This window comes from Diceros bicornis, chromosome 26 (genome assembly GCF_020826845.1).
Source record: "Diceros bicornis minor isolate mBicDic1 chromosome 26, mDicBic1.mat.cur, whole genome shotgun sequence".
Lineage (NCBI taxonomy): Eukaryota > Metazoa > Chordata > Mammalia > Perissodactyla > Rhinocerotidae > Diceros > Diceros bicornis.
In genome coordinates this window covers 2638709-2780314 of record NC_080765.1, presented here as the reverse complement: position 1 = coordinate 2780314, position 141606 = coordinate 2638709, and the positions used below count along the sequence as shown (strand labels likewise).

The following is a 141606-nucleotide window of genomic DNA, read 5'->3' as shown; positions in this document are numbered from 1 at the left end:
GGAAGATAGCCCTCTGGCTGGGAGCTAGAGGGAAAGGGACCTCTATGTTCTGGGCTGCACCAGTCTGGAGTGGAGTTTCCATCTCGCTGAGCTGGGGGTGGGGGTGGGGGTGGGGGAGAATCTTGTTAAAATACCAGATTCTCTCTGTTCTTACCACGTTTTAGCATATTTTTTTGAGTAAATATTTCTTCATTTGTTATTTGCCTTTAGGACCATTTCTAAAGGGTGCCTGAGAGCTGTGATGAGCAGAGTCCCCCTCCCACACCTGTGGACAAGCAGTGTGAGGGAGAAATGTTCTTTTGCTGCTTTAAGCCACCGAGAGTAGGGAGTGTTTGTTACCACAGCAAATCTAGCTTCATGGTTCTCAAACTTGAGCATGCATTAAAATCACCGAGAAGGGTGGTAAAATACAGATATCTGGGCCTCAACCCCTGAGTTCTAATTCAGCAGATCTGGCTTGCTGCCAGAGATTTCACATTTCTAACAAGTTCCCAGGTAAAGGTGATGCTGCTGATCCAGGGACCACACTTTGAGAACCACTGCTCCAGCCATCCTTTCTGATATTTGGGGATAAGTAATAGTACAATAGTATTTACCTCATTAGAGAGCTGTAAGGATTATTGCATTAACATCTACAAAGCATTTAGAATGCTGTGTGGCACACAAGCAGCCTCAGTATCATTATTAAGATGTCCCAAGGTTTTCTTAACATAATGATTTTCTCAGGTGTTTAAATTTCAATAGTACATGACCTTTTACTGAAATAACCCAGATGACTAGACTTGCCAGCATTTTCAGCTCTCTCTTTTTATTACTTCTAGATCCACTTATAGCTCAGACCAATTGCTAGGAAAGAGTCATCCGGCCAGGATTGTTAACTAGACACACCATACTCTTACCCGCTTCCCAGTGTGCTCCCCTCTCCAGACCTGCAGCTCTGTTCCTCTCCGTGCACGAAGGTGCCTGGGCTTTGTGACTACGGTCCCTTATGTCCCCATCAGGGCTGAACTAGGGGCTCTCCTTTTCGGTGAACCAGCAGCATCTTGTACAAGACCCCGACGTGGTGCTGATGGGAAGACAGCAGCAGATAGACAAATGGGAGATTTCTTCCCTGTGAACAGATTGTATGAAGAGGAAAGACAAGACCTCGACCAAGTCAGCGAAGGGGTGTCCATGTTCTCTGCTCCTTCTTCGTGCCCTTCTTCCAGATGCATAAGGAATCAGGCCTTCCACGGTTTAGGAGGCTGTGGGCCAACAGAAAAAGGCAAGGACAAGTCTCTTTGAATCATAAGAGGACAAGAATGCTGGGAGTGGGGGCCGGCCCAGTGGCGTAGCCGTTAAGTGCTCATGCTCTGCTGCGGCGGCCCGGGGTTCCCTGGTTCAGATCCCAGGTGCACACCCATGCACTGCTTGGGAAGCCATGCTGTGGCAGCGTCCCATATAAAGTAGAGGAAGATGGGCACGGGTGTTAGCCCGGGGCCAATCTTCCTCAGCAAAAAGAGGAGGATAGGCATCGGATGTTAGCTCAGGGCTGATCTTCCTCACAAAAAAACAAAAAAAGAATTCTGGGAGTGCCATAGCATAAATGATGATACTTCACACTTCGATGCCTAATATCTCGTCACAATCCTCCCAGGGCTCCCTGTGACCTCCTCTGGTCAGGCACTGACAGTAAGAGCACCAGCATTCTGTGTCACGGGCCATTACCTCATTCAATTCTCCCAACAGCAAAGCAGATATCCTTATTACCCTCACTTTACAGATGGGGGAACTGAAGCGCAGAGAGGTGAGGTATTTTGTCCAAGGTCACACAGCTAGTGAAGAGTCAGAGCCAGGACCTGAACCCAGATGGTTCTAGAGTCTCAGCTCTTAACCATGTCACTGTGGCACTATGATATTCCGTGGAATGGAAGTGCCATGCGGACAGGGACCTGCCCATCTTGACCCTGCCGTACACCCTGCCTTGGAAGAGTGCTTTACCCAGAGGAGATACTCCATAAACACTTGTGGAGTGAATGAAGGAATTCCCAGTTTGGAGCTGGTAAGCAGAGACTGTCTGGTGGACATGTGCTCAGCAAGTACTAGTTGCACAAAGGAGGCTCAGAGAAGAGTACCTCCTCTGAGGTCTCGCAGGGCGTGGTGTGGCCAGAACCACTGCCCTAGTCTAATTAGATGAACTAAGTGCCTGCAGTCTCTGCCAGAGTGAGAGCCTCTCCCCTCAGTGCCCAGAGCATGGCCAGGTTCTGCCAGGCAGAGGCCCCTGCCCGGGAAGAAGGGCTGGGCTCTGGGGAGGCAGTGCCCAGTGAGGGTGGGGGAGGGCACCCTGCCACCCCCCAGTCTGGTTGAGGCCGTGTGCCCACATCCTGGACATCACGAGGGATGGACACTTAAGGCAGCTCTGCAACAATACTGAGCTTGCACACAAGAAAGAATCTGGGGTTTTCCACTGTGACCCAGACCGTGGGTTGTGGTCAGAGACTCAGGTTCAAATCCCAAATCCTGCTTCGTCGAGTGTACAAACAGAGATACTGCCTGCTGGCAGAGTTCATCATGCAGACTGAGGGACGTGGTTGTGAGTAGTGCTGGCAGGACCTTCCCTCATCGGTGTCCCCCACAGCCCTGAGCCCAGGGCCTCATCCCCAGGAGGGCTGCCTCCCCTACCCGCAGCAGGGAGTGGATTTCCCAGAGAGAGGCTGGAACACTGGTGAGGTTCCATCATGCCTCAAATAGGCCACTTTTCCAGCTGTCACTTTTTCCCGCTGTTGCTGACCCAGAGACTGCTGGAAAACTGGCTTGCCTGAGGAGGAAAAGAGGGAGGGAGGCCCGTGAGGAGAGAGCCTTGACCATTCTGCCTCCCACCTCCCGGGCCTCTGGTCTGGGGGGCGTGCACCTGATGGGAAGCCTGGGCTTGCGGCAGCGACAGTGGGCCTCAGAGACTGCGGGGGGCTCGCTTAAATTGCAGTTCTGACCCCACCCTCGAGAGCCTAGGCCCTGGAATCTGCATTGTAAGGAGCTTCCCAAATTACTCTGAGGCAGGCCTCAGACTTCCCTTTGGGGTGCACCGGCTGAGGGGTCTCCCGCAGCACCAACCCTGGTTCGGGGTCGCCCTAAGTTCCTCCTTCCCATTCTGCCTCAGCTTCACCTGGTGTCAGGTAATGGGAGGCCCAATGGTGCAGTAGGATGCTACTTTGGGGTTTTCTGCTGAAGTCCCCGTGCCCCGACCCTTATTCCTCAGCGCCTGCCCAGGTCTGACTCTTTCCCCAACTTGACTTGGCTGAGGATTTGTCCTGTGTCCTCTGTGGCTGGCCTGAGCCAACCCGAGGTTCAGCAGCTAGTGGACAGAGCTGCAGGGGGCCCACCCAGCTGCTCCATTTGGGGGGCACCCCCCTCTATGGAGATGAGGGGCAGGCAGCAAGCCCGGTGCCTGGTGTGGAGGAGGAGGTGGAAACTTTGTCTTGATGGTCACAGGAGGTGTGACCAGAGGGCGGGGCGGGGCCAGAGGGGCTGGTGGGGTAGGGCGGCTCTGTTCCACGCACCGGCATGTGCAGGATGCCATGGGGCTATTTTTACTCCTGCCGAGGAAACAGCATGATTTATGTGAGGCCTGGTCTCCTTCAGGGCTGTGTTATAAATACACCTGGCCCCACACTCTCGTTCGCCTGGAGAGGAAGCCCGGTGCTGTCCTGCGTGGCCTCTCTCCTGCCTCCCTCTCAGCCTCATTCAGCCATGTCGACGCATGTGTGGCCTTCCTGGGGTGTCCCCACACCCTGTGATGGCCCAACTCTCCTTAGTCATCAGGGCCTAGGAGTGAGTGAGTTTATCAGATGCATTCAGGAGTGACAGCTGTCTGGGACTTGCTTTGCTGAGGGGAAGAGAAGGAGAGAGGCTGAATTTGGGGTTCACACTTCCTTCAAGGGCCAGGTCTGGGTAATAGGAAGGGGAGCGGCCACAGGCATGAGAGAGGCAGGCCTAAGGAAACTCTACCTCTCTCCCAAGATGCACCCAATCTGACCAGAGCCCCCTCCTGGGAAGTCGCAGAGGAGAAGGAGAGGGTGCCTGTAGACCTGTGCTGGGGGGCCTCTCTGGGCCCAGGACTGGTCCCTGCCCTACTCTCCCTTACTTCAGCTGCAGAAAGGCAGGCAGCGCCCTGACATGGAAAGATCCCAGCCTCGGGAGCGTGGGCTGGGCTGTTCCACTTACCAGGTACATGGTCTTAGGCAAGCCCCTCAACTTCTCTGAGCCTCAAGTTGTTCTTCTGAAAATGGGTGCAAAGATGCACACCTTCTGGATTGACGTGTGCGAAATCAGGCTGGGCTGGCCTGACAAGGGAGATATTCAGAGCAGGCAGCCCCTGCCTGACCTCACCTTCTCCTCTGAGGAGCCCTGGTCCCGCATCCGAGAAGCAGGGGCTCAACTGTGATACTGAGCAGAGGTCCCCACTCCTGCTCCACCCGAGGGGAACGTGGGGCTGCTTCTCATGAGCTCCTGGGACGCTCAGGTCCTTTGCTCTTGGGAGGCAGAGATCGTTTATTCAGCATCCAATCCAGAGAAGTGGATGTTCAAACCTGGGTGATCAAGGGCCAAGATTGTCCCCTTTTAGGCGCTAAGAGCCACGAGGGGCTTCAGCGTTCATGTAATGGTCCAGTCAGCTGCTGCCACGATGAAGCTGCGTAAGAAACCACTCAAACACCCGGAAGCTTAAAGCCACAAGCATTTATTTCTTGCTCATGCTTCTGTTGGGCAGCTGGGCTTGGGCCCAGCCCAGTTGGGTCCAGGACTGCCCTACGTGTCTCAGCCTCCTTGGACAGGTGGGCTAGCTGGGGTGTGTGTGTGTCCATGGCTAAGGCAGAAGCTGGGGGCAAGCCGGATGCACAAGCACTTTTCAAATCTCTGCTCACCTCCTGTCTGCTTACAGCCCATTGGCCAAAGCCATTCACATGGCCAAGCCCAACCTAAATGGGGTGGGGACCCACTCCTCCGGTGGAGGTGGGCTGGTGGGAGGGAGTGACTACTGCTGACAGATAATCCAATCACAATGACAGGGCAAGGGGAGGGGGAAGGAGCGGATTGGGCCAACGTCTCCCACCCAGCTCCATCCTTGTCTTGAAGCGGGGTGGGGGGTGGGGAGCGATGCTTAGTTATTCATGTGCTTTCCTCTTTTGCATTTCTGAGCCACATCCTGTGTCTAGTCAGCCTAGGGAAGACCAGGATTAGTTAGGGAAGGCAATGCAAAGAGAAAGAGAAGACACAAGGGGACCTCTGACGTTCAAACATACAATGCCGCTATCTTGAAAAAGAATGAACTAAACACCAGTATATCCCACTGTAACTCGCCAAGGTCCAGGCTTGGCGACCTACACTGGACCACAGACAAGAAGAAGGGAGTCCTCCACTTTCTGGACCTGGGAATTGTGGAGAGGAAGCGACTGGATTGGCTCCCTGATTTGGGCGTTCCCACCTGTGCCCTTCGTGGGGCAGTTGTGAGGGATAAATGGAGAGGGGCACCACGGACAGGGTTCTCTTGCCCCGCTACCCATTGGGACTGTGGAGGAGACCCTCGAAGGCTGCCTGTGCTGTCCTGGGCTCAGCCACATCGAAGTGGACATGTGGCCAGTGTTCAGGCCCGGCAAGCCCTCCACGCACACTCTCCCATGCCCCTCACGGAGGGTCCTGAGGGAGGAGTCCCTGGGTTCAAGACCGGCGGGCCAGCCGCAGGGACGGCCGTGGTGGGCGAGGTGGTGCCTCGGCAGAGGGTGGGGAGGGAGCCCACGCCAGGCCTGTGTCCTGGAGACTGGCCAGCACCAACAGGTGCCAGCACAGCACCTGGGCAAGCAGGAAGCTGGACCCCTCACCCCTCGCTCCCTCCCCACATCCTGGCCACCCTCTTTGAGAGAGGCGTGTGGAAGGGGTGGTTCTCAGAGAGACAGGGTTTGATTTAATCTATGAGACACTAAGAGCCACTTCAAAGGAACTTCACAGGTTATCCAAGACTCCCCCTACCCGTCCCCACACTAAGGCGGCCCCACACGCTGCTAATGCCGGCATCATCCTCCCCCAGAATAAGTGTGAGCAGTTCACTCTCTTGCTTCACACTTACGGCCGTCCCCTTGTCCATGGGGCTGACTGTCTAGTCCCACACTCCCACCCCACAGCAGGCTCCAGCCACACTGAAGGGGCGGAGACCTCTGGTTGTCCCTCAATATCTTTCCTCCCCTTTGCCCATAACATTTGAACCCCTGAGTTTTAGCCGGGCATGTGGCTGCCCAGAATAATCTCTTGGCTGTCCTTGCAGCTAGGGTAATTACAAACAACTTCTGGCCAACAGATTATAAACAGCGTCACCTGCCAGCTTCTGAAAGCCTCCCTTCAACACACAGACATGTACCCATTGCCCTCTTCTTCTTCACATCATCCTCCATGCCATTGCCTAGAATGTGGGTGTGATGGCTGGAACTCTGACTGCCATCTTGGGCTAAGAAGCCAAAAACCCCATTCCAGGGGTGTGTGTTGAGCTGGAAAGAGCCTGAGTCCCTGAGGAATTCATGGAGCTGAGCCACCAAGCCAGCCCTGACTGCCTACCTCTGGACTTTTGCATGAGAAAGGGAAGACAGGGGTTGGGAGAGAAGCTTCTACCTTGTTGAAGCCGCTGCTATGTCACATCTCTATAACAAACACATTGAACTTCTCCGTGTTCCCAGAATGAGCCATATTCTTCCACATCTCCAGGTCTTTGCACATGCTCTTCTCTTTTTCTGGAATGCATTTTCCCCCGTCCCCACTACCACCCAACAGCCAGAAAATCTCCCATTTACCCTTAAAAACTCATGTCAGACGTCATCTTCCCTGTGAAGCCTTCCCAACTTGCACAGAATGAGCTGCTCCTGGTTGTGGGTCCCCGACTCGGGTTCACCCACTGTCGGCACCATTCAGAGGCCTGTCTCTCCCACCCAGCACATGCTCCTCAGCAGAGTTTGTGTCTTCACCCTCTTGGTCCTTCATGAAGTTCGATTCATCCGGGGAGTCTGGTGGGTAAGATGTGGGGTGGCAGGGGAGGGGTGGGGGAGGAGTTGTTCTGAGTCCCCAGCAAGCCTTTTTCCGTCATTCTGTCCCCCTCATGCCCATCCCAGTCTGGCAAGAGAGTGGGAAAGTGGTGGGAGAAGAGCCCAGGCCAAGGGCGGGCAACACATCTGGGCTGTGTCAGAAGCAGTGTTGGGCGGTGGGACCCCAGGTGTGGGGGGCCTCCACTCTGTCCTCGGGAGGCCTCTGGGAAGAGGTTCTGGACAGAGAAGACCAAGGACCTCAGACAAGGGCTGTTGGTGATGGGCGCAGGCGTCAGGGCTGCAGACGGGAGGAAAGGACCGCCAGGAAAGTGTGGGCTCCACTCTCGGAGCCTCCTATTGCCCAGCCCTGGCAGACGGTCCAGGCGTTGTTGCTCTGGCCATGGAAGGGCCTCTGGGCTGGCTCGTCTGCTCCCGGCTCTCCAGGGCATTGACTGACAAGGGAGCCCTCTTTGAAGCCAGTCTCCTTCCTAGCAGTGATGCCCTCAGATGCTGTCAGAGGGCTGGACCGCTCCTGGATGCTCCGCTTCCCTGCCTCTTCCTCTCTCTGTGCCCAGAGAGGAGGTGCCCCTGCTCGGAGGACTGGCACCTGTGAGGAGGGGAGAGGAGGACCTGGTGGTGGGCACTTGGCAGCAGGCCTAGGAGCCACACATCTTGAGAACAGACAGAGCCCCAACTTCAGACGGAGCCCTGCTAGTCTGCATGTGTCTGCATGGGGCTGCGTTGAAGTCGATACACCAGAGAGAAAATCCACCTGTCCTTGAAATTTCTTTTCTATTGTCTGATTCTTACAGAGTAACTAGTTGGGCAAATGAACCAGGTCCAATAAGGTTGTGTGGTTGGGACGAACAGAATGGGTTCAGGATGTTCCCTGGGGGGTGGAGCCTGCAGGACTGGCAGTGGAGAGCCAAAGGTGTCCTCTGATTTCTAAACACAAACCACTGGCCAGAGGTGATGTCACCCACTGAGCGAGGACAAGAAGGGAGGTGGAGGGGCAGAGGGGTGAGGGGAGGCAGGGATTCTGCTCCAACCCCGTTACGTGTGAGGCGTCTGCAGGACATGCAGGCGAGACAGATGCAGGCACACACCTGGACGTCAGAGCCCAGGCGGGGTCAGCGGGAGAGGAGAGTTTGGTAGCCCCCCTGCAGACAGCGGAGAGGCCGCTGACTGATGGCGCTGCCCTCCCAGCGCCCGGGGAAGGAACGGGGGCTGAGGCGCCCACAGAGGGCAGCAGCGCAGGGCGGGCGAGGGGCAGATGTCGGCGCCTGTGGGCAGGGCCTCCCCACTTGTCTGGGGAGCCTTCCAGACCCCGGAGGGAGCTGACCAGCCCCCCAAAGTACTCCACCTTGGCGTCTGCCATGCTTTGCTGTAGTGTATACTTCTTAAGGAAAAATGTTATCAGAAACCATGAAAAAACTATGCCCCAAACTCCCATGGCACAGACGTTTGGAGAACACAGACGCTTTGGAGACTTTGGAGATTAAAGCCTTCCTTTACAGAAATGTGTTGTAATTGTGAAGGATTACTGCGAGAGAGATTTTTCATTGTAACTGATAATCTTTAAAAGTTATCATTGAGATGAAAATTAAAAATGTAAATTCTCAAGGAATTTGATCTCTCCAAATACGTCCTCAGACCCCCGTTTTGAGAGACAGCACGGGGAAACATACACCCACACGGCAAGCCCCCAGGGTATATATATGTATGGTCCAGTACCGAGCAAGCTCTCAGCAGATGTTGTCCACGGAGTGAATAAGTGAAGAAAAGGAGGATTTGGGGGTGGAGGCGGTGGAGATAAATGCAAAGTATTGGTTCAGAAAGTGCCCCCCGCTGAAGGTGGTGCAGCGAGTGCAGCCAGATGGCAGGAGGGACCAGGCCTTCTCTACGGGAACGGGGTGGAGGACAGGGGCCAGGGGGTGGGGACAAGCGCCGGGGGTGTTTTGTCTGTCCCTTCACTGCCCCACACCCTTCTCACACCCACAGTCCAGGGCAGGCTCAGTGGGGGCCTGGAGGGTGGAAGGGGCCCTGGCAGAGGTAGGGTGAGGGTCTCAGTCTGAAACCTCAGCCCTGGAGGAGGCCGAGGCTCTGAGCTCGCCCACGTCCCTCACTGCACAGACCGGAGAACCAGGAAAAGAGATGGCTGGGGCAGGCCCCGAGGCTCCGACTCCCAAAGGCAGGGAGCGCACTGCGTGCCTGTGTAAAGGTGATGTCCCCATTTTAAAGTTGTGGAAACTAAGGCCCAGAGAGCTTAAGTGACTTGTGCAGGTCAGGCAGCTGGGGCGAAGGACACGCAGCCCTCCAGGCAGGTAACCCCTCCTGAGCCTTCTCTGCAGCGGGAGGCACGTTTCCTTCCCCAAGGTCACCGCCCTCTGAGGTGGCACAGCTGGTATGGAGCCCAGGGAACTGCCATGCACCCCAGAGCCCTTCCGCCCGTCAGCTGTAGTCTCCCCTGCCTGGGAATCTCTGACGAGGGTCCCTGGCTCCTGGGTTTCCTCTCCAGGGGCAGCCTTTAAATGAGGGCAGGGATGGGGAACACGGTGGGGCCCAAGCCCTCAGTGGGGGGGGGGGGTGCGGAGGACTCAGCCTCCCTGTCCACCCCTGTGGCCACATATCAATTATGGCTATGGAGCTGGGGTGGAGGGAGGAAAACCCCAACACCCCGCTTTCCAGCCCAGGCCCCAACTTCTCTGTATTTGTTTATTTACCTTGGAAAAGGCCCCACAGCCCAGGCAGGAAATGGGCCAATTCCAGGAGGCTCGGCCGGGCTGGGGAACAAGGAGCCACATTGTGCTGGGGCAGCCACTCCCCACCCTGGGCCTGCCGCGGGAGCCCGGACAGGAGGATCTGCGTGGGGGCCTAGCAGGAAGGGGGTGTGGGGCAGAGGGCTGCCAGCGCTCCCAGCCAGCAACACCCCCCTAAAAGGGCTTCTGTGTGGAGGCGGGATGGGGGCTGCCGTGTCCCGCCCGCCTGGGAGTGGAGGAGGCAGGGATGCGGGCAGGGGATGGCCCCTTGGCATGGCCTAGGGCCCACCTGGCACTAATCTGCCAGCCCAGGGTAAGGGGAGACCCAGGACCCACCTGGCCCTGGCGCCCCCAGCTTCTCCTGAGCAGATGCCACCCCTCGGTGGGGGGACGTCCTGCCTTTGGCCTCTTCTCCACAGTCCCAACTCCTACCAGGCAGCTTGCCCGACCTCAGGCCTCCCTGCCCGGCAGGGGCTGGAGGCTGGAGAGTCCTGTGGTTAGAGCCCTGCCCTGGATGCAGAGGCCCAGGCTGGCACGGGGCTTGATGTCGTCATGGAGGCACCTGGGGAGGGCTGACCCCTCCCCAGCCTGAGATTCTTCCTTACCGACAGGCTAGTGTGCAGGATCAGTGGGCTGATCTTTCCTTCCTTTATTCATTCATCTTTCAATGATCTTTCACTCATTCATTCATTCAACACGTGGCTCCCTGTCTTGGACTCAGATTCCCTTCCTCTCTATTCCTGTTGCCAGGATTTGTAGCAACAGCCTCCTCCAAGCCCCCCTCCCCTCGTTCCCAGAGTGCTACTTGAGAAATGCAGATCTGATTATGTCACTCCTGTCTCTAAAAGTCTTCGGAGACTTCCTACTACTTTCTGGGTAAAGACTCAGGCCCTGTGGGCTCAGCCTCACCTGTCCCTCAGGCCCCAGAACACCAATGACTGGGTGTGGGGGACATGAGGGGTGTCAGAATTGAGATGGATTTCTCCCACCCAGCACTTGGTGGGGCTTCAGGATGGACATGTCCTTCCAGCTGGAAGAGAGTCCGAGGACCTCAGAATTGGGATGAAGACCTGGGACAAGAAATGTGCCCAGCAGTCACCTGGCTGGAAGCCTCCATGTCCTTCCAGGACAGCCCATCCCAGCTGAATTACCACCTGCCACCCCCACTGGGGGCGTCACTCCTGCTGTCCCCACAGCCCAGCATCCCACTGTGTGTGTATTTATCCGGTGTTCCTCTCCTGACCGCAGGGACGGGGCCTGTCTCCTTCATTGTGTTCCCAGATGTGGCCACAGTAGGCGCTCAGTCAGTGCACAGCGATGAAGGAAGCAGGCAAGGAAGGGAGGCAGGGAAGAAGGAAAAGCCTGGAATAAGGAAAAATGATCTCTTTCCAGACGGGTAGGCTCAATATTGTCAAGATGTCAGTTCTCCCCAAATTAATCTGTAACTTCAACAAATTAATCTCTAAATCCAATAGGATTATTTCTGGAACTAGATGACAAAGTTCACCTAGAAGAGAAAATGAAGAAAAAGAGCCAAGATGATGATCAAAATAAAGAACAAAGACGGGGCCGGCCCCGTGGCTTAGCGGTTAAGTGCGTGTGCTCCGCTATTGGCAGCCTGGGTTCGGATCCCGGGTGCGCACCGCTTCTCCAGCCATGCTGAGGCCGCGTCCCACATACAGCAACTGGAAAGATGTGCAGCTATGACATACAACTATCTACTGGGGCTTTGGGGGAGAAAAAGGAGGAGGATTGGCAATGGATGTTAGCTCAGAGCTGGTCTTCCTCACAAAAAAAAAAAAAAAAAAAGAACAAAGACGGGGCAGGGAGCCTGCCCTTCCAGGTAGTAAAGTGAATCACACATTTACAATACTTAAAACCAGTTGGGGGCCTGCCCTGTAGCATAGCAGTTAAGTTCATGCGCTCTGCTTTGGCACACCTGGGTTCGCGGGTTCGGATCCCGGGCGCAGACCTACACAACTATGTGGTGGTGTCCCACATACAAAATAGAGGCAGATGGGCACAGATGTTAGCTCAGGACCAATCTTCCTCATTAAAAACAAAACAAAACAAAAAAAGAGTGGTTCCTGCACATCTACTGCTGTTACAGCCAATATTGCTGTGCACTGTAGGGACACGCTTTCCCTGCCTTGCCTCATCCGAACCTCACGTGAATCCCATTTTACAGCTCGTATCATTTCCAGAGAAGGAAACTGAGGCACAAGGCTGGCTCGAGGCTAGCTCGTGTGCCCCAGACCCATTCTAAACACTTTGCATCTAGTATCTCATTTAACCCTTGCAACAACCCCATGCAGCAGGTACTATCACTAATTCAGTCCGGCTGGAATACATTAATCCTGTGTGTCATGCTGTGCCACAGTGATCAAGAAGGCAGACTGAGCTTGAAATGGGTCCCAGACCCACCAAATAAAAAAAAAGTTACAGAACAATACATATCATTGAAGGGGATCACCAGAACACGCCTATCCTGTCTACATGTGTGTATAGGGATGCACGTGCATGAGAGCCACAGTGTCACCTCTGCAGGGGGAGAGGAGTGCGGACTTTCACTTTCTGCTTAATATACTTCATGTGTCTTTTCCTTCTTAAATAGTAAAATACAAGCCACAGAAAAGTGCACAAAATACAGGTGTTCACATTAAAACTTGTTACCAAATGAACACCTGTGTGACCCCACTCAGTCAAACAGTAGAACAGTGCCCACCCCAGAAGAAGCGCCTGCCCCTCCCAGACCTGCCTCCTGCCCGGACCCTGACCGCAAATCCTCCTGAACAATTGCGATGTTCACCTCTTTGCTTTTCTTTAGTGTTTATCATAAACATCAAACTAGTTTAGTTTTGCCTGTTTCCAAACTCAATATGAGCAAATGGTATGGACTCTGTTGGGCCTGGCCTCTCTCACTCAACCTTGTGGTTTAAAGACTCCCCACGTTGGTGTACATAGCTTGATTCATGCTTTTTTTTCTTGCTGAGGAAGATTCACCCTGAGCTAACATCTGTACCAGTCTTCCTCTATTTTGTATGTGGGTCACTGCCACAGCATAGCCACCAACAAGTGGTGTAGGTCCATGCCCGGGAACAGAACCCAGGCCACCAAAGCAGAGCATGCCAAACTTAATCGCTAGGCCAGGGGGCCGGCCCCTGTTCATGCATTTTTATTGCTCTATAGATTCTTACTCTATGTGCTTAAAAAATTTTTTGTATAATGAAACAAGAACAGGATGATGTAAAAAAGAAAAAAAAAATAGAGAACAAGAAAGGGCTCTTGCAGGGCCAGCCCGGTGGCGTAGTGGTTAAGTTTGCGCATTCCCATGCCGCGGCCCGGGGTACGCAGGTTCGGATCCTGGGCACAGACCTCCTCACCATGCATCAAGCCATGCTGAGGTGGTGTCCCACAGAGTGGAGCTACAACTGTACAACTATGATACATAACTATACACTGGGGCTTTAGGGGGGAAAAAGAAAAAGAGGAAGACTGGCAACAGATGTTAGCACAGGGCCAATCTCCCTCAAAAAAAAAAATGCTACTTAAAAAAGAAAAAGAAAGAAAGGACTCTTGCAAATTAAAAACATGGTAATTAAAAGTAAAAAAAAAAAGAAAAAGAAGAAGAAATACAAGGTTGGAAGATAAAGACGAGGAAATTTCCCAGAAGTAACTAAAAAGATAAAGTGGTAGACCTGAGAAAGAAAAGAGAAGACTACTAGAGATCAGTCCAGGAGATCCAACATCCACCTAATAGGAGTTCCAGAAAGAGGAAGTAAAGAATCTGGGAGGGAGGGAATTATCAAAGAAACAAATCAAGAAAATCTCCTGGAACTGAAGGGCGAGGGGCCAGATTGAAAGGGCATGATGAGGGCCTGCCCCCTTGGAGGCAGAGACCCATGTCAAAGAGAAACAAAGCCAGACTCTATTTCAAGTGGTGAGGACGGAATGTAATCGGTAACACGCTATTGCAGTAGAGAAAAGAGTCCTGTGTGAACTGAACTCCACTTTGATTTGCACAGAGGAGACTGGGTGTTTTAAAGGGAGAGTGAGGGCGGGGTGGGGGGTGTTGTGGGGGCGGGGGGGACAAGCAGGCGCTCAGTAGAGTCGGGAAAGTGAAAAATTAGAAAAAGGCGGAGGGGGGCGGTTGGTCCATGTGAAACCCATCTGGCTTGCTAAGTGGCTCATCAAGGTTAGGCTCCTCCCCCCACAGCGGCTGGGGGTTGGGCCTGTCTTCAGGTACTGGCTGGAACAGACGGTAGGTTCTCTCGGCAGCCAGGAGTTTTCTCAGGCAGGCACTTTAAGGAGGGCCAGGGTCATCCTGGGGATGCAGCCTGAGCTGTTAGAAACTCTGTTATCATTTGCTCAAGTCTTTATAGGGCAAAGTTGAGGCCTGGTTGAGAAGAGGGCTCAGGGGAGCCTGGCTAGAGTTTGGTCAAGGGGAGTTTGTTACTGGCCAACTTAGAACACTGAGAACACAGACAAGAACCTGAAAGTTTCCAGAATAGAGGGGTTGAGGGGGCCGTCACATACAAAGGAGCAGGAATAGCAACATTGGAAACTAGAAGCCAGTGGGGGCAAAGCCTTCAAATTCTGAGAGAAAAAGGTTTCCATCCTAGAATTCTATTCTCTGTCAAACTCTCAGTCACATGTAAGTGTGGAATGAAAATGTTACTTTCAGAAATTCAAGGACTCAAAAACTTGACCCTCGCCTACTTTCTCAGGAAGCTACTGGAGGATATACTTCTCCAAATTAAGGCAATAACCAAAAGAAAGGGAAGCTGTGGGATGCAGCACAGGAGAGAGGTGGAGGGAACCACCAGAATGGTGAGCAAGGAAAGCCCCAGAACCACAGCTCTGCCCAGGCCTGGAGGAGCAGGACAGAGGGCTTGGGAGAAGAGCCCCAAGGAAAAAGTCAGATAGATCATCGAAGGTGTCCAAGAGGGGCTCTGCTGACTTCTTGGAGCATCTGAGAAGAATTAGCAATAAATTCAAAAAAATTAAGCCAGTGGGTGAGAGGTGGGGGAGAGGAGGACATGACAATTATTTAGTTCAGAAGAAACAAAAGTTATATAGGAAAAGATGTGTAATCCTACACTGTATGCTCAGCTCAACATTGTAAAATACTAAGTATTCATTTAATCCAAGATTGTGATGCAACTACATCAGGAAGTTGGGGAAGGGGAAGCAGATGGGACGGAGCTATGAGACAGCCGCACACTCATCTCCCACCAAAAGACGAAGTCAATAGGCAATGCCCAAAACTGCTAAATCAAGCAATAGCAGTAGAAGCATATTATTTAGAAATAGCAGAAGGGCTGAAAAGTTGAAAGTGGTAACCTCTGAGGTGGAGAAGGATCAAGAACTGTTAGAACTCATAGAACTATTTGAATTGTTAAAACTCCTTGTATGTCCTATGACCCAACAATTCCACTCCTGGGTTTGTCCAACAGAAATGTCTACAAAAAGACAAGTTCAAGAAGGTTCATGGTAGCCTTATTCATGATAGCCCTGTCTCAGTCCATTGGGCTGTTATAACAGAATACCATAGACCAAGTCGCTTATAAGCAACAAACATTTATTTCTCACAGTCCTAGAGACTGGGAAGTCCAAGATCAAGGCACTAGCAGATTCAGTATCCAGTGAGAGCCCACTTCCTAGTTCACAGATGGCCATCTGCTCCCTGTGTCCTCACAAGGTGGAAGGAGCAAGGGAGCTCTCTGGAGTCCTTTTCATAAAAGGCACTAATCCCATTCAGGAGGGCTCCACCTTCATGACCTAATCACCTCCTGAAGGCCCCGCCTCCTAACACTACCACATTGGGGCTTCCATTTCAACATAGGAATATGAGAGGAACACAGACATTCGGGCTGTAAACCTCAAACTGGAAACAACCCAGATGTCCATCAACACTTGAATAAACAAACTGTGCCATGTCCATGCAGTGGAGCACCACTCAGCCAGGGGAAGAGACAAACCACAGATACACACAGTGACACGGATGAGTCCCACAGATAACGTGTTGAGCAACATAAGCCAGAAGTAAAAGAGCAAACACCGTGTAATTCCATTTATACAACGGTCCAGGACAGGTGCAGCGAAGCCGAGATGGGGCAGTGAGGACAGCGGAGCGTCTGGCTGGAAGGGGACAGAAGGAGCCTTCTAGGGCGATGGGCGGGTTCTAACTTCTCAAGCTGAACACTCGAGACTTGTGCATTTTAACATAAACTAGTTCTCGATAAAAAAGACAAAACTGTATGCACGTGTTACTTTAATTGCAAAATTAATCATAAGTAAATAAAAGCACCCCAATTTTATTCACTTGTAAGCAGGTGGACAAGTCCGAGTCTGTGAAGGGCTGGAGGGATATACCCCCGACTGCCGACAGGGGCCCTTCTGGGGGGTGGGGGGGGGTGGCGTGAAGAGTCTGGATTTTCACATTTTATTATTTAAACTCACGTATAGTCTAAAGTTTGCACAGAGCATAATGCTTGTTATTTTAAAATATATGTGATTATAAATTATATATATTATATTTCTTTCTCTTTAAAAAGAGTAAGACATAAAGCAATGGTGGTGAGGGGTCCATAGTCAGCAGAGGGACTGTCCTGAGCAAAGGTGTGACCCCAGCACAGGGGGGCAGGTGGTGTCTGGGGCAGCGAGGGGCGTGAGTATGGGGACCCGGGGCTGCATGAGTGGGAGACGGAGCAGAAAGGCTGCACACCGAGCCCTGGGCAAGGCCTTGATCGCAGGCTGAGCCATTTGGGTCTGACCCTAGAGAAGGTGGGAGCCAGTGAAGGCTTTGGAGCAGAGCAGATGCAGTGCATCAGGAAGATCTGGCCTCTCCTGGAAGGAAGCTGCTTGGGGTCAGGAGACAGGGGAGGGGGCTGCAGCAAGATGGGCTGGAGGCGCCCCAGGGTGGCTCGGCCCATCTGGACAGGAACGAGGCCCTGAGCTGGGAATCATGGAGGTTTCTCATCTGCAGAGGATGGGGGAAGGCCTGCAGGTCTCTCCTGGGCCAACCCTCCCACTTTCACAGGAGAAAGCTTTCTTTGCCCAGGCACAAGAGAGGAGGAAGGGAATTCCAGGCTAGAAAAGAAAGACAGAAGCTCCCGTCAGTGTGCACACCCGGCCGGGGGAAGCACCGCCGTCCCGCAGGAGGAGATGAAGCTGGGCCGGACGGCTGTTGGGGCTGACTTATCCCTCAGGCTCACACACTTTTAGGGACCCACCAAAATGCTTTCCCTTAAAATCAGAGGAAAAAACACCTTTTAGGTCAAGAAGTGTTTCCATGTATAATATCAGTATACTCATCTTTATACTAATGTGGTCGAAAGATACAATTTTTAATTTTTTTTTTAATTTTTATTTATTTATTTTTTCCCCCCAAAGCCCCAGTAGATAGTTGTATGTCATAGTTGCACATCCTTCTAGTTGCTGCATGTGGGACGCGGCCTCAGCATGGCCAGAGAAGCGGTGCGTCGGTGCGCGCCCGGGATCCGAACCCGGGCCACCAGCAGGGCAGCGCGCGCACTCAACCGCTAAGGCACGGGGCCGGCCCTTTAATATTTTTTTAATAGAGGAAGGGGCTCAGGAAGGCGAAAGTACCCAAGGACCATGAAAGACCCGGACGACCACGGGGCTTTGACCAACAGCTGGAGACAAGAGCTTCCTTGGAGCCCTGGAGAGGTGCTGAATGCAGAGTGTGTGAGAGAGAGGGCGTGAGGGGGTGAGGTGTGTGGAGGAAGGTTTGGGTGTGAACTGACAGTGAGTGTGACCTCCTGCTCGCATGCAGAGTCCTGGCCCCACACCGTGCAGGTCATCAAACCCTCCCAGCCGCCAGGGGACACTGGCACCACCACAGTAGTCCTTTAACTGCTCGGAACATTGCAGCCCAGAGAGGTTCCACAGTTGATCTAAGGTGACAGCTGCGGGGCACGCCTTGAGCCCAGGCAGCGGAATCCAGGAACCATTCTGAACCGTCCTGTGACATTACCTCCCAGGCCCTGACGCCTCAGCGATATACTTGAGTTGTTCCTTGTGTGGGTGACTGCGGAAACAGTAACACAAACAACAAAAAAGACATGGGGGTGCTTCTGTCCTTCACATGGACTAGCTCCCCCTTGCCTCTCCCCACCACACACCTAGAACAGGCCAGGAACAGACAAGGACCAGGAGTTGCCAAGATGGATGGACCTGCTCCCTGCCCAGGGAGCTCCTGGTGCAGCCCTTGTCAGAGAGACCAGTGAGGTTTCGGAAGCGCTGACCAGGCCGTGGAGGCAGGGAAGCGAGTGGACCGGTCTGGTGGGAAGACCTAAGGTGGTGAAGTCAGGGAGGGCACAGGCCTAGTGTCAGGAGGCCTGGAGTCCAGCGCCACCTCTTGGCCTCAGTTTCCTCATCTGTAAAATGGGGGCAAATAAGGTCATTGGTATGAAAAGGCCTGGCAGGACACAGGGACTGCTGGCCGCACTGTAATCCGAAAAGGTTGACAGAGGGAAGGAGAGCTGATGTGTGGAGGAGACCTGGGAGGCCCTCCCTGGGCTGTGGCCAGGGCTGGGGGCAATGTCCACACCTTTTCCGCCACACCTCCACCCCTGGCTGAGGGAGCACATGGTCTGGAGTGGCTAAAGGTCACGCCTCCACATCTGCCAGGCCCTGTTGGGCTGCGGCCCTCGCACCTTGCGAGGCCAGCCGGCCTAGAGCCAGGCCCCTGCGTGGGCTGCAGCGCGGGGCTGGGGCAGGCAGGAGAATGGTTCCAGAGCCCACCATGGCCCAGCCCGTCTGCTCTGGAGCCTCCCAGCAGGGGCAGGGCACAGAGATGAGGGGAGGCCCTTGGGGAGGGCCCCTTGCCCAGGAGGCAGGTGACTTTCCCTGGGGGAAGCCACAGAGGGCCCCTACGGCCACAGCCAGCAGGCTCGGAGAAGGTGGGGTCCCCAGTCCTGGGGCTGCGGCAGGCCGCCAGCCCGGCCTCCGTCTCGCGGGCCAGTGTGAGCCCCGCAGCCGCCGGGAGGGCCTGTGCGCCTCCATCGAGGCCCCTGGCTGGCCGGGCAGGGAGGGGGCAGGCGGAGGCCAGGCTGGGGCCTCCTTCCTCCCTGCCCGGCAGCTGAGGTTATTTTTCTCCCCGTGGCCGCTGCTGAATTCCCCTTCGAGTTGGATAAATAAGCAGCAGGTTCCAACGTCAACGAAACAGGAGTCGAGCCGCCACACAAACGCGGCTTTCAGCAGCGCAGGCGCCTCCGGCCCTGTCCTGGCCGCCGGGTGGCCGCAGAGGCCGACAGGGTTGGGGCTGGACACAGAGGGGGGTTCCCTGGAGCTGGGGTGCCCTTTCGCCCCTGCACACACAGACGCCACGCCCCTTCCCAGCATCTCCCCCAGAGCCTGCACTGGAAGAACCAGCTTCCTGCCACGTCCCCTGCGGTCCCTGTCCCTCTGCCTCAAATGCCGGGCCACCCTCCCTGCAAACACCTCCCTCCCCAGGACTCACGCATTTGTTACCTCTCCTGTCCCTGCCTGCCCCAGCAGAGCCCTCTCGTCCTTTGCCTCCTCAGCACTCTGCACAGACTGTCTCATGCACTCCCTCCCTTAGAACCTTCCCAGGCCCCCTATTGCCCGAGGGTAAATCCTGGCTCTCCAGCCTCCACTATGGGCCCTGGCAGGCTGCCTCCTTTTTCTCAACAATGCTTTTGCCAAGCCTGTTTCCTCTGTGTAGAACACCCTTCCTTCTCTTCTACCTGGCTCCCACCTGGCTTTGAGACTCTGCTCATGTGTCACCTTCTCTGACACCCATCCTGTTTCTGTCTCTAATCACAAGCCTCAGCTGACACCATAGTGGTTACTCTTCTGTCTGTGACTCCAGCTGACCATGAGCTGCCAGAGGGCGAGTGCCCTGTCTTGTTCATCTCGTGTCCCCTGCACCCTGCTGCGTCTGTGTTGCGCCGCAGGAGGCGCAAAGGAGGTGCTTGGTTAACGCTCGCTGCCAAAAATTTCCGTAAAATCAATTAACATTCCATTTAATACAAATGAAATGCGAACTAATCTATAGTGACAGCAGGTCAGTGGTTGCCTGGGAAGAGAGGGAGGGCACAAGAAAACTTCCAGGGGTGAACAAAATATTCAGTATCTTGTTTTTTAAATCCTGGTGCTATATCTTGCCCTCAGGTGAGTTGTTTCAACTCTTTCTTAAGCCTGTTTCCTGATCTAAAAATTAGGATAAATAAGAACCACCTCATAAGGTGTAAGAGGATTAAAGGAGATGTAAATTAACAATAAATGGTAGTTATTATTAAGCTCATTTCACACTATATTGACCAGTTATTATACATACGAGTTATATATGTACCAGTTATTAACATTTTAATGTGCTACTTCACAGTAAGATAGTTGCATTTTAACTGGAAGTTATTTATTATCTAAATCAAGTGTGGTGATGATTTCACAAGTATATCCATATGCCAAAACTCATCAAATTGTACACTTTAAATATGTGCAAGTTTACTGTACATCAATAATGCTATAAAAAATTCACGTACCCATTGACCCAGCAAGTTCTCAGACACTGTGCAGCAGAAATAAAGGCATAAATACATCCAGGAGTCAGCAAACGTTTTCTGTAAAGGGCCAGATAGTAACTATCTTCAGCTTTGCGAGCCATATTTCACAACTACTCAACTCGGCCTTTGAAAGCAACCACAGATTCTACACAAACCGATGAGCATGGCTGTGTTCCAATAAAACTTTATTTACAAAAACAGACAGTGGGCCAGATCTGGCCTGTGGGCCACAATTTGCAAGCCCTGAATATAGATACACGTGCCCATGTATCTGCATGGGTAACATAGATCATAACAGAAACAATCTAAATGTCTATCCATACAGGGTTGGCTGATTAGTTTATAATAACTCCACACTGTAGAAATCAGAGTGACTATTAAAAAGAATGGGTTGGATCCTGTGTGTTGACATGAAAAGACATTCATGAGAGACTTTAGAAAATATTTTATTATGAAAATTAAAAAATATACAAAAAAATTGAACAAAATTTTAGTGAGCCCCTGAATGCCCACCACCTGGATTCCATTAACATTTTACTACACTTATTTTCATCATATATCTGCCCATCTATTCATGATAGACTTTTAGGGGAGAAAAATGAGGTGTGAAATGTACAATATTAATTCCATTTTAGTAAAAGAAAGAAAAGACTGCACTTCATGTGTTGATAAAGTCTAGAAAAAGTGTCAAAGGGATGCCTGAACTCAATATTTATTGCCTGAGGGCTAGGATTGTAAGTGGAGGGAGAAATTATTATTTTATTTCTCTGCTCACCTATAATGTTGAATTAGTTGTGAAAATTGTAAAAGCTCTAATAAGGAATTTTTAAAATGCTTCTTTAGTAAGAACAGAACAGTCTAGTCCAGCCCTTGACATCCCCATAAAGGGAAACTGAGTCAGAACCAGGGCTCAAGCTTTGGGGAGGTGGGCCCATTCTCTCAGCCCCACCAGAGCACCTTACCCAGGCCTGCCCTGTGCACGGGCGCGTGTGTGCACACGCAGGAATAAGCCAGCTCCCGCATGTCCTCGTGTGTGCACACACACCTAACTTGCCCCTGACACACACACACACACACACACACACACACGTGCCGGCGCCACCTCCATCTGCCTGGGCTGCAGTGACGTCACATCCACCTCTGCCCAGGAGCAGGTGTGTCATTGCACCTGCTGGTCCTCCATGACCACCAACAGCCCCTCCTGAGGGTGTCCCGGGCACCTGGAGGAGGTGCTGGATGGCCCTCCTTCTAGTTCCTATTTACTCAGACACCTCTGTCCCCCAAGGTCCAATCAACACCCCTTCCCCAACCCCAGACCCTACTTGCATTCAGCCTCTTCCAGAAGGATCTATGGCCCCCTCCTCATTACAAAATTCTTTTCATTCAACAAACACTTATGGGAAACTACTCCAGGCCAGGCGCCAAGACATCCAGGAGTATGGCCCGGACCCTGACCTCCAGAAGCTCCCAGGCTTGTGGGGAGACAAGTACAGAGGCGAGCAGCAGGGCCGTCGGGTAGGTGGTCGTCCTGGAGGAGGCAATATCAGAGCCAAGCTGGGGAAGGGAGAGGCAGCATGTGTCCAGTGGGGTGAGTGGTGGCTCCAGTCAGGGAGGACGAGATCGGAAGGGTCTCCAGGAGTGCAGGGAGACTAGAGGCACGGGGGGAGACACAGGTCGGGAGACTGGCCCTTCCCACATGTGCAGGGCAACTCGTTGGCCCACAGCCAAGGGCCCCCAGGAAGGGAGGCATCTCCCCAGGGAGGAGGAGTTGAGAGGGTTCCGTACCCACCTTACCCCTGTCTCTGGCCCCCTCTGCCCAGTGGAGCAGGAATAGGGGTGGGCATTGATGGTAATCTCCCTCCTCCCAGTCCCCTCCGGTCCTTCTCATAGTCTCTCTTTCAATGAGGCCTTGAGCATTGTTCGCCTTTGTAAAGAGGAGGATCGAGTGACAAAGCCGGGTGGGTGGGCAGGCGGCCCAAGAGGCCTCTTCTTTCCCAGGCAGCATCTGCATGGGCGAGGGGCTGTTCCACTCTCCCCCACCTCTGGCTTCCCAGGATCAGCTGTTGCCATGGTGACAGGCCTGGCATCCCATGGCTCCTGAGGCACGCTTCTCACTAGGAATGCCAGAGGAAGGGCCCCTGGACCCCTTTCCACCCTGAAGCAGCCAGGGCCACAAAAAACCTGGCTCCCAAGCCAGTCTCAGCAGCGGGGAGCCTCCACCATTCTCAGCCTCTCAGTCGGGCTGCCAGCAGAGGGGGCAGAGAGCCGCCACCTCCTACAGAATCCGTGATGGTCCACTATCATCCATGTACCTACGCCTCCTTAGAGCAAGATACAGAAAGAAATAAAATGTCCCCATGGTCCATGAGCTGCTGCTGGTACTGGGGCAGAGGGGGGACAAAGGGAGGGATAACAGTACGTGACAGTGGGTGAATGAGGACCCTAGGCACACAGAGCAGAGCCTCCAGCCCCATCCAGGAGAGCAGGCGGCTGGCCCTAGGAAGTAATGCTGGAGGCTGGTGTGCCAGACAGGGCAGAAGAGAAGCGCCTTCTGGGCTGGGAGCTTGGAGGCATGAGGGATGTGGCAGGGTGTTTCCAAGGAGGAGTTGGGGGGGTGGCATTGGTCATGGCAGGAAAGGAAGAAGCAGGTGGGGAGCTCTGCCTAGAAGGGCTTCGGCTGCCAGCCCCAGGAGCATGAGCTTCACCCTGGGCAACGGGAAGCTGCCACTGGCATTTTAGGAACCTCCGTTATCCTTGACGGGGGTCAAAGCCACGTCCTTTTTCCAAAAGTACCTTACTCCTGCGCTACCTCCTTGGGAAGTTCAGGATCTCGCAGCCACACCGCTTGCAGCTCAGGTGTGCCAAGTGTGTACTAAGCGTTGGGCACAGGGCTGGCTGCACCTCCACGGATGCTCAATCTCTCGAGTCTCCTTGGAGAGCGAGAGGCTGGGTGCGTGCCCGCAACAGAGCCTTCTCCCTTTCCTTCTCCTTTCCCTGCTCCAGCACAGCTCCAAGGGGAGACGAGCACTAATTACAGCCACTGCCCCGACTCCTTCCTGGGCTCCACCACGCGCCAGGCTCTACAGCAGGGCGGTGTCAGCTGAGCTGGGCCACCTGGGCAGGTGCCAGTCCTCTGGTGGTGACAGGCAGCCTCATGCAGTGGAAGAGCCTGAGTGCCAACCCTGATCTTTGTGAGCTGTGTAATCTGAGCGAATATCTTGAGTTTTCCGAGCCCCAATTTCTCATCTGTAAAATGGGCACCGAATTCCTTGCAGGACTGTTATGAGGGTTAAAAAGATCCCTGTGTAAAATGCCTGGCCAGGGCCCACCTGGCTAACCCGCAGTCAGTTTCCTAGCTCCCCCACAGTGCAGATGACTCCCTCAGTCACGCATCCTCTAAGCTTCCCCAAGCAGTTGCTAGGGTACCTGGACCTGTGCTGAGCACTCAGGGGAATCGGAGTCTGAGTCCTCCAGGTAATCCTAGGCCGAGGGGTGAGGGCAGACAGGGTGGGTAGGGGGCAGGGGTGGGGGGACGGCAGGGCCCCTTGGGTGGCCTGCTGGGTGGCACTTGGGTTTCAGCAGCAGAGCTAGCTGGGAACCATGTTGGGAACCTGGCTGGGCAGAGGCGGGAGGGCTGAGGTGCTCTGGGACTCCAGGAAGCCCCCCACAACCCCAGCCCTACCTGAGTGTGTGAGGGCGGGGTGGGGTGGGCAGCTCAGCGGTCTCAGTCTCAGCCCACACTCACCAATTGTCAGCTCTCACTGGCAGGCTGAGCCGTATCCCCAGGGAGTCATGGTTACTGCTCTGTGCAGTGCCTCGGTGGTCCCACCTGTACCACAGGAGGGGCAGTCCTCCCCCCGCCACTCTTTAGGAAGCAGGGGGAGCAATAATCTGGTATCCTCTTGATGGCTCTCAGGTTTACATGAGGAGGGTATGAGGTGCGCTCCGAAGGCATTGCACGGGAGGTCACTGTCCATCGCCCGGGGCTCTGTGGGCACAGGAAGGAGAACGGGGCTCTTGGGGCCCTGGCGAGGTGGGGGTGGTTCAGGCAGTGCCGGACAGCTGCAGGCTCCTGGGACAGAAAGGAATTCACAGGGAATGCTCTGTGCCACGGAGCTCAGAGGACAGGGGGCGGGGTGGGGGTTGAAATAGAGGCCTCCAGCTCTGTGGGAAGCAGTTTCTAAGCGGGTCCCAGAGGTGTCGAGGGGGCGCCCCAGAGAGAGCAGGCCTCCCCGGCTGACAGGGTGACAGCACCTCTCCCGAGGGGAGCTCGGCAGCCTTGTGAAATGGGTACGAGGTCCCGAGTCAGATGTCACAAACGCAACATTTAATAGCGTTATGTCCTTGGATATGTCGCCCCTCTCTGAGCCGCGGTTCCCCGACCTGGGAAAGGGATAGCGTACCCTTCCTGGATTGCCGGGAAGAGGCAATGAGGTCAAGCGTGCAGAGTGACCAATAAGCAGCACGTGCGCAACAAATGAGTTGTGAATTTTTACCTTAGGATCATCTGCCTGTTCTACAGAAAAGGAAACTCGGGCTCAGAGAGAAGAGCCCAAAGTCACATACAACCAGTCAAGGGCCAGGGGCTGCACTTGAACTGTCACTGAGTACAAGGCCGAGGCTTCCCATGCGCGGAAGCCTTAGAAACAGTCTCCCCGCCTGGGGTAGAGAAGCGAGCCGGTGTGGGGGGACAAGGGAATCTTCCGGCTGACTGTCCTGTTGCGGGGAGAGGCTGGGCAGCAAGGGAAGGGGAAGAACCGAGTGTGAGCGGGCAGACGAGGTCGCACCCACACCAGGCCCCGCTGGACCGCGTCCGGGTGTGTGTCCCCGCGCGGCTGCGAGGCGCGGCGCCTTTAAAGCCCAGCGGGGGCGGGCCCGGCGCGCAGAGGACCCGCCCCTGGGCGTGTCCGCCCCGACGCCCCGCCCCGAGGCTGGTAGCGGCGGCCCCGGGAGGCGGCGCCGGCTCTGGCTCCGCCGCCGCTCGAGTGGCAGCGGCGGGGGCGGCTCGGCGGGCTCGTCGCCTCCTCTCCCTCCGGCGGCTTCCCCGCGCGCTGCCCAGGGCGGCCGGCTCCGCGATGGCCCGCGCCCCGCGACGTGGCGGACGGGCACGGGGGCGCTGGACAGCGCGGCCCGAGTGAGCCGAGGCCGCCCTCCCGCCCTCGGCCGGGGCCGCCCGGGATGGCCGTGCCGCCGCTCCGCCGGGCGCTGCTGCTGTGGCAGCTGCTGGCGGCGGGCGGCGCGGCGCTGGAGATCGGCCGCTTCGACCCGGAGCGCGGGCGCGGGCCAGCGCCGTGCCAGGCGGTGGAGATCCCCATGTGCCGCGGCATCGGCTACAACCTGACCCGCATGCCCAACCTGCTGGGCCACACGTCGCAGGGCGAGGCGGCCGCCGAGCTGGCCGAGTTCGCGCCGCTCGTGCAGTACGGCTGCCACGGCCACCTGCGCTTCTTCCTGTGCTCGCTCTACGCGCCCATGTGCACCGACCAGGTCTCGACGCCCATCCCGGCCTGCCGGCCCATGTGCGAGCAGGCGCGCCTGCGCTGCGCGCCCATCATGGAGCAGTTCAACTTCGGCTGGCCGGACTCGCTGGACTGCGCCAGGCTGCCCACGCGCAACGACCCGCACGCTCTCTGCATGGAGGCGCCCGAGAACGCCACGGCCGGCCCCGCCGAGCCCCACAAGGGCCTGGGCATGCTGCCTGTGGCGCCGCGGCCCGCGCGGCCCCCCGGCGACGGAGCCCCCGGCCCGGGCGGCGGCGGTACCTGCGAGAACCCCGAGAAGTTCCAGTACGTGGAGAGGAGTCGCTCGTGCGCGCCGCGCTGCGGGCCCGGCGTCGAGGTGTTCTGGTCGCGGCGCGACAAGGACTTCGCGCTCGTCTGGATGGCCGTGTGGTCGGCGCTGTGCTTCTTCTCCACCGCCTTCACCGTGCTCACCTTCCTGCTGGAGCCTCACCGCTTCCAGTACCCAGAGCGTCCCATCATCTTCCTCTCCATGTGCTACAACGTCTACTCGCTGGCCTTCCTCATCCGCGCCGTGGCCGGAGCACAGAGCGTGGCGTGCGACCAGGAGGCGGGGGCGCTCTACGTGATCCAGGAGGGCCTGGAGAACACGGGCTGCACCCTCGTCTTCCTGCTGCTCTACTACTTCGGCATGGCCAGCTCGCTGTGGTGGGTGGTGCTGACGCTCACCTGGTTCCTGGCAGCTGGCAAGAAGTGGGGCCACGAGGCCATTGAGGCCCATGGCAGCTACTTCCACATGGCGGCCTGGGGCCTGCCGGCCCTCAAGACCATCGTTATCCTGACACTGCGCAAAGTGGCGGGGGATGAGCTGACTGGGCTCTGCTACGTGGCCAGCATGGATGCGGCTGCGCTCACGGGCTTCGTGCTGGTGCCCCTCTCCTGCTACCTGGTACTGGGCACCAGCTTCCTCCTGACCGGCTTCGTGGCCCTCTTCCACATCCGCAAGATCATGAAGACAGGCGGCACTAACACGGAGAAGCTGGAAAAGCTCATGGTCAAGATTGGCGTCTTTTCTATCCTCTACACCGTGCCTGCCACCTGTGTCATTGTTTGCTATGTCTATGAACGCCTCAACATGGACTTCTGGCGTCTTCGGGCCACAGAGCAGCCATGCATAGCACCCACCATGCCCGGAGGCCGGAGGGACTGCTCGCTGCAAGGGGGCTCGGTGCCCACCGTGGCTGTCTTTATGCTCAAAATCTTCATGTCGCTGGTGGTGGGCATCACCAGCGGTGTCTGGGTATGGAGCTCCAAGACTTTTCAGACCTGGCAGAGCCTGTGCCACCGCAAGATGGCAGCTGGCCGGGCCCGGGCAAAGGCCTGCCGGGCCCCCGGGGGCTATGGCCATGGCACCCACTGCCACTATAAGGCCCCCACTGTGGTCTTGCACATGACTAAGACGGACCCCTCTCTGGAGAACCCCACACACCTCTAGGGACACAGGCCTGCAAGGGGCGGCTGTTGCCCCCTCCTAGCCCCCCCTGGAGGAGACAGCTGACTAGCAGCTGCCCAGCTGTCAAGGTCAGGCAAGTGAGTGCAAGGGGGCTGAGGACCAGGGCGGGCTGACTCTCCTTGAGCCCTCACTTGTCAGGACCCAGTGAGGCTCAGTCCCCAGTCGCCTAGTGCAGGGAGTGGGCCTGGCTGAGTCCCCACAGGGTCCTGGGGGAGCATGTGGAGAGGAGGAGCAGCAGAGGGGGCGTGGTCCAGCAGGGAGTTTATTTAATGATGTAATTTATTGTTGAGTTTCTCCGGAAGCTGTAACTGGAATAAACCCCCGTGTGGCACCACTGCGTCCTCTCTGGGCTGGAAAGGGGGGAAGTAGAAGAGGGAGGGCCCTGCAGGAGTCTCCCTTGTGACAGAGCTGGGAGTGGGTGCTGGGCTCATCTCTGGCTCCCCACCAATCAGGAGGACAGCCCCTGTGGAACAGCTGTATTTTGCAGGAGTCCCAGATTATAGGTGTGTGTTTTCGCCTCTCGCCTGTCTTCGCTCCTTTTGGCAACCTGCTTGCTTATCTCTGAGTCCTGGGTTCCTGCTTCTCAAAGTGAGGCTGGGCTGCCTGCCAGGACACTCAGGGAATCCCCTGGGATGACACCCCACCTCTGGCCCTGGGGAGTCTATCCTGTTTGGGGGCTACACAAATGTCCTCATTTGTGTAGAAAATGAGGGCATCAGCCTGTCTCACAGGTTCCCTCAGAGGCTCGGGACCAGCTCCCACTGTCTCCTGTAGACCCATCCTGTTGTCCCCTCCCTGGGACCTGAGGGCTGAGGCTGGAGTCTGACTGTCCTCATCGCCTTCAAAGATTGCTGGTGTGTCCACCTCACTCCTTGGGACCCTAGTCAGGGCCCCACCCCACTCCCTCACCTCTCTGGGTGGAGAGGATTTGGGGCTGGACTGGTCTGTGGGCATCTTGGTAGCACAGACAACATGGGCGTGGAGATGAGGAGCCCTTGAGTATAGTGGGAAAAGGGCCCCAGCTCCTGAAGGGCTGTGGGGAGGTTTGAGGTGCTGAGCAGCAGTGAGAAATGGGACAGGTGCAGGGAGTCTGCTGGCTCCCGAGGCCGCTTGCACATTTGTGTACTGGGCGGTAGGAAAAGGTACCGTGTGTATGTGTGCTAGGGAAGCCCAGGGCTGCTGGGACCTGCACTGTCTCTGTCCACTATAACGTGTGTGTGTAGCCATCCCAGAGACCCCTATCAGGTTGGGCTCAGACCCCAGAGCCCCATCTTGGCCTCTGCTTTGGCCACTGTGACTCCAGCCAGGTGAGGATCTTGGTTACTGTCCCTGGGTGCATAATACAGAGCCAGCATTCACTGTCACTGCCAGGAGGCCCCAAGGGTCCAGCTCTGCTGCCAGCCTCACTTTAGAGCCAAGGGGAGGCCCAAGGTCGACTGTTCATAGCAGTAGTGGGGCTGAGCCCCCAAACCCAGGGCCTCTCAGCCAGAGCTCTTTGCCCTGCACCAACCGCCAATCTCACAGGTTGAAGAAAGAAGCCAGATGAAAATCAAACAGGTGGTGTCAAATCCCCAGAAGACAACTCCCTCAGTTGAGGAGGGGTAACGGCTGTCTCTCACCACAAGGAACAGTACAGACCCCAGGGGCATTTTACCATCTTTGCTTGTGCATTTCCGGCACGAGGAACGTCCTCCTCATCTAACTCCCTCCCCTCTAATAGAGCACTCAGTAGGTCCCCGTGCCTTCTTCGACCCACAAAGCTGCGTGACCCTAACACCTTGTAACGCTCCCTATGAGGGTCCTAGACTGCGAGACAGAAGGAGCTTATTTAAGGCGACTGGGGCCCACGTGGGGAGTGGAAAAGGCAGTGGCTGCATTGCCCTGGGCTCACAGGCCAGGTTTGCAGGGAGCAGAGCTGAAGCTGCTAAGGGCCTGCACCAGGACAGGGGCAGCCCCAGCTAAAGGAGAGGATTCCGGAGACTGGGGAAGGGAAGGAAAGTGCTGTGTGTATGGGCAAAGGGGGGAGGGGAGGGGAGCATCAAGCGTGGCACCAGTTCACCCCTATTCCTTGCCAGTCAGTGGACGGGGGCGGGGTGGTGCTTGGCTGTGTTCTGCTCAGCGGAAACAAGACTGGCTTCCAGAACAACTGGGATAGGAGGGCGGGGGGGACGGGAAGGGGGGCAGTGTAGTCAGGATGGGCCCCAAGGGGGCTCTGCTTTGAGGCTGGGCTGGTTCACATGGGCCAGGACTTGGGAGGGGGGAGGGCGGGCCTTGCCAGCTAAGGCTTCTCAGCACTGGAAGTCACTACGGAAAAGTCCCATACCCTGGAGGAAAAGGAAAAAGTAAACATTTAGTAAAGACCTTGTACAGAAGTCCTCCATTTGATCCTCCTCTCCCCATTTTACAGACAGGGAAGTGTTTGGAGGGCTTGGCTGGCTCCAGATCACGCTGCCAGGCAGTCCGGGGCCTCCAGAGCCTTGCGACTTCCACCACACCATGGGTTCCCTCCTTGGGGGAATGGCAGGTGTTAGAACCTCTGGCGGTTCTGTCCAGAGAAACCCCTCCCACAGCAGGACCTCCCCACACCCCCAAAAAGGAAATCCCACAGCCCAAGAAAAACGCCTCAGAAACCAATATGTGCTGGCCTGTGCATTGTGCACCCCGGCCCCTGCCCTCAGGGCTCTGGTGGCCCAGCATGTGGCTCTTCGGGGCAGCATGTCTGTGTGCCCATGTCCATCCGGGCTGAGCCTGTGCATGTGGTCTGAGCTTGTGCCTGGGAGGGCCCAGGTTAAGGGAACTTCTTAGCCCTGACCTCAATATTAGTTCCAGGGAAACAATCCCAAGTTCACAGGAGTCAGCAGGCAGGATCCTGACTGAGGTCAGCCTGAGGAGAGGCCCCAGGGGTCAGCAGCTGCTCTCACCCCTGGCTCCTGGTCCCACCCTGGAGGAAGCAGCTCCAGGACTTGGGGTAGGTGGGGGCAGTCCAGGGTGTAAAAAGGCCTGAAGGCCCTAGGCAGGGGTGGTCATGGCAGCAGTAACAGAAGGGCAACCTTTTCTTCCTACCTGGCTTGAGTTTCTCCCTCCATATCCTGCTAAGGAGACCCTGGCTCCCTAGCAAGCGGGAGACATGGTTTCCTAGTGGAAGAGGGACTGCCCCTGAGTGTCCCTGGTTGCTCTGGAATCCAGACACCACCTCACTGCCACCCTGACAGCATCCCCTCCCCAGAGACAGGGTTCCAGGAGAAAGAAGAGTAGGCGGGACGAGGCAGAGACCTCAGTTGATTCCAAAAGTAATGATTCAGAACCCTGTCCTCAGGAAAAAGTTCTCTTGTCCTCATTTGCAGTAGTCAACCCAAATTAGGTGGCTCACCCCAAGGTCACACCCCTGGTAGGGAGGACGGGGCTGAGATGGCTGAAAAAGACCAGGATATAGACACTAAATGAGGTGACATGGCCCCATAGGCACTATCCTAGTGTAGCCTAAGAAACCCACTTGAGGAACAGGACTTCACAGATGCGGGCTGGGAGCCCCGAGTCCAAATGTGATTGTGTAGAAACTGCTTAGAGGTAGCCCAGCTCCCTTTTCCAGAACTTAAGGGCCAAATTTTATTTGACCTTGGGGCAAACCACTTCCTCCCCTGCAGGACTGAAAATCCCCAAGTGCTCAGCACAGGCCTGGCTCGAAGCCCACACTCACCAAGGCCACAGAGCGAGTCAGTGGCAGAATCCACACCCAGGGCTTAGGTTTCTTCCCACTGACCTTCTGCTGTCCCCGATTCAGCTGGTCAGGAACTGGCAGTCTCACATCCCAGTACATGGGATTATGCAGTGGTGCTGAAACATCTTTGAATTTCATAGGCAGGTTGCCAGACAGCAGTGACTTATTCGAATCACCACTCTGACTTTATAAAAAATAAATGAAGCCATAAATAAAACAAGATTGGCTATGTGGTAGAATTGTTGAGACTGAATACCTAGTAATTCATTATAATTTTCACTCTCTTTTTGTGTATGTTTGAAATTTTCCTTGAAATGGGAGTGTTTTTTTTTTTAATTTTATTTATTTATTTGCCCCCAAAGCCCCAGTAGATAGTTGTACATCATAGTTGCACATCCTTCTAGTTGTTGTATGTGGGACGCAGCCTCAGCATGGCCAGAGAAGCGGCGCGTCGGTGCGTGCCTGGGATCCGAACCCCGGGCCGCCAGCAGCAGAGCACGCACACTTAACCGCTAAGCCACGGGGCCGGCCCTGGAAGGGTTTTAAAATGTCAAGAGTTCCTCCAAAATTAAGTGCTCAAGGACTACACAAATTACCATAGTGAAGCCTTAAAAAATACTTGCCCCTAATTCCTAAAAGTTTCAAATAAAATTTTGGGGGGTTTAGACAGAGACAAGGCTAGGAGAGGCTTGAAGGTCATGCTTCGATTACCCAGGGCATCAGAAATCTCTCCCGGAAGCAAAGAAACGCAGTAGATGGATCTGACTTGTGGTTAAAAAGATGAAGGCAGAGGGGCCGGCCCCATGGCAGTGGTTAAGTACGCGCGCTCCGCTACTGGCTGCCCGGGTTCGGATCCCAGGCGCACACCAGTGCACTGCTTGTCCCACCATGCTGAGGTGGCGTCCCACATACAGCAACTAGAAGGATGTGCAACTATGACATACAGCTATCTACTGGGGCTTTGGGGAGAAAAAGGGGAAAAAAGGAGGAGGATTGGCAATAGATGTTAGCTCAGGACCGGTCTTCCTCAGCAAAAAGAGGATTGGCATGGATGTTAGCTCAGGGCTAATCTTCCTCACAGACACACACAGACACACAGACGCACACACACACAGACGTGCGCACGCACACGCGCACACATGCACATGCACGCGCACGCGCGCACACACACACACACACGAAGGCAGAGATCCTCTCAAACCTGAAGAAGTGGTTCCGAGAGTCAACGGGAAACCAGCGCTTGGGACTGCCTATCCACTCCCACCATCAAGAGCACAAAGAAAGGTTCACCAGAATCGTTTCTTCTTTATAAACACAAGTACATAATGTTTATTTGAAATTCCAATTTATTACAAGTTTACCCTTTAATGGGGCCCTTCCTCCTTCAAGACCATTAAAAAACAACAAACATTTCAGGTGTCACTGAAGTGGGAACACGGGTTTCTCACTGTTAACAAGAACAGACTGGCTCTAGGGTAAAAAACAGAGGAAGGTGTTGGTGGCTGGGATTATGAAATTGTAACGTCAGTGCTAACTCCAAGCCTGTGGGAGAAGGGACGGTAAACCTAGCCAGCAGCACTGGAACAAATCCCTCAAGTCCCTGGGCGAGGAGGACAGGGACCACACCTTGAATTTTGATATTATGAGGGATTATTCTCAAGTTCTATGAGTTGCAATCCCCTTGGTGGACTTCTTTTCCCTTAATTTAAATAGGTACAGAAGAGCTTAGGTGCTCAAATTTTCCAAATTCAAAGTTGATAGAAAAGAAAATAAACCCTGTTTTGCATTTTTATCAAAATCTGCCATAAAAGGGAAAGATGACTACAAAGTTTTGCCTAAATCTAACTACTAGCGCTAGAGTCACTGTGGGAAGGGGCTATCTGAGCTTCTCCTCCCTTCCCTCCTCCCATCCCCCACTGACACTGACCACTGAAAGATTCACGTTCTCAGGGAGTTCCAAGTTTGTGGCCAGAACAGGCATGGACGGAGGCGGAAACAGCCACTAGGGGAGGCAGAGGGACACCCCTGTCCCCACCAGGTGCCACTGCCTGCCCTGATGAGCCTCCAACCCAACTTCTCTGAAGGAGAGAAGATGGGCTGAGGGAGGAGATGAGGCAAAGTAAAGCAAACACATTATCATATAAATTGTACTGTACATGTGCCAAAGCAAGATGACAGAAATATTTTACAAGATGTTCTTTATACAATATCACTGCTGAAACAAGCAACTTTTAATAACTAGAAAAGTCAATTTAAAAAAAATTAAACATTGAAATTCTTCCTGCTTTTCTTCTGCTCCCCTAAGAGCTTGTCTGGTATGTGGGTGGGCTGGGCTCCAACACCCCTCTGGCCAGATCCATCAAAGTAAAGGTTATATGCATGATTATAAGCAGGACTCCAGTCTCTAAGTGAAGTGCCTTAGGTTTGGTTTTGTTTTCGTTTTTTTTTTTTTTGGAGAGGCTGAAGTGGGGGTGGGAGTGGGGAGAGAGCTATCACAAAGAAGGGGAGGGGTAGTTGGGAATGACTCCAGGACATGTCCCTTTACTCTGCCAAGATCAACTCAAAAGACCACGACTGTTTCATGATGCTGGTGAATACAGAATTCTGTATGGCACTCACTGATACCGTCACCTGAGAGGGACAGGGAGGAAGAGACAGAGGGTGGGCTTAAAGAAACAAGACTGTGTATAAATATAGACTAAAAAAATCAACACTACCTTCCCAATTGGCCTGATTACCCTTGATCCTTCTACGTAATACAATAATCCCTCCCCTGGAGACCAGAGGGCTTGGCACTGCTTGGTGGCCAAAGTGGGAGAGACCTTAGGAAAGAAGAAAGGAAAAGGAATTGGGTTCACAAGAAAAGCGGTACCCTTAGACTCTTCTTGGAAACTCTCAGAAAGAGGGGTTTAGGCCATCTTCCACCCATAACATTTCTGGGCAGAGACCACCAACCCAGTTTTAGGCTCTCCAAAGAGCTCTGCTTGATTAACGCCCTATGGAGAGTTGTGGAAACACAGCACAAGCTTGGGATGACAGGCATTTCTGGACTCCCTGTGATCTCCCTTCCACGTTCTTCTCCATCTACCTACGTCTCTGGCCTCCCTCCCACCCTCCTTTGCTCTCTCCCTCGATTCCCCTAACTTCAGCTCCCTTACCAGGGCCCTGCCTCTCTATTTCTTCTGTCTTCGTCCCCTGGACTGTCCAATGGGTTCTGGCTCACTGTCCCCTTCATCTTCAGCAAGCCGATCGGGAAACTTCTTGCGTTTCCTACGGACATATGGGTGGCCAGGAAGGTGTTTATGCAACAGAGCCACCAGACACTGTTCTGTCTTCACCACGCAGTTTAGCACATGGCTGCCTTGGCAGTTGTAAAGCTCAGCATTGGTAAACACTTGCTTCAGGTCGGTAAGAAACTCCTGCACAGAGTGGTAGCTCCCACAGGAACATTTGTTCTGCATTGTCTGGAAGTCCATGGGGTGGGTGATCACGTCATAGTAGTCCTCAGCCTCATCTCTGGTCACGGGCTCCCTGTGGAGAAGAACCAAATGGAGATATTAGCACAGCAGTTGAATACAACTGACAGAAACCTTGTTATCAAACCACCAGCCACAGAATGCCCACTCCTGCTGAGATCAGCCAAGTAGCACGCATAGAGAAGGTGTGGTCACCTTGTACTAAGAGCTGTCTCTATCAGTTTGGGAAGCTAATTCACCTGCTACTGAGACATGTCCTGAAAGGAAGGATCAGGGTTGTTCCTAGGGGTTCAGCTTACCGCCCCCTTAGCCAGCTGCCTTATTTGAATGCTCTTAGAACCTACAAGGTTGGTCCTACTTCTCTGTGCTTGAGGACACAAAGCTCACCTGAAGGGCCAGCTGAAGCGGTACTTCACAATCTTGTGGAGGATCTCTTCACACTTCTGCAACTCCAAGCTTTGCCTCCGGGAGCTCCGCTTGGTCTGAAGCACCTGGCACCAAAGAATGAAGACATGTTATTATAGGTCCGAGAGAAAAAGAAGAGTAGACAAGGCAGAAAATGTACATATCTACCTAAGAAAAAAAAAGAAAAGAAAAAAAGAGTTCAACCATTTTCTTGGAGCAGAGACGGTCAAAATCATCTGACATTCCAGTCAGGGAGCGCTCTTGGCGAGGGGGCAAGCATCTTCCCATCAGCCCCCTTGCCTCCTCCCTGGTGGATGGCGATCAAAGAAGCAGGGAGCAGGCAGCAGTTGCTGTATTACAGCAGTCCTGCTAGAGGTCAGCTAAAGAGGGCCACTGTCAACAGGACACTAGCCCTCTGAGAGCAGATGGACCTGGGATTATGGTAACACCGTAGATGAGTATAAACAAGCAACTGCAGAAAACCAGATGGGTTACGGGGACCACCAGCAGCCAATTTTGTGGGGGTGGAGTGTCTGAAGGAAGAAAAGCAAGAGGTAAAATGCCGTTCCTGGGCTCTCTGCCGCAGGCATGTGGGAAGTAAGCGGCAACAGAGAAAGGGGGTGGGGCCTCCCCTGCAGGTAGCCATGACAGCCCGTGACTCACAGCGGAAGGAGAGCCCCGGAATTGAAGGAGTCAGGGCTGGGCAAGCAGGAGGACCTCTCAAGGCCCTGTGAGCTTCCTAATGGCTTGCTTTATGCCCCCAACCCACCCCTAACCCCAATCTGATTGTGTCAAAACAAGCAAGTTTAAGAGCCTCTTTTGTTCTTTAAAGCTCAAGTAAAATCTAAAGCAAAACCATTACAATTACATTTGCTGAGGAGCAGAGGAGAGGGTAACGTCCCTCCCATAACAACTGTCAGCGAAAGACCCAGGAGTAAGTGAGGCTCCAAATTGCTGACATTCCCACAACAGAGACCCAACCCCTCTGAGCCACTGGAGACATATGGATACTATTTTAAAATCCTTAATAAGTCGAGGGCTGCCTGTTAAGCAGAGGACACAACGCTTGCAGGCTACAGCAGGAGAATGCCGGACATAGCTGTTCCTGGAGGACCTGCTGCCTCCATCTGCCTACAGGCCCACCCATCTGCCTAATCAGCGTCCAAAGTTAGGGAGGAGGGAGGAGAGGGGGAGGCTCCCACCTGTCGCCTGATGAATTCCTAATGCTGGAGTGTGGGATAAGAAACAGAAACACCCGAGAGAGGACAATAAAGAATTCTTACCAGCTCATCAACCTCAGCATCGTCCACAGGTGGTGCCTTCGGCTGAGACCTCCTGGTAGGATGCGGCTTCTTACCTGGTCGTCGGCCTGGCCTTGCCACAGGGGGGATGACACCCTGCTTGCCCCGGACAGTCTTTCGAGGTCTCACTGAAATAAAAAATACGGATTCAGAGCAGAACAACTGAGGATAAAGGGAGCATGTCTATGGAATGAGGAGATCATCTGGACGAGCAAAGCGAGTGCTTCCTTTGCACGTTATCAAGTGCTCTTGCTGTTTATCTCTTGTCCTACCTAACAGCACACTTTAAAAGCAGCAGAAGTAGATGAAGAATAGATACCTTTCCTCAACTGCAAAAACCTTTTAAAAAGAGTCTCTTCAGAAGGCCAGTTCCTTCAATATGTCTATCCTCTGCCCCCACCCTGTTCAGTTACTCCCAGAATGAGGCCCTTCAAGAGTCAGTTGTAAACTGACTCACTCAGGAGGAGAGGCCATTTGCTAATAAGTCTGCCTGGAATTCCGGCAGCCCAAGCTCAGCCTCAGAGAGTGCGTATGAGATAGAACCGTAGAAGAGATCCTGTTTCATGATTCCCAGAGTTATCCTACACTCACCATCACAATCTTTTCAGAGAAAAATCAATACTTATGTGAAGTACTTATGTGAAGTATTCGTCATTGAATCCCACTTCGGATTTAGCCCCAAGTCCTGCTTTCTTACATTTCTGAAAACCCTAGACGGTCGGCCAGGCCACTGCCCAGGATCCCCAAAGAGAATAAAGAATACAAAGGCACTTGGGGCCGGCCCCGTGGCTTAGCAGTTAAGTGCGCGCGCTCCACTACTGGCGGCCCGGGTTCAGATCCTGGGCGCGCACCAACACACTGCTTCTCCGGCCATGCTGAGGCCACGTCCCACATGCAGCAACTAGAAGGATGTGCAACTATGACACACAACTATCTACTGGGGCTTTGGGGGGGGGGGGGAGGAGGATTGGCAGTGGATGTTAGCTCAGAGCCAGTCTTCCTCAGCAAAAAGAGGAGGATTAGCATGGATGTTAGCTCAGGGCTGATATTCCTCACAAAAAAAAAAAAAAAAGAATACAAAGGCACCAAAGACTACCGTGTCTCAGGTTTAGAACAGGTGCTCAATGTCAGACAAACCAACATTCCTCAATATGTCCTCAGGGAGCAATGCTCCATAAGGATTAGCTCAAGGCTTCTCCACTAAGCAAATTTTCCTTAGAAAGTAGGGAGGTGACATTTGGACAGAGATAGGGGTATACAGAGGCAATGATATAAAGAATCAATAAACAATGTTTTATACTCTACTTCTGAACCATGATGACCCTTTATTGGCTATTTTAGGGTCTCTAAGCTCAAGACCAGATTAGGAAGAGAAAGTAAGAATCTGATGCCACAGAGGAAACTCAGGATGCTAGGGACAGCCACCAACCCAGGGCCTTGAGTTACACTAAAGAACTACATCTTTGGTGGCCTAAAAAAAAAGGCAGAGTAGACAAAGGGCTCTGAAGTACCAAATAATTTCTAGATCGTTTTGGCAGACAAGGCCCTAGAAACCCAGAGGGAACAATTCCTTGGAAAGAGAGCAATAACTCAGAAGTATAAAGCAAGTACTTTGAAAACAAACAAAATCAGTACATTGCTATATTTAGAATCTATTCCTAGACAACCGTGCATCCAAATCATGACTCTCTGGCCAGCAGACAATAGTCTCTGTCATGCAGGGTTAATGGACTACTTGTCTCCTTACCCTGGATACCTGGGAAATCATGCCCAGTGAACAAACAAAAGGAGCCCTATGGGAATAAGAGAAATTAAGGTGTCCCAAATTAAAACACTGCAGGATTGGGGAGATGGGAGCAGGTGTCCAGGCCCAAAGCCCTCAGGTTTTGGCAGCACCACTGCAGTAAGACACTGGTCATGCCAAACATCCTCTCTCCTTATATCAAGTACGATTGTTCAGAATGCTATGATGTTGAGGACTATACCATCTCTCCAAAAGTTCCCCAAAATCTTTATCTGTGGTCTCTTTTACTAACCTACAAAGACGGGTACATTTTGCAAAGAGGGAGGCTCTTAAAAGGCTAGCCTGTAGAACTTTAGGTTTAACCACCAAAATTTGACAAGACTCTCAACGACTCACAAAAAATGAACATGAGAGTAAGAGTAAACAAGGTAAGCATAAATGATGAGGCTCTTTTTTCCCTACTGGCATCTAGTAAGAAACAAAGCTGTGGGGCCGGCCCAGTGGCGCAGCGGTTGAGTTCACACGTTCTGCTTCAGTGGCCCAGGGTTCGCCGGTTCGGATCCTGGGCACGGACCCACTCACGGCTCATCAAGCCATGCTGAGGCAGCGTCCCATATAGAAGAGCTACAACTCTGCAACTATGATACACAACTATGTCCTGGGGCTTTGGGGAGGAAAAAGAAAAAGAAGACGACTGGCAACAGATGTTAGTGCAGGGCCGATCTTCCTCAAAAAAAAAAAAAAAAGAAAGAAAGAAAGAAACAGATCTGTACCTTCCTAGCAACTATCCTAAGCCATGGAAAAACCAGTCTTCTCCTTTCAAAGTAACAAAGTGACAACCCTGCACACTATAGGGAAGAGAAAATCACTGTAACCAGAGGAAAAACTACTACCAAGAAAGGACCAGTGCACCAGAGGCCAAGAGAACTGTTAGACATGGCAGTGGGCCTAGACCTTCCTTACCCGTTGTCCCCACACACCAAGGGGTTCAGAACCAGCAGACTTGTCATAAACATACTCGGAGCCTTGAATGCCACTAAATCTTGGACTAAGTGGATCTGCCATAGGTTGATGTTCTTGACACCAAGACACCCAACCTCCTACTAGGAAGGTGGTTAAATGGCACCTTGAAAACCCATTTAAAACCATGGCAGCGGAGTCACTCCCAGCCACAACATGTGAGAAAAGGAAGATGGCGTGATGGTAACACTGTGTATCTACTGCCAACCCAGTCTTCTCAGTTAGCTTGGAAGATGGTGAGGTCAACTATCAAGGCAATACTTACATCGCAAACCCGCCACCTCATAATCTTCTTCTTCCTCCTCCTCTTCTTCCTCTTCTTCCTCTTCATCGCTCTCATCATTTTCACTGTCCTCAGAGGCAGACTCTTCAGTATAATTCCTGTGGGGAGGAAAGAGCATGTAGGAAACACGGTTCTAGGCCAAAGTAGTCCTAGAAAGGATAAAGTCCCACAGGGGGCCCAGCAACTTTTTCCTCTTCACAGACTAAACAGATCTGATGATGAGGGGAGGGAACCTGAATCTAGGCCAGGACACAGGAAACAGAATGAAAACTTAAGCTTCTACAGCATGCCTCTTCCAGCAGGCCCCAAATGCTTTGGATAAGACACCAATGGCAACAGAAATCAAGACCAAAATGCAATCCCACCCCTCCTCACACAAAACAATACAAAACTCTATTCCTTTTATCTCACAAAAACAGCCAGATAATGTAACATTTCAGGTATTAAAAGCTGTCCCCAACTCTGGGGTGGACTGAAAGGATAAACAGCCCAGACAGGTGTTACTCCACCTTGATGGCCCCCTTCCAGGAGCTGAAACAGCTTGCAGATGACCATAACATCAAAGCAATGGTAATCCCAGCTCAGAACAGCTGGTCCAAAGCCCCACCATTTCAGGGTGGCGTGCCTCATCTCTCTAAGTGTAGCTGGAATGAAGTGAGAAATAACCGAGTAATACTGTTAGGTGGGATCAGGATCAAACAGCTTTGCCCTTTCAAAGAGAGAACAAGCCAGAGTGCCTATAAGCTGCCCTTTTACAACCTTAAATTTCAACGTGGAAAACAACGGTATTAACTTGGCAAAATGGAGGAGTCTCCTCTTTAAGAGGCCGTGTGTTTGGCCTTATTCGGATTGGAGTGAAGAACAAAGCACCACCTCCACTTTCAGGGCACTAACAATCTCATGGGAAGACAGTCACGTATAAAACTAACCATAAAGGCAAGAGGCACCAAATACTGTTTTAGAGATCAAAAGCTCACTTGGAACACAGAGGAGGAACAATTAATCTTAAGGATGTACAGATATTTCAAAAAAGCAGTGAAATTTTAGGTAGGCCATGGGCAGTCTACCCAGGTGGGAGTGCCAGGGAGAGGAAATATTCCCAGCTGGGAAGAAAGCACAAGAGGCAAGGATGCATAATGAACAGTCTGTAACAGGCACACAAATATGGGAACAAAGGCTCATAAAACATAGGCTAGTACTGCATACTAAGAGTCTCAAGAGTTAGGGTAGGGAGTCTGGACTTTATTCTAGAGGCAATGAAAAGATTAAAGTTTTTGAAGATAGTGACATGAGCAGATCTCTGCCTTATGTAAAGCATTCTGGTATCACCACAAAAGCTGGATGGACAAGAGGGGAAAAGACATGAGGTAAGGAGCTGAGAAACCACTGAAGGGATGTAGGAGGTAAGAGATGTAGGAAGGCCAAATGACAGCAGGGACCATGGAGAATGGACAGTACGAGACCGACTCATAAGACTTCTGGACACTGAATTGAAAACATCTGGCAAATCAATGAATATGGAAGATGAGGGAGAGGAAGATGTCCAAGGTGACACCAAAGTTCTAATCACGATAAGGAAAGAAAACAATAGGTGTGGGTAATGAAGGTAATGAGTTTCAGGACTTTTAAGCATTGGGTGGTTGCAGAAGTAATCACAAATTAAGAAGTGGGCAAAATGGAAGCAAAAGGCAGAGGGAGATATATTGTTATTTGAGAAGAAGGTTTGATCAAGGAGATACAGAACACGGCTGGTAGTAAAAACTAGAAGTGTCAACATTAAGCTAAAATTAAATCAGAGCCCTTTGAACTCCTATTATAATACCTTAAATGATCAGACTCTGTACCCAAAGATGAACTTACAACTCTTTAGAGTTTGAATAACTGAAACTTAATTATAACATTTATTCATTTGCTTTTAAAAGAAGAAATTCTCACCTGCCACGGGAGTTGCGCCTGGCAGTAGCAGGCTGGCAAGCTGGGCATTGCCACTCACCATCTGGTACTTCATAGAGGGCCGGCCTCAGACAAAACAGGTGGAAGGCTTTATTACACTCATCACACAAGATCAGTTTGTCATCCTCACCTGCAAGGAGATCAACTTGTATAGCAGTGTCGGGAGCATGGCAACAGTCAAGGAGTTGTAAGAAAGAGCTGCTCACCCTCAATTAACACCATGGAAGAACAAACATTCTAGTATACCCCTCTTTTGTTAAATGCAGTCATTTTCTGAAAAGAAATACAGCATAAACTAGACTATAAGTAATTTAGGGCTCAGGTCTTCTGACTTACAACCCCAAATCTACCCAAGGCTAGGACAGGACAGTTAACATTTAACTAAGAGGTAGCAAAAACCAGGTGACAGCAGGAAATTTTGCTGCTCCTCTCCCACTAAGAAACGAATCCCCCATGATGTATTACATTTCTGCTCTTCTGCCTCCCCGACCCCGCAAACTATTCACAACTCATATCTGATATGGTTCTCTTAAACCGTTCACTTTCCCTACATTTGAAAATACACCAAACCAACTTGACATAGTCATATTTCTCCTCTCCAACCTTCATTCTAAATCAGTTTTTAGAGCAACTGAATGATTTTACATATGTCTTTTCATCCTTGGGAATTAAGTCCTAACAATTCACAAAATAACTTCAGCCACTGAGAAGTCAATCACTGGCAGGATTTTCCCCATGAAGTTTCTTTTACACATATGGGCTCTGAAAGCTCTCAGCATTCAACAGTCCCAAATGTCTTGCTCTGTAGGACTCAGTGCTGGAAGGCCCAACCTGAGTGTTCTTCACAATGCACAAATACTGCCCTCTGCTGGTGGCACCAGTCTTACTTCATGGATGACTAAAACTCAGAGATGATAAAAAGAGATTCAAAATTTTAGGTTAACTAATTTTGCTCCCTGTGGAAAATTTAAAGATTAGAGAGTACAACTGCTCTTATTTCATACTCAAAATTGAGGAACAAAGGGCCTGCTTTGATTTGTTCGAATGTGATTTAAAAGACCAGCATTTTATAGACTTTCAGGAAAAGGTAAAATTTGTCCCACCACATTAAAAAATGGTGTACATAGAATTCTTTAGGGGAGAAAAGATCTTAGGAATGAAAGTCCTAGTCACTAATACACTCAGATAAGCAACTTTGATCTAAATATACCTTTCTTTCGACAAACTTTGCATCTAGCATTTTCTGCTGACATATCCCACTTGATACAGGCATCAAGCATCCCAAGTAGAACATGCATTCTGGAAAAGGTCTGAGCTTCACGGATTGCTGTCTTCCATTTTTCCAGAGCAGATGCAACCTAAACAGAAACCAAACCAGGCCAGTATTACTACAATGACCTCAAAGACATGAAATGTGGATTTTTCATGTAATACCGGCAGTATACACAGAGAGGACTAGGAATAGGTAAAGATACAACAGAATTCTGAGTACATTTACCTCCTAGAGCTCCTCCAGTCTAATCCATTTATCTTACAGAAGAAATCAAGGCTCTGAAGGGTGAAAAAAACTTGCCAGAGGTCACACAAAGAATTAAAGGGGAGAAATGACTAGAGATAGGTCTTTTCTAGTGAAATCCACTTAAAGATTCCATATCATTTAAATGTAGGAACACTTGTGCAAATGCTAGGATGCAACAATGTCATGCAGCTAATAAAACTTCAGTTAATGAGATCATCAGTTTCTACACTAATATGTGCCACAATCCCAGATTACAGGGCCTAGAAATAGTAAATAATATCTATACAGCATTCTACAATCCTTAAAAGTGTTAAGTACTGATAGGAAATATTCCTCTTGACTTTATCACCAACTTCTAACTTAAGTGAAAATGTCAGAGTCCCAAGAGTTAGCCCGACTTCATTCTGGGCAGTTACTCTCAGCATAACCTGCACTGCCTCCTCTCATCATCAGAAAATGCAAATTAATTTAGAATTAGCCAAGCAAAACATAGATAGGATGGAGGAAAATATAATCAGACATTTCAATGGTAAACACAACCCTCTCTCCTATAAAATATACATTCTAAGGAGGAACAGAAATGCCATTTTAAGAAGACACATTTATTTGTATTACTGTTTTATTAGCCAAAAGGTGATTTTTTGGATGTTTTCAGACTGCTTCTTGCCTAAATAATTAGGTGAGCATCCACGTAAACAAATGCCAAAATAGGGGCTATCATTCTCAGACAGTCAGAAAATACAACAGACATGGACAAGGTAAAGCTTAGGCAACACACCAGAAGCTGAGAAGCAAGGTTATCTTATTATCATCTACCTTGTGGAGGTCATATTGCTTAACTCAGTCATGGCAGAACTAATGTTAAGGTAGCAATGACTGCTACTTTTACAACCATTACAACTTGGCTAGCTCTAGCTAACTGACAACACCACTGATGGATGCTCTGGCCTAGGCAAAGAGGTCTATTTTAAGTAATATAGTCTTCCTCCTATAGGAAGTTAGCCCGAAAGGCCACAGGCTTTAAAAGTAGAGCTGCTAAGGGCCCGAGATCGTTGAGCTGCTCCTGAAGCTGCGGTGTGAGGGCTGAGGGAGGGAAATAAAGGCTGTCTTCTCTCTTTCTTATAGATAGAGAACCACAGAGAGCCTTGTATGTGTAAATTTATGAATAACAAGGCTAAGCAATAATAAACACACCAAAAAATCTATTTAAACGGCTGCTAAATGTTCTAGTGGAAACTGACTCACTCCTCACTCCAACCTCCACTGTAGGTATTTCAACAACTGCCTTCGAAATTTCCTTCCTTCCTCTTCAGAGCTCCTCGGTAAAATGTGAGGTCCACAATCACAGCTGCCTTGCTGGTCTTCTCCCCTGATGTAATGGAGAGCTGACATACAGATACCACACATTCTCTTATTGTACTAACAACCCAAATCTCTTCAATGGAATATAAATTTTAAAATTTTAGGTTCCATTCTTAAAAAAAGTGCTACTGAGAACAGGCAGCGCATGGCCAAAATGGGCTTTGCTGTCCTCTAGTGGCAAGTGAGATGCACACAAGTATTCAAGAAAAAGTCATAGCATAAAGTACTGCTTTTTACTTATTTCCTACCTATAAATTATAAAATGTGAGCACTCAACAGCTCATCTGGCCTCATTAAAATAAAACAACTGAAAGATATCTTGGAAATAAGGTTATTTAACCTCATTTTTAAAACAGATTTATTGATATAATTTATACATTAACAAGTTTACCTTGTAAAGTGTACAGTCAATAGTTTTTCATATATTTGCAGAGCTGTGCAACTATCAACATAATCTTAATTTTATAACATTTTCATCACCCCAAAAAGAAACACTGTACCCATTTGCAGTCATTCCCCATTCCCTACCTTAACCCACTCACTTCCACTGCCCTAGGCAATCATTAATCTACTCTTGGTCTATAGATTTGCCTATTCTGGACATTTCATATAACATGTGGCCTTTTGTAACTGGCTTCTTTTATTGAGCATAATATTTTCTAAGTTCATCCACCTTGTAGCATGTAACAGTACTTCACTCTATTTTAATTGCTGAACAATATCCATTGTATGGATATATCACATATTGTTTACCCATTCATCAGCTGAGGGACATATGGATTGTTTCCATTTTTGGCCATTTTGAGTAATACTGCTATGAACATTTGCGTAACATTTGTTTATTACTTTTTGTGGAAAGAAAGTTTGCCCAAGGTCTCAGAGTAATTTAGGGCCAGGTCTCCTTCAGTTCTCCAGATCCCCAATCCAATGCTCTTGGCATTATACATACTGGATAACCATTAGCATCCTGTTGTTATCCATTGAGTTATCCATCTAGAACAACCTAGACTCCAACCAGCCTCTAATTTTCAGGGCAAAAATATTTAGCACTCAAGATATGAAAAAACATCCTGTTTTCGTCCCATTGCACAAAATTCCAAACAGTTCAGCACGTTAAAAAAAACAAAAACACAAAACCCCCACCATATTCAAGACAGTGTTTTAAAAAAAAGATAATTAGCAGCAAGATAAAGTTTTGATATTCAACACTGGTGGCATCCAGTAAATGCTCTCTGTCTTGCGGTGCTGAGGTTAGGCACACTACTCTGATGTACAGTTCAATTTCTCTAGCATGTTTAAATAAAGTTGTTCCCTAGTTAGAAGTGAAAATAATAGAATCAGCGGGGAGCCAACTTATATGCAAGTAACCATTAACTCCTTTACTTTTACTAACAGTAAAAAGGTAGTATCATATCTTGGCCAGGATATAATGAGGCATCAGACCACATTCTTCCACAAAAGAACATTTAAAACGGAAAAACAGATAATCAGGTTCTCAAAACAAATGCATCCAAAGTAAAGAGGGAGCCTAACAGAACCCAGGATTTTGCCAAATCATACTACACCTTTCTCATTTAATGCAAGAAAATGAAATAAGCATTAAATATTTTAAATCATTGACTATTACAAGATGGGATTTGAGAGATAATTTACTTTTAAAAATAAGGAAACCGAAGCCCAGATTAGAGACTGATACTAGCTCATGCAACAACTTAGCACCTGCTGAAAAACCCCTGGCCTGTGCTAAGTGGAAACCTTCAAAGCAAAGGACAGCAGAAAATTTCAGAGCCACGGCAAAGTTGACCTCTGGTGGGGAACTGCGGGGCATAATGCCATTTTAATGGAGAACACTGTTGAACTACTTAGTAGGCAACCAAATTGATTTTCCAAGAAACTCCTCCATGCTTTCGATTTGTGTACTATGTGTCTGGGCCCCAAGGTTAAACCTTCAAAGTGCTCATATTTTCCTCCCCAATTAAGCTAAGAATCAAGTCTCCCATGACAAGCTAAAAAGAGGTTACTTCACTATGGGGTTGAGTTTTACTAAAAAAGAACTTAATGAGAATTCTACAGCTACTAGTTCCTAATAAGAAAATGTTACCAGTAAAGAAATGGCAAGGAAAGATCACATCAAGAGATTCTTCTGTATAGAACTGAGTTAAAAACAAAACCCATGTAGTACTCAGCAAAGCTAAAACTTACGCCTAACAAGAAGACATTTAGACCTCATCTAGAAGGTTACCTGGATGTTAGATGGCTATTTAAAAGGAACACAGAGGAAGGCGAGAACTAAACCCCAGTAAGATAACGACATATGTGCGAAGCCTCTGAGTTTACATCATGAATTATTAGTTAAATCTTTATCTAACTGAATCTTAGTTCTCTGATCTGCTTACCTCTTACCCAAAATGATCTTCCTTGTACCACGTATCACCTTTGACCTCAGGAACAAACTTGGGGGGAACATGACAACTGTGTACAAATATCCGAGGAGCTGTAGAGTATAAACTCCCTCTGTGTAAACTCAGAGGGCAAAACAAGGACCAGCCATCAATGACTAGAAGGCCAATTTCAGCTCAAATTAACAAAGCCTATGCCCCTTTGCCATGACCTGATTAATTTCTACTTACTCTACAAAACCCAGCAGATACATTCTCCCCTCTGGGTAGTTTTCTCTATTTGCGCTAGGTATCCCTCACAGGTGAGCGAGTACTGCTCTCTCTCATCAGTACCTACCACACTATTATAACCATCTCTCACCCTCAAACTAGTTTTTTGAGGGCAAACACTTCTGGCTTCTACTCCTCACTATAACCTCCAGACTAACCACACTGACTGACAGAGGCAAGCCTTTACCAGATGCTTGTAAAAGGAAGAAAAGAGGAAGGGGGAGAGAGAAATAAAAAATACGGGAAAGTATTCCACTGGCTAATGGCTGGGACTTCTCCCTTAAGGTAGTGTTTTTAAATTCTTTTCTTCACAAGTAATCTTAAGCAGAAATCTAATATACAAAACAGAAAAAAACGGAGCTGCTAATTATTCCAATAAAGAAAAGCTGGAAACAACATAATGTTCGTTAGTAAGGAATTGAGATGTTAAAAAAACAAACATAGGGGCCGGCCCAGTGGCAAACCAGTTTGCACACTCCACTTCGGTGTCCTGGGGTTTGCTGGTTCCGATCCTGGTCGCGGAGTGACACATCGCTCATCAAGCCATGCTGAAGCTGCGTCCCACATAGAGCAACCAGAGCATCTAGAAGGATGTACAACTATGACATACAACTATCTACCGGGCTTTGGGGAGAAAAAAGGAAAAAAAGGAGGAAGATTGGCAACAGCTGTTAGCTCAGGGCCACTCTTACTCAAAAAAAACCAAACAAACATAGTATCAGGTAGATCTATATGGACAGACAGGGAGAGAGGATAAATGCCCAGGATATGTTGATGAGTGAAAAATTGCACAACATTACACAGAGGATTCCATTCTGTAAAACTCCAACAAAATTATCTTTGTATTTACACAGAAAACTATTAAAGAGAGATATCCCTGGGGAGTGAAACTAGGGTGGGAGTTGTTTCATATTTTACCTATGTCTCACATTTGATTTACTTACAAAGAGCATGCTACTTTTAAAATTTTAAAAACAGAAAACTGGATATCTATATGAAAAAAATGAAGCTGGACTCTTACTTTATCTACAAAAATTAACTCAAAATGGATTAAAGATCTAAATGTAAAAGCTAAAACAAAAAACTTGTAGAAGAAAACACAGGGGAAAAGCTTCATGATACTGGATTTGTCAATAATTTCTTGGAGATGACACCAAAAGCAGAGGCAACAAAATAAAAAATAGGTAAGCTGAACGTCATCAAAATTTAAAACTTTTATGCATCAAAAGACACTATTAATAGAATGAAAAGGCAGCTCACAGAATGGGGGAACATATTTGCAAATCATATATCTGATAAGGGATTAATAACCAGAACATATAAAGAACCCATTCAACTCAACTAAAAAAACAACCCAATTAAAAAATAGCCAAAGGACTCAAATAGACATTTCCCCAAAAAAGACAGACAAATGGACCATTAAGAACACAAAAGGATGCTCAACATCACTAATCATTAGGGAATGCAAATCAAAACCAAGATACCAATTCACACCCACTAGGATGAGTACTTTCAAAGAAACAGAACATAAGTGTTGGCAAGGATGTGGAGAAACTGGAACCCTTGTGCATTGCTGGTGGGAATGTCAAATGGTGTAGCTACTGTGGAAAACACTGTCAGTTCCTCAAAAAATTAAACAGAATTACTCTATGACCTAGCAATTCTACTTCTGGGTACACAACCAAAAGAACTGAAAGTAGCGAGTGGAGCTGATATTTGTACACCCATGTTCACAGCAACATTATTAAATGTGAGCGCAATCTGACTGCAGCATCTGTCACCCCACTGATCACCACAGTTGACTCGGCTGATCTAGCTGCCTAGGTAGGTATCCCCTTCCTCCCTCACCACTCTATGTGCATCCCTCCCAAAGCTGCCCACTTGGTCAAAGAGGGTAACCTTCCCCTATAGAGGAGGACTATTCTTCAGTCAAGGGTATACAAGTAGCTGTGCTCCCTTGCTAGGACCTCCGAACAAGCTCTCAAGGTCCACAGCAGCATTATGCACAACAGTCAAAAGGTAGAACTGACCCAAGTGTCCATCAACAGACGAATAAACAAAACATGGTCTATACACATAAAGGAGTATTACTCAGTCTTAAAAAGGAAGGAAATTCTGGCACATGCTACAACACAGATGAACTCTGAGGATGTTATGCTGTTAAATAAGCGAGTCACAAAGGACAAGTATTGTATGATTCCACTTATATGAGGTACCTAGAGTAGTCAAATTCACAGACACAGAAAGAAAATGCTGGTTGCTGGGGGTTGAGGTGAGAGCAAAATGGGTAGTTTAGTATTTAATGGGCATAGTTCCAGTTTGGGAAGATGAAAATGTTCTGGGGATGGCTGATGGTGATAGCTGAAGAACAGTGTGAATGTACTTATCGACACAGAACTGTACACATAAACATGATTAAAACGTTAAATTGTTCTTTTCATATATCTTACCACTACCTCTTAAAAAAAAGGAATCAGCTGTGGTAAAGGGAGAGTGGGCACTCTGACCCATTACCCAGCCCTAGAGGCAGGGCTGTGCTCCGCAGACCACTCTGAAAACCACCAAGTTTGGTCAAAGTGATAATAATGGAACATTGGCTCAGGGAACAGTGCTTATAGCATAAGCATAGGGTTAGACTATTTTAAAAATAGATCACACTCTTCTACACAGTCATAAAACTACATCTTCATTAACTAAATACCTTTGCTTCCTCTGCCATTTTTTTCTCTTCATCCACCTCTTCAGTCTTTGCTGAATCTTCGCTTTGGAGTTTTCTTCTCTTTTGCTTGGGAGCCATGAAGCCTTGAAGAAATTTCTTTATGACACTGGCTTGAAGGGCAATCACACATTCACCAAAATCCTTCAGTTTCTCTAGTGAGATCACCTAGAGAACATGATTTAAAAATCCGATTGAGTGAAAGGCCAAGAGAAAGATGAAAGGAGCCTATTCTCAACTAAATTCAAATCAACCTAGACCCAAATGGATCACATAACATTAATTTAAACTGGGTTCCTCAGTTCAATGCATGGCTTATGCATTTAAAAGTAGCTGACTACTTCCATTTCCCCGGTGAAGGATCCACTGGATGTTGAAACTTGCTCTACTTAAAGAAGTTACGAACTCACTGACTCACTCAATAATTGAGTACCTACTATGTGCAAATAAGACTCTCAAGGCAAAGGAAAACTGAGAAGGAAAATAAAAATTTACTGAGCTACTGGCTTACAAACTATATGCCAGGTAATATGCTTTACACACTTGATCTCATCTAAGCCTCATATTTATTTTACGGATGAGGAAACAGATGCTAAATCACTTTAATCCAAATCATGCTCTCAAATAGTGAACACCACCTTCTCAGTCACATAAAACATACCAATTAAAAGATATCATTTTATAACTACAAAGAGAAACAAAGACAACTGATGATAACCCAGTGTTAGCAAGGCGTGAGCCTGGGTTTGGCACAAAGTAGGCAACTGATAAATATCTGCTAAATAAACAAAAAAGTAAATGTAATATTTGAAATTGGCACAATTCCTTGGGTTGAATAATTCTTCAAAAAATCATTATGAACAATACAGATGTTTAAATCCTTTTTCCCAGGAAATATACCAAGAATTCACAACCAGACTAATTAAAAAGAAAAAAGTTGCATACATAATAATTTGCTAATTCTAACAGTCAAGAAATAGAAATACAAAAGCCTGACAGTAAAAGATTTATCGTATCAGCCCCATGAGTTATGATGTAACCCAAAGTGATATAAAGACTAAAAGGAAAGCATTTCTAAATGAGCAAAAATGGAGGGAAAAGATGCAACTGCTCATAAAAATCACAAAACTACTAAGACACATGCTATAATGCATATGAATAATTTGAAAAGACCCACAAATATTAATATGTTTGGAGTTACACGGACTTTGTTATTTAAAATCAGTAAAAAACATTTTACAATAATAACTGACAGAAAGTATTCTACAATCTTCCCTCTAGCTTTGATATCTAAACCTACCTAACGTGAGAAATGGGGTCTCTTGAATAGTTTCACCTTTATCATTTAAGGGTCCTTCTGAGCAGTAAATGACAGGACTATTAATGGGCCTTGAAATGTACCCATTGAACAGCCTGAGTGTTGCCCAACGTAAGCATAACTACTGAGCTGCTCAGGTGTAAATAAAGAATGGACAAATGCAGGATACACAAACGTTTCATACCTTAAAGCACAGGCATCATATGAGAATAGGTATGTTAAATAATGTTATGTGACTATGACTCCAGCACCGATTTTCACTCATCTTAATAGAAAAGCTCTTTGAACAAAGGTTCTGAGCCAACTATTAGATTTTTCTGGATACCAGAAGATGATAAAGGAAAAATATCATATGTACATAGAGAATTTTTGGTTCCATATGTGTCTTTCAAGATACACCCAAACATATGATTTCCACGGTCATCTGGGGAAGTCAAGAACAGTATCAGGGAACAATTCCATGAGTTTTCATGAGTAATAGATTTGTGTTTTCTTATGTTCTTACCCGAGCTTCAAATTCCGAAGTTTCTTCCACATAACCAAGTCCCCCCTTTTGTAACCTTGTTGCAACTTCAATGAGATCACTACGAAGGAAGTTTAAAAGCTCCTGGTTGCCATCACAGCATTTTAGACCCAAATTTGGCTTCCGGGCCAGATGAATGGAATGAATAATGTCCTGGTACCTAAAGAAGTTGGGGCAAAGGGGACGCAACATAAAGGAACTTTTGAGGATGGTCTATAAATTTCAATTACTTGAATGCCATGTTTTATTTCTAGAAGACTGACTTAGATCTTTTTCATCTCCCTCTGGTGTTTTTTAATAGACTGTTTCTTGCATAAATTTTCAAATTTCTCTTATGCTTGATTCATTTTAAAAACACACTTATTTTACTCTGTATTTGATAATTCCAGTATCTGAAGTGTGTTGCGTTTCCTAGCTCTCATTCACGTTACCTGGTTTGCGTATTTTTTGACTTTTTTACCATGAATTTCTTGGAATTTTATCTGTGGAAATTCTTTGAGGCGTGGTTTGAAGCTGTGCTCCTCCAGAGAGAATGTACATATGCTTATGTCAGGTGCCAGAAACTGCTACCAACCAGAGACAACTTTAAATCATCTGCCTGGAATTCTTCACAACACAGAAGAAACAAGAATTTGAGCTGAAAACCTACACAAGGACTTTCAAGTTCACTCTCGCACTAAACATTATTAACCCTTTGAGGTCTCAGCAATAAAGACTCCAGTAAGACTCTCTACCCTGAGTGGGCCATAAGCTACACTGTTGGCTTCTTACACCAAGATGAAAACTAAAGCTCAAGGTCAACTAAGTTGAGTACCAACTTCCCTTTTCGTTCTTAATGCGAGTTTTTAATATTATTTTCCTCTGAATACAACTTCACTGTGTCTCATTGGTTTTCTTAATTATAAAGGATTCTCCTTTTATTGCTTTCTAGATGCCACATCATTTTCCTTTCATTTTCTTCTTTAAGCATCATCTAGGAATATACTACCAGTTAAGATCTTTTTGGTCATCTCTAAAGAGTTTATTTCTAATTTTATTGCAATCTGATCAGAGAATGTATCCTGAAACTCTCTACTTTTTAAATCTGTTGCAATTGCTTTTGTGGCTCAGCCTATGATTTTTATAAATGTTCAATGGATATAACAAAAAACTCTGTTTCCAACTGACCTAGTATCTTTTTGCACTGTAAAAAAAATTTTTTATTGAGATACAATTGAGTGCACATCCTTTTATTTATATCCTTCATCACTTTACATATTTTCTTGTAAAGGGTATAGGTATTTTTGTTTTATAAATTTGAACCTCAAATGGTTTGTGACACATTATCCTATCCCCTTGGATCCCCAGAGGAAACAACTCAAATAACCAACAAGAAAATAGATAAATAAATTGGGGTACATTCACGAATACCACACAGATTCACAGAATAGTGTATACAAAGAAAAATGATGGAGTTCAGTTATAAAAAACATGGATGTCTCTTTAGTAAAATAATGCTGAGTAAACAGCAGTTTAAATCTCAAAGACTACATACTGCTTGATAGCCTTTAAAAAGTTAAAAAACCAAGCAAAACAAGGTTTTTTAAAAAAATGTTCAACAAAACCAAAGAAAAAAGTCTAAGATTTCCTTTTAATCTTGACAATCTCTAACCTTTTAATGGAAGGATTTATCTGTTCACATTTAGTGAATGGAACAAGTCTTTTCAATTCAACAAATGTGTCTATCAAATATTTTAACCAAACAGAAGGAACATCACAGAATTATAGTCCTTTGTGGTTCTGTGTATTGACACTTTCCCTTGTCTTTCTTAACTTGCCTAGTCACATCTGTATTAAGACAGCATGATACTAAATACAATTTTAACAAATTCAAGCATTGAGCAGTGGATGAAAACCAATATGATGTACCCATTATCACTCACAAAAGTTTGGCAAAGTCGCAGAGTAGGTACTGAATGGTATTTTCCTTCTCTCTTCAATCAAACCTAAATTCAACCATGAAAGCATGCAGTCAGATATTCAAGGTGGCCTTAAGCCAAAACGTTGTCCTGGCTTTGATAGAAACAATGAAGGACACTTAGCAAATCTAAATGGAGCTGATGCTAATTCTGCAGGGTTTTGTTTTGGGTTTTTTTTTTTTTTTTTGAGATATAATTCACATAACATTAAATTCATCATTTTAAAGCATATACTTTCAGTGGTTTTTATGTTGTGGAACCATCAAAACTACCCAATTCCAAAACATTTTCATCACCTCATAATGAAATCCCATACCCGTTAGCAGTCACTCCCAATTCTCCCCTTCCTCTAGCCCCTGACAACCACTAATCTACTTTCTGTCTCTACAGATTTGCCTCTTCTGGATGTCTCATACAAATGGAATCACAATATGTGGCTTTTTATGTCTGGCTTCTTCGACTCACCATAATGTTTTCTAGGTTCATCCACATTGTAGCATATATCAGTACTGCATTCCTTTCAATGGCTGAATTTATGGATATACCACATTTTGTTTATCTATCCATCAGCTGATGGACATTTAGGTTGTTTTCATTTTATGACCATTTTGAATACTGACAGGATACTCTTGAATACCAACTGGTGTGGAACTGCATTTGCAAGGCTGCCTGATTACAATGAGGCTTTCGGCTCGATGCATGGCATGCATTACTTAATGAATAATCCTGCTACCCTGTATATACATGATTTAAAAGCATATTTTTCCAAATAAGCATGAGGTGTCCAGAAAATACAAAGCAACAAGAACATAAAAGAGTTGCACACACTTTTATAAAAATTTACTTTAATAGCTTTTATGGATAAACAAAAAAACTCTATGATATTTATAATATCTAATGCTAAAGAAGAGATGTAAGAAGCAAGACGAAAATCCTCACCTCTTCTCTAGTCTCTCTTTAAGCTGACTTTCTCTTACTCCCTGAGGGTGAAGGCAATTTAGCAACTCATCCAGTTCCTTCTGACTATCACATAAAAACCTGTAGGGGCAAAACACATCTGATTAAAAATCTGAAAAAAAATCAAAGACTAAGAAAGGGATCTAGGGTTGATGGTGGGAGTTGGGAGAACAGAATTCCAAACTTGTTCATAAGTAGAACAAATAATTTACTGTTTCCATGAGGTCTAATGTTAACTTTAACCTAGGACATTGGAGCCAATGTTTCTTTTTTTTGTGTGTGTGAGATCAGCCCTGTGCTAACATCTGCCAATCCTCCTCTTTTTTTGCTGAGGAAGACTAGCCCTGGGCTAACATCTGTGCCCATCTTCCTCTACTTTATATGGGACGCCGCCACAGCACGGCCTGCCAAGCAGTGCATCAGTGCGCACCCGGGATCCGAACCGGCGAACCCCGGGCTGCTACAGCAAAGCGTGCGCACTTAACCTCTTGCGCCACCGGGCCGGCCCCTGGAGCCAATGTTTCTTACTAAAATATAGTTTAAGACAAATTTTATAAAGTTAATAGGCACGCTTGTCCATACACCTTCAAAGAGTAAACTTACATACAAAAAAAAAGACAAAAGGTCATTAAACCAAGGGTGATCCCAGCTAGGGCAGTGAATGCAATCTCAAAGTAGAAGGGACCTTCTCCAAACCTAGCTCCCTGCCTAAAAGCAGAATTGAAACAAAGGAAGATTAATGGCTATAGATACAATTTTTTATTCTTAAATTAATAAAGATGAAAATTCTAAACACTTCTATTCCCAAACAGACTGAAAAGCATTTCCAATGCTATGTCTATTTAAGATCTATCATATAACATACAAAGTAACAATGACAGGGGAGGATAAAGTTTCAAACCTTCAAAAGTTTCAAACCTTCAAATATATTCTTATCAAAAAATCAAGTCTAGGGGCCAGCCCCGTGGCTTAGCGGTTAAGTGCAGGCACTCCGCTACTGGTGGCCCGGGTTCGGATCCCAGGCATGCACCAAGGCACCGCTTGTCAGACCCTGCTGTGGTGGCATCCCATATAAAGTGGAGGAAGATGGGCACAGATGTGAGCCCAGGGCCAGTCTTCCTCAGCAAAGAGAGGAGGATTGGCATGGATGTTAGCTCAAGGCTGATCTTCCTCACAAAAAAAAAGAAAAAAATCAAGTCTGGGGGCCAGTGGCGTAGTGGTTACGTTCGCACGCTCCACTTTGGCAGCCCGGGATTCGCAGGTTTGGATCCCGGGCGTGGACCTACACGCTGCTTTATCAAGCCATGCTGTGGCACGCATCCCACATATAAAGTAGAGGAAGATGGGCACAGATGTTAGCGCAGGGCCAGTCTTCCTCAGCAAAAAGAGGAGAATTGGGAACAGATGTTAGCTCATGGCTAATCTTCCTCAACAGAAAGAAAAAAAAATCAAGTCTGCTCAGCAACAAGTTTACATATCCAAGAAATCAAAGTCACACAAAATGATCTTAATAGATAATCACTAACTCACTGGTGTTATTACATTAAATATTTTCCTAACCTTGCAAATGAAACAGAAAGAGCAGCCAGATGAATGCTCACATTACCATAGGTTCTGTCCTTGTTTGGGTATGGTGGTCTCTACAGCAATTTCTGTTGCTGGTCCATGTTGTGTGTTCATGCTTGCATTTTTGCCTAGGTTTGGTTTTTTACCTAAGAAAAATTTATACATTAGGCTGAATACAGTAAATATCCAATTCCTCGTTTTAAATCTAAGCAGTACACAGTGCCAAATCCAACAAACAGCACAGATGCTGCCTACTAAATATATCTACATGTACAACAGATGATAATTTCTCTTAAATAAATTACACACAGCACATTATCTGAGATATTTGCTCTCTATACAGTTGAATAATTGTACAGTTCAAAGTTCAAGAGTACTGCAAGTTACTATAGAGAGGGAGGACTAAATAACTCTTTATATCAAAGCAAATAAATAATTTATTCCTTGCACATGATGTTTAGCCAAAGGCATCTGTGGTGAAGTAGAGACAAGTGAAATACATAACTACTACAAACTTACCCCTGGAGGCTTCTAATGTCAAATACGATTAAGCTTTTTGTAAACCAGCTCCTATATACTAATGTATGATATTAAAATAGATAGATCTTAAGCCAGTATTTGAGGCCCTACCTAATACAACTGGTTCTCTCCCCTGCTCCCGTTCTCTTCCCTTTAACCTACCTACAGCATCTTCCCTGTAATAATAACACACAATCTTGTTTAGTCTCTTCAGTCAGGTAATTTTGAAGAGACCTTGCCATGCTGGAACTAGAAAACGTGAAGCAACAACACCCACCAGGATGCTCTAGAAGTGAAGAGATTTGGATGTCAATCTTCTCTCAGGTCACTGTGTGTACCTGATTTCTAACAACAACCATTAAGCTTTTGAAACACATTATAAAATCATAGTCCCTTATCCCATTGGGCTCTCTCCCAAGTCTGAAGATCTTGACTTCATATTTACTGCTCTCAAACATTAACTGCCCTCACCTGGGTATTTACAAAGTCTACCAAAACAAGATTTTTCTAAGTGCTACAACATAACACTTAATATAATTCAACATGCAAATGCCTTCAATTTGAAGTTTGGGGCTATATATTAATTTCCTTATTTAATATTTTTGTGAGTTTGAAGTTTGGGTTATGAGTTTCTCTAAAATGAAAGAAAACTACTTTTTTAAAAAAAATGGGGAGGGGCCAGCCTGGTGGCATAGTGGTTAAGTCCGCGTGCTCCGCTTTGGCGGCCCGGGGTTCGCCGGTTCGGATCCCGGGTGCACACTAACACACCGCTTATCAAGCCATGCTGTGGCAGGTGTCCTACATATAAAGTAGAGGAAGATGGGCACCGATGTTAGGCCAGGGCCAATCTTCCTCAGCAAAAAGAGAATTGGCAACAGATGTTAGCTCGAGGCTAATCTTTCTCACCAAAAAAAAAAAAGAAAGAAAAAAGGACTTCTCAAAGAAATATAATGATCTAATATTTAAGAAGCACTTTTCATTAGGTTATAAAAAGTAGAGCTGGAAGGAAGTTTGTGAATCACCTAACCCCGTGGTTTTCAACACGGAGTCATGTTGTCTCCCAGGGGACACCTGGCAATGTCTGGAGACATATTTGGTTGTCACTAGTGGCATCTAGTGGGTAGAGGCCAGGGATGCTGCTAAATATCCTACAATGTAAAAGACAACCCCCCACTACAAAGAATTATCTGGCCCCAAATGTCTAACACTGAGGTTGAGAAAACCTGATTCAACCTAACCATCTTTTAATTAAAAATCTTTTTCAATTTCTTTTTTGAAATATTTTATATATATATTCAATACAGTCATGTGTCGCTTAACAACAGCGATACGTTCTGAAAACTGCCTTGTCAGGCGATTTCATCATTGTGCAAATATCACAGGGTACACTTACACAAACCTAGATGGTATAGCTACTACACACCTAGGCTATATGGTACTAATCTTAGGGGACCACCGTTGTATATGTGGTCTGTTGTCAACTGAAACGTCGTTATGTGGCACATGACTACACACATGCTTCAAGAAAGAATATACATATACATTTAGAAAAGCATACTTTTGGATTTATTTCACAAAGTGAATACACCCATGTAACCAGAACCCAGATCAAGAAAAAGAACATTATCAGTGCCCCTTTATGACCTCTCCCATCACTTATTTTTAGTCAGATAATTGCCGTGTTTCTCCTCACTAGGATTTTGGTTAAATGACACTCAGGTGACCTTATCTGTCTTGTTTGCTATCTTGTATCACAGCACACGAAAAATTGGTTGCCACATAAGAGATGCTCCATAAATACTGAATAAATGAACTTTAAAAGTGGAAGAAGACACATAACTGCCTTCTTGACCCCCTTACCTCAGTTCCAGCCGTTGAGGTACCTACGAACAGATTTCCAAGGAACAAAGTTTGAAAACTACTTGTATAAAATCTAATACCCAAACATCCTGATATTCAAGCTCTTTAACTTTTTACACTATGCCTGGACCAAGTGGGTGATCAAATGGTTAGTTTCCTTCCTTCTTCTATGCATTTCACACCTCCTACCCTGCTCAAATACATCTACCTAAAAAGGGAATAAAGAAACTTTGCAAATGGAAAAGGTGACAGAGGAAAGACAGTCCTTAATATTGACCCTATTTGAGCAGCGTAAACTAACTCATAGATGTACATACTACGGGGACAGTAATCCTCGTCAGGAGAGTCTGCATGGTCTTTGCGGTGATGGTTGAATCGGTAGTCGATGCTGTCATGAACCCAGCCTTTTTCAATGAACAATCCTGGAACTTCGTCTGAGAAAAGCCAGTATCTACAAATCACAACCACATACTAATAAGATACTGATAGATCATGAGTGCAGGATGACTTTATTGTTGGGGAAGATGATTACAGATGATCACTGAACATTCAGACAGATACAAATTATAAAATAAAGCACAGAACACCAAAATTTTTAGAATTTGAGATTTGCTTAATACCTGTAATCTTTATAACGTCTAATATTTCTCTCCTGTAGCTTCCACACAAAGTATGCACTTAAAATATACGACCAGGGCCCGGCCCCGTGGCTGAGTGGTTCAAGTCCCATGCACTTTGCTTCAGCAGCCCAGGTTCACAGGTTTGGATCCCAGGCGCAGACCTACTCCACTCACCAGCCATGCTGTGGCAGTATCCCACATATAAAGCAGAGGAAGGTTGGCACAGATGTTAGCTCAGGGCCAATCTTCCTCAAGCAAAAAAAAAAAAAAAAAGAGGAAGCTTGGCAATGGATGTTAGCCCAGGGCAAATCTTTCTCAGCAAATAAAATAAAATACCCGACCATTTTTAAAGACCTCTATCTGGATTACGTTTCACCTATCACCATAATTTAAGCTTCATATTTGTGGTATCCGCAAGGACAGTGTCCTCTCGTATTTAACTCTGTAACCCTAGCATTTGGCACAGTAAATATTCAATAAATGTGTAATGAGCAATTCTGTTTCCAAAATCCACAAACAGGGAAGCTTGTCTATTCTTAGTACTTCAGACCGTTTCATAACTATTAAGAATACAATGGCCCTTAAAGATGACAAAAGTTTAATAACTCACCTATTATGGTTTCGATCGGTACCAATAGGAGTCCTACGCATGACTAGTTTTGCCTTGGCAATTCCCTCCTGGAAAGCCTTCTCAGCAGCTGCTTTGTGCTTTCGTACTCGTTCTTCTTCAGCTTCACGTTCCAGTTTCACTATTAAAGATAAGAAGAATCAACTAGACTTTTTTCTAGTAAATTCCACTCTTACAAATTAAATAAGATATGAAGTGAAAAGTGCCTGGTATAAAGTAGATTTTCATCAAACCTTAGTTTCCTTCTCCTAATTCTAATCTATTAAAAGAAATGACATATAAGGCAGCAATTTCTATCTGGTCTTCCTATGTTCTTTGAATTTTGGTGGTGTCTCAGTCATCAACTCAATGCAAAATCTTTTCTCTCCAAAATTTAACTTAGTAATTTTAATACCTAATTTTACTTTATTGATAATTTTAATTTTTAAATGTAACCTTAAAACGGTCCTTAAATGGAATTAATGGAAACATTTTCTGACAGGACCAATCACATGATCTTCAAAATAATACAGATGAATAAAACCAGAATAGCTATTTCAAAATAAAACATATTTGAGTCCTGAGAAATCTGATAGTAATTCAGCTTATTAGCCTTGGTGACAAGAAAAAAGAACTAAGCAAGCAAGGGCAGGGAAGCACTTGTGGATAATAACAATTATTGCATATTAAATACTATTTTTCAAGTTATTCAGCAAGTTACTATTGTTAATGATACCAAAAAAAAGGTTTTAATCAATTTGTTTCTGATCATTAATTATACAGGTCTATTCTATCTAGATAGAAATTTCCCTCAACAACAAAAGCAGCCCATAATCTTGCCTTTTAAGTTTTTCCATAACTGTCACAAATTTTGATACTCTTAAGCACAGAGCACTGCTATTTACAATATCAGAATTTTTAATGCTGATCCCCTACTGAGGACAACATCTACACTATCGTGAGAATCTGGAAAATGCATCAGTTTAAAGATGTTACTTTACAAAATTAAGACAAATCTCATTTATTTAAAACCAACATGATATTTGTTATCTTTAATACACAGTTTTCTAGCCTGAATGGAACTGTATGTTTGCAATAATAATTACAGTAGAGATCGTACAAAGGTAAATGATAAAAAGAGCAATGGCTAAACTGCAATAAAAAAAAAAAAAAGCTCCTTCTCCTGAGGCCACAAACAAGCAAAAAACAATCTAGGGCAAGTCATCAGAAGACCAAATTTAGCTCCAGAGGTTACAGCACTGAACTAGATATCAAAAGACCTGAACTCAAACTCAAATACTGGCCTTGGCAAAATATTAATATTCTTTGTCCCCTGTTTCTCTATATCAATAACAGAATATCATACGCCTTTCCTTTCTCCTGTATTAAGATAAATATAACACAAAGAGGAACACTTCAGAAACTCAAGAAGAAAACATTACATTTCAGGTAAAACACAGCTGAAGTGTGATATATATAAAGTTAATCTACACGCTGTTTTATTTGGAATGCAATTATACTGTTTTTATTTTTATTTTTTTGTTTGTTTAATTTTATTTATTTATTTTTCCCCCAAAGCCCCAGTAGATAGTTGTATGTCATAGTTGCACATCCTTCTAGTTGCTGTATGTGGGACGCAGCCTCAGCACGGCTGGAGAAGCGGGGCGTCGGTGCGCACCCGGGATCCGAACCCGGGCTGCCAGCAGCAGAGCGCGCGCACTTAACCACTAAGCCACGGGGCCGGCCCAATTATACTGTTTTTAAAATTGGAAAGTACATACATACACATACATACCCACACACACTGTGTATGCACATATATATATATAAACATTTCAATGGCCTTAAGTAGTGTAAACTAAAATGTTTTAAAAGATATATATTTCTAATGAAAGAACTACTAAAGTAACAAAGTTGTTTGACTTAACTTACAATCTCTCACACATAATTTAAGACTGTTTCTAGGTATCTATCTGTCTAATCCATAGCATCCAATTTTGACAAATAAATGGTTTTTACCATCTTCGTTTCATAAGCTGGAAACTTTCATAAGGTTGGAAACTATAACAGTGATCAAAATAGCTTAGTCTCCCCCCCCCCCAAGCCCCAGTAGATAGTTGTATGTCACAGCTGCACATCCTTCTAATTGCTGTATGTGGGACTCAGCCTCAGCGTGGCCAGAGAAGTAGTGCGTCGGTGCACAGCCGGGATCCGAACCCGGGCCGCCAGCAGTGGAGCGTGTGCACTTAACCGCTAAGCCACGGTGCCGGCCCCAAAATAGCTTAGTCTTAAAGACAAAAAAACTTAATAAACTTAGTTGGTTTATTGTGGGTAACAGCACCTCAAACTAACTTTGTGTACACTGTACGGATTCATCAAATAAGTAAATACTGATATTGATGGGTGCCAGGATTCTCAGGATGCCAAGAAGGGAGATACAAATATAGAATGAACCCTTGGGTGTCGACATTTACTTAGGAATAAATTTAATAAAAGAAATACAAAATTTATACTCTAAAAACTACAAAATATTGTTGAGAGAAATTAAAGATCTACATAAATGGAAAACACTCATGTTCATGGATCAGAAAACAAAACACCATTAAGATGGCAATACTCAAAACTGATCTACAGATTCAACACAATCTGTATCAGAATCCCAGCTGGCTTTTTTGTAGAAGTTAAAAGCTGATTCTAAAATGACTATGGAATTGCAAGGAACCCAGAACAGCCAAAACTATCTTGAAAAAGAACAAGTTTAGAGGATTCACATTTCCCCACTTCAAAACTTATTACAAAAGCAACAGCAATCAAGACACTGTGGTATTGGTATAAGGACAGATGTACAGATCACTGGAATAGAATTGAGAGTCCAGAAATAAATCGATGTGTCTACAGTCAAATGATTTTTGATAAGGGTGCCAATATCTGAGACATCACTGGATAGCCACATGTGAAAGAATGAGGTTGGACCCTTACCTCAGACCATACACAAATATTAACTCAAATTGAATCAAAGACCTAAATATAAGAGCTAAAACTGTAAGATTTTTTAGAAGAAAACATAGTGGTAAATCTTCATGACACTGGATTTGACAACAGATTCTTAAATATGACACTAAAACCACAAGCAATCAAAGAAAAAATAGATCAATTGAACTTCATCAACATTTTTAAAATTTTTGCTTCAATGGACACTATCAAGAAAGTGAAAACACAACACACAAAATGGGCGAAAATAGTTGCAGATCGTATATCTGATAAAGGATTTGTATCTAGACTACATCAAGACCCTTTCGGGCCGGCCCCGTGGCTTAGCGGTTAAGTGCGCGTGCTCCGCTACTGGCGGCCCGGGTTCGGATCCCGGGCGCGCACCGATGCACCACTTCTCTGGCCATGCTGAGGCTGCGTCCCACATACAGCAACTAGAAGGATGTGCAACTATGAGGTATAGCTATCTACTGGGGCTTTGGGGGGCGGGGGGAAGGAGGAGGACTGTCAATAGATGTTAGCTCAGAGCCGGTCTTCCTCAGCAAAAAGAGGAGGATTAGCATGGATGTTAGCTCAGCGCTGACCTTTCTCACCAAAAAAAAAAGAAAGACTTGCTCACACACATAAAAAAAGGACCCTTTCAACTCAATAATAAAAAGACAAATAACCCAATTTGAAAAAGGGGAAAAGATCTGAAATAACATTCCTCCAAAAAAGATATACAAATGACCAATGGGCACATGAGAAGATGCTTGACATCATCAGTCACCAAGGAAATGTATATTAAAACCACAATGAGATACTAATTCACAATCACTAGGATGGCTATAATCAGAGAATCATATAATAGCAAGTGTTGTAAGGTCACAGATAAGTGGAGAAATCAAAACACTCATACACTACTGGTAGGAAAGTAAAATTGTGCAGCCTCTTTGAAAAACAGTCTGGCAGTTCCTTAAACAGTTAAACATAGTTACTATATGACCCAGCAATTCCATTCCTAAGTATATAAGAGAAACGAAAACACATGTCCACACAAAAACCTGTATTCCAATGCTTGTAGCAGCATTGTTCACAATAGCCAAAAGGTGGAAACAAACCAAATGTCCATCAACTGATGAATGGATCAACAAAATGCAGTATATCCAAATAACGGAATATGATTCAGCCATAAAAAGGAATGAAGTACTGAAACATGCTACAACATGGATGAACCTTGAAAACATTAGGCTAAGTGAAAGAAGCCAATCACAGATCACATATTTATTATACGATTCCATTTATATATGTCAGAACACGCAAATCTATAGAGAGAGTAGTAGACCAGTGGCTGCTCAGGGCTAGGAAGGATGGGTAGATGGGGTGATGATAGCTAAAGGGTTCAGGGTCTCTTTCTGAGGTAATGAAAATGTTCTAAAATTGACTGTGATTAAGTTCGCACAAATCTATAAATATATTTTTAAAACTGAATTATACACTATAAATGGATGAATTGTATGATGTATGAATTATTTCTTAAAGTTGTTTTTTAAAAAGTTCAGATGTGATAATGTTATCAAAGCTCAAAATTTTTATGTTCTTACATCTTAATAAGAGAAAGACTAATATCTGAGTTCGCTGTGTGCTGAGGGTTTCAAATACCTTGTCATTCAATTGTTATAACAATCTTAACAAGCATATGAGGAAACTGAGGCATGGATAACTAACTTGCCCAAAGGAATACAGCTAAGTCAGAGGCAGAGTCTGAACTCATGTCAGCAATTCCCAAGTCATATGTTATTTCCACCATGCCTATTTGTGGATTTGGTCCATGACTAAACCCACAAAAGATGCCAACATGACGTTAACCCAAGTCAAACTACCATTAACTGCAGAATGCCAGGCTGAACACTCCTGCGAGAATATTACCTACCTAATAGAGTCTGGGCTATTATATACAAAAATAACTAGACAGTTATGACAAAGAGAGACTCTACCCTTACCTTTGCAATTTCCTTCCTTTTACTATCTTCTAAACGCCTTCCCCTTTTCTCTCAACACAAGATTTTACCTTTCATTTCTCTCTCCTGGATTTCCCGCTCCTTCTTAGCCTGAATGGCAAGCAGCCGTCTGCTCTTCACAGCACTAATCATGTCCTCAGCTTCCGTATCTACTTGGGGCTCAAACTTCACAACTTCTTTTCTCCTATCAGTTTTGCCTAACCCATTCTCCTCTTTTCCATTTTCTTTATTTCTGGCTTCCATTTCTTTCCGTTTCTGTTTCTCTGCTCTCTTCTTATCATTTTCTTCCTTCAATACAGCAAGCCGTTCCTTCCACAACTCTGCAGACATCTGCTGTCTGGTTTCCATGTGGTCTTGCACTGAGTATGTCATGAGAATCCGGTGGCAGAGTGCTGTCAAGATCTGTAGCTTCTCTTCTGATGTTAGTTCAAAAAATTCAGAGGTCTCCAGCTTCTCTAGGAACTCATCTTGTACCTCATTGTCCTCAAATGGTGCTGAATCTTTATTATCATCTGTGTCTGAGCCCTCACTTTCTTCCTGAACATCAGATTTGCGCAAGCAGAGCCGCACCAGCTCTGAAACAGAATGCAAAGTCAGAGGGATTTCCGACAGCTTCATTCCCAATTCACCATAGTCTTCTGCTATTTCATCTTGTAATAAGGTCTGTAAGAGGATGACCAATACTCTATTCAGATATAAAAAGCCACCCTTTTCTGCACTCAAGGCTTCCATAAGGGACACAGCAGTAATAGGATACTGAGCATCTGGTAATAGCAGCCCAGAGTAACAGCTCAAGAACTCCACCACCATGGCCACATCCCCAAAGAGTGTGTTGGGCAGCCCTTCAGGGGTATCCACCAATCTAAATGCTGGAAGGTTTTTACCAGTTAACTCTTGGTCCTCGTACCGCTTCTGTTTCTCTAGTCTCTCGAGCATTTCTTTCTCTCTCCGCTCCTTGGCTTTTTCCTTCAACTTTTCTTTTAGCTCTTCTCGTTTCTTTTTCAAATATTCCTTGCGTTGTTCTTCAGACATAGAGGCCCACCTCTTTTTGTGCTCTAGAAGCTCAAAGCGTTTTTGAACAATATTCCGCAATTCTTCTGGGAGACGAGCTCTATCTTCACTAGAGAGGAGACGAGCTGTTTTGGAGATAACACAGGACAGGGCACTCTTCTTGTCCTCCCTGTCTTTGTTTTCTTTGTAGTAGGCAATAAGGTGTAGGGCAGCAGGAGGCAGATGTTTATGAGGTTTACTAGATGACCTAGGTGTACCTCCAGAATTCCGTGGGGCTCGTGTCATCTTCTGAGTGCCTTTGGCCATATCCAACAAAGTCATCTGCTTCATTTTGGTTTTAGGAGTCTTCAACCCCTTTTTGGGAGATTTGGAATTCCCTGTGGATTTCTGTCCATTCAGGATGCCTTTGCTTCTGCCCTTTGCTTTCAAAGGTTTGTCACTGTGCTTTCCTGATTTCTTGGCAGGTGGGCCTTTCTTAGGAATGTGAAAGTTAGCATGTAGTTTGTTGGGTGACATGATCTTCATCACTTCTTCCAGATGCTCTTCTGGAGACTTGGAATTCTTTGAGTTCTTCACTTTGAGTGGTGAGCCATTCAAGGATTTCTTCAAGTGGACATGACACCATAATTTAGGATTTAGTGGTGAACTCAGAGAAGAGTTGTCTGTCTTAGATTTCTTTGAGGGCTTCCTGTCTGGGGATCCAGTATTCTTCCTCTTAGTAGAAGGGTTGAGAGTCATGTACTAGAATTTAAGAACAGGAGCAAAATTAATTTTAAAAACTAATTTAAAGAAGCACTAGTTAAGCATCCTAACTTTTCCCCAGCTATTCAAGCAAAGCTATATATTTGTTTCTCCTCATAGACACTATGTCCCTGAAAAAACAAATATGTGAATGTTAGCTAATGTTTTAGCCATATCAACACAAAATTCTCTTGATACCCAGACTTAAAAATCTATACTCTGGGGCAGGCCTGGTAGCATATAAGCTCACGCACTCCACTTTGGCAGCCCCGGGTTCAGAGATTCAGATCCCGGGCACGGACCTATGCACCACTCATCAAACCATGCTGTGGCGGCATCCCACAGAGAAAATAGAGGAAGACTGGCAACAGATGTTAGCTCAGGGCCAATCTTCCTCACCAAAAAACAAACAAACAAGGAAAATCTAAAACTGTCACAACCAAGAGGAGGCTAAAGAAATATGATGAGTAATAAAATGCAATACATTAAAAAAAATTCTAGGGGGCCAGCCCCATCGCGTAGCAGTTAAGTGTGCGCGCTCCACTGCTGGCAGCCCAGGTTCGGCTCCTGGGCACGCACAGATGCACCACTTGTCAGGCCATGTTGTGGCGGCATCCGACATAAAGTGGAGGAAGATGGGCACAGATGTTAGCCCAGGGCTAGTCTTCCTCAGCAAAAAGAGGAGGATTGGCATGGATGTTAGCTCAGGGCTGATCTTCCTCACACACACACACACAAAAAAATTCTATACTCTAATATTAGAGTATAGATACTCTATATCTATAGATATACATATAGATAGATATACATATATCTATAGATATAGATATAGATATACAAGAATATTAGATATTTTTGCTATGCAACTAGTTTTCTCTATATATAGATTAGCAGTTCTTAAATACTTTAATGAAATCTGTGAAGCCTTTCCCCAGAAACAACATACAAAATTATGCATACAATTTCAGAGTCCATCCATGGATCCCAGATTAAGGATATCAGATCTAGACAACGGCAACATCTGAAAAATTTTAAAAAATATTGCTCGAGATAGGACTGGATTTTTATTCTTTAAACCTTTGTTTCAACTGGGGGTATTCTATGCTTTTAAGTAGAAAGTAAATTACTTATGTATTTTTGTCTAAATTCAGAAGCATATTTTCTTATTAAAAGTATCAGTGAGTACGCTAACGACAACAAAAACGTTGCTCACAAATAAGGAGCCCTCCTGACCCTAACTCCTGGGTTCCTCAGACTCCTCTTTGTCCTTTCCCCACATCTCAAGAATTCATTCCTATGAATACATGACTAACTATAAGCCCTCTAAATTCTCAATTTCATACAATTCTCTCTTTGACCATCCCCTCACATCTTTCAAATTCACTCCCTCTAGTACCCCAACTCTGCAATCCTTCAATCCCACCAGGACTTTAAATCCATTAATTCTATCACATTTGCACCAAACTCACTTTCTTATCTTTCTTTACCCAGATTAAATTCCACAGTCCATCATTATAATCAATCCTGCATAAACCTATGGTCCCCTTGTCTCTTCTATTCTATCTAGTTACTCCTGGCCTACACATGCTCAGCTTAAGCATGACTAGAACAGAAGATACAATAACAGTGTGTGGTCTTGCTGGAAATTCATAACCAGGTCCCTCAAATGGGTCTTGAATGCCATCCAGCAATCACAGTATATTCCCTTACACCATTCACTTGCCCACTGTCCTAGACATACATCTCCTCCTCAAACCTCCACTTTATCCCCATCACGTAGAATTAGAAAATAGGTTATAACTCAGTCAACTTGTCATAATGCCACTGTTTCTATTTAAATGTGTATTTAAAAAAACAAAAACACACTGTTGCTTTTGATGCTTTAAAGAATATAATTACAACGAAAACAGCCTGGCAGCTAAAATGCAAACTAAATGAAATAATAACCAAGCAAGGCAAAAGTATAACCAATTTCAAAAAAATTTCTTGTTTCAAGTATTAGGAGAAAGCCTAGACAACCTCTAGAATACTTGATTTCTATTACCAAAAGCAGCTTAAGCACATAGAGGGCACTCAGAGACTTGCTGAACTTAATTTCAGGTTTCTGAGTGGAAAGGGACTAACTTGATAAAAGCAACATGTAAAGAAGCAGTCTGCAGGCAGTGGGTAAGACAGGTTAGTGTGAGATGAGACTGTAGACAAGGAAACAGCTAAAGACTATCGAATACAAAATTATGAGCCCCTTTAAAAAGACCATATCGGGAAACGGCTATGGTTTCCAGAGATGATACAGAAGAACACCTATGCTCTTGTTAGGAGTCAACAAACAAGTACAGTATAATTTAATAAGCTGTACTTAAAATGCCAAATAAGATTTAAACAGTAAGGACGTAATCATCAGAGAAACAAATTCACAGAACCAAGGCAGCACAAGAGGTAGAAATATGATCTGCAACGAATGAGTGGGCTATACTTAACAAATCTTTCCTCTGGCTAAGTTCTCTAACTTTAAAGGCCAATCTTCCTTTTAAGAATTACAGACAACTGCAGGTTACTGTTCCTCTAGCTGGCTGTTTTTATTGCCTGACTAAAACTGGATATTCTGTTCCCCAATTATCATCCTCTGTATGGGCTGAGAAAGAGGTTTCATGGATTACAGAACATAAACACTATCTGTGACTCAGGGGATACTTTCCCCAGAAGGAGAATATCCCAGTTCCAGTTCCCCAGAACTAAATTTTAAAATGTTAAAAAGAATAAGCAAAGATAACTTATGTAAGATTCCATTCTCTTCATGGACAGTAATAGTACCAATACTCCAAAGAGAACAATATTTCAAAGACCATACTGCAAATCATAGAGTAAGACCCAACACTACTCTGGCAGGAATTAATATCTTCCAAAAGTTAACCACCTCCCTCTTCGGATAGCTTGGAAAATCTTCAGAGTACAGACATAACTTAGAAGCACTGTATTATGCAGAAATGATGCAAGAAAGAGCTGGGATGGCTTAGCCATGAGAGGGTCCAGCAACCCACTTTTATTTATAAGGTGTGTTTTTTGCCAAGCCACACCATATGATTTTTTTTCCTTAAAAATGAAAGAAATTAACTCACCCAACCCCCTCCCAACAGGCCGGCTCCCCGCGTGAGCAGTCCTTCAGTAACTGGATCATCTCAGCAAAGGGCATACAGGGCAGTCACAGCCAAATGGGAGCCGGCATGGCTGGACTCAGGGGGATCTGAAAAAGTATAAAACCACTTATATGCTAAGGGTGTCCCCTATCCCCAATTCAGCATAAGTAATCTACTAGAGTAGTGCATAGGGAGGGAGAAAAGAATGGACATCTGGATTAATAAGATTATACAGATTTTCGGCAAAGGCCCTTCCTAACCGCTAAACAGGAAAAAAATGTTTATGAATGTCTCAGCAACATAAGAGGGTATAAGTAAAATAGTGTATACAATTCTGTACTTGTTCCCTGTCACCTGGAACAAACCACCACCACAAATAGAGAAATCTAATAAATAAGAGAAAAATGAAGAAACTTTATTTAGAGCAGCTCATTCAGATGCTAAATTTAACTTAACAGTAAACAGTAAGAACCCTAAATTAGAAAACTATGGCAATTCCGATTCTTATTTCACTCTTCTCATTCACCCAAAAAACCATGTTAGGACTTTCAGGCAACATTCACATAGTGGGGCTTGTCTCAATCTCTAGATGCCTTTATCAGCAAATTTTTTAAATGTGTTACTATAAAATATTTTTAAGTGCTTTGAAAATTAATATAATTTATTTTTCAAGTACTTCTGCTCTAGTCTCTAACTCATAAACAAACTTCAAGAGCCAAAATTTATTTAAAGAAAAATCTTAGAGCTATGAGCACTAACTTGAAACATCAGTTATTAGGAGGGATAAGAAACATCTTTTAAAATATCTAACAATTAATATCACTAGTAATGAGCCAAAATTACATCATGTGCCTTCTGTTATGACTGAGAATACATTAATTCTGTGGTGTTTCTACCAAAAATTCATAGCCTGAAATTAATCACGAGGAAATAAACCCAAATTGAGGAGCATTATACAAAATAATTGGCTTATAGAGCCAATGGCCTAGTGGTTCAAGTTTGGCACTCTCACCCCTTCAACAGCCCGGGTTCGGTTCCCAGGCGCAGAACCACACCACTTGTCTATCAGTTGCCATGCTGTGACAGCAGCTCACATAGAAGAACTAGAAGGACTTACAACTAGGATATACAACTATGCACTGAGGCTTTGGGGAGGGGAGAAAAAAAAAAAGATTGGCAACAGATGTTAGCTCAGGGCAAATCTTCCCAGCAAAAATAATAATAATTGGCTTGTATTCTTAAGAAATGTTAAGGTTTTTGAAAGACAAAGAAAAGCAGAGTGACTGTTCCAGATTAGAGGAAACTAAAGAGACATAACAAGTAACTGTAATACATGATACTACATAGGATCCTATTAAAACCAAAACAAATTTTTTTTGGCTAAAAGGACATTATTGGGACAACTGGCCAAATTTCAGTAAGAACTGTAGATCAGATAATAGTATTGTTTCAATGTTAATTTCCTGATTTTAATAACCATACTATAGTTATGCTAGAAAATATCCTTGTGTTTAGGAAACAAAATATTCAAGTATTTTGTAAAAGGGCATCCTGTCTTACAGCCAACCCTCAAATGGCTCAGAAAAAAATAATTTGCGTGTTTGTAAAGAGAGAAAATAATAAAACAAATGTGTTAAATAGTAACATTTGAGGAATCTACTTGAAGAGTACACGGAAATTCTTTAAAGTATTTTTTCAACTTTTCTGTATGAAATTATTTCAAAATAAAATGTCTTTATTTATTTATTTATTTATTTTTGTGAGGAAGATCAGGCCTGAGCTAACATTCAATGCCAATCCTCTTTTTACCGAGGAAGATTGGCCCTGGGCTAACATCCATGCCCATCTTCCTCACCGCCACAGCATGGCTTGACAAGCCAAGTCAGTGTCAGTGCATGCCCGGGATCCAAACCTGTAAGCCCTTGGGCCGCCGAAGCGGAGTGCCCACACTTAACCACTATGTCACCAGGCCGGCCCCTAAAATGTCTTTAAAATGTAGTAAGAACTATATTAAATCAGTCCAAATTATTTCAGGATTCCAAATATCTTAAGAAGTTTTATTTTCTTGTTATGCCTCTCTATCCAAAAGCTTCCCTACTAGGATATACCAATCCAAAGCAAGAGTTCAAACATTACAGATGGACCAACAAAACACTAGAGCTGCAATGTATTACAAGAGGGAAATGAGCTAAGATGGCTGATTTCATCTTAGATGACGGTTATCACCCAACTGCCCTGTAAACCATTCCTCCAAGTCATTAAGGCCTACAAAAAATTGTTATCCTCAACGAACAGAACTTCTAAATGAATTTAAAAAAAAAAAAAAGGAAATGAATTCCCTAGCCATGTACCTATTATACTCATGCTAAACAGCACAGGATATAAAATGAATAAGATAGTTCTTATTCTCAAGTAATTTATTTTCTAGAGTTTACAAGACCACAAACACCCCCTCATCATCCCACTAGGCTGTACTCAGATAACACTCCAAATTTCTATTATCTCTAAATAATTTTCCTCTCTCCCATCTAAGCTCTCCCCATTGGTCCTTTCCTAAAACTATTACTCAGACCTTGCTTCCTCTTTCCAGGCCTCATCTCTCTCTACAGCAGTTGTATTCAACAGTCTAGTAGAACATTTATTTCTATAAAAACCAAAGAGAAGACAACGAGAAAAGTATTTTTTTTAACTCATTGCCTTCGGGACAGGCGGATCATATGTGATCAATTCTAATCCTCAATGCATTATTTAAAATTTCCTTTAGATGAGGAAAGAATCCAAAGCCATGTTTTATGGTCTACTTCTCTGTGCCTTTACTATATCCTGTCCTGGCTGAGATGCCAAAAGTTCTTTAAGAAAACTAATTTAGAAAAAAAAAGAAAGAAAGAAAAAAGAAAACTAATTTTACAAAAAGGAAAAATACAATTTTTATGCAAAACTCAGGAGACAAAAATCAGTAAAATGTCAAATAGCTAGTATTAGGGAATAAGAAATTATTGTTTAAGGTTGGGAAATTACATAAAAAGATAAGTATATGCCCTTAATTTTGTAGACTGGTATTCTACACGAGTTTCAATTTCTCTAAGTAGAATCACTGCCTTCTTACAGCAGTTGAGTCTAAAGAAGCTTGCAGTTCCTAGCCTCAATCTGAATTACAGACAAATTTCATTAATATTTTCAGCCCTCATTAGAAAATCTGAGAGTAGCCGATTTCTTCAGCAACTTCAAGATATAAGTTCCCGGAATTCTAGACTCTGACTCCTATAAAAAGTGTGGATCAGCTTTTTGTTCTAATAAACTCCAAAAACCTTTTACCCATAAATAATACTCAGTTTTTTCTTTCATATACTTGAATCACTAAACTGAAATACAAAAAAGATACATGTCAAATTTAAAAATAGGAAAATATTTAAGGACTCAAATGATCCAAGAGTCTAAAACCCATTCAGAGACGATTTTATATAGGATTCTCATACAGTCAAGATAGTGATCTCATGTTATAACCACCAAAAGCTATAATCACAGTTCCGAAACTCTACAGCAATGAAATGACAATGAATTAAAATTTCCCCTTGGTAAATAAAAATATTTAAGAAAAAATTTTGGTTTATTAGAGTTCCATGGAAAATTTAGTTCTGATTTAGAAAAAGCCAATTAATTCCTAAATTTTTCTTTTCAAGCAAATAATAAAAATCTGAAGAGCATAATGGAAGATAATGCTTAATTGTGCTGGTCTAGACTAAGAAAACATGCTAGATGCTAAACTATGGTTGGAGGGCTTTACCAATGTTTGGAAAAATAAAATTATTTCTTAATATACTTTCTCAGCAAAACGAACGTAAGACAATTGTGGTAATTTAGTGGTATGACTCAAGATATCCTTAGTTTTTCACAATTAAAAGGAAAGAGGAGAAAAAAGAAATCCTGGAACTCTGACTTGGTTTCAATAAATCAGCAACCCTCTCCTGGTCCCATTCTGGCCCAGAGACCAAGAGAAAAGTATCAGTATGCAAATAAGCAAATTTACCAACAAAAGAAGCATAAATACTCTCAAAACCTACATTAAAAATCTTATTGGAGGGCCAGCCCCATGGCGTAGTGGTTAAGTTCGGCGCACTCCGCTTTGGTGGCCCAGGTTCACGGGTTCGGATCCCGGGCACAGATCTACAGCACTCGTCAGCTGTGGCAGCAACCCACATATAAAGTGGAGGAAGATTGGGACAGATGTTAACTCAGGGCTAATCTTCCTCAAGCAAAAAAAAGAGGAAAACTGGCAACACATGTCAGCTCAGGGCTAATCTTCCTCAGAAAAAAGAGAAATCTTATTGGAGAAACCCTGAGATGCAAAAGACAGTCAGAAATCCAAGGCCAACGCCTTGGCTTTGGTCATTCACTTTCCATTGGTTCTAATTAGACTAGCCTCAGTTTCCCCACCTGGAAAATAAGATACAACTTTATAAGAAAGTTTTGAAGATCAAATGAGATGATTAAAGGAAAAAAAACACGTTCTCAAGAGTGAAATGCTAGATTTTCTACTAACCTGTGATAAAAACTAATACTTATTCCAAGTCTTTTTCAAGGCTGCCAGTATATTTGATCATCTTATCTGATATATAAAACCAGTTTTCATTTTTAGAAATCAATTTGCAAAATATTTCTTGTATTTATACCATACCTCATTCCAAGAAAGATCTGAGGCAAAAAAGCACATATGTGTAGTTTGTTTGTCTTTTAATCATGCAACCATAGTAAAAAATAAATTGAACTAGGAGAGATATTCAATGCAGCCTCTCCCCTACCAACACCACATTACAACCTAGATGAAATAGCTGTATCTGAAAATTTTTTAATTCATTACCTAATGTTAGAGTTAAAAATCTGCTATAAATCTAATACTATTGGAGCCATCTGAGAAAATAAACTCATCTAATAGCGTTCTATCCTGCTGTTCAAAAAAATAACAGTGACCTTACCTTGTACGGATCAAGTAAAAAGTCACTGAACTTGCTAGGCAGGGAATATTTCTTCACCAATTCATCTTCTACCACCCAAGGTGCATTTTCACCAGTACCAGCCCGTAATGCGTTATGCCGTATAAAGTACCGAAGTATCTCCTTATTTGGTGGGCGTTCTGTACGAATCAAGCTGTCTGCTGGCACATTACTGATGATCTAGGTTAACAAATATAAATAACTCACCACTAGGATAAAAAGCAATTAACCAATGAGAACAAACATTTATGTTCTCCCCAGAAAAATCATAATTCAATCTATAAAGTTAGGCTATAAACTAGATGGAAGAAAAAGCAGAATAACTTTCAGAGACAGAATGTTAAAGATATCGCTAGGCAATTTGTCATATGTCTCAGAGTCCTAAAAATGTGTATACCTGTTGAACCAGCAATTCCTCTCGTTAAGAATTTAGAAGTAAATGCACAGTCATCAACTGCTTAGAAAAGGAAAAAAAAAAAGAAAAAAAACGGGAAAACTACATAAAGGTACATCAATAAGGGATTCATTTTTTTTTATTAAAATAAATCCATATAATGAACACTAAGCAGACATGAAGGGAAAATGTTTCTCAATCAGGACAAATTTATCAGAATCTAGGGTGCTATTAAAATGCAGGTGCCTGGGCGTCACCACAAACTTACTGAAACAGAATCCCTGGAGGCAGAGCATGGGAATCTACATTTTTAATAAATTTCCTTGGTGACCATCATACATGCTACAACCTGAGAATATTGTTTGGAAGAAAATTTAATGACGTTACAGATGCTTACATCTGTACCATACATCTGAAATGTAAATGAAAAAAGCAAGTTACAAAATAGTATGTATAGAATATTCCTACTTTTAAAAGTCACTTTAAAGCTAACCACCATTAGGGGCCGGCCCGGTGGCACAAGCAGTTAAGTGCGCGCGCTCCGCTGCAGCGGCCCGAGGTTCGCCAGTTCGGATCCCAGGCACACACCGACGCACTGCTTGTCAAGCCATGCTGCGGCAGCATCCCATATAAAGTGGCGGAAGATGGGCACGGACGTTAGCCCACGGCCAGTCTTCCTCAGCAAAAAAAGAGGAGGATTGGCAGATGTTAGCACAGGGCTGATCTCCTCACACAAAAAAACAAATAATAAATAAATTTTAAAAAAGCTTTAAAAAAAAAAAAAAAAAAAAGAACTAACCACCATTGGGGCCGGCTCAGTGGCGTAGCATTTAAGTTCACATCTGCTGCTGCAGCGGCCCGGGGTTAGCCGGTTCAGATCCTTGGTGTGGACCTATTCACTGCTCATCAAGCCATGCTGAGGTGCGTCCCATACAGAAGAGCTACAACTCTACAACTATGATACACAACTATGTACTGGGGCTTTGGGGAGAAAAAAGAAAAAAGAGGAAGACTGGCAACAGACATTAGCACAGGGCCAATCTTCCTCAAAAAAAAAAAAAAAAACAAGCTAACCACCATTAACCACATCTATAGTCACCAATTATAATCTCTGAGTAAGGGATTAAAGTTATCTTTTTTCTTATTTGTATTTCCTATCTTCCTATAAACAATATTCACTACACCTGAACAAAACAACTTCCACTCATCAATAAGAACGCGCATTCCCATAATTCGGGAAGTGGTGGAGACTCCGGAGCAATAATGTTTTAATTAGCTACCTTGCTGAATGGGAAGTAAGAAACTCAGTGAAAACCTGTATTTAACATCCTATTTAACATTTGAAAATATAAAGAAATCCTAACAATCCAGCCATGTCTTCAGATCACTAACTGTAAAACAAATGAGTCAACATGGAATAAGACTTGTCAACATTCTGAGGTGGGAAAAAACCAACACTCTAAAGAGGCAAAAGATCTGGGTTTGAATCCTTCCCAATCTCATTCACTAAATTAAGAACTTGGAGAGAATTATTAAATTTCTCAGGCCTTAGTTGTTTTTTCTATAAAACAGTTAAACATGAAGACAAATATGCAGCTGCCTTCCAGACCCAGACACCCATCCCGATTCTTTCTAATTATAAGATTTTACACATACAGGTATACGAGTACCTGAAAGTTAATATGCCTTATTTCATGGAATCAAAGACACTATTAACGAAAGACATTATTTAATGCACCACTAAGAAAAAAGTTCTTGCCAATTGACTTTAAGATATATCCTGATTCTGGACATGTTAAAGAATATGAAAGATGAACATCTTAGAATCAATAAAACATAGCACTAAGTTATTTTAAGGCTATTTACTGTTTTAGATTATTAGCTCCACAGATTCCTTGTAAAAGCACTGATTAGAGTTGACTCAGTTTGCGTTTAATTATATTACAAACTGCTCTACTTTTAAGTGAGAAGAGCTATTTCCTTGGGAAGTCCATAACGACTGGGAACAGATTCTTATTTTTCAAAAACCAGTCTGAAGCTCAAATGCAAATTATTCACACTCTAATAATTCCTATTAAAAATAAAAAAAGCATGCTATCTTCCAGGAAAGAAAATACAATTTAACTTAAAGTCATAATTACTAAGACTCAGAATTTGTTGTAAAAACACATTTACTTACATTTTTCTTTAGCACATTTTCTCTGAGCCCAATGACATTTTCTTAAACAACATCTACTACATGTAAGAGGTTTAATATAAAGTGCCAACTAACCTTGTCTTCATTTTGTAGTTTCACATCATATTTGTGAGGCAGAAATTTTGGAGGAGCCCATTTCCTTTCTCCTTTTTTTAATGAAGTAGGGAGCTTTCGCGGGGATCTACGTGCTCTGTCATCTAGTCAAATCAATAGAAAATTAGTGGAACAAAATAATTCTTTTAATTCTATCCATTCATTCATTAACATTAATCTTACTGAACATCTATTCTGCACTACGCACTGCATGATGGGGCACCAAGACGAATCATAAAGTTCTTACCTGAAATAGCTAAAGTCTGTGGGAGGAGTCAACAATAATTACAATACAATGTGATAAATACTATAACATAAGTTGGTACAGAAAAATACTATGCGAGGAGAGAGAAGCAATGTCTAACTTAATCTGGAAGATAGGCAGGAAAGGCCTAGAAAGAATATGACTTATTCAGACACTGCAAGTAATGAGGTATGGGTGAACATGATCTAGAGTACAGTTAAAAAAAAAAAAAAAATCAGACTAAAGAAGTAAGTAGGGGCCAAATTATAAACAACCTTGTATACTGTTTAAAGAGATTGGAAAATGTCTTGTGGGCACTAGAGAAACAAAGGATGTTTGGTCTGATTAGATGTACATTTTAGAAAGATCATTAGTGTGAAAAAATTAAGAAAAAGAGAAGAACACTTGCAGCAGTTAGAAAATGAATAAAATGGGAAGGTGAGACTGAAGATAATGAAACCAGAAGATATGACGCTAAACATCTGAATTAACGTAACTGGAATGGAGAAGAGGTGAGGTATTTAGAAGACAGTAACCAATTAGATGTGGGAATGGTAAAGGCTTCCAAGTTTTCTGCCTTAGGGACTGAGTAGACGATGGTGTCATTAACTGAGTAAGAGAATGTTGAAAGAATAGCAGGGTTCTTGTTTACCTGCTTTGGGGAGACAACATAAAAAGTGAGATGATCAGTTTAGCTTTACATATGTTAAATTTGAATTGCCTGGGACATACAAGTGAGAATTTGGTCTAGAGTTAAGAAATTAAACTGATCTAGGCTTGGGAATCATCAGCCTATATACAGATTAAGAGTTTAAACTATGGGCATGAATGAAATACAACAGTACGTTTGTATCTAAAAAAAAAAGAACAAAACCCTATGAAAAAAATCTAAGGAATGGCAGGAGAAAAAAGGTAAAAAAGCACCAAAGTAGTTGGAGAACTAGGAGACTGTAGTATCAAATAAGCTAAAAAGACATGAGAGCGACAGTGTTAAATGTTAAGAGAAAAGTAAAACATACACTAAAAAGAAATCAGTGGATATGGAGATTAGGGAATCACCTATAACCCTGTTAGGAACAGTTTCAGGAGTAAAGAGGCAGAAGTTAAGACTAATAGCATAAGGAATAAACTGATGGTCAGAAAGTGAAGACAGGGCCGGCCCCGTGGCTTAGCGGTGAAGTGCGCGCGCTCCGATGCTGGCGGCCCGGGTTCGGATCCGGGGCGCTCACCGACGCACCGCTTCTCTGGCCATGCTGAGGCCGTGTCCCACACACAGCAACTAGAAGGATGTGCAGCTATGACATACAACTATCTACTGGGGCTTTGGGGGGAAAAATAAATAAATAAATAAAATCTTTAAAGAAAGTGAAGACAACATTTTTAAGAATCTTGGTTTGAATGAATAAGACAGAAATAGAACAACTAGATCAAGAGAGGATGTTTTTGTTTATAGAAAATGGGATTTTTCGGGCCGGTCCCGTGGCTTAGCGGTTAAGTGTGCGTGCTCTGCTACTGGCGGCCCGGGTTCGGATCCCGGGCACGCACCGACGCACCGCTTCTCTGGCCATGCTGAGGCTGTGTCCCACATACAGCAACTAGAAGGATGTGCAACTATGACATACAACTATCTACTGGGGCTTTGGGGGAAAATAAATAAATAAATAAATTTATTAAAAAAAAAAAAAGAAAATGGGATTTTGTTTATAAGCTGAGAAGAACCATTAGAGAGAGGGTTAAAAACACTGTAGAGTAGAATAATAAAACTTAATCCAACCCTTGAGAAAGCAGGAGGCAATGGAATTCAAAGCACAAGTGTCTTGGCCAAGAGGAAACACAGCTCCCTTCTAAGATGGAAGAAGAATATATAAATTCATAACAGGGAGGTTAAGAACACAAAGCTGAAAAGTTCCTGTCTGATACATAATTTTTTCTTCCATAAAGTAGAAAGCAAGTCACCTGGTAAGAAAATATTTTGTATACAGTACTAGAACTTGTCGATCATATTTCTATGGAAATTGTAATCAAGTCTTCCCCTGAAAACATTCATAGTACATCATAACCACTGATTCTTTAGCCTGCCTACCACTCTTTCTACATACTCACAATAACATTGTATCCCAGTAATTAAAACCTAAACTATGGCACACAACACACTAAATACGCCCAAGTCTATAACTAGGGGTTCCTGGTACACAATGCTTAAGGCATAAAAGTAACATCTCTAACACATCACTGGTATTCCAGTGATCTCATTTTAGAAGTGTCAGACAACGTCATCAGCCAACACCTAACCAAAACATTTACCAACCTCAGGCCTTGGGAATTGTAAGCAATGCACATATAGAAAATTTCAGTATCAAAAAGAAGGAAGAGAGAAACTGAAAAACATAGACATTAGCATTCATAATACAGAGTGGAAAACAAAACTGGAGTACCAACAACTGGGGTGGGCTACCCACAACAAAGTCTCAGAAGTTTCCTTGGGACTAGATAAGGACGTCCCTCTAAAACCATCTGCACATATCCAAAACATTTGGTGAAACACAAAATAAAATAAAGACAGCATAACATTCCAATTTAAACTCTAACAGTTAAATAATGAAGTAAAATTATCTGATGATCTAACAGTAATGAGGAGGGGGATCAATGGAGACAAACCCTTTGAGCATTCCCATTTTGAGACAGAAGGAACCTATTCCATTCCTTATTAGTACAGGTTTTTTTTAAATGAAGGCCTCAGAGGCTGAATAATTTTCCCAATGGGCAATGTCTCAGTTCTTCAACTTTAAAAACATTATTGTTAGAGTCTCCATGTCCCTAAAAATTACTTTTAGACATCACAATGTTTCAGAATTCTGGCAGCTCCCATCCAAGAGGGACTTGAGTTACAGAATGCAGATAAAAGGAAGTATCTTAACATGACCACATGGCTTGCATTGTGGAGGGAAACAGAAATCAGAATTTGCCCTCCAACTCTGATCACCCCCTCTACACACATACACATATTTCCAACTTAAAGAGAAAAGGAAAGGAAACTTTGTTTGCCGTCTTGAGTAGCTAGGTATGTGCACACAGATTTCTAACTAGAGGAAATGACTTCCCAATGGTCTTAATTGTGCAGGGAGATTTAAGTCTTGATTCACTTTGCAGATGTTTTAGTTGTTTTCTGAATCATAAATGAACAAAAGCATGTCTATCTATCTACAAAATTCAATCACAAATTTAATCGCTAGAGAACCCCAAAAGATTTGTCTATAACAAAATAAGCAAGAGTTGCATAACTCACTAAGGAAAGCTAGCATCATACATACTAATACTCTCTCTCCTTCCTTCATCCTCTTTTACAATCGCTTCCTTCTTCTGATGGTCCTGAGCAATGTGACTAGAATTCTCTTTGTCACTTGAGGGAGAATCACAGGCACCATCAGATTTCTTCTCAGTGGCCTCTTCATCCACTTTCTCCAAAGGATGAATCTTCACAATCCTCACCTTGAGCATTTTTTCTTTCCCAACCTATAAAGGAGACAGGAGAGAGAATCAAAGATAATAAATAAGAACTAGAAACCTAAAGATAATGTTTAGACTATATTATCCAATATACATTCCACCTCACCTGACAAAAACTCACTAAAACTCTAAAGTAGACAAGTACAGTGATTTTTTCCAACTTTATTTCTCAGACTTCTAGGTTGAAATGTGAATCCCAAAAAATAAAATGATCACAATCTAGCTCATAATTCATGTACCAATATACTAAGGCCAAAGGGCAATCACTGCACAAACCTGAGATGTTCAAGAATTTCCATTTTTAAATAAATCAACTATACATATGTATATCGAATTACTCTAGAACCATCTGTGGAAAAGACTATCTTTTCTTCACTTAATTACTTTTCCACCTCTATCAAAAATCAGTAGAGTGTGTGTGTGTATACATTTGTAGGTGGGTCTACTCATGGATGCTATTCTGTTCCACTGATCTATTTATCTTTAAACCAATTTCATGCCATCTTAACACTTTAACATAAGGCTCAAGATCAGATGGTATCAGACCTCTAACTTTGTTGTCCTTTTCCACGTTGGTCTGACTAGATTCTTTGCATTTCCAAATGAATTTTACAATCAGCTTAGCAGTTCCTACAAAAAAGCTGCTGAGATGTTATCGTAATTGTGTTGAATCTATCTATACAACTACTTGGGAAGAACTGACATATTAACCTCATTTTTTCTGTCCCACAAACAAGGTATATTTCTTGATTATTTAAGGTCTTTAATTTCTCTCAGCAATGTTTTATAATTTTTAGTGTATAGGTCTTGCATATCTTTTGTCAGATTTACTACATTATTTATGGCCCAGAGTATTGTCTATCTTGGTAAACTACGCACTTGAAAGGAATGTGTACTCTCCAGTTATTAGGTGGAATGTTTTATAAATGACAATTAGGTGAAGTTGGTTGATAATGTCATTCCAGTTTTCTATATTCTTGCTGACTTTCTGTCTACTTTTTCTCTCAGTTATTGAGAAGGGGGGTGTTGGAATCTCCAACTATAATTGTGATTTGGATACTTCTTCTTGTAGTTCTGTCCATTTTTGTTTCATGTATTTTGAAGCTCTCATTACTAAATGCATAAACATTAAGAACTGCTATGTCCTATGAATAAACTGACCCCTTTGTCATCATGAAATGCTTCATCCATGGTAATATCCTTTGCCCTGAAATCTACTTTGTCTGATACTTACATGGCCACTCCAAAATTAGTTCTTTTGACTAATGTTAGGATGGTATCTCTCTTTCTCCATCCTTTTACTATTATCCTATTTGTATCTTTCATGTAGGTAGCAGGTTTGCTTTTTTATCCAATCTGACAATCTCTACCTTTTAACTAAAATGTTTAGACGATCTATATTAAATGTAATTATAGATGATGGTTAGGTGTATTTGCTTTCTACTCAGCTTCATCAAAACTAAAAAATTCTGCACTTCAAAAGACACTGTTAAGAGAATGAAAACACATGTCTTATATTGGGAGAAAAAGCAAAAGCATGTATTGAATAAAGGATTTGTATCCAGAATATAACAAAGAACTCTCAAAACTCAAAAACAAGAACACAAACAATCCAACTTAAAAATGGACAAAGAGAGCCAGCCCTGATGGTCCAGTGGTTAAAGTTCTGTGTGCTCCAATTTGGTGGCCCAGGTTCAGTTCCCAAGAACGGAACCACACTACTCGTCTGTCAGTAGCCATGTGGCAGCAGCTCATACAGAAGAACCAGAAGAACATACAACTACACACAACTATGTACTGGGGCTTTTGGGGAGGGGAGGAAGAAGAAAAAGGAGGAAAATTGGCAACAGATATTAGCTTAGGGCGAATCTTCCCCTGCAAAAACAAACAAACAAACAAACAAACAAGATTTGAAAACACACTTCAAAGAAAATATAAATAAAAGCACAGCAACAAGCACATGAGAAGATGCTCAACATTACAGTTATTAAAAGAGTAAATACTCAAAAATAAAATCCTTAGTCAAAGAGTATGTGCATATTCAATAGTATTCAATAATGCAAAATGTTTACCAAAATAGCAGTGAATGAGCAGTTCTACATCTGTCAAAACGTAGCATTATTCTGACTTTCTTATTTACTAATCTGACATATACAAAATGATCTCACTATGGTTTTGATTTGATTTCCTGGATTACTAATCAATTTAAACATCTTTTTATATGTTTATGGGCATACATATCTCCCTAATCTCCCCCTCCCTCAAACTCTTCCTCTTCCACCTTGCAAACGTGTACAGAGTATTTTCCTTTTGCTCCAAATCTATCTCTATTCTTCTCTACCTTGCTCTGTGCTTAAACAGGCTGACCTTTATGGACTACATCAAAGGGCTCCCTTGCCCTCGAGAATTGGGCGAGTTCAGCCCATAGGAAGTATCAGCAGAAAAGCCGATGGTAAAAGAAAAGTGACGTTGGGGTATTTATTCCCCTGACTGACTCTCCTAGCAGGTTGGTTATATGTTACTACCAAAGTATTCTTCTACAACTACATTACTCCCTCCTAGTTCCAGTATCTACACCCTCCCCTTGTTTCCTTGGGGTTTAGAAGTAGTAGAGTCTCTCCACTGTTGATAGCCATGGAGTATTTAACCTTTGCTTGTTAGTTTTCCTTGACCTAGGTCAGACTATTGTCTGTTGTCTAGAGTCCCTTTATTAAACTCAATTTAATTACACCATTTGAATATGCCATCTGTTTCCTGCCAGGACAATGACTGATATAAAGTGTGTGATTAAAACCCATTGGTGACCCCACAGACGTTACGAATACAAAAAGAAGTAGCGAGGAGATACAAGGAGTCAAAGTAAATTAAGAAAAGAACAAAGACTTTGGAACCAGATAGACATAGAGACAAAAGTTTGAATCCTCGTCCCATCACTTACTGGCTATTGTTGGGCTACCTCAGCCATTCCCCTCCCTCTTTTCTCTTGTGAGCCTGCCTCTTTCGAGGCTTCAAAAAAAAAAAGGTAGTATTCACTTTCTCAGCCTGCTTGCTGCTAAGGGTGGTTATATAAGCCACGGTCTAGCCAATAACACAAAGGAGGGTGGGGAGGAATATGCTTCTGGAAAAGATTTTCTCACTAGGCTCAGATAACCATTTCCTCACTCTGAATACAGTCACAATTTCACAACCAAGAGGCAACAAAGCTAAGGACAAAACCCAACACACTGAGAAGAGCAGAGCAGGACGGCAAGAAGACACAAAGTCTAGGTCCTTGACAGTACTATTCAGCCTCTATACCAAACTCGGAATTGCTTGCCTCTAAGGCTTATTATCTAAGATAATCAGATGCCTTAAAAGTGTTGTCTCAGTGACGTCAGCATCATGGCGGTGTGAGCTTTCCCGTGAATTCTTCCCCCACAAAATACAACAAAAGTAACAGCCACAGACCAACAACGGAATCCCAGACAGTCAAAAGCTGGAGCGGAGGGATCCACACTGCCGCACATCTGAGAGCGGAACGTGCTGGGCCCCCGGAGGAAGTGGGGAGAGGTAAGGAGAACTCCGCTCCCTCCCCATCAGATCAGCGATCCGGTCCGCGCGGCTCCCAGAGAGGGGGGAGGGGCGGCCCTCGGCGGGAAACTGTAGCTCTTCGGGCTCTCTCAGCCAGTGGGAAACTCCCGCACAGAGGGCTCAGAGGAGCCACAGGGCTACCATCAACATCTGAGCAACCCAGAGAGCGGATAAAGAGGGGCAAACGAGAAGCCTCCCACGTCAGGGACCCAGAGGGCAAAAGAGAGAGCTCCCCCCTCCCCGCAACCCGGAGTCTGCAGCTCGACCAGATCTAGCGGTCCGAGGCAGACCTGAATAAACTGGACTGGACCCGTGGATCGCAGTGGGGAAAAGAAACAAAACAAAACAAAACAAAACTGCGGATCGCAGCAGAAAAACTGGGGCAGAGCGCAGGGGGCTTAGACTACACAGCCCTTTACCACCACACAGTGGCGGCAGGTGGAAAGTGCAACCAGAGACTTCCAGGATGAGGAAAATCAAAACCAACACAGGAACCACAATGCAAAAATATATGAAATCACCAGACCAGAAACAAAATGACAAGCACCCAGAAATCAACCCCGAAGACACAGAAATCCATAAACTAAATGACAGAGATTTCAAAATAGCTATCATAAAAACACTCAACGAAATACGAGACAACACAGACAAACAATTAAATGAGATTAGGAGTTTCTTCACAAAAGAGATTGAAATCATAAAGAAAAACCTATCAGGGCTGATGGAGATGAAGAACACAATGGAGGAGATAAAGGAGAATCTGGAATCTTTAAAGAACAGAGCTGACAATATGGAGGAAAGAATTAGTACTTTAGAGGATAGGAATACAGATATACTCCAGATGGAAGAAGAGAGAGAACTAAGACTAAAAAGAAATGAAGAAAGACTCCGAGAAATATCGGACTCTATTAGAAAATGTAACATAAGAATTATAGGTATTCCTGAGGGAGAGGAGAGGGAAAGAGGAACAGAGAGCCTATTCAAGGAAATAATAGCTGAAAATTTCCCAAATCTGGGGAAGGAGCAGGAAATACCAGTAAGCGAAGCCAACAGGACGCCTATATATATTAACAGACAAAGGCCTTCACCACGACACCTAGTGGTAAGGCTAGCCAGGGTCAACGACAAAGAAACAATATTAAGGGCAGCTAGACAAAAACAAAAAATAACGTACAAAGGAACTCCCATCAGGCTCTCAGCAGATTTCTCAACAGAAACTTTTCAGGCTAGAAGAGACTGGAATGATATATTCAAAATACTAAAAGACAAAAACTTTCAGCCAAGAATACTCTATCCAGCAAAAATATCCTTCAAATATGATGGAGAAATAGTAACTCTTCCAGATAAACAAAAGCTAAGGGAGTTCATGGCCACGAGACCGCCACTACAAGAAATACTCAAGAAGGCCCTCAGGCCTGAAAACAAGAAGAGAAAGGGAACACAAAGCTTGGAGTAAGGAGAAAAGTAGGTAGACAAAATCAGAGAAATAGTAGATCTTTACCGGAATAGGTTAGCAACCACTTAAATACTAAACTCAAAGATCAAAGGAAGAAATTCACCAAAAATAAATTTAACCTCATCACTGTAAACACACAGCCACAACACAAGATAGAATAAGGTATAACAAGAGCAACTTAGAAGGGGAAGAGGAAAGTGACTGAATTGACTTAGTATAAGGAAATAGGAGGCTATCAGATAATGGACTATCTCATACACAAGATTTTTCGCCCAAACCTCAAGGTAACCACTAAACAAATAATCAAATTAAAACCACATATGATAAACAAAGAGAAAACTAGAAGAATCATAAGACAGAACAACCAAACTGAATTGGCAGTCCAAAACAAATGGGACAAGAAACAAAGGAAATGCAAAAGAACCAGAAAATAAGTGACAAAACAGCAACATTCAACCCTCATATTTCAATAATTACCCTAAATGTAAATGGATTGAACTCTCCAATCAAAAGATACAGAGTGGCAGGATGGATTAAAAAGCAAGACCCAACAATATGCTGCCTTCAGGAAACACATCTTAGCACTAAAGACAAGCACAGGCTCAGAGTGAAAGGATGGAAGACAATACTCCAAGCTAATGGCAAACAAAAGAAAGCAGGTGTTGCCATACTCATATCAGACAAAGTAGACTTCAAGATAAAACAGGTTAAGAAAGACAAAGAAGGGAAATATATAATGATAAAAGGGACACTCCATCAAGAAGACATATCACTTATAAATATATATGCACCCAACATAGGAGCACCAATGTACATAAAACAACTATTAACAAACCTAAAAGGAGAAATCAACAACAACACAATAATAGTAGGGGATCTTAACACCCCACTTACAGCAATGGATAGATCATCCAGACAAAAAGTTAATAAAAAGTGTTGTCTCCAAAACAGGAACCCTCATACACAGCTGGTGGGAATGCAAATTGGTGCAGCCTCTATGGAAAACGGTATGGAGATTCCTCAAAGAATTAAAAATAGAGATGCCCTATGATCCAGCCATCCCACTACTGGGAATCTATCCAACGCACCTGAAATCAACAATCCAAAGAGGCTTATGCACCCCTATGTTCATTGCAGCATTATTCACCATAGCCAAGAAGTGGAAGCAACCTAAGTGTCCCTCGACTGACGATTGGATTAAGAAAATGTGGTATATATATACAATGGAATACTACTCAGCCATAAAAAAAGACAAAATCGTCCCATTTGCAACAACATGGATGGGCCTGGAGCGTATTATGTTAAGTGAAATAAGCCAGAAAGAGAAAGACAAACACTGTATGATCTCACTCATATGTGGAATATAAACCAACACATGGACAGAGAAAACTGGACTGTGGTTACCCGGGCAGTGGGGGGTGGGGGGTGGGCACAAGGGGTGAAGGGAGTCATATACGGGGTGATGGACAAACAAAAATGTACAACCCAAAATTTCACAATGTTAGAAACCATTAAAACATCAATTAAAAAAAAAAAAAAAAGTGTTGTCTCCAGAGTGTTAGCGTCATCACACCCTGGAGCTTGTTAGAACCGCAAACTTCTAGGTCCTACTCTAGACCTTCTGAACCAATATGGGCCCCAAGAATGTGTATCAGTTTAAGTCCTCTACATGATTTTATTCAGGCTAAAGTCTGAGAAGTACTGGCCACTGTTAATCAGATATTTCATTACACATAGCTGAAATCCCTCAAAACTAACAAGCTATCTAAATATCTTATTCTGTTTACTACCTCAATTTTTCTGTGCAGATTCTTCAAGACATTATGTAAAGCGACTAGCCCAATATCCAATACACACAGATATTTAACAAATGTTGGTTCCCTCCCTCCTGAATCTTACTTTAAGCTTTCAAAGGATTATATAGGGATTGCTTTACTGTTAGGTATCACTTTATTTAACAGTTATCCTTGAGCTAGCTGGGCTGGAAAATTAAAAAACAAATTTAAGTAGAGGGGCCAGCCCCGTGGCTTAGCGGTTGAGTGCGCGTGCTCTGCTACTGGCGACCGGGGTTCAGATCCCGGCGCGCACCGACGCACCGCTTGTCAGGCCATGCTGAGGCAGCGTCCCACATACAGCAACTAGCCGGATGTGCAACTATGACATACAACTATCTACTGGGGCTTTGGGGAAAAAAGGAGGAGGACTGGCAATAGATGTTAGCTCAGGGCTGGTCTTCCTCACAAAAAAAAAATTTTAAGTAGAAAAAGAAAGAAGTCAACTCGCTCACTATTATAGTGAAACATTTGCTTGCTGGTACCACAGATTTGGATTAAACATATCTGAAAGTCTTTTAAACAAAGTATGAAAAAAATTACCAAACAAAAAAAAAGCCAAGATAGCAGTTATCAAAAAGGGATAAAACAGGGAAAACAAGGGTACAACAGTACACAGTGTAGCAATTATCATCATATTAAACACTCACAATAACGAATATGGTTCTAAAATTTGGTCCTTATAATATGTGATATTAAATAAAGCCGTCTTCAAATACAACACCATTATACACATGCAGAAATACATTCTGTAATCTAGGTTGGAACCTCCAATCCTGACATATGGTTAGTGAGGCAAATAACATTAAAAAGAAAAAAAAAAAAGGCGTTTACCTCAAAGTCACACTCTTCTCCTACAGCATATTTGGTCATGATCTCCAACCAAGCCGTATCTACTAACTTCTCTAGGGAAGCTGTGTTATGGTGAACCATTTCCAGAACAAGTTTCTCATACCAGGCAGGGAACTCCTCCTTCAAACTAAACAAATATGCTATTAGTTACCAAGAAAATGCAGAAAAACCTACCCAGAGATTTAACCCAAGTCAATTCAAACATTTCTCTAGTAAACATATGCAAAGCACTGAGGAATGCAAAGATTAAAAATCATGTGGTACACAGGAAAAAGAAAGAACTTTTAAATAGCTTTGTCAAACTGACCTATCCAGGTTAATTTTCTCATCTATAAAATGAAAATAACAGGCGCACCATTAGTAACGTTGAACATTTTCCCATTAGTTTGTTTTTGCAGTAGACTTTCCTTTTTAGGTATGAATTATTTATTCACATCCTTTGCCCATTTTTTGGTTAGGAGACCATAACTTGATTATACTTGTGTTATGTCTCAATCAATAATATGCTTTCATATGCATTCGTTCAATTAGTTCTCACAATGCCTTGTGAGGTGTCTAGAATTTTCATTTTGTGGATAAGGAAAATAAATTAGGAAGGGTTAACATGTTGGAACCATGACTTGAACTCCAAAGCCCTTGCAAAGTAAAAGAATGATGTACTATTTTCCACTTATTAAACTAGCAAAAAAGAATTTTAATTATCATAACCAAGAGGAGCAAGCGATTAGTGCAAAGTAGCACTCACACACTGCTGGGTAGCCTGTTTCAAGTCTTTTGGAAAGCAGTCTGACAACAATTATCAAACCCGTCATATGTGCACAAAGATATTCACTGCTGGATTCTAGATGGTAGCAGAAAATGGGAAGGAACCTAAATGGAGAGTTGTTAGATATCCAATTCTAACCAGACAGTTTAATATTTGTGTTGCAGGGCAAAGGAGAGGATCAGGCATTAAAACATTCATCGAATGCAAGTATTAGGTTTATTATCATATTATAACGTTCTCAATCACTCTCTGTGGTGTTCATAACTACAAATGTTCCTCTAACTGACTGCTAGACTTACAGGCTCTTATCATACTCCCTTACAATTAATTAACCTACCGAGTTATCTGGTATTTCCCAGTCACAATCAATAAGCTTCTAGTCTCCCTGCCTTTATTAAGGCTGTTACCTTTGTCCTCTCCCCACTGTCCTCCCTCCCAGCTTAATCATTCCTCCAAGATGCCCTCAGACTTCCTTAATTCCATGAGGTCTTTCCTGGCCCCTATAAATTCACTCTCTCTTTCCATTAAGCCTCCCAGTCACTCAGGCTTAAAACTCCATTGTCTGTGGTTATTTCTGGGGAGTGAGGTTGGACAATGATGTTCGCATTCTTTTACTAACTCCGTATTGTTTACATTCTTATAACAAGTATGCATTACTTTTATAATCAGAAAAAAAGATTTCTATTTTGAGTAAAAATTGTAAAATTCCAGTCTTTTTCGATAATTCCTCCCATCATCTCCTATATTGTTAGCTATCAAATCACATAAAGCACTCCCCATGTGTGTTCTTCAGAACTTGCCTCCGATGTAATGGATTCTAAAGTCAAAGAAGTTTGAAGGGTTTCAAGACTAAACCACGCTAAAGTTTCTTTATTACAGGTCTTCTGAAATCTTTAATATGCTAACGTGTATCATGACTTTTCAAGAAGAAAGTCTGTAGTGGTCTTCCAAAGTTATGGCCAAACATCCTCTTTTCAGGAAGGACTAGAGAATTCATCTCATTCTTTCTATTCCTAATGATGCCATGATTCCCTACCTGAATACTTTCCTAGCTAGCCTACATAGACTTCCCAGCTGCCTCTTTCCTCTCTAACTCATCCTACACACTGCTTCCAGATTAATCTTCTCAAAGTCCAACTCCAATCACCAAAACTGTCCTATGTGCCGCTCCTGTTCAAAAATTATTGCTGTCCTCACATCGTTCACTGAGTTAAATACAAACGTCTCATCTTTTCTTCTACAATTTGGCACAAACTATCTTCAAGTGTCACCTTCTTCATGAAATCCCACGAAGTTTTCCCTAACAACTCCAGGTTCGTCTCTCTAGCCTCTAATTCCCACTGTACTTTACCTCTTTGTGTGCAGGAAAGCAATTTATTTTCACTTTGAAACTGAATTCTCTTATTTGTTCCTAACAGTTTTCACTTGATTCTTTCTGGGTTTTTCAGGTATATAATCATATTACATGCAACAATAACTGACCTCCTCCTTATTACTCTTTATACTCTTTATTTGTTATAGGTTAATGGCTATTATCTTTTATTTGCACAGACTTTTCACACACATAACTTTGTCCCAAAAAGACATCCAGAGAGGGTAGTATAATCTCTATTTACAAAGAACAGTTAATGCTTATATAGTGCAGAGGACTGTGCCTATGCACTGTAACCAATTCAAGAATAAGTCAAATATGAGACCTGCCCTCAAGAAGTTTATAGGCTACTACAGGGATCAGCAACAGCCCATGCACCAAATCCAGCTTGCTACCAATTTTTATAAATAAAATTTTATTGGAACACAGCCACTCCCATTCATTCACGTATTATCTAAGGCTGTTTTCACTGTACAACCTCAGAATTAAATAGTTGAGACAGAGACCACATGGCCCACAAACTGTAAAACATTTACTAACTAGCACCTTACAGAAAAAGTTGGCCAACCCCTGGTCTAGTACACTAAACAAGGCATATACATAAATAACACTAATCTAAAATGGAACAACGTAAGTGACCCAAGCAAAGAAGAAACAGACACCAGGTTAACAGTCGTGACTAATTATTAGTCAGTGATGGAGCCATTACTAGAACTTAGGTCTTAACTGAACCTAGTGCTCTGTTACACTAGTCAAAGAGCAGAATAGTAATAGATTACTAAATTGTATGCTCTCTGCTTATCTGCTATCAAGAGAAGACAATGAGAAGTCCACAGAAAAAGGTTCTATTCCAAATTCCCAAAAGAGTACTGTTTTATCATCCTTAGTTTCTACTTATCTTTTGCATGCTCCTACTGCCCAAATTCTGAATGTTTTCTTCGAGAGAATACCCAGACAAGTAAGCACTTTGAACATACACAGGATTTTTTAAGACACCTCATTCAACCACTCCACTTAGATAAACTGTCCTCAAACTGTGTATTTATTTTTGACAGCTGCTGTAAATACTGTCTTAAATTTCAAATCACCACAAAATAAAGAAAACTTTCTGCTAATTTGCTACCTCCATATTACTTCTAGATTATACCAGTTTCCTTTGCTTATAACCGCACTTCCAGAGTATTTACAAGGTAAAAGTACAGAGCAAGAACACTCAAAAGCCTGGTAAATACCTAAATAAGTGTACACACAACTATATATTCCACACACCCTGTTACTAGCAAAATACCACTAGGCAAGGGCACTCAGACACCAATACATTATACTAATATAATGTATTCCAATTTATGGCCCATAAATTTAAATACAAATTTTGCTTTATGGTTAATATTCCCCCTGTCCTAATAATGTGAAGACAGTGCTAGAAGGGCAACGCTTCTATTACTTACAGTTCAGCAACTTCCTGTTCCTCCTCCCAGGCCTCCTTGTGTGTTAGTTGACTGCTTCCGGTACTCTTACACGTCCAAATACGTTCACTGTACCTTTCCAAGCGGGCTTCATACTCTCTGTTAGCAATGGCTCAGGAAAACAATGTTCAAACAACAGAGACAACTAATCCATATCCACAAAATATTTACATATACATAAAAAAAAACCCATAGTATCCTTTCATAATGTACAGCATAAGAAGATAAAATTGAAATCAGAGTTTTCAATTGGCAAATCCAAACAAAATGATTAAGACTAAAGTACGATTAGAATGGTTCGTTATGTTTTACAAATAAAATATTACTATTTTAGTACAAATGGGATTTCTTCAATTCACTCAAGTTTCATTTCACCAGACTCACATAGTACTAAAAATCTGTAAGGAAAAATAAAGGCAAAATATAACACAAGTCATAAGGAATAAGAATTTAAGGTATGGGAAATTGTTACACAAGTCAGATACTCAGCAAGTTTAAGAATCAGTTCCACAGTAAGATGAGATGACTAGACCACAGTCTCACAGGCAGTTTGGAATAACCTTGTGCATACGCTAGTGATCCATTTAACAGTCTTCCACTCTACCTTGGAAACATCTGTTGATTCTTAAGGTTTAAAAAACAAATTCCATGAAGTCCTAAAAATAATTTTGATATAATAATATTTATCCAGTCTTCATATCGTCTCCAATAATACCACATTCACAAGTCATTTACTAGTCGCTGTTCAGTCTTCATGAGGGAGATGGCAGAGATTACATAAGTTAGTGCCATATATATGGTAACTTTCCACACCATCTCAACTGGAATTATCTATCAGCTAGCCACATTCCAATTCAAAGGACAAGTAACTAATTTACTTTTATGCACAGTAACCGATGCTACACAAGAAAATAAACTGACACCACAACCAGAGAATTAGCTACCAATCTCTGTCCTTTCCAAGTGATACTTGTGTGTGTGTGTGTGTGTGTGTGTGTGTGTGTGTGTGTGTGAGGAAGATCGGCCCTGAGCTAACATCTGCCAATCCTCCTCTTTTTTTGCTGAGGAAGACTGGCCCTGGGCTAACGTCCGTGCCCATCTTCCTCCACTTTATATGGGACACCGCCACAGCATGGCTTGACAAGTGGTATGTCGGTGCGCGCCCGGGCTCTGAACTGGCGAACCCTGGGCCACCGCAGCAACCGCTTGGGCCACCAGGCCGGCCCCCCAAGTGATACTTTTTATAGTGGTTTAACTAAAAGTATCCAAACAGCTCCCTCTATAATACTACCTCACAACTAAACAAGTGATTCATTTTTAATATATGGAGATTCTGGGTCTTCCAGGGTTACCATCAGTGAAAAGACAAACGACAGGGGCAAATCCACAGGTAATCCAAAATAGCAGTTTTAGCCAATAGTATAAGTACCTTCGCCTACTATATCATTCTCCAGATCTGCCAAAAAGAAAGCAATGAGCCTATTTTCCTCATCAGGGGTGATGCTAATATAAATGATGCAACAAAATAGAGTACCAGTAAAAACCAGGAGTCAGACTTCCATAGAAAGCTATGTAAATCCAATCATTGAAAATTTATAAAAATCTATAGAGAGAGAAAAGAAAATAGTATGGCTTCTATAGGGTCATTATCACAACTAACTAATCAACAACATGGATGTGTTTTCTGCTTTTGTCTATCTGCCTGCACTGGCGGAGGGGATGTAAAATAAAGACAGAAAGAATCAGTACGTGGATTTATTTAAACATTCAAAAAGCTTGATAACATTCTAATACGTTATTTAGCTACACTAAAGAAATTCACTATGTAATCAGAGAGAATATGATATTAGCAAATACGTCCTAAAGAGAGAACATTAAGCTTTTATTATTAGTTGTTATTTTAAATACCAGGAATAATGTGCCCAGTCCATTTTCCTTAGATCTAGACCCATACAGCCAACACCACACAAGATTGGAATCGCCTAGATGCCTCAGTGATACCTCAAATCCAACTTTTTCTAAACTAAGCTCTTATTATGCCTCCCCCCTCTCAAACTTGCTCCGTAACAGATATTCCCAATCTCACCGAACAGCCCCAGTGTCCCAAATCAGAAATCAGAGAATCATGCTCATCTCTTCAGTCCCTAACTGCAACCACCTATATTTTTCTCAATTCAGTTTTTTCTCTCCAATAACAGAGCCTAAATCTAGCCTCTGATCCTCATTTCTCACCTAGCCATTACATTTTAAAACATGTTAATTGGGGCCGGCCCTGTGGTTTAGCGGTTAAGTGCGCATGCTCCACTACTGGAGCCCGGGTTTGGATCCCAGGCACACACCGAGGCACTGCTTCTCCGGCCATGCTGAGGCCGCGTCCCACATACAGCAACTAGAAGGATGTGCAACTATGACATACAACTATCTACAGGGGCTTTGGGGGAAAAAAAAGGGAGGAGGATTGGCAATAGATGTTAGCTCAGAGCTGGTATTCATTAGCAAAAAGAGGAGGATTAGCACGGATGTTAGCTCAGGGCTGATCTTACTTACAAAAAAAAAAAAAAAAAATTTTAATTGGCCTCACTGGTAATCCCCTTCTTCTCTAGTCCCTTGTGCTACTCACCCTAACATCCTTTTTCCTCAATTTTGTTTGTTTTTAAACCTATTTCTCTTTCTGAGTCCGTAAAAATCTCATTTTCCCTCAGGCCCCCTGAAATGCAAATATGTTCGCACTGATAAGCAGTCCTCTGGCTCCTACAGTACTGAAAATCACCCCACCAACCAAGATTTTGTTGAGCTTCATTTTCTGTGATTTTTATTATTTTAAGAAGAAAAAAGGGGGAGACATTTTTTTCCAAACCAAATATATTTAAATACCAAATTACGGTTTTTCACACAATGAAATTCCCTTCTACCCTGATAGATATCTTTCCCACCCTCCTTTGAAAATCACTGCTATCAGTACAGCATTATCATTCTGGGTGACCTCATCCATTCCCACTTCAATTACTATCTATACGCTAATAATTTCTACCACCAGCTCAGTCTCTCTCTGAAGTACACTAGTAATATTGACATCTCTATTTGAATATCCACAGCAACTCAATATAAGAACGTCCAAACTAAACATTTCACTTCCCATTCCCCCCATTCCCAGTCAAACAAAAAGAAATAAACTCTTGTCCCTCTTCCAGGATTCTCTAAAACCAAGAATGACACCACTAACACCAAGTGACAACCAAAATATTATCCTTGACTTCTCCCCCAATCAATCACCAAATCCTGTCAAATCTATCTAATTTATTTCTGAAATCCATCTAAACACTGCAGCCACAATGACCTTCCTGACCTAAAAGCCTGCTTCTTTCCCATTCAAGTTTTTCAACAGCCTCCACTAAATTTAAGGCAAAGGCCACACTCCTCAGCCTATCTCACAAGGACCTATGTGATGCAGCCCTTTTCTGCATCTCTCACCACAAGGCAACTCCATCTCCATTCCCACTTCTTCACTCCAGCCATTTGAAACTTCTTTCAATTTTTTAAAATCAAGAACCTTCACATTTAGAAACTCTTCAAAAAACATAGCCCCCTATTCTTCATCTAACTAAATTCTAATCATCCTTTAGATCTCAACTTAAAAGTAACTTTCCCCAGGACACATTCCCTGAACTCTGAAATATGGCAGATTGTATTATTCTTTCCACATACTCACCCCCCTTCTATAAGAGGATTCCATACTGGGGCTTTGGGGGGAAAAAAATAAATAAAATAAAAAATCTTTAAAAAAAAAAAAAAAGAGGATTCCACACCTCTACCCACTGCCATGTGGCCTGCAATGCCTCCTGTGAAGAGGAACGTACATACCCTCCCAGTGATGCTGGGCTCGGCCACATGACTTACTTTGACCAACAGATGTGAGCAGATATGATAGATGCCACCTCCAGGAAGAAGCTGAAAAAGCAATCATGGTTTCCTTCAGCTCTTGCTGTCACTAGAAAAGCACATTGCACACAGGGACTGTTCCTTCAGCCTGGGTCTTGGAATAAGAAAAATGTGTCTTTCCTTTTTTACTTTTCCTGTTTTTTCAAATGTGGACACTAGAAAAATTTTACTTACATGTGGCTCACATTATACTTCTATTGGACAGCACTATAAACCTAAGGTTTACATCTAGGAATGAATGTCTTCTGACAATAACACAAAGTGTTTGACTATTCATCTAAATTAGATTAATTTCAAAAGTCTAAAACTGAAATTCCTACAACCCCTAACATTGGTTATTTTTAAGTTTATGTAACTATGTTCTGGTTATTACTTTGACTTATGTTAAAAGAAAGCAAGAGAAAAAAATGAAAATCAAAGGAGAAAAAAAAGCCCACTAGAAGGATATTGAGTCAGCTGCCTCTAAATCCTATTTCAGATTTTAGGTTACCAAAATAAGTCACTCACTCTCAAATAACCACTCAGAGCAAACGCCAATTGAGGTTTTTATGTTCCAACGACTGCTGCACATATAATTGCAGGCAAAATGTCAAAGTAATTCTCCAAAGGCTGTGTAAGCTATAAATGATAAGATATTTTCAAATCCTAGACTATCTCATTATGCATCTACTTTTTCATGAGTTCAAGAGCCACCTCCTTACCACAATATGCTGCTTCGTTTTCTTTAGCCTTGTAAGGATTGTTTCTTTCAATAAAGTACTTGATAGCCTGAAAGGAAGTGGCCCAGAAAAGTATGGAGGTTTTAAATAAGTATAACTATAGCCCTAAGAGTTCTAAGTGAGGTGACAAAGTGCCAACTCAAGATTTGCTTTTTATCCTATTTTCTTCTTTGGACCAGTTATGAACTTAAAAATAACTCTAATCTGGTTTGTTACTTTAAAGAAATTAAATTATAAAAATCAACATAAGAGCTCAGTATTCCAATTGTCCAATAAAATCCTGTCTTGCAACTACAACTTAACTTCTTAAGTCACGCTCTAGCCATGTTTTTCTAGGCAAGTCAAATTATTCTTGCCTAGAGGGGCCGGTCTCGTGGCGTAGTGGTTAACTGCGAGTGCTCTGCTGCTGTGGCCCGGGGTCCGGATCCCAGGCGCGCACTGCTTGTCAGGCCATGCTGTGGCAGCGTCCCATATAAAGTAGAGAAAGATGGGCATGGATGTTAGCCCAGGACCAATCTTCCTCAGCAGAAAGAGGAGGATTGGCAGATGTTAGCTCAGGGCCAATCATTCTCACAAAAAAGAAAAAAATTTTTCTTGCCTAGAGCCAGAATAACTGCATATTCTAACAGCCCCTCCTCATTACACCTCTAAAAGTTCTCATATATTGATGCTACAAAGGTTATGAACCAGTTGTTTCTAGGCTTTAGAAACTAGGATAATTAAAGCAATACAACAAAAATATTAATCTACAGCAGGCTACATATAGGTTCAGTTCCTCCTTAAAACCCATCTTGACTTAAAATACAGTCAGTGTATCATCCTATTATCAAATAATCACATCAAGAATTCATTTTGATATAGTTAATTTTTCCGACTAAGATCTAGTGTCTTGCCTGTAGTACTACCCTAGGAAGTAATGTACCATAGAGTCAAAGCCACAGTACAATAAACATAATCATCAACGTATAACACCCAATCATTAAATGTGTGCATCATTCACAACCACCACTGTAAGCTTAATAAAGATGTATAATACCTTAAAGAACATACCAACGCTCACAGCTTTAAGTCAATAAAATATCATACAAATTTGCTATAGAATATACACGCAATCAAAAGGCAGGTATTAGGAGAAAATTAAAGTATCAAATCCTATGAAAAACATAATTATAAATATAAATTAAGAACTGGAAATAACAATACCTCAAACGCAGCCGTTACCCAACCACATACTTGTTCTCCTCTATAAAATCACTAATAGTCTAATAAAGAAATATGTCAACCTGCCAACCACACAGCACAACTGTTTAAAAACCATCCTCAAAGTGCTTCCACTTGTGGAAATTCCCAAGGGAGCAATTTCCCCCCAATATGTAATCCATTTAAGAACTCCTTTGTTAAAAGGGTTCTAAATACTGGTACGGGAAATTTTTAAAAAATGAAGGTTTTTATTAAATACATACCAGTTAAAAAGTTTCAAATTCCACTTGTCATCAAGAGAAACTGCTCATATATATCATTATATTTCAATGATTTTGGTAAATGATATGAAAAAGCCTGTGCTGCCAGTTCTAAATTAGCTCTCTACAGCCATTTTTTACATGGCTTAGTACCTATTACAGACTTAGAACTTGTCTCTTCTCTACCCCATGTTTCTCATACTCCACTAGAACCAGACCTGAAAAATTAACATCTGACAATATTAGCATGTGAATAACCGTCACCTGCTCAAAAGATGACATTTGAAAAGGACATGGCAGATTCCCACAACTAAGTTTTTACTCCACTGATGTTTTGGAATGCTATAAAAAATTTTTAAAAGTCGGGCATCTTTAGAATAATGCTGGATTTTTTAGTAGAGCTAGAGTTCTTCTCCGGAGCAATCCAAAAGTCTCAACAAGACGAGAAAAAGAACCAGATTACGACCCCCACCCCTCCCTTAAATGCACCTTATTTTATACCACAAACTGACACGAAAAGTGGACTAACATCATTAAAAGTGAAGGAGTAGCAGTCCATGTTCCTTTTTGATTTACTTACAGGGAGAAAGGACGAAGAGCACTGGATTCTCCTCCAGACTCGCATCATTTACAGGGTGTGACCTTTAACAAGTCAACCTCAACTTTCTGGGCCCACCTGGAAAACCAGGCAGGAGAACCTGACCATCTCCAAGATCCATTTCACCTCTGAGATGCTATAGTTCTATTTCTTCAAAAGCCTTCCCACAGCATGGACTCACTTTCCAGGTCTCTTCGTATGTAAACACCCAATATTCACAAACTGCACTCAAACAAGAATGACGTTATCCTATAAAGTATTGCATTAAAGGGAGGATCAAAGAGAAATGGAATAATATCGCTCACATGGGCACTTCTTCCTATACAGAAGTAGAAACTACTAAGAAGTCAAGTCTTTCCAAAGGGAAAAAGCTGATAAAACGAAATACTAATACATTAGCCGTCACTCTTGAAGCTTTCTGTACACTAAAGCAAGCTCGATTCAGAAAGCTACTTTTTACACTTAAGCTTCACAAAGGACTCATCTGGCATCCACAAACAAAGTAAATCAAAGTCGTACCACTTTTAAGTAAAAGACTAAGCTTGTGCAAGACATCTTAAACAACATTAGAAAAGAGAATGCTCATTTAAGAAAAGATGCTCCTTCCTTAAAACATCGTGCATAATTTTACTTAAAACCAAATACCAATCTCCTAAATCGTCAAAATTTCAAACCTGTGCATGCCCAGAGAAGCAAGCATCAGCTCCTCCAAGGGAACTCTTCTTCTTCCCTTTCTCTAAGCCTGGGAATTCATTCTCGGTTTTCTACCTCCCGATCCTGTCAGATCATCACCAGCCTGAAGTCCATCCGGGAGGAGAAAACACGAATGCCCCCCAGAGATCGGGGTAAACGCAGTCGAGACTGTACAAGCAGGACCACGAGGCCGCGCGGGCACAATTTCAGCAACTTCAGGTAAAGAGGAAAGAGCGAAGCAACGCCGCTCCCCAGGCACCGAAGGCCTGAAGCCCTGAAGGCGGGGGAAGCGGGGTTCGCTCCCGGCCAGCGAGGCCCGGGGACAAAGTGCGGAGCCGCGGAAGGAGGGCGGGCGGGCCCAGCCCGGGAACGGCGGGCTCGGGCTCGGGCGCAGGCCCGGCGGCGCCGGGCGCGGTGACAGCTGCCGCCGCGCGGGGCTGCCCGGACCCCCCAACCCCTGCGGGCGGCCTGGCCGGCGCGGCCGGAAAGGATACTCCCGGGTGCGGAAGGCCTCCTGGGTGTGCGCAATGGTGAAGAGCGGCTCCTCGCCGGGAAGCGGCTTCACCAGTGGGAAGGGCTTGCGGCCCAGGAGCGGCGCCATCGCGGCGGCGGCGGCCCCGGTGAGCCCGCGGGCGGCACTAGGCCCCGCGGCCCGGAGCGAGCGCAGGCTCCCGGGGTGGTGGGGGAGGGGAGGGGTGAGAGGGCGGCGCGAACTCGGCTCCCTCACCGCCGGCGCGGCCGCGCGAGGGCCGTGCAACGGGACGCCAGGACACGGAACTCCGACGCACGCCGCTGCGCCGCCGGGCAGCCTCCAGCCAACCTTCGCTCCGGGTCCCCGCGGTCGGCAATCACGACTCCTCCTCAGCTGCACCGGAGGAAATTATTGAAAAATGGCGGGAGATTCCCCTCCTCCCCCTCGCCCGGCCAGCGCACACACTAACTTGCTCCCCTGTGGCGCCGGTAGCGAATGCTCCAATTGGCGGAGAGCTGGTCACCGTTCACACTGTATTGGCTCAGAGGCGCTGCCGCTCTGCTCATGGGTCCCGCCCCCTTCCCCAGCCGCGTAGTTGGGTTGCAGCGCACTAGAGGGCAGTATTAAGAGGTGAAAGGTCACGTTATGTAAGCGCTGGTGACAGGAGTGCGGGCCTCCAGCGGCGGAGTTGAAAGTGGAGGACAGCGGGGGACCGAAAGGCCGAGAATTCAAGGAGGTCAAGCCAGAGAAGCCCCCTAACATATAGACTCTGCGCCATCTGTCACCCACGGCGACACCGACATCCGGGCACTACTGTCCGTATGGTGCGCCGGCGGGGGAGGGGGAGCGCGCGGCCAGGGGCTTTGTCTTTCCACTTGTGCTCCGCCCCTTTCTTAAAGGCGCCGCGCTCGGCCACGCCCGGGGATGCGCGGGTGGGGCGGCTGAGAGGAGGGGTTGGCGGGAAACAACTCCAAGACCTTGCCCAAGCAAAGGCCCTACTGAAGGACAGCTGGAGCCCCAGCCTTGCTCACGCCAAAGTTAACTTCTGGACGAGAAAGTGGCTGAGATCTGGATATTAATATGATACTTGTTTCTAGGGGCTTGCTGGAAAGGATAATATAGAAGCTTCTTTGGAAAAATATATTAAAGCACTTAATTGTTGAAGATACACCCATTCATTCTAATGTGCAATGTTCAAGGCCCTGTGCTGGGTGCTATAGGGGAAAAAAATAAAACAGAGACTGCCCTGAAAAAATAAGAGGCACAGATAATCACAATTCTACATGATGTGTGCTGTACAAAATGCACAGTAAGAAGTCAGCAATAACTGTGCCTGGAGAGTGGGGACACCTGAGTTGTTTCTCCAAGCAGACTACACCCACATAGTCCAAAATCTGTTTGGCTATCCAGTACAATCAGAAACACACTCATCAATAATTCTCTACCTATTTTAATTGTCTCCCTTGGTTCAAAGATCTTCAGTGGCCCCAGAACATACCTTCCCAGCCTGTTCAACAGGGCTAGACTGCTAGGTGTCCCTGAATGCAGCATGCCAGTGCCAGATCCTTTTCTCCTTTTCTTCTCATCTTGCAGTGGAAAGTACACTCCCAGTAAAAGGTAAGTTCTAGATCAGACACCACCTCTACAGAGCCTCCTCTGATCACCTAGCAGAGAAGGCAGCTCATCTTCCTTCAGTAGCCATTTCTTCTAAGAGGATTAGAAGCAACCTTCTCAGAGGGTATGGCATTTGAGTTGATTGTGAAAAGGTAAGTAGCACTTCACTAGGCAGAGAAATGAGGGACGAAATATTCTAGGCACAGGGAGCAGCAGCAGACTTGGTAAATTCAAGACAATGTACCTAAAACGTAAGGGATTTGAGGCAGCAAGTATCCAGAGATGAGAGTGGCAAAGGAAGTGATCATCGTGACCACAGCATGTGATGTTTGAACTGGAGTGAGCACTTAGAAGGAATGGCAGTAGTTTGTGGCAGTGATACCAAAGGCCTCGAATAGAACAAGATCAGTGGAGAGAGGCAAACAGATTTGAGAGGCACAGACTGGGTAACTAATGGGATGGACATTTGCAGGACTAGATACCTAACAGCAGACGACACACAGTAGGAACTCCAAAAACATTGAGAAACAATTTTTTGGAAAAATCTGATATTTCCCAAAAAAGCATCTAATTGTACATGAGAATGGGCAACCATTATCATTTCAGCACTTGGGGTGGCTGTGGGCTGGAATCCAGCCTGGTGTTGGTGAAGCAGAGATCTAAAATGGGAGAATCAGTGATGAGCTGTTTCAGCCACAAGAACCATAGGTACCCTGGAGAGCCATCCAGAGCACAGTTGGAAATTCTGAAGACAGAACTGGAAGCCGGATGTGGAGCTTTTCAAACGCAGCCTATCAGCTGGGGCCCCACAAATAGGAGCTGATAAGGGCCTCCTCACATTCAGAGCAGGGCTCACCTAGGAGAGATGGAATTATGGTTGGTTTTATTTTATTCCTTTTTTTTTTTTTTTGCTGAGGAAGATTAGCCCTGTACTAACATCTGTGCCACTCTTCCTCTACTTTATATGTGGGTTGCTGCTACAGTGTGACTGATGAGTGGTGTAGGTCCACGCCCAGTATCTGAACCTGTGAACTGGGGCCACCAAAGCAGATCATGCCGAACTTAACCACTACGCCATGGTACCAGCCCTATTTTATTCTTTATATTTTTCTTTCTTTTTTTTTTTTTTTGGTGAGGAAGATTAGTCCTGAGCTAACATCTGTTGCCAATCTTCCTCTTTTTTTTTGGTTGAGGTAGATTGGCCCTGAGCTAACATCTGTGCCCATCTTCTTCTATTTTATATGTGGGATGAAGCCACAGTGTGGCTTGATGAGTGGTGGCTAGGTCCATGCCCAGGATCCAAACCCTGGTCCGCCGAAGCGGAGCATGCAAACAGCCAGTATGCCACCAGGCCAGCCCCTCTATATTTTTCGATTCATTTTTCTTTTTTTTTTTTAATCTATTGCCAATCTTCCTCCTTTTTTGTTTTTTTCCCTTCTTCTCCCCAAAGCCCCAGTAGATAGTTGTATGTCATAGTTGCACATCCTTCTAGTTGCCGTATGTGGGACGTGGCCTCAGCATGGCCGGACAAGCGGTGTGACGGTGCGCGCCTGGGATCTGAACCCAGGCCGCCAGTAGCGGAGCGCGCACCCAACCGCCAAGCCACGGGGCCGGCCCCCTCGATTCTTTTTTCTATAGTGATTATATGTTAGTTTTACAATACAAACAAAAGTAAAAACTTTAATGTGACTCTTGCTTGGTAGATTTCCTCCATTTCTATAGCTCAAATTTACAAACAATGGAACTGATTAACACAAGATTTTAACATCTTGTCCTAAAGAGGTAAAAAAAAAAAAAAGGGGAGACTAAGTTAATGCAACTCTCAGTTTCCCACTCTAATACTTTCATTGACTCCTGTTGCAGGAAAAACCCTTCTGAGTTCACTCTTCCTGTCCAGTCTTCCATCTCCTAACTCCCAGCTAGCCCCAAGTGGACCACTTCTTCCTAATTCCCAGAATTCGCTATACTTATTCCTACTGACTGCCAGAAATGCACTTCTTTCTCCTCTGTGCACCTGAATCCCACACTTTCTTCCTAATGCCTTTTCCTGATTGTTCCAGCCCACATCCACTTTCACTGAACTCTCAAGTTTTTTAAATCATAATTTTAGCAACATTCGTTGTTCAATGTGTTTTCTCTCCCAACATTTGAATAAACAAATTAATAATAAAGAGCAGAGATTAAAATGTGTAGTTTCCAGGTGTCTGCACCAGACCTTCCACTGCTCAGGTCCGCTGTGGCTGCTTAGCTGCAGGAATAACACTGTCTAGAGAAGTACAGCACATTTCCCTATGCAGAGCTCCACCAGGTAGCTTTACGACGCGAGCTCGGTCAGCAGGTCCTGTTTCTGTGGTCTGTGTCACGTGGAGCTGTGCCCTGCCACACACTCATCTTTCACTGATGCAGACACAAACCCTTGCTTAGACAGTTCCAGCTTCTGGCTGTTCTTTTCCTGCCTGTCCTGTTGGTTCCTCAAACTCAGAACATCCCAAACCCATAGTCTATCATCTTCCTTCCCCCCATCACCTGCTCTATCTGGGTGTTTTCACTTCTTTTAATGGCACTAGCTTCGTCACAACCTCACAGACTCAGCCTTGGGCTCTCCTGAGCTCCACAGCCATAGGGCTGATCAGATACCATCAATTCTTCAATTCTGCCTGCCTAAATCTTGAACTTGCCCCTTCCCGCCATCCCCACAGCATCCTACTTCAGGACTTGACTTCTCGCCAAAACTACTATCATGACTTTCTTCTTTTAAAATGTTTTAAACTACATTAAAATTATGTATTTCTCATAGTAAAATGAACATAGTTCCGAAAAGGACACATTTAAACAGTTCAAAAAAAAATCTCAAATAGTCCTACAAAAAGCAGCCCTGCAGCACTCACCCCTCACCCTCTGCCTGCTCCCCCAGGCATCCGCTTTCAGTTTCTTAAGCTGATTCCTCTGGTATTTACCTCCATATTTCTAAATAACATGTACACCGCTATTTTTTATTTTTTCAGTTTTAAAATTAGCTGTTGACTTTCTTCCATGGAAGATGAGGCCTTAGCCATCCTATATCCCCCGACAAACACCTGTCAACCTGCAAAAACAGAAACCAGTTTAAGAGGCAAAGCATTTATTTGGGATCAAAGAATTGCAATTCAGGGAGCATGGATTCAGGTAGAAACCCAAATAGAGTCCCACTAGGGAGTGAAAGTCAGGGGCTTTTAAAGGCCAAGAAGGGAGGTTGTATTCCAAAGAAATTTTTTTTTTTTTTTTTTTTTTTGCTGAGGAAGATTAGCCCTGGGCTAACATCTATGCCAGTCTTCCTCTATTTTGTGTCTGGGTCGCCATCACAGCATGGCCACCAACAAGTGGTGTAGGTCTGTGCCTGGGAACCAAACCTGGGCTGCCAAAGCAGAGTGCACGGAACTTAACACTAGGCCCCAGGGCCGGCCCCCAAAGAATTTTCATTGGCGTTGGAGGCAGAGAGCTAGTCTTGGCTAAACATTGATTGACTATTGATTCTATCTTCAGAAAGTCCACAATCCTCAGTGTTTGTGATTCGGAAGTCCATTTTCCTGCTGATGTCTCAAACAGTTGCTTGTAAAACAATGGCCGTTTTGGCCCAGTCCAAAGGTTTAGGACAGCAAAGCAGTTTCTTTGGAAAGGCGGCTCCAACTCCATTTTATTTTATTTATTTATTTATTTATTTTTAAAGATTTTATTTATTTTCCCCCCAAAGCCCCAGTAGATAGTTGTATGTCTTAGCTGCACATCCTTCTAGTTGCTGTATGTGGGACGCGGCCTCAGCGTGGCGGGAGAAGCAGTGCATCGGTGTGGGATCCGAACCCGGGCTGCCAGCAGCGGAGCGCGCACGCTTAACCACTAAGCCACAGGGCTGGCCCTCCAACTCCATTTTAAAGATTTTATTTATTTATTTATTTTCCCCCCAAAGCTCCAGTGGATAGTTGTATGTCATAGCTGCACATCCTTCTAGTTGCTGTATGTGGGACGCGGCCTCAGCATGGCTGGAGAAGCGGTGTGTTGGTGCGCGCCTGGGATCCGAACCCAGGCCGCCAGCATCGGAGAGCGCGCACTTAACCCCTAAGCCACAGGGCCAGCCCAAACTCCATTTTAAAATGGCTCCGCTGTAGTCAATTTTTATATACCACATACATATACAAGCATATTCTCTAAATAATTATATTGTAATTGGTTAAATCAATATTCTTTGTATAACTTATGATTATATATTATTCACAAATAAGCCACATGGTGAACTGATCACATTTTCTTTCTTCTAATGTTTTCCGTGGTTTGCATCAGTCTATTTTTACTTCATTTTCTATGGACCTATCACTGCTCTGTCCCCAAACTGATAGAACTGTACCAGTTCTATCTGTCTCCCCTCCAAACACATCAGGTGGGCAATGCCCTTCCAATTTGTCCCCTGCCTCCCACCTTCCTCTCCATGGCCTCTCGCACACTGTGTCATTCCCCTGTTCTCAGCTTCCAACGGTTGGCTCCCTAAAGCCAACAGAGTAAAACCAAACTCTGGCCTGATCTTCAAGGCCCTCCACAATCTGTCCTCAATCTTTCTACTACTTCCCTCAAACTCCTTACTCTTCAGCAAAACTAGTTTATCTAGATTTCCAAATATCATTCCCCACTAAAATGACCCAGGGCTCCTTGGAACAATGACTGGGGCTGGCAAAGTTCAAGGTGAGTCAGGAACATCTTGTGCCTGAAAGTAAGGAAAATCATGATGGGGGCATGTCAAAAGGACACAGGAGACAGCATAAAGGGATTCTAACTGACTGAATCCAGGATAATTTGAACATTACAAAAATGACAGTGATGGATTGTAACACATTGAATATAAAGGGAATCCAAGAGGCTGGAGTAATACTCAAAGAGAAAAGAAAGTAAATGCAACTGGAGAGACAAGGGAAATCTGGCCTTTACAGACAGCTGCCAGTGAATGTAAAAAGAATGACAGATTTAGAAAAATCACTATTTTGCAACTCCAGTGAAGTAATTGATTCAGAAAGAGATCATCAACGGATGCCAAAATCACTAGGTGAAAGGTTGGGGAGTGGTCTAAAATTATCACCACCATCCCCATTCCCCACCCCGATTACTTATGTAAAAGCACCCTAAAGGTGGAAAAGTCGGGCAGACACCACCTTAGATCAAACTCGGCATCACCAATAATGGGACAAAATGACAATATCTGCCTCTTGACATAAGGCAATGAGATGTACACATTTCCTCTGTAGTATTCTAACCAAAACCATTTAACCTGAAACCCCTACAGGAAGAGAGACAAATCCAGATTGTGGGACATTCTACAAACAACTGACTGGACACTTCAAAAATATCAATGACACAAAAGACACCTATCTACTCACCTCCCAAAAAAGGTTCTAAAAGGAGACTAAAGAGACATGAGAACTAAATGCAATGTGTGACCCCCGATTAGATCCTGGATCTGGAGGGTGAGGGAAACTACTATAAAGTACATTACAGGGGGACCGGCCCCGTGGCATAGTGGTTAAGTTCGCACGCTCCACTTCGGTGGCCCAGGGTTTGCAGGTGTAGATCCCAGGCGAGGACCTATGCACCGCTCATCAAGCCATGCTGTGGTGCCGTCCCACATACAAATTAGAGGAAGATGGGCACAGATGTTAGCTCAGGGCCAATCTTCCTCACCAAAAAAATAAAAAATAAAAAAAAATAAAGTACATTATTGGGACAGTTGGGGAAATTCTAATATGTTCATATTAAATAATAATATTGTATCATTGTTAAATTTCCTGGGTATGATAATGACACTCTGGTCATGTTGGGAAATGTCCTTGTACTTAAGACATACAAGCTCAAGTATTTAGGGCTAAAGTGTCAGAATGACACCAACCTATTTTAAAGTAATTCAGCAAGAAAAAAAAGAAAGAAAAAATGTGTATTGAGATATAGAGCAAATATGGCAAAATGTTAATCATTGGTGAATCTAGGTGAAGGGTATACATAGTTTATAGAACTATTCTTTCAACTTTGTGTAGTTTTGAAAATTCTCAAAAAGTTGGAGAAATTAGAAACCCAATTCCCTTGTTACTCCCCACAAGCAGCCCCATGTTTCGCTGCCTCCACTTGTTTGCTCATGCTAACCTGTCCCGAGTAGTCTTTCCTCATATCCAGGCAGATTTTTCAGGGCGCAGCCTCAAATGCCACCTCTTCTATAAACCTTCTCTGACCTCAAAGCCCCCAAGATTCTTCCCTGGACCCTGATAGTACTCTACCCTCACCACCCCTGCAGCACACACTTACACCTTCTCTCCCTCACCAGACGATAAGCTCCTGAAAAGGGGAGACCAAGTGTCTACCAGTTGTACTTTACGGAGAACCCAGAATGTTTTCAACTAATATTTGTAAAATAAATGCCATTTTCCGAGATGGTGAGTAACTTGCGCATGGAAATCCGCTCCCATGCACTCACCTTTCCCATATTCCAAAGTTCTCTTGGGCAAAATCCATCAAGCTCTGCTGATCTTCTTTAGTGCTTATTTGTATTCAATGAATTGAGTTAGCAGGCCCATATGTATTTTTCTTAGTAATTCAAATGTGCATGTGCATTGGCCTACCACTACCCAAAGGGAATTTACAACTTATTTGTGAATCACCTGTGGTCATTCCTTGACTTCTCTTCTTCTTCTCATCCTCCTAAACGCTATCCCATCAAGATTCTGGGATGGCGGTGGAGATTGCTAGCCTGAATTTCTTAGAATATCAATGAAGTGGTGCTAAAGTCAACGAAAAGAAGAAAATGGTTTCTTTTTTTGTTTGTTTTTTTCTGAGGAAGATCAGCCCTGAGCTAACATCCATGCTAATCCTCCTCTTTTTGCTGAGGAAGACTGGCTCTGAGCTAACATCTACTGCCAAGCCTCCTTTTTTTTTTTTCCCAAAGCCCCAGTAGATAGTTGTATGTCACAGTTGCACATCCTTCTAGTTGCTGTATGTAGGACGCGGCCTCAGCATGGCCGGAGAAGCGGTGCGTCGGTGCGCGCCCGGGATCCGAACTGGGGCTGCCAGTAGCAGAGTGCGTGCACTTAACCGCTAAGCCACGGGGCCGGCCCAAGAAAATGGTTTCTATTACACCTTTTTCATCATCCTCTATGTTCCTTCGTGCTCTCTACTCCAGCTCTTACTACTCTATGCTCTATGTAGTTCCACGTAGCAGTCTAGCTCTCTAGCCAGCCTACCGACCTCCTGAGGGACGGGATTCCTGGCCTCCCAGTCCTAGCACCTGGTCATGAAGTAATCACAAATGCCAACCGCTATCCCCCCTTGTTAGTTTTCTCTCCTGCTCGCCTTTTGTAACACTTGATTTCAATAATTCTGTTTTTCATTTATAGAAACTCTATTTGGTCCTTTTTCAAATCTGCCTGGTCATTTTTGTGTGTGTGTGTGAGGAAGATCAGCCCTGAGCTAACATCCATGCTAATCCTCCTCTTTTTGCTGAGGAAGACCGGCTCTGAGCTAACATCTATTGCCAATCCTCCCCCTTTTTTCTCCCCAAAGCCCCAGTAGATACTTGTATGTCGTAGTTGCACATCCTTCTAGTTGCTGTATGTGGGACGCGGCCTCCAGATGGCCGCAGAAGCGGTGCGTCGGTGCGCGCCCAGGATCTGAGATCCGAACCCGGGCCGCCAGTATCGGAGCGTGCGCACTTAACCACTAAGCCACGGGGCAGGCCCCTGCCTGATCATTTTTATGGTCTCTTAGTCATTATACATTGAATAATGTTTAAAGACATTAAAACATACTTATTTCATGCACTACATACAATTGTAGTATCTGTGAAATTAATTTGACAACTTGATAGTACATGTTAAAATTTTTAAGAAAAAACAAAACGGGATGATGAAACAGGGCAGCAGAACTTGGATTCTAGCCTTATCCATGATACCTGGAGCCTCTAATAGAAATGAGAGGAATCACTTTAGGGAATACTGAAATGAAATTCTTGAATATACAGAATGTAGAATTCTTTTCAATCATGACTTGATTGTTCTCCTTAGGAATCAGGAGCCAAAAGGAACTCAGGGACAGAAAGCAGATTTGTGACTGCCAGGGCCAGGGTGTGTGTGTGTGGGGGCGGGGAATGGGGACTGACTACTTAATGGGTATGGGGTTTCTGTTTGAGGTAATAAAAAAGTTTGGAGCTGGACAGTGGTGATGATAGCACAATACCGTGAATGTACTTAGTGCCACGGAACTGTACACTTTGAAGTAGTTAAAACAGTAAATTTTATGTTGTGTGTATTTTACCACAATAAAAAAAAGTAAAAAATAAAAATGAAAAAAGAAAAGACAACTCACTAGCTGGGAGAAAATATCTGCAAATCATAAATCCAACAAGGGGTTAATCTCCATAATATATAAAGAACTCACACAACTGAACAACAAAAAAACAAACAACGTGATCAAAAAATGGGCAGATGATACGAACAGACATTTTTCCAAGGAAGATATACACATGGCCAATAGGCAGATGAAAAGAGTTCAACATCACTAATCATCAGGGAAATGCAAATCAAAACTACACTAAGATATCACCTTACATCCATTAGAATGGCTATAATCACCAAGACAGAAAACAACAAATGTTGGAGAGGTTATGGAGAAAAGGGAACCCTCATACACAGCTGGTGGGAATGCAAACTGGTGCAGCCTCTATGGAAAACAGTATGGAAATTCCTCAAAAAATTAAAAATAGAAATACCTTATGATGCAGCTATCCCACTACTGGGTATTTATCCAAAGAACCTGAAAGCAACAATCCAAAGAGGCTCATGCACCCCTATGTTCATTGCAGCATTATTCACTATAGCCAAGAAGTGGAAGCAACCCAGTGTCCATTGACTGATGACTGGATAAAGAAGATGTGGTGTGCAGGGCCAGGCCCGTGGCGTAGCGGTTAGGTGCGTGTGCTCTGCTGCGGCAGCCCGGGTTTCGCCGGTTCTGATCCCGGGCGCACACTGACGCACTGCTTGTCAGGCCACGCTGTGGCAGCGTCCCACATAAAGTGGAGGAAGATGGGCACGGATGTTAGCTCAGGGCCAGTCTTCCTCACACACACACAAAAAGATGTGGTGTTATATACAATGGAATAGTACTCAGCTATAAAAAGACAAAATCATCCCATTCACAACAACATGGATGGACCTGGAGGATAGTATTCTGTTAACCGAGATACACAAGACAGAGAAAGACAAACACCATATGATTTCACTCATACGTGGAAGATGAACCAACACACAGAGAACAGTTTAGTGGTTACCAGAGGGGAAGGTGGTTGGGGGTTGGGCACAACGGGTGAAGGGACGCATTTACATGGTGACTGACAAACAATAATGTACAACTAAAATCTCACAATGTTATAAACTATTATGATATCAATAAAAGATTAAATAAAGAAAGAAAGAAAGAACTCATGAATGCCTCCTAAGGACCTGGAGCTGTGGAAAACACATCCATTGGTTGCATTCAGAGTACACAGCAATAGAAGTATAGTTTGAACTACATGACAACTTCCAAGGGAGTCTCCAAATCATTTTCATCACAGTCACTCTGTGGTCGTAAGACAATTGGCAGGGCCCAGACCCCAGCGACCTCATAAACACTCAGCCACCACCACCCCCAGCCCCTGCCTCCACAACCTTCAAGAATGAAGCACTAAGATACCAACAAGACATATTTCAAATAGTTTAATTTTAAAAATATTCTATTCAGTGCTAAAATATGTCTCCACTCACTGTTGCCCATTTCCATTTTCTTAAAATTTTGAAACAAAAAATAAAATCACAAAGTTCAATTAAACATGCAGATTTCAAAGAAAAGGGAACTTTCTAGAAAGTCTGAGCTGAAGGAGTACTGTGGGAGATGGGTACTGTTGTCAGAACCTCAAATTCTTGCTGGGGCAGAGTTTGTGGCAGGAGGCAGGGGAGGCTGGAATGAAATGTGTGGGTAAAAACAGGGAAGGTTGCGTGTATGCGTGTGTGTGTGTTGGGGAAGGGGATGGTTACAGCAGGGGACAAAGAACTGTCAGCAGCTAGAGAGCCCACGAGAGGCAGGATAACCTCAAGAATGGGCAGAAGTGCCAGGACAGCAAGAAATTGATATGGACTTTTCTGCCCTCTTGTACAGAAAAGCCCTTCCCTTCCCTCCAAAGTCTCTACCCAGGAATTCTCCAACAGCAGCCTACAGGGCCCCTAGCCCTATGGGTAAGTCCATGACTCTACAATCTCCATTCAAGTTCAAGTAACCCTAGGCACTCTCTTCTCTAGAGGGTGCCTTCCGCATCTCTTTCCTCTTGTAGAAGCGCCAGCAGCTCCATCCAGAGGTTCTGGAGCAGAGACTGCTACCTGGAGGTGACAGTTAAACCTTGGGATGGCTGAATCTCCAGCCTGCTTGGGGTGCAAAAAGGACATTGAGTGCTCCTCTTCCCAAGAGCAAGCAGACACAGGTGCCAGGGACGGGAAGATGATGCTACCACCCAAGTCCTATGTCAGCCTTCCAGCCCAGACGGCTCTTAACGTGCAGGCTCTGGACCACAGTGCTTGCCCTTACCCCAGCAACACAGCACGGCCAGAATCAGAATGCAATAAATAGATGCAGGGGGCCAGGAGGTGAAGGGCACCAGGATGGTGCTAGCTTTCTGACGCTGCCTGCGGCACTGCGGGTTGGTCCACACAGAAGCGTTTCAGGGGTGGGGCGCCTGAGTCTTCCTCTTCCTCACCGATCTAGGAGCAGCCAGAGCATGGAATTATAGGGCCATCCCTCTGAACCAAAACCTCCCCATCCACCCTAATCACAAACTAGAAGCCTAGCCCCAACCTCTCACAGATAACCAAACTTCTTCCCCTACCTTATAACCTGGAGACACCAGTTTCCCTTGGGGCCTCCCCACCCTACTATAGCATATTTGATGCCACAGATCCAATCCACATCAACAGTCCTCACTTTTTTCTTAGAAACTGGGAGACCCAAAGTGCTTCCTTACCTGTGTCTCTAGTGGAACTGGTTCTTCCTTCGTGAGGGTGGGAGGTTCATCGGCAACTTCTGAGGCAGGCAGGGAGGGCTCTGAAAAAGCAGCAAGGTCAGCAGAACTGCGGGGCCTCCTGAGGCGGGAGACTCCTGTGGAATCTCTGCCTCAGGCTGGGGAGCTTTCCTAAGAGCTGTGTGGAGGCGCTTTGGGGAAGAGGCAACATTGGCCAGAGAATCAATACATATTATAAGAAGAAATTCATAGGATCTAACGCAAAGAGCATGAACTCTGAAGTTAGAAGGAATGAAACTGGAGACAGCCAATTCTACCAGTTACCAGCTATGTGATCCTGGACAAGCGATTTAACCTTTCTAACACTGACCCCACCTCCTCATCTGTAAAACGAGATAACAGCTGCCACTTCACAGGGTTTTTGAGAGACATATACCAGGCATCAAATATGAAGACTGCCTTATTCCTTTATTCTGTCAAAGAGGAAAATACAACCATTCCTCAAAATAGCCCAAACTGTTAACGATTGGCTTGAGGCTGCCAGACTCTGAGGCACCTTCTCTAACCTCTTACTCTAAAGAACAGAAGCATCAAGAGCAAAAGGCAAGGCCCCCCAAAGATGCTCATCCTGGGTCAACTGAGACTCACCCTCGAGGATCTCTTGGCCCAGAGTAGGGGGCTGGGAGTCATCTGTGCGGAAGTCAGAGGTGTGTGCTGGGCTCAGGGACTCGCTCTGCTGGGGGCTGGGGCTCGAGTTGGTGCTGCTGTCCACTTTGAGTTGATAGACGTCAGACACAGAACTCTGGTTGCTGTTTTCATCTGAAAACCAAACATGACAAAGGCAACAGCTGAGGTGGTCATTTTCCTTGAGGGTAACTCAGTACAGAGCCATGGGCCTGGTGTCTCCTGAGGCCACCATAGACACAACAGAGTACAATGAGCACTGAAGACGCCCCCTGAACCGAAGGCACGCACTCACGGGGCTTCTACACACTGCAAATATCAACAGACTCTTAAGTTGATTAATTTCAGCATCTTCTATTTCACGACATATATTCTAAGCACAAGATGCAGCCAGAATCTTTAAGTTTATACAACATTTGTATTTCAGGAACGTCAGGATACGCTTATTAATCCCTTCTTTATTACCTACCAATTATAGCTTGGCCCTGGTATTTTCTCACTATCCAGTGGAAGGGAGGGACATAGCTGTGCCTCCCAACCTTTCCCACAACACAAGATGCGTAGAAAATGATAAAATCTGTCTGGTACTCTTGGCCATCTGAAGAAGCGTGGTGTCTGATGGTGGCCACCCTTCAGCTGCCCAGGCTCCACCTGACTGCCTCAAGGATCAAGGGATTCCCACCTGGGAAGCTCTATCTGAAGGCTTAAAGTCACCACCTAAGTCAAAAACATAGGAGTCAACAACTCCTTCCTCTCCCTCACTTCCAGCAGCCAGTCACCAAATCTGATCCATCCTACTGCTCTGACATCACTTGTGTTCATTCCTTCCTCTCCTACTGCCTTGGTTCAGGCCTCACTATCTCTGGCCTGGCCTCCTGCAACAGCCACTAACTGCCCTTCCTCAGTCTCATGTACTCCCAACTGTACTTCACACCACTGCCAGTGATCTTTCTAAATACTTTGATGGTTGCCTGCTGCCTAAAGGATAAATTTTAAACTCCAGTGCTTCTCTGGGCAGGCATGAAATGGCCCTATCACAACCTACAAAGCCCTTTCTGATCTCCAGCCTCTGCCTGCTGTTCTTCCACACACACCCCTGGCTCGAGCCAAGCTGGATCCCAACCTAAAAGGTGCTGCATGCACAGGTGTCTGTTACGAAATGCTCTTTCCAGGCTTCCTGAAAAGCCCCTACACATGCCAACATTCAGCTCAAGCATCACTTCCTCTGCAGAGCCCTGTGTCCCAGGCTCCCTTGGGTGGAAATGACCACCCTCTCTTTTATGCTCCTGTTGTTTCCTGTGCACACCTGCATTTATTAATTTACACACCAGTTTCCTTCCATTATACTCTGCACAGGCAGGCTCTGTGGCTTACTGGTCCTTGAATCTCCCATGCAGTACACAGCACCTGGCACACAGTAGGGGTTCATTAAATGTTCACTGATGAAAAGGATGAGATGGTGGCCAGACTGAGGAAACGAAGCCCCATACCTCTCCCAGAGCCTTATGATTTTGAACACTCCCCACACAGCCGGAGAATCTTTCCCTTGTATTCTCCTTTTTACATCACTCTGAGCTGAGGGTGCTGGGGGAGGTGGAGAGGAGATACTTGCATGCTCCCAGGCTAGTTCCGAAGAGAAAACTGTAAGCCCTTTCCTACAAAGAATACTACCTCCTACACTAAAGTGGAAGTAGCATTTTATTACAAAAGGAATAAAGCTCCGCCACTCACGAGGTCAGGCAAACACTTTTCTTCTCCAAGCATCACTTTCCTTAAATAGGGATGATGATAACTGCCTGGTTTATATCACAGGCTGATGTAAGGATACAAATGAGAAACTGAAGTGCAAGTGCTTCCAGAACAGTAACCACCGTGTCGGTGTGCAAGGCAGTATAAGGACTGCAGCACTGACACAAGCAGGACACTCACTGTGGACTGGTTTAGGAGCGGAAAACTGGTGCTAACAGTGGACAGGCAGACGTCCTAGCTTTGGGTGGCCTCCTCTAAGGCACTATATAAAATATACAGTCTAAAGAAAAGAGCTTCTGATCCAGAAAATCAGGACCTAATATAAGGTCTGTCACTCACTAGTTACACGACTTTAGATCCACAACTTCACCTCTCTGAATCTTAGTTTCCTTAGTGGAAAATGAGGATACCATCATCTATCTTGCAGGGTTATTGTGAGGGTTAAATGAAGACTTATCTGAAGTGCCTAGCAAGGTAACAGCAAAACAGGAGGCACTAAAATGATACATAGAACTATTCTTCTTATTATTAATGTGTTCTTCTAAGTTTTCATTTTCCTGCAAGGAAGACATATGGATGCAACTCACCCTGGAATTCAAGAAGGAGAGAGGAATTGGCTGAGGCATCAGAGGGAAAGCCATTAGGTTCCCGGGCTGCTGAACTGTTCGATTTTGACTTTTCTTTCTAGAAAAGGAAAAAAAAAGAGGAATATGACCGAGCCAAGCAGGAGACTCACAGAGAGGGAGAAGGGTGCTATCTGACACACCACAGAGGTCTGGGTTAGGACTAACGGGAATAACACTAGCAGTTTGAGAATCCAGGACCCAAGGAACAACAGAATCCTGGAAAAGGTGTCCCCAAGCCTCAGTGTCTCTATCTGTCAACCGGACCCCTCCAGCGCTAATATCATGCATCAAAAGTGAGAGGCAGACACATAGCTTCCACTAGAGCTCCCTGTAGTACTCTTCTGCTTTCTGCCCTGATCAGAATGCTCTATCCAACCCTTCACTATGTCAACAGGTGAGAAACACAAAATACTCATTTGAGAAAGATTTCTGTTTTAGTGCCACAGCAGGAAGAAAACAGTGAAAGAAGAGTGGACCTCCGATGGACAAAGGAAGGAGTCACTGTCTATGTAATGCAAGCAGTGACAGGACGAAGGGGTCCCCGCCGGCTCCATGCCTGACCAATCAACCCCATCCATTCAAAATGATCACCCCATGTCCACCTTTGTCTCTAACCTTATCTCCTTCAAGCAGGATGCAGGTTACATATGTGGGGAACCAGAGTGGGAAGGTAAGCACTAGCTTGCAGCAAACAACTCCACGGGAAAGGAAATAATCTAAGCATTTGCAAATGAGAGCAACCCAACAGCCAAAAAGTTTAAATCTGGGTAATCTCAAATTTACTAATTCATACTTTAAATACATGTCTATTTATTGTACATGCATTGAACTAGTATTACAATTTAGTTTTTGTTAATAATGCTCAATCCTACCTCCGCAAAAAAAACTGTACACAATTATGCATGTTTTTCCTTTCATTTTTTTATAAGCAGACATAATTTTAATGTAATTACACTTTACCATTTTACTACATAAACTACACAAACATGATTTTTTTTTTTGCTGAGGAAGACTCACCCTGAGCTAACATCCGTTGCCTATCTTCCTCTTTTTTCTTTTTTTTTTCGCTTGAGGAGGATTCGCCCTGAGCTAACATCTGTGCCAATCTTCCTCTATTTAGTATGTGGGTCACCGCCACAGCATGGCTGATGAGAGGTGTAGGTCCCCACCCGGGATCCAAACCCATGAACCCAGCATGCTGAGCTCACATTACGCTATGGGGCCAGCCCCTAAACATGATTTTTAATAGCTGCATAACATTCCATACACCATAAGTTAGTCAATCACTTATCAACTATTGGACATTTAGCTTTAACTTATTTAGGATTGTGCTTATTTATTGTTAATAGGAATAAAGCCACAATGCTCAACTTCCGCTTTTTCCTGGATTATTTTATTTGGATAAATTCACAAAAAAATATTCCTTCTAGATCAAAAAGTATAAACATTTCTCTTGAAATACACTGTACCTCACTACTCTCTAAAAGGATCATGGCAATATATTTGATGTACTAGTTTCACCAACATTTGGCTTTATCATTATTTTTTTTTGCTCTCTCCTTTATCTTTATTTTAATGATTCTGTGTTCATGTGAAATAGGAATGCACTACAGGAAATTCCAAAAATACAGAAAAAGAAATGAAAATCACCTACACAACCAGAGACAATCTATACAGATATTTGTATGAAAATGGATCATGATGTAGTATTATAACGTGCTACCCCTTCCCCCGTCACCACATTAAAAACATTTTCCTATGCCACTGAGTAACCTTCTACAATTTTTTATAATGGTTACAAAGCTTCACAAGATACAGATACACGATAACTTAATGAATTCTCTACAATAAGATCTTTACTTTGCTTGCAATTTATAAATACAACGAACAATACTGTAAAGTTCAACACCATAGATGTACCTTGCACACATCATGATTCTCTCCTGAAGGAAAGTCCTAGAGATAAAACTTCTAGATCAAAGGGATAAATATTTTGAAAGCTTTCCTTTCCCTCTCAGCTTTATTAAGGTATACTTGACAAATAAAACTGTAAGATACTTAAAGTGTATTAAAGTGTATATCACGGTGATTTGATATATGAATACATTGTGAAAGGATTGCCACTAGTCAATCAACATCTCTATCACTGAAAGCTTTTAAATATACATATACGATCCACTTGACTTGTATAAAGTTCGTGCCAATTTACTCTCCCATCAGCAGCGTTCCACTCTCTTGTATCCTTCACATTTTTTTCCTTATCAATTTGATTATCATTTTCCGTTTTTCCTTATCTAACAAGTCTATACTGGTACCTTAGAAGATGGCACACTACCATAGACCACTGCAAGGTAGATAAACTGATGGACCTCAGGGCCCAGCTCAGAAATCAACACAAACATTGTGAGAAGCCCTTGGAAGAGACAAAGGGAGCTGAGTCCTGGGCAGGGAGAATTTGAAATAGGAAAGGGCCAGGAAGTTATTATACGAGAAGTAGGTTGAGGGAGACTTTCAAGCAGTGTCCTTCCCCCACATATACACACTACCCAAGAGATTTAACTGCCCGACCTTTGGCCCTTATGGGTAATGGCATCAGGGCTGCATGAAAAATAAGGGGTGCCTCTAGAGCCCCCCTAACTTTCACCTATCAGCTCCTTGGGCTTGGCAACGACAAGGAAGGGTGGCTGCTCCCAGATAAAGGTAGCACATGTAAGATTGGTACTAGGGAATTCCCTGGGAGGCAGGGGAGGATGGGAGAGGGGAAAAGGGAAAAGCTGAACCTTGAGGCTAACCCCATCCCCTAAATCATTTAGAGAAGGGAAAACCAGAGTTTAGGCTTACATCCTCCCTTCAGTTATCTATTACTAGCCAAGGCAGCTCGGAGTCCCAAGGCAATAAAAGATGAGTGCACAGAAAAAACTAACCAGACACTGGAGGAAAACTAGCACCATGAAAGACAATAAACAGAACAAGCTAAATCAGAAGAAGTAGACTAATGAAACAGAGGAATTTAAATAAGACATGCTAAGTATTCTCAGAAAGATAAAGATGATAGTGGAAAGATGTTTTGAAAGAAGAACCAAATAAGGAAATTTGGTATGAATAATATAGTTGTTCAAAACAAAAACTGAGTGAGTTTAGTAGTAGAAATAGATACAGCTGAAGAAACGATTAATGAGCAAAAACTAGGTTGAGAAATCAGAATACATGAGGAAAGGATAAAGAGATGAAACAAATGAGAAAAAAGTTAAGAAATAAAGAAGCTAGATGTGAACATCACAGGATACTCTTACAGAAGTTCTAGGAGATCAAAGATAGAGAAGAAATTCTAAAAGTTTCCAGGAACACAAGAGGATCACCTATAAAGAATCAAGAATTAGACTGACAGCAGATTTCTCAACAGCAACACCAGAAGTGCAACAGTTGAGTAACAGTTTCAAAATGCTGAAAGAAAATAATTTTGAACCTAGAATTTCATATACAGGTAAAATGACTAAACATGAAAGTAAAACAAAGATATTTTCAGAAATAAAAAGATATTTTCAGAAAGTTTTCTCCACAAAAGCCCTCTTTTATTTATTTATTTATTTATTTTCCCCCCCAAAGCCCCAGTAGATAGTTGTATGTCATAGCTGCACGTCCTTCTAGTTGCTGTGTGTGGGACGCGGCCTCAGCATGGCCAGAGAAGCAGTGAGTCGGTACGCGCCCGGGATCCAAACCCGGGCCGTCAGCAGCGGAGCGCGCGTACTTAACCGCTAAGCCACGGGGCCAGCCCCACAAAAGCCCTCTTTGACAAAACTCTTGAGGGATGTATTCAAACAAGAAGAGAAATGAATCAAAGAGAAAGCAATAATAAATAGGTACAAAGGATTAGTAAATGATTAGTAATGTTTACTTTGTCTAATTAAGCAATGACTAAAACACAATATACCTGTAACTAGTGAAACTCTGATCTGAAACTCCAGTCAAAAGTAAGGACAAGGTAAGGATGGAAGAGGGGAGGGGTGGAGACCAGAGGTAGTTAAAATGTGTTATGGGTGTTGTCAGGTTCAGAGGGAAAACACACAGATTTGGATAAGCTTTATACATTGACAGGTAAAAATAATATGTGTAAGTTTTATTAAGTTAGAGGTAGCCAATAGAAAAATAAAAATAGAATGTAGAACTTTCAAATCAACAGAAGAAAATCTGTCTAGTCATCATGAGGTGAAGAGAGAGAAAAAAAGAAAGTGTATTATGGCAGAAATCCTTGTCTACACTAATAAAATTTTTAGGTGGTCACATTTTCCCAACCTTCCTGGCCACTAGATGTGCCACAAGCTACTATAAGCACACATAGTGAGTGTATATGTCCTGAGGTGACTTTTAGGAAACTCCTTAAATTCCTGAAAATACCATTTGCCCGTCCTTCCACTCCTCCTGCTGCCTGGAACCTGAATGCGTTGAATGAATGGCTCGATCTTGGAATACAAGGTTAAAACGAAGCAGAGGGGAGGGGATTCAGAAAAAAGAAAAAACGGAGCAAAAGAATGAGGACCTGTTATTTAATGAGCATAGAGTTTTAGTTTTGCAAGATGAAGAGTTCTAGAGATTGGTTGCACAACTATGTCAATGTATCTAAAACCACTGCACCGTACACCTAAAAAATGGTTAAGATGGTAAATTTTATGGTGTATGTATTTTACCACAATTAAAAATAAAGTATGGGCCGGCCGCGTGGCTTAGCGGTTAGGCGCACGCGCTGTGCTGCTGGCGACCCGGGTTCACACCCCGGGTGCGCACCGACGCACCGCTTCTCTGGCCACGCTGAGGCCGCGTCCCACATACACCAACTAGAAGGATGTGCAGCTATGACATACAACTATCTACTGGGGCTTTGGGGGAAAATAAATAAATAAAATTAAAAATAAATAAATAAATAAATAAAGTAAAATGGGGGCCATCCTGGTGGCACAGTGGTTAAATTCGGTGGCCGAGGGTTTGTGGTTTCGGATCCCAGGCGCGGACATAGGCACCGCTTACCAAGCCACGCTGTGGCGGCGTCCAATATAAAGTGGAGGAAGATGGGAACAGATGTTAGCCCAGGGCCAATATCCCTGGAGGGATTGGCAATGGATGTTTGCTCAGGGCTAATCTTCCTCGCTAAAAAAAAAAGGAAAGAAAAATAAAGTAAAATGAATAGAGTCATTACTCTCTAAAAAATTTTTAAAAAAGGAGCAGACAGTTGGAAGAAACCTGGGTCTCTTGGAGCAGAACCACCACACCAGCCCTGGACTGTATATTTGTGCTCCTCTAAGAAAAACAACAAAATAAACTTCTTTCTTAAACCACTGCTATTTTGAGTTTTCTGTCACCCACAGCTAAACCTAATTCTAATATGCCCAATCAGCAGAGAATGTGAAAAAAGGGGCCAAATAGAATTATAACACATATCAGTCAAATATAAATCAAAAGATAACAAGGTAGAAATTCTAAGACCAGAAAACAGAATTTGAGGTGGAAAAGGGTTAGACATAAGGGACAGAGAGACATCATATACTGGTAAAAGGAATGACAGGTCAAGATGATCTAACAATCACGACAGAAACATACACACATCAAAAACAGAGTCAACGACATAAAGTGACAACTGACTCACCAGCCAGGAAGGAGCAAACAAACCAACAATTTCACACACCCCTCTCAGAAATATATAGAACAAACATACAAAAAATAAGCCAAGACATAGAAGATTTGGATAGCATAATAAATGCTTCAATTGTTCCATTTCACACCTAGAGAGTACATACGTATATTTTATTTGTGAGGAAGATCAGCCCTGAGCTAACATCCATGCCAATCCTTCTCTTTTTGCTGAGGAAGACTGGCCCTGGGCTAACATCTGTGACTATCTTCCTCCACTTTATATGGGACGCCGCCACAGCATGGCCTGACAAGTGGTGCATCAGTGCCCGCCCGGGATCTGAACCCAGGCCGCCAGCAGCAGAGCGTGTGCACTTAACTTAACCGCTATGCCACGGGGCCAGCCCCGAGAGTATATTTGTTTTAATCACAAGTGAATGTTCCAAAAATCAATCATGTATCAGGTCACAAGAAAAGTCCCAATAATCCCAAAGAACTAACATCTTACCAATTCAATGAAATCAGAACACACCTATTTTATAAGGATAGCTAAAAAACCCTCACATATCTAGAAACTAAAAATCATTCTATTAAATAACCTTTGGGTAAAACAGGAAACCAAAGAGGAACTTATGAAAAACTTAGAGCTGATGACATTGTCAATGACATTTTGACACTCATACTTCTCAAAATTTATGGGAGACTACTAAAGAAGTGAAAAGTATTTTAAAAAAAGAAAAACTAGAAAAAAAAGAGCTAACTGTTCAATACAAGAAGCTAGGGGGGCCCAGCCTCGTGGCTTAGCGGTCAAGTGCGCGCTCCGCTACTGGTGACCCAGGTTCAGATCTCGGGCGTGCACCGACGCACCGCTTCTCTGGCCATGCTGAGGCCGCGTCCCACATACAGCAACTAGAAGGATGTGCAGCTATGACATACAGCTATCTACTAGGGCTCTGGGGGAAAAAAAAAAAAAAGGAGGAGGATTGGCAATAGATGTTAGCTCAGAGCCGGTCTTCCTCAGCAAAAAGAGGAGGAGTAGCGTGGATGTTAGCTCAGGGCTGATCTTCCTCACAACAACAACAAAAAAAAAAAGAAGCTAGGAAAACAACAGAGTAAACCCAATAAAACAAAAAAAAAAGGAAATAATGGTAAACACTAATGAAACAGAGAACAAACAAAAGATTAACAAAATTACAAGATGATTTTAGGAGAGGCAACAAGACGGATCATATTACGGAAAAAAACTGCAAATAACAAAGGTGAAAAAGGCAAAATAACTACCAATATAATGGGGACTTTAAAGTACAAAAGAATCTGATAAGTATCTCTACACCAGCACATGTGGAAACTCTGATCAGTGCTCTTCAGCAGGGGTGCTGCTGGCATTTTGGACAGGCCAATTAACTCTTCACTGCACAGGCCTGAATCACGCACTAACAAAAGTTTAGCATCACTGGCCAACCAAAAAATGCCCTGCCTCACTTCTAAACACTCTTCGGGAGGTGGGGAAAGGGGCAAGACCCAGCACTGCCCTCTATTAAAGAACAAATGGCCTATTTGAAATGGATAAATTTCTGGAAAATATATAAAACAGCAAAGTAAGTACCAAAAAAGAGAAAACCTAAATACATCAATCACCATTAAAGCAACTATACCCCGCCCCCACAAAGGCCCAGAAAGTACTAAAAGTGAGTTCTATTAAACTGTCTCATTTTATTTTTTTTAAATTATTTGTTTATTGCAGTAACATTGGTTTACAACATTGTATAAATTTCAGGTGTACATCATTATACTTCTATTTCTGCATAGATTACATCATGTTCACCACCCAAATACTAATTACAACCCATCACCACACACATGTGCCAAATTATCCCTTTCGCCCTCCTCCCTCTCCCCCTCCCTTCTGGTAACCAGCAATCCAATCTCTGTCTCTATGTGTTTGTTTATTGTTGTTATTATCTACTACTTAATGAAGGAAATCATACGGTATTTGACCTTCTCCCTCTGACATTTCACTTTGCATAATACCCTCAATGTCCATCCATGTTGTCACAAATGGCTGGATTTCATTGTTTCTTATGGCTGAGTAGTATTCCATTGTGTATATATACCACATCTTCTTTATCCATTCGTCCCTCAATGGGCACTTAGGTTGCTTCCAAGTCTTGGCTATTGTGAATAACGCTGCAATGAACACAGGGGTGCATGTATCTTTACACATTGGTGTTTTCAAGTTCTTTGGATAAATACCCAGCAGTGGAATAGCTGGATCATATGGTAGTTCTATCCTTGATTTTTTGAGGAATCTCCATACTGTTTTCCATAGTGGCTGCACCAGTTCGCACTCCAACCAGCAGCGTATGAGAGTTCCCTTCTCTCCACACTCTCTCCAACACATTGTTTCCTGTCTTGTTAATTAGCCATTCTGACGGGCATGAGGTGATATCTCATTGTAGTTTTGATTTGCATTTCCCTCATAGTTAATGATTTTGAACATCTTTTCATGTGTCTGTTGGCCATCTGTATATCTTCTTTGGAGAAATGTCTGTCCAGGTCTTTTGCCCATTTTTTAATTGGGTTGTTAGTTTTTTTGTTGTTGAGATGCATGAGTTCTTTATATATTTTAGAGATTAACCCCTTATCAGATGTATGGTTTGCAAATATCTTCTCCCAATTGTTAGGTTGTCTTTTCGTTTTGTTGATGGTTTCCTTTGCTGTGCAGAAGCTTTTTAGTTTGATGTAGTCCCATTTGTTTATTTTTTCTATTGTTTCTCTTGCCCGGTCAGACATGGTGCTTGAAAATATGTTGCTAAGACCGATGTCGAAGAGCGCACTGCCTATGTTTTCTTCTAGAAGTTTCATAGTTTCAGGTCTTACATTCAAGTCTTTAATCCATCTGGAGTTAATTTTTGTGTATGGTGTAAGGTAAGGGTCTATTTTCATTTTTTTGCATATGGCTATCCAGTTTTCCCAACACCATTTGTTGAAGAGACTTTCTTTTCTCCATTGTATGTTCTTGGCTCCTTTGTCAAAGATTAGCTGTCCATAGATGTGTGGGTTTATTTCTGGGCTTTCGATTCTATTCCACTGATCTGTGTGTCTGTTTTTGTACCAGTACCATGCTGTTTTGGTTACTATAGCTTTGTAGTATATTTTGAAATCAGGGAGTGTGATACCTCTAGCTTTGTTCTTTTTTCTCAGGATTCCTTTAGCTATTCGGGGTCTTTTGTTGTTCCATGTAAATTTTAGGATTCTTTGTTCTATTTCTGTGAAAAACGTTGTTGGAACTTTGATAGGGATTGCATTGAATCTACAGATTGCTTTAGGAAGTATGGACATCTTAACTATGTTAATTCTTCCAATCCAAGAGCACGGAATATCCTTCCATTTCTTTGCGTCTTCTTCAATTTCTTTTAGCATTCTGGTGGATTCTTTAGGGTTTTCTATATATAAAATCATGTCATCTGCAAATAGTGACAGTTTCACTTCTTCCTTTCCAATTTGGATCCCTTTTATTTCTTTCTCTTGCCTGATTGCTCTGGCTAGGACTTCCAGTACTATGTTAAATAGGAGTGGGGACAGTGGGCATCCTTGTCTGGTTCCTGTTCTTAGAGGGATAGCTTTCAGTTTTTCACCATTGAGGATGATATTAGCTGTGGGTTTGTCATATATAAACTGTCTCATTTTAAACAAGTTGTTCTAGAAATCAAAAAAGAAGGGAAATTGTCTAATTTGTTTTAGGAGGCTGGTGTAATCTTAATACCAAAACAAGGTCAAGATAGCAGAAGAAAAGAAAATGACAGAGGCCAACCCAGTGGCGTAGCCATTAAGTTCGAGCGTTCCGCTTCGGTGGCCCGGGGTTCGCCCATTTGGATCCTGGGTGCGGACCTACTCACCGCTCATCAAGCCAAGCTGAGGCAGCATCCCATATAGAAGAGCTACAACTCTACAACTATGATACACAACTATGTACTGGGGCTTTGGGGAAGGGAGAAAAAAAAAAAGAGGAAGACTGGCAACAGATGTTAGCGCAGGGCCAATCTTCCTCAAAAAAAAAAAAAAGAAAGAAAGAAAATTCCAGAGCAATTTTACTTAAGAACCAGATGCAAATATCTTAAATGAAATATTTGTGAATTGAATGCAACATTGTATAAAAAAGAAACCCCCCAAACCCAAGCATATCCAAGTAGAATTTGTCTTAGGAAAGAAAGAACAGTTCAACATCAGAAACTTTATTCATATAATTCACTATATTAATAAATAATAGATTAGAGGAGGAAAATCACATGAACATTTCAGTACACACAGGAAAAACAGCTGGATAAAGTCCAACATCTACTCATAAAATTTAATAAATCTTAGAAAATAAAAAAAAGGGAACTTTTCATTTTGATAAAGGCTATCTTCCCAAAAGCCTACAGCAAGAGAGAAAACTCACCCTACTTAACATTAAGCCATACTAAGAACTGATAGTAAATAAAAGTCACTCCAGTGCAAGTACCGATAAAATAATAACAAAACAGAATAGAGAGCTCAAAAACAGATATAGATAGGAATACCAGCATATAATAGAGATGACATCACAAGTCAGTGGAGAAAGGACAGATTACATTTAATAAACAATATTAGGGGAAATGGCTCACTGTATGAAGGAAGATTAAAATTAGATCCATATTTCCACTATGGAAAAAAAAAACAAGAAACCTAAATGGATTAAAGATCTAAATGTGAAAGTTAAAACTGAAAAGCTAACAGAAGATACAGAAGTTCTTTATGACCATGGAACGGAGAATAATTTAGAAATGAGACTCAAAAAGTAAAAACTGTAAGGAAAAAATTGATTAATTTGACACAAAAAATGAAAAGACACTATTATGACAACTTCAGATAGGCGACATGTCAGACAAAGACATCTGCCATGTACAAAACTGACCTGCCTTTTATATATCTACAACATCAATCAAAGAAACCATGCAAATCAGAAAAGTAAAGACAGGAAACACACTACAAAAATGAGCAAAATATGAGAAATCAGAGAAGAGGAAATAGGAAAAGAAATCTGAAGAGATAAAATTATCAAGCTCACTAGTAATCAGAGAAATGCACGATAAACGAGATACCACTTCACATTCATCAGACTGGCAGGAGTTAGGAATTAGACGTTAGGTAATATCAACGCTGGTGAAGATGTGGGAGATGAACTCTCCAGCACTACTGGAGAAGTGTACTAACTACAGGGGTGCAGCCGTCCTGGAGAGAGATCTGGCAGCATTTAGTAAAAACAATTATGTATGTATACCCTATAACAGAGCAATCCTACTCCTGGCCATCCAACTCAGAGAAAACCTCCCACAAGTCCTCAAGGAGAATGGTTTAAGGGATGTCTGTAGCAGTCATTGGTGCTAGCAAAAGCTGGAGGCAACACATAGAAACAGACCCATATATGGACACCTGAAATGTGACGAAGGTGGTTCTACAGAGCAGGAGAAAAAGAACAGTCTTTTCAATAAATGATGCTGGCACAAATGCATGTCCACGTGGAAAAAAATGAAATAGGGCCCCTTAGTTCAAAATACACAAAAATCAACTCCAGGTGTGTTATAAATAGGAAAAAAATACAAAGCCTGTAGAATATTATATGGAAGAATATCTTTGAGGCCTCAAAGAAGGAAAAGATTTGTCAAGACATTTAAAAGCACTAATTATAAAGAGGGCCGGCCCCATGGCTTAGCGGTTAAGTGCTTGCGCTCCGCTGCTGGCGGGCCGGGTTCGGATCCTGGGCGCGCACCGATGCACCGCTTCTCCGGCCATGCTGAGGCCGTGTCCCACATATAGCAACTAGAAGGATGTGCAACGATGACATACAACTATCTTCTGGAGCTTTGGGGAAAAAAAGGAGGAGGATTGGCAATAGATGTTAGCTCAGAGCCCGTCTTCCTCAGCAAAAAGAGGAGGATTAGCATGGATGTTAGCTCAGGGCTGATCTTCCTCACAAAAATAAATACATAAATAAAAGTACTAATTATAAAGAAAAAGATTAATTATTTTGCCTACATTAAAATTTAAAACTTCTGTTACTCAAGGCAGCATAAAGAGAGTGCAAAGCCAAGCCACAGAATGGCAAAAGATACGGACAGTATATAATCAATAAAGGATCTGTGTCCAGAACAGAGAGAATTCCTACAAGTCATAAGAAAAAGACTACAACCAAATAGACTTAAACAGGCACTTCCTAAAAGAGGAAATCCAAAAGGCTAATAAATATTGAAAACGTGCTCAATCTCATTAGTAATTATGTAATTAGCCATCAAATTAAAACCACAGTGAGGTATCTTTACAGGTAAGTCTAACAATGCCAACTGCTGATGAGGACTTGGAGCAATGAGAACTCATATTTCTGGTGGAAATATAAATTGGTACAATCACTCTTGCAAATAGTTTAGCATTAGCTAGGATAGGGCAAAATACACATACCCTAAGACCCAACAATTCCACTCCTAGGAATACATCCTGGGAAAACTCAAGCACATATTGACCTATATACTGAATAAGAATGTTCACAGGACCACTGGTCCTATTACCTCAAACTGGAAACCCCAACATTCATCTATGCGAGAATCAGAAAGATCAATTATGGTATAGTCCTGTAATAAAATTCCATACAGCAATGAAAAGGCACAAATAGCTTCAAAGACAATCTGGATGAATTTTACAAACGTAATGTTGAGCGAAAGAAGCAAGACACACAAACATAGATACTTCATGACACTGTTTACATAAAGTTACAAGTGTTTACAAATGACCAGGGAAGTGGTAAGGAAAGCAAAAGCAGGACAGTGATTTCCTCCAGAGGGGAGGCAGGGGATGCTGAGAAGAGTCCAACAGAGGCCTCTGGGAGAGTTGGCAACGCTCAATTTTTTCACCTGGGTGGTTTCTACAAGGGTATTAGCTTTATAATTATTCATTATACTGTACCCTTATGTTTTACATACTTTTCTGTATGTGTTTTATATTTGAGATTTTTTTAAACTGTTAAGGGAAAAAAATGGAGACAATCTGGGTGTTTATCACCCAGGGAATGTGTAGATAAATGTGGTCACTGCAGATAAAAGAATACAATGCAAGAGTCAAAAGTTAACAATTCTATTTACAATTACAGAAACATGGAGAGTTCTCAAAAACAATGTGGAACAAAAGAGAAGAAATGGAGGTTTATAGGACAAGCTATAGATAGATGTAAATTTTTTAAAAATACAATTATGAAACAATGCTATGTATTTTTCAAGAATACACAGGTGTCCAAATAAACCGACGGAAGACGAATTAGAAAGGAATATATAGGGCCGGCCCCGTGGCTTAGTGGTTAAGTGCGTGCGCTCCGCTGCTGGCGGCCCGGGTTCAGATCCCGGGCGCGCACCGACGCACCGCTTCTCCGGCCATGCTGAGGCCGCGTCCCACATACAGCAACTAGAAGGATGTGCAGCTGACATACAACTATCTACTGGGGCTTTGGTGGAAAAATAAATAAATAAATAAAATTATTAGAAAGGAATATATACTTATAAAACATATAACACACTACAGCGGGTAGCTAATTGGATAAGGGCAGGAGTCAGCAAACTTTTTCTTACAGGGCCAGATAATAAATATTTCAGGCTTTGCTGGCCATTAGATCTTACGGCAACTACTCAACTCTGCCATTATAACTCAAAAGCAGCCACAGACAATAAGGAAACCCAAGGGCATAGCTGTGTTCCATAAAACCATACTGACAAAATTGCAGGGAGCAGGGAGGCCTGGGCTGTAGTTTGCCAAGCCCTAGAAAAGGGGAATGGGTGAAGGAAAGGGAATAAAGGGGAAAATAATAAAGTAAGAGAAGCTTTGCGTGGGCCAATGACAGAGGGTGCCTTCAAGTAGCTTCAACTCAATTCTGGGGAAATAAATTCCGTTATAATTAAGAGGCAATGAGGGCCAGCCCCGTGGCTTAGCAGTTAAGTGCTGGCGCTCCGATGCTGGCGGCCCGGGTTCGCACTGACGCACCGCTTCTCCGGCCATGCTGAGGCCGTGTCCCACATACAGCAACTAGAAGGATGTGTAGCTATGACATACAACTATCTACTGGGGCTTTGGGGGAAAAAATAAATAAATAAAATTATACTTAAAAGGCAATGAAAGAAAGAAAGGAAACGGTACCTTTTTGTTGTTTTGATTTTCTTCCACACTTACCTCCTTGCTGTCTGTCACAGGAACCCACTTAAATATCCTAAGGGATGTGTCACCCACAGTCACCCACTTTTTCTCCCTAAAAGAGAGACACTTCTTAGAACTGACAAACAATAAAATCAATTTTCTGTTCATAACTTGCGCTTTTCTACTTCTTAGCAGATCACTCAATCTTAAATGCCTTCTAAACTTACTCTCCATCAAATTATACCTTACCTTTCAGTACAAAATCACCCCTTCAAGAAAGACTTCTCTATCAAGTTCCTTTGGCTCTGAGCCCTCTTCTCGCCACCTTTCCTCATGGACAGCGTACCAAAGCCTTTTCCTCATAGACCACACCAAGACAGAGTACCAGCAGTTTCAAACTCAGGTATCTACCTGGCCAGCATTTATTTCCTAAAAATTAATTCAATTCCATTGATACTTATAAAGCCCTATAATACAGGGCCCTGCAGGAGATAAAGGATGTATAAGACATGGTCCCTACCTTGGGAGTCATAAGAATGAAAAAGGTAGGTAAGGAAACCATTGTAACACACGAAGGTGGCAAGGAAGTTGAGAAGGCTGCAAGACAGAGTAAGACTAGGATATCCCATGGAAAGGAGAACTCCTATGACTCCCGTGAACTCTGGGTTGAAACACGATTCCATTTAAAAATAATCAAATTCTATTTAAAAATAATCACAGGAGCAGGACAAGATGCTTGCAGCTAACAGAACCGAGCCTTACACTGGCTTCAGGAAGAGGTGAAGGCTGGGCCATGGAAAGACTGGTTTAAGGTTTTACTTCACAGAGAAAGTTACTTTTGAGATAAGCCTTAAAAAAATGGGCAGTTTTTTCCCCCAGGCACATAACCGGGAAAAGACAAGGGAAGTAGATTATGGACAAGCAGAGTTGGGGAGAATGAAATATGATTTCTGAAAGTTTCATGTCTAAATTTGAGGTTATAAAAAAGCAAAAAAAAAAAGTAACCGCTGGTACTGTTGCTATTGATGATGCTGTTCAGCAAATGATGACTTCACGGAAATGCAGAGACTGTGATGTAACACAAAGAAAAATGAACTAAAGACTCAGGAAACTGGAATTAATTCCTGGACAAGCCACCCCATTTCCCCATTTATTCAACAAATATTTAATATACAAGACCCTATGCTAGGCCCTGGGCACACAGAGAACAAGATGAGCGGTCCCTACCCTCACAGAGCCTGCATTCCAGTTGGAATCAGACATCAAACTCCTCACTTCACAGTCAGACACAGATCAAAGTGCGATTTTTGCAGGTTAAAAAGTCAAATATAGGGGCCGGCCCCGTGCCTTAGCAGTTAAGTGCGTGCGCTCCGCTACTGGTGGCCCGGGCTCGGATCCCAGGCGCGCACCAACGCACCCCTCATCTGGCCATGCTGAGGCCGTGTCCCACATACAGCAACTAGAAGGACGTGCAACTATGACATACAACTATCTACTGGGGCTTTGGGGAGAAAAAGGGAAAAAAAGGAGGAGGATTGGCAACAGATGTTAGCTCAGGGCCCATCTTCCCCAGCAAAAAGAGGAGAATTAGCATGGATGTTAGCTCAGGGCTGATCTTCCTCACAAAAAACAAACAAACAAACAAAAGTCAAATATAGGAAATGTCTTGATTCAACCTAATACAATTGTGGAAAGTTCTATGAAGGGGATCTGATTTAGACTGGGGATCTTGAAAGGTGTCCTTGAGGAAGCAACTTTTGAACAGAACTACGAGTTAACTATGCAAGGGGGAGGTGAGGGTAGAGGAAGGATGCTAGGCAGCAGAACAGTAGTGTGGCTCCCACTGAAAGATGGGAGCATCATGGCCAGCATCCTGGGAAAGAGGGCAGTTTGAGCCAGGTCAGTGAGGCAGGAAGGACTGTCTTTGGTCTTTACCCTAAGAGCAAGAAGAGGTCACTGAAGCATTATTTCCTAAGCAGAGGAGTGCTATGATAAGATTTACACTTGAGAAAAATGAAGTCACTCTGAGTGTGACAAGATGAATGGACTGGGGAATGAGCAAGAGCTGAAGCAGGGAGATCATCAGGAGGCTGGTACAGAGTCCCGGTGAGAGAGGATGCTCATCTGGCCTAGGCTGCTGCTGGGGGCAGAGCCGGCCAGAAGAGACAGCTGTGCTGAGTCTCAGGTTTCACAAAAAACCCAAGAGGATTAGATTTGGAGAGGAAAATCATTAATTATTTAACTAATATTTGAGTCCCAACTATAGGAAGCCCTTAGAGAGATAAGGAACTTGGTCTTGTGGGGAAACGCACATCAAGCCTAAGGTAACGATGCCCCTAAAAGGGGTGGAGGGCTTGGGGTGGGAGGGTTTGGGGAAGGCTTCCTGGAGGGTGGTAACATCTACCCAAGGCTTTAAAATCAGTAGTAGTAATCGGCTAGAGAAAGGCAGCGAAGAAGCTGGCGCAAACAGTCGGCTGTGCAAGTCTAATGTGATAACGCATCGGAGTTCCTGGTACAAAACAGGCGGACAACCGGCGCCGGCAATGAACGTTACAGGAGCCGTTTCCGAACCAAGTAGGGGTCCACTCCTCCACTCACAGCTCCATGACACCAAGAGAAGATGACTCCCAGCGCTCCGGGTGCGGGCCAGCGCCAGGGGAAGACAGGGTTGATTCCTACGACCACGCCTGCTCCGGTGGCAGGTAGGTTTACCGAAAACCTCTCCCCAAACTCAGCCCAGTTCCTACGTAGAGCGCTCGGCACAGCCGACGGGAGACACTCAGAGACCGTCAGCTACTACGTGGGACAGCTCGAAACGCAGACGGCTCCGGAGGCCGGCGGGCGGGCGCGCGGACGCAGCCGGCGCCGCGGCGCGCACGAGAGCGCGGAAGCCCGCAGTTCCCCCCGGCGACGCGAGCCCGCGGGCAGGTGGGCGGGCCCGAGCCGGGCGGCCCACCGATTGGTCGCGGCCAGCACGCCCTCTGACCTCACGCCGACGCGAGCTGCACCCTCCTGCCGCCCTCTCCGGCTCCCCCTCCCCCAGCGCCGGCCGGCTGGCTCCCACCCCGCCCGCCAGGCCGGCGCTCCTCTGGGCCTGGCCTGCGCCTCCCGCAGCACCTCCGGCCCCGGCCCCTCACCATTTCCGCACTTTCTCGATGGCCGCCATCACCTTCTTGATGTCGTCCTTGGCCCGGCTGCGGGTCTCGGCCCGGCCCGACCGGCCCGACATGGCGGCGGCGGAGCAGCGGGGGCCGGGGCACTCCTCCCCAGAGGTGAAATCGCCCGCCTCACGCGCCGCCGCCCGCCCGCCGCAGCAGCGTCACCGCGGCCGTCGCCCCCTCCGTGCGCGCGTGCGCGAGGAAGCGCGCGCACCCTCCCGCCCCTTGGGGCTCGAGGCCTCAGCGCGCCTGCGCGCCCCGCCCGGGGCGGCCCTCCTTTGGCGCCACCGGAGTCCCCTCGGCCGGCACGCTGGCCCCGGTGCGGCGAGAGCGGGCGGCACGTGCTGTAGGCAGGGCGAAGTGCGAGGCGCTGCACGGTCCCGGGCCCTTTCCCAGGGCATTTGTAGGTCGGCACCTTCCCCCCACCCCCAGGGCAGCTGCCATAACGTAGTTTATGGACTTGACCCTAATGGGACCACGGTTCTGCGCCATCCTGCCCTGCTGCCTGTCCTGTCCAACACCCTAGCTCCCCGGACAATACCGCAGTGCTCCAACCACAGAATTTCACACGTTTCTTCAATACACCTCTGGGCCTTTGCACACACCTGTTCCCCACCTGGAATTTTCTCTCTTCGCCTGATGGACTGACCACTTGCTCTTCCAACATCCATTCCAACTCGGAGAAGCCTTCCCCAGATATCCTGGGGTTCTGTTTGTTCATACTTAGCACACTACATTACTGTCTCATTTAATTCAGCAGTTGCTGCTTAAATGATGCCTGCGTTGTGCAAGGTTCCATGCTAAGTACTGAGGACAAAATCTGAGCTTTTGCTTTCAGAGAGCTTCCAGTTGAGTAGAACATGCAGACCAGAAAACAGGTATTTAAATGCCATGGTATAGATGCTAGGCTAAGGGAGGTACAAGGTGCTGTGACAGCCCTGATCTAGATGAGGGATGTCCAGAGGCTTCTGGGAAAAAATGACCTTGACTCTGACCTCTTAAAATAAGGTAGATGCATTTTCTCCAAGGCCTGACTGTGTCCACAGACGTTGAAGACGCTCAATAAGTGTCCTGGTGAATGTTGCATCTTCAGTGCAGCTCCCTGGCTCTTTGCCTCCCCGCCCCCCCGATCCCCACAGGCATTTATTGATGCCTGCAAGATGCATGGGTCCTGTAGCGGGTGCTTCAGGAGACATAAAGGAAACAGGTGACAGTTTGCATCAGTTGGTAGTGGCTACTTCTCTCACCTCCAGAGAAACTTCCTTCTGTGTGTCCTAGAGAAATGCCTAGCTAACCCTGAACTTGACAGAGCCACTGACTATGACTGTTCAGCCTTTCGTGATCCACCAACATCATGGCTTGATAGCATATGGCATCTTGCTGGTGAGAGGCCCAGAAATAGCATCTGCCTGAGGAGTGGAAGAGCTGAACCAGCACATGGAAGGAAGAGATGATTCTAGAAATAACAGGATCAAGGACGGCACATCTGTTTCTCAAACCCAAGTGATCCAAACTAAGAAGGCAAGCACTGCCTGAGCACTGCTGTATGCCCTACAGCAGTGGACACTGTGGGTGATAGGAAGATGACTAAGACACACTCCCTGCCCTCGAGGTGGGGATAAGGGAAGCAGTAGGAAAATAAAATGCAAGGCAGAACATGGGAAGTGTCGTGAGAGAGGCCAGCTCTCTAGACTTCTCCAGTTCTGTTCATAGGTCTAGGCACACAGCCCAAGACCTGGCAGTTATGTCTAACTTCTCTCTTACCCTTGTCCAAGTCCTGGCCAGCCTCCCTGCTGAGGTTTCTCACCTGTAGCTTCTCTCTACTCCACAGCCCACTGCTCCTCCCAGCTGCACTAGCCTCCTGCACCATCTCTCCCCCAGCCCACCCTGCCACTCAGTCACCTTCCTCAGGCTATCCCCTCCTCTGAAGACCCAGTGATTCACCTGTTTCCGGCCCACATCTGTCCACCTGGCCCTCCATTCCCCACCTTATCTCCAGTGGAGCTCTCTCTGGGTAAGAGAGGCCCAAGAAACAGTCCTGAGGAGTAAAGGAAACCTGTAGGAGGTTGTGAAGGTTGTGCCTTCTTAAGCAACAGTGAACCTTCTGGAATTCATTAAGAGAGAGGTTGTATGGCCTAAAAATGAAAATAGTTCAAGGAGGCCTTCAAAACATTCACAGGTGGGTCCCTGATGCATTGCTAATAAGAAGTGCTGGGAAGTAAGAAGCGAGAATACAGCCAGTGAGGGCCAGAGGCAGAGAGCCCAGTGCTGCCCCCAACTGTGAGGAGCTTGTTAAAATGCAGGCTTCTGGGCCCTGTGCCCAAGGTTTTGTCTCCATAGTTCTGTGGTACAGCTTGGGCATGTGTATTATATTTTCATAATTTTTATTTATTTATTTTGTGTGTGTGTGTGAGGAAGATCAGGCCTGAGCTAATATCTGATGCCAATCCTCTTTTTGCTGAGGAAGATTGGCCCTGGGCTGGCATCCGTGCCTATCTTCCTCTACTTTATATGGGATGCCACCACAGCATGGCTTGACAAGCAGTGCGTTGGTGTGCGTCCAGGATCCGAACCTGTGAACCCGAGCCGCCGAAGCAGAGCTCACAAACTTACTGCTACACCACTGGGCCGGCCCCAGTTTTCATAATTTTTAAAATTTATCTTAGCATATAATGCATACAAGTGGTAGAAAATTAAAAGAGTACACAAATGTTAGTAATTGTTGAAGCTGAGTGATGGATATGTGGGGGTTCATTCTACTGTTCTCTCTACTTTCATACACTACTCTGAAATGTTCCATAATAAAAAGTTTTTTTTAAAGGTGAAAAAAATAAAGCAAGTCTCTCCATCTTTCCCTCCCTGGTCCTGCACTTGCCCTGTTCCCCACTGCGTAGCATTCCAGAGATGGTCTACGCCAATGGTCTCAACCTGGCTGTACCTGGGAAGCTTCAAAAGCTACTAATACCTGGGTTCTTCTCTCCCCCAACCCCACCTCCACCCCTTCCCAGAGGGTCTGATTTAAGGGTTTGCAACCTGGACATTGGGATTTGTTTTTTAAGCTTTCAAGATCCCTCTAATATATAGCCAAGGTTGAGAACTACTGGTCCATACATTTACAAACACACATACAAAAGTACACATTCTTTTGTTTTTCCACACAAATTGTAGCACACTCTATGCATTATTCTGTACTTTGATATTTTATGTAATGTATCATTTTATTCATTTTTTGTTGCTGCTGTGACAAATTAGAACAAACCTAGTGGCTTAAACAGCAGAGTGTATTACCTTGTAGATCAGAAGTCTGATGTGGATCTCACTGGGCTAAGATCAAGGTGCATTCCTTCCTAGAGGTTCTAGGGGAAAATCTATTAACTTTCCTTTTCTGGCCTCTAGAATCTGCCCACTTTCCTTGGTTCATGGCTCCTTCCTCCATCTTCAGAGCCAGCAGCGTCAGGTTGACTCCTCCTCACGCTGTCCTCTCTCTGATTCTCGCTTTTGCCTTCCTCTTCCACTTTTAAGGACGTTGTGTCCCTGTGATTACATTGGGCCCACCCAGATAATCCAGGATAATCACCCTATTTAATTTAATTTAATTTATTTTTTTGGTGGGGAAGATTAACCCTGAGCTAACATCTGTTGCCAATCCTCCTCTTTTTGCTGAGGAAGATTGGCGCTGGGCTAACATCGTGCCCATCCTCCTCTACTTTATATGTGGGACGCCTGCCACAGCATGGCTTGAGAAGCGGTATGTAGGTCCATGCTGGGGATCCGAACCTATGAACCCCAGGAGCGTGCTAACTTAACCACTATGACACCGGGCTGGCCTCAATCTCCCTATTTTAAAGCCAGTTGATTACCAGCCTTAATTCCATCTGCTATCTTAATTCCTCTTTGGTATGTGCAATGGACTGAATGTTTGTGTCCTCACAAAGTTCATGTGTTGAAATCCTAACCCCTAATGTGATGGTATTACGAGGTGGGCCTTTGGGAGGTGATTAGGTCATGAGGATGGAGCCCTCATGAGTGGTATTTGTGCCCTTATAAAAGGGACCCCAGAGAGCTCTCTTGCCCTCTTTTTGCCATGTGAAGACACAACAAGATGATGACCATCTATGAACCAGCAAGCAGGCTCTCACCAGACACCAAATCTGCCAGTGCCTTGATCTTGGACTTCCCATCCTCCAGGACCGTGAGAAATAAATTTCTGTTGTTTAAACCACCCAGATATGGTACTTTGTTATAGCAGCCCAAACTAAGACAGCATGTAACCTAACAAATTCACAGGTTCCAGGGATTAGGATGTGGACATCTTTTGGTGGGGGTAGGGGACATTATTCTGCTACCACATCGTAGAGATTTGTCCATACCAGGGGATAATGTGTTTAATGTAATTTTTAAAAGATGACCCTATGTGTAGCCCAGTTTAGGAGCCAATGCTGGGGCCCTGCTAGAAAGAATATGCAATGCTGAGTAGGTTTCACTATTTGTTTAAATATTCTCCTTACACAAAAAAACAAACAGGGGCCGGCCCCGTGGCGTAGTGGTTAAGTGCGCGTGCCCGGGTTTGGATCCCGGGCGTGCACCGATGTACCGCTTGTCAGGCCATGCTGTGCCAGCGTCCCATATAAAGTTGGAGGAGGATGGGCACGGATGTTAGCCCAGGGCCAGTCTTCCTCAGCAAAAAAAAAAAAAAAAGAGGAGGATTGGCATGGATGTTAGCTCAGGCTGATCTTCCTCACACACAAAAAATATATATCTATTTTTTATTTGGGGTTCGTAGACATGTACAGCCAGTCCTGCCTTCTCCCCACAGCCACAGGGAGGAAATTCCTTGTATACTCCACCCAGCCCATGGAAGGTGCTCAGCAACTCTTTCTGGAAGGAAGGAAGGAAAGAAAGAAAAAAGGGAGTGAGGGAGCTCTCCTTACCCACCCACCTGATACTGGGTCTGCCGGCTTTCCCATCTGCCTCTGACTGAGGCTCTTCTCTCTTCTTCCCCAGCCCTGTTGCTACTTGAAGCACCTCTACCGGAGTGTTCTGTAGTGCTCTGTAATACCCCGGAGGCCCTCATTTCATCATTTCTGAGTGCCTGGGACCATAGCAGGCACAGGGCTGTGCCTCACTGTTGGCAGGTAACCACTTTCTGGCACACGTTCTGGGTACAGGCATGGCTGGGAGGCTGCGTAGCAGAGCGGGTTAAGAGCTCAAGTGCTGGAGCTAAGTTCGTCTCCTAACTCTGCCACTTGGGGAAGTCCCTTACCTTTTTGTTTCTCAGTTTCACCATCTGTAAAATGAGAACAGCAACATCCACCCAACAGGGTGTGGTGAAGTTTAAGAAGCCTAATGTGTATCAACACTTAGAACCTTGCCTTCCTCAAAATCAGTGTTCACAATGTTACTATTATTGTTCTATTTCCTTTTCTTTCTTTCTTCTTCTTCTTCTTTTTTTTTTTGGTGAGGAAGATTGGCCCTGAGCTAACATCTGTTGCCAATCTTCCCCCTTTTGCATGAGGAAGATTGTCCCTGAGCTAACATCTGTGCCCATCTTCCTCTGTTTTGTTTGTGGGACGCCACCACAGCATGGCTTGATGAGCAGTGCATTAAGTCTGCACCGGGGATCCGAACCTGTGAACCCCGGGCCACCAAAGCGGAGTGTGCAAACTTAACCACTATGCCACCAGGTCGGCCCCTATTGTTATATTTCCTGATGCTAGATCAGGCTCCTTCTGGATGGAAAGAATGTTATCCATCCATCTTTGCTTCCCAGTGACAAGCACTGAGTATTGGATGCAGAAACTATGCAAAAGATGGCTTTTGAATTAACATGTGTGGTGAGCCACATACTACGGGAGCATACTTCTTAAATACAGTCCACAAACTAAGTCTCTGATAATGATTATCAAGAGTCCCTATTTGTCATTTGCATGTAGGTAGCTAGGAGTTGTGGTCATCTGATGCTTTTCACTGCCCAGCATCTCTATTTCTGTACTCAAACTTCTCCCTTCTTTGTTGGAAACCCCCCCACCCCCCACCCTCAGTCCATGGGCTTCAGTGAGACTAACTCACCAAGATGGGCTCATGACCCAGGTCTGGCCAGTGAGAGCACTGAGTATCATTAGTCACAGCGTTGGCTCAGGGATGGATATGTGAACTAAGGAGGGTCCTCCTCAGGACTTTTTCTGGAAGTCTCTGGAAAGAGTCACTCTCTTTCCACCGGTGGCTAAGCTGGATGATCGTAAGACTGGAGCCTCTGAAGCCATATTGATCACCATCGGAGGAGAGCCTTTCTGACAGTGAAGTCAGCACACAGGAAAACAAGCTAACAGATAGAGATGGTCAGGTTCCTAATGATCTCTGTTGGGCACCTAGATATAGCCATGCCTGAACTCCTAACATTTTCATTACATGAACCAGCAAACTCCATTTTTTTTGCTTAATACAAGATGAGTCAGGTATCTGACACTTGAAACTGAAGGAATCTCGATATGGTTCTGATTAATTTATCAAATCAAAACAATACTTATTGAGTGCCTCTTAGATATAAAGAACTGTGCAGGGCCAGCCCAGTGGCGTAGCAGTTAGCTGTGTGCACTCCGCTGCGGCAGCCCGGGGTTTGGATCCTGGGCGCGCGCAAATGCACCACTTGTCAAGCCATGCTGTGGCGGCATCCCATATAAAGTGGAGGAAGATGGGCACAGATGTTAGTCCAGGGCCAGTCTTCCTCAGCAAAAAAAAAAAGGAGGATTGGCCACAGATGTTAGCTCAGGGCTAACCTTCCTCACACACACACAAAAAATAATAAAAAAATAAAGAAAAAACTGTGCAAAGTCCTATAAGGGATGCAAGCAAGACCAATTTTTAAAAATGGAATTAATTTTCCCCCACTTTGCTTACATTATGATTCTAGAAATGCACTATGTCCTATTTTTCTGACTCCTCTAAGGACTATGGGCAAGGCTCTGTGACAGGCACTGGGGCAGGAGGGAATCCAGAAAAATTAAGACCTTGCTTATAAGGAGTAAATAAGACAGAGGGGATGTAATTTGGGCAACATCTTGGAGGGCAGTGTATTAGTTTTTTTTTTGTTTTTTTTGTTTTTAATTGATGTTTTAATGGTTTCTAACATTGTGAGATTTTGGGTTGTACATTTTTGTTTGTCCATCACCCCATATATGACTCCCTTCACCCCTTGTGCCCACTCCCCACCCCCACTGCCCGGGTAACCACAGTCCAGTTTTCTCTGTCCATGTGTTGGTTTATATTCCACATATGAGTGAGATCATACAGTGTTTGTCTTTCTCTTTCTGGCTTATTTCACTTAACATAATACGCTCCAGGCCCATCCATGTTGTTGCAAATGGGACGATTTTGTCTTTTTTTATGGCAGAGTAGTATTCCATTGTATATATACACCACGTTTTCTTAATCCAATCGTCAGTCGAGGGACACTTAGGTTGCTTCCACTTCTTGGCTATGGTGAATAATGCTGCAATGAACATAGGGGTGCATAAGCCTCTTTGGATTGTTGATTTCAGGTGCGTTGGATAGATTCCCAATAGTGGGATAGCTGGATCATAGGGCATCTCTATTTTTAATTCTTTGAGGAATCTCCATACCGTTTTCCATAGAGGCTGCACCAATTTGCATTCCCACCAGCTGTGTATGAGGGTTCCTGTTTCTCCACATCCTCTCCAACATTTGTTGTTTTTTGTCTTGGTGATTATAGCCATTCTAACGGGCGTGAGGTGGTATCTTAGTGTTGTTTTGATTTGCATTTCCCTGATGATTAGTGATGTTGAGCATCTTTTCATGTGCCTATTGGCCATCTGTATATCTTCCTTGGAGAAGTGTCTGTTCATTTCCTCTGCCCATTTTTTGATCGGGTTGTTTGTTTTTTTGTTGTTCAATTGTGTGAGTTCTTTATATATTATGGAGATCAACCCCTTGTCAGATGTATGTTTTGCAAATATTCTCTCCCAGCTGGTTGGTTGTTTGTTCATCTTGATTCTGGTTTCATTTGTCTTATAAAAGCTCTTTAATCTGATAAAGTCCCACTTGTTTATTTTTTCTTTAGTTTCCCTAGTCTGGGTAGGCATGTCATCCGAAAAGATTCCTTTAAAACCAATGTCAAATAGTGTGTTGCCTATATTTTCTTCTATGAGTTTTATAGTTTCAGGTCTCACCTTCAGGTCTTTGATCCATTTTGAGTTAATTTTTGTGAATGGCGATAGCACATGGTCCACTTTCATTCTTTTGCATGTGGCTGTCCAGTTTTCCCAACACCATTTATTGAAGAGACTTTCCTTTCTCCATTGCATGTTCTTAGCACCTTTGTCGAAAATTAGCTGTCCGTATATGTGTAGTTTTATTTCTGGGCTTTCAATTCTGTTCCATTGATCTGTGTGTCTGTTTTTGTACCGTTACCATGCTGTTTTGATTACTATTGCTTTGTAGTATGTTTTGAAGTCAGGAATTGTGATGCCTCCTGCTTTGTTCTTTTTCTTCAGGATTTCTTTAGCTATTCGGGGTCTTTTGTTGCCCCATATAAATTTTAGTATTCTTTTTTCTATTTCCGTGAAGAATGTCATTGGGATTCTGATTGGGATTGCATTGAATCTGTAGATTGCTTTAGGTAATATAGACATTTTAACTACGTTTATTCTTCCAATCCACGTGCATGGGATATCTTTCCATTTCTTTATGTCATTGTGGATTTCCCTCAATAATGTCTTGTAGTTCTCATTGTATAGGTCCTTCACCTCCTTGGTAAGATTTATTCCTAGGTATTTTATTCTTTTTGATGCAATTGTAAATGGTATTATCTTTTTGAGCTCTCTTTCTGTTAGTTCATTATTAGCATATAGAAATGCAACTGATTTTTGTAGATTGATTTTGTACCCTGCAACTTTGCTGTAGTTGTCGATTGTTTCTAATAGTTTTCCAACAGATTCTTTAGGGTTTTCTATATATACAATCATGTCATCTGCAAATAGT

The 141606-nt window shown here is 44.3% G+C and overlaps 3 protein-coding genes across 6 annotated transcripts; 1 reads left to right on the top strand and 2 right to left on the bottom strand.

Moving 5' to 3' along the window:
- The first annotated feature begins 25530 nt into the window (after positions 1–25530).
- FZD9 (frizzled class receptor 9) lies at positions 25531–28223 on the top strand. The gene has a single exon (XM_058569006.1). It carries the CDS (start codon positions 25531–25533, stop codon positions 27304–27306), a length of 1776 nt encoding a protein of 591 aa, XP_058424989.1. The 3' UTR covers positions 27307–28223.
- A 4683-nt stretch (positions 28224–32906) lies between these two features.
- On the bottom strand, positions 32907–100374 carry BAZ1B (bromodomain adjacent to zinc finger domain 1B). Of its 3 annotated transcripts, XM_058569001.1 has the most exons (20): positions 99939–100374; positions 92018–92134; positions 88414–88558; positions 80526–80727; positions 76953–77074; positions 74269–74466; positions 64460–66161; positions 59422–59560; positions 58509–58642; positions 55853–55958; positions 54229–54327; positions 51314–51491; positions 49476–49658; positions 42435–42582; positions 41207–41354; positions 39254–39369; positions 36207–36352; positions 34906–35009; positions 34201–34573; positions 32907–33673 (listed from the first exon to the last, which is right to left on the bottom strand). In XM_058569001.1, exons 1-19 carry the CDS (start codon positions 100043–100045, stop codon positions 34216–34218), a joined length of 4452 nt encoding a protein of 1483 aa, XP_058424984.1. In that variant the 5' UTR covers positions 100046–100374; the 3' UTR covers positions 32907–33673; positions 34201–34215. The 3 variants fall into 3 exon arrangements, with proteins under 3 accessions (XP_058424984.1, XP_058424985.1, XP_058424986.1); XM_058569002.1 differs by lacking the exons at positions 32907–33673; positions 74269–74466 and having other exon boundaries at positions 34160–34573; XM_058569003.1 differs by lacking the exons at positions 32907–33673; positions 34201–34573; positions 34906–35009; ... (1 more) ...; positions 39254–39369; positions 41207–41354 and adding an exon at positions 41366–41497.
- Positions 100375–111270: 10896 nt separating this feature from the next.
- On the bottom strand, positions 111271–132737 carry BCL7B (BAF chromatin remodeling complex subunit BCL7B). 2 transcript variants are annotated; one of them, XM_058569011.1, is made up of 6 exons: positions 132589–132737; positions 129488–129563; positions 115598–115694; positions 113226–113396; positions 112581–112660; positions 111271–112320 (listed from the first exon to the last, which is right to left on the bottom strand). In XM_058569011.1, the coding sequence occupies exons 1-6, from the start codon at positions 132678–132680 to the stop codon at positions 112228–112230; spliced, it is 609 nt and encodes a 202-aa protein (XP_058424994.1). In that variant the 5' UTR covers positions 132681–132737; the 3' UTR covers positions 111271–112227. The 2 variants fall into 2 exon arrangements, with proteins under 2 accessions (XP_058424994.1, XP_058424995.1); XM_058569012.1 differs by lacking the exon at positions 132589–132737 and adding an exon at positions 132050–132258.
- Positions 132738–141606: the final 8869 nt, after the last annotated feature.

Bases quoted from the DNA above. Each gene is read 5' to 3' on its own strand.
- FZD9 (XM_058569006.1), top strand. From the start codon at position 25,531: ATGGCCGTGCCGCCGCTCCGCCGGGCGCTGCTGCTGTGGCAGCTGCTG.
- BAZ1B (XM_058569001.1), bottom strand. From the start codon at position 100,045: ATGGCGCCGCTCCTGGGCCGCAAGCCCTTCCCACTGGTGAAGCCGCTT. The intron at 88,559-92,017 runs GTAAGTAATAGA...ATATTTGTTTAG, and splicing joins GAACAGGAAGTTGCTGAACT to TTTGAAGGAGGAGTTCCCTG. The intron at 55,959-58,508 runs GTATGTACATCT...AATTTTTCTTAG, and splicing joins CGAGGATTACTGTCCCCGTA to GTAAAAAACCAAACCTAGGC.
- BCL7B (XM_058569011.1), bottom strand. From the start codon at position 132,680: ATGTCGGGCCGGTCGGGCCGGGCCGAGACCCGCAGCCGGGCCAAGGAC. The intron at 129,564-132,588 runs GTGAGGGGCCGG...TCTCTCTTTTAG, and splicing joins ATCGAGAAAGTGCGGAAATG to GGAGAAAAAGTGGGTGACTG. The intron at 115,695-129,487 runs GTAAGTGTGGAA...TTCCTTTTCTAG, and splicing joins CTGTGACAGACAGCAAGGAG to AAAGAAAAGTCAAAATCGAA.